The 102,151-nt window shown below is 42.5% G+C and overlaps 2 protein-coding genes across 4 annotated transcripts in view; one reads left to right on the top strand and one right to left on the bottom strand.

The window, feature by feature from the left end:
- Positions 1–1,571: 1,571 nt before the first annotated feature.
- On the bottom strand, positions 1,572–67,726 carry drd3 (dopamine receptor D3). Its single transcript, XM_041861294.2, has 8 exons — positions 67,480–67,726; positions 62,411–62,752; positions 46,664–46,776; positions 31,360–31,496; positions 27,379–27,575; positions 8,357–8,422; positions 5,760–6,150; positions 1,572–2,535 (listed from the first exon to the last, which is right to left on the bottom strand). Exons 2-8 carry the CDS (start codon positions 62,708–62,710, stop codon positions 2,339–2,341), a joined length of 1,401 nt encoding a protein of 466 aa, XP_041717228.2. The 5' UTR covers positions 62,711–62,752; positions 67,480–67,726; the 3' UTR covers positions 1,572–2,338.
- A 22,558-nt stretch (positions 67,727–90,284) lies between these two features.
- sh3kbp1 (SH3-domain kinase binding protein 1) overlaps positions 90,285–102,151 on the top strand; it is a 26,076-nt gene continuing 14,209 nt past the window's right edge. For all 3 annotated transcript variants that reach the window (XM_041861732.2, XM_041861731.2, XM_041861730.1), the window contains exons 1-6: positions 90,285–90,578; positions 92,658–92,815; positions 96,292–96,394; positions 99,203–99,309; positions 99,934–100,078; positions 100,259–100,332. In XM_041861732.2, the coding sequence (XP_041717666.1) occupies positions 90,575–90,578; positions 92,658–92,815; positions 96,292–96,394; positions 99,203–99,309; positions 99,934–100,078; positions 100,259–100,332 (591 nt within the window). In that variant the 5' untranslated portion in view covers positions 90,285–90,574. The remainder of the gene's footprint in view (positions 90,579–92,657; positions 92,816–96,291; positions 96,395–99,202; positions 99,310–99,933; positions 100,079–100,258; positions 100,333–102,151) is intronic.

Here is a 102,151-nt window from a genome sequence, read left to right as displayed (position 1 = left end):
TGTGATTGTGACTGATCTGTGTGAGTATTACTGACTGAGGATCTTTCTTCAGGTCACTTTTTCAACCAGATTTATATTTGGACCAACAAATGCCTTAAAACACCAAAACCAGGACAGAGTATCATTCCTTGTACCTCAAACAAAGATCACATTAGGACAGGGGTCTTCAACCTTTTCTTGCCCAGGGACCCCCTCCCAGGCAAACCGGCGACCCAGGGATCCCCATCATACGTTTGTTTTTTTCACGTCTTGTCTTATCATCAGGTGAATGATAATGGCAAGAAGAAGTATTTTAATTTTTAAATGAATAGATTTGGTAGATAGTTTTTCATTATTTTGAACTCCCCACATCATAGTTGGAAGAGGAAGTATAAACTCTAACATAGCCTATTAGCTAGAAAGGTAACTCTAAACACATGTTCACTAAGAGCAGCTGTTTAGCAGGTTAAACAAAGGTAAGCCATGTGTTGGCAAAAATTAATGTCCAAGTCAAGAAAGCTTACAAGCAGCCAGCAGCACTTGTCTCACTGGTAGCCTATTCGCTGCTGCTTTTTCAAAGGCTGTCAGATACTCCGGTGAGTGTAATTGGCTCCAGTGAGTGTAATTTGCTCAGTATTAGGAGTTGAGAAATAAAGTTCACATCATTAGAAATAAGATATTCTCCTCTTTTCTACTGTAGGTACAGTGTCTTCAGAAAGTATTCATACCCCTTGACTTATGCCACATTTTGTTGTGTTACAGCCTGAATTCAAAATTGATTAAATAGATTTGTTTCCTTACCAATCTACACATAATACCCCATAATGACAAAGTGAAAACATGTTTTTAGAAATGGTTGCTAATTTATTGAAAATGAAATACAGAAATATCTCATTTACATAAGTATTGTCACCCCTGAGTCAATACATGTTAGAATCACCTTTGGCAGCGATTACAGCTGTGAGTCTTTCTGGGTAATCTCTAAGATCTTTGCACACCTGGATTGTGCAATATTTGCACATTATTATTTTTACAATTCTTCAAGCTCTATCAAGTTGGTTGTTGATCATTGCTAGATAGGCATTTTGAAGTCTTGCCATAGATTTTCAAGGCAATTTAAGTCAAAACTGTAACTAGGCCACAGAAACATTCAATGTCATCTTGGTAAGCAACTCCAGTGTATATTTCGCCTTGTATTTTAGGTTATTGTCCTGCTGAAAGGATAATTTGTCTCCCAGTGTCTGTTTGCAAGCAGACTGAACCATTTTGGCTTGACATAACAAAGGGGTTGAATACTTATTGACTCAAGACATTTCAGATTTTCATTTTTTATTAATTTGTAAACATTTCTCAAAACATAATTTCACTTTATGGGGTATTTGCGTAGGTCAGTGACAAAAAAATTCTAAATGTTATCAATTTTAAATTCAGGCTGTAACACAACAAAATGTGGAAAAAGTAAAGGGGTGTGAATACTTTCTGAAAGCATTGTATATCATTAAAAATGTGTTTAATCTATTGTTGCTAGGGATATTCAGAACAACATTGAAATAAAAATTATATTTCTTCCACTTTTTTTTTGTATTTTATTTATTGTCGGGGAGCCCTTGCAGTACCTCCGGTTGAATACCACTGCGTTAGGCAGCAGCAAACAGTGAGAGGACATTCAATGTCTTTTGATGGCTGTACATTGTGTCATGTGGATGTGTGGAAATCACCAGTATTGTAGCAGTAATTTGTATGGTTTGAATTTCACTCCCATACCCTCCCTTCATGTCTCCTGCCTGCTGTGTACAGTATAACACAGGTAGAGCAGGTCCTTGCCCAGCTAACTAGCAGCTAAGCCAGATGCAGTACCTGTAGTTCAGCTCAGGTGTACTGGGCCTGTGTTACCGTCAGGAGGCAGCCGGAGAGTTCTCTGCTCAGGTGTGCTAAAGTGTGCTGAGAGGTCCAGTGGAAGAGCATGGTCAGACATAGTCATTATTGATCTGTCCTCTCAGCTGGAGATGATTTCAATGAAGACGAGTCATTGACCCTGAAGATGGACGGGTCATGGCTCATGTATCCATGGCTCAGGTACAGTATCCATTATCCATGCTCAGGTGTGCACATCAGGTGTGCCGGGCCTAAGGTCCAGTACAGGTCAGAAGCCTTGCCTGACATGGTCATGGTGGACCTCTTGGCCTCTCAGCAGCAGATTATCTTAATGAAGGACAGTCATTGCCCCTGATAATGTGCTGTCAAGCTCAGGCTATGACTCATGCGTCTTATTCATACTCAGGTATGCCGGGCCCAAGGTCCAGTACAGTTTAGGAGCATGGCCATTAGCCTGACATGGTCATGCTGGACCATGGTGTTCTCAGCAGCTGAGGATCTTGATGAAGGCGCGTCTGAACTCAATGTTGAAGGTGGTGTAGATGACAGGGTTGAGGGCGCTGTTGACGTAGCCCAGCCAGGTGAAGGCGCTGTAGAGCTCCGGGGGAATACGACACGTCCTGCAGTGGGTGTTCAGGATGTGAGTCACGAAGAACGGCAGCCAGCAGATCAGGAACACTCCTGGAAGATGGAGAGAGAGAGGGATGGAGAGAGAGAGGGAGGGAAGGGGGAGGGAGAGATGGAGAGATGGAGAGAGAGAGAGGGATGGAGAGAGAGAGGTAGGGAAGGAAGGGGGAGGGAGGGATTGAGGGAGAGAGAGAGAGGGAGAGAGGGATGGAGAAAGGAGACAGAGGGATGGAGAGAGAGAGGGATGGAGAGAGAGGGGGGGACAGAACGAGAGATCGAGCGAGACAGAGAGAAAGCGAGATAAAGCGAGGGAGTGAAAAAGTAAAAGAGAGTGAGTCATAATTAAGACGTCAAACCCCTTCATTCCTCATGAACTTGTACAGTGTGGTGTATACATTAGCCTTAGGGTCAGCTAATGCACACTACAGCAGCCACAGAGAGCAAGCCTGGTCTACAGGGTTAATGGGTTTAACTTATGCTCCTATACAAACATCAACCAGCAAGTTAACACACAGCAACTTCAACACACTGACAGAATTCCAAGTAGACCCATACCCCCATAAACACTTAATGTACAGATGTAAGATCTTAATTTGACTATTATCATAAAAGTGATCATTTCTAATGGGAAACTAGTTTTGATAGGCTACGGTTTAGGTGTAGCCTACGGCTGCATTTCGGATACACTTGTACGTCATAGTGGAGAAACCAATATCTATCTTGTGTTATTAAAGATGCGTTATAAAGGTTTCGTATAATTTCTGCCAGTAGTTTTGAAAGTAGCACTAACGAGCCAAAACGGGTCCCCAAAAATTGTACACAATTTCATATGATCTAATGTATTAAGTCCTGAAAAAAAATTATACAATGCCTTCAGAAAGTGTTCATACCTCTCAACTTAATCCATTTTTTGTTGTGTTACAGCCTGAATTCAAAATGGATAAAAAAAATATTTTAAAAATCTCACCCATCTGCACACAATACCCCATAATGACAAAGTGAAAACATGTTCTTTTACATTTTTGCTAATTTATTAAAAATTAAATATAGAAATATCTCATTTATATAAGTATTCACACCCATGAGTCAATACATGTTAGAATCACCTTTAGCAGTGATTACAGCTGTGAGTCTTTCTGGGTAAGTCTCTAAGAGCTTTGCACACCTGGATTTAGTATTTTGCATGTGCTTAGCTCTATTCTGTTTCTTTTTATCCAAAAAACTGCCTAGTCCTTGTCGATGACAAGCATATCCATAACATGATGCAGCCACCACCATGCTTTAAAATATGAAGAGTAGTCCTCAGTGATGTGTTGGATTTGCCCCAAACATAATGCTTTGTATTCAGGACATACATTTCATTGCCACATTTTTTGCATTATTACTTAAGTGCCTTATTGCAAACAGGAAGCATGTTTTGGAATCTTTTTATTCTGTACAGGCTTCCTTCTTTTCACTTTGTCATTTAGGTTAGTATTGTGGAGTAACTACAATGTTGTTGATCCATCCTCAGTTTTCTCCTATCACAGTCATTAAACTATGTAACTGTTTTACAGTCACCATTGGCCTTGTGGTGAAATCCTTGAGCGGTTTCCTTCTTCTCTGGCAACTGAGTTAGGAAGGACGACTGTATCTTTGTAGTGATTGGGTGTATTGATATACCATCCAAAGTGTAATTAATAACTTCAACCACAGGAGGTTGGTGGCACCTTAATTGGGGAGGACGGGCTCGTGGTAATGGCTGGAGCGGAATTAGTGGAATGATATCAAATACATCAAACACATGGTTTCCATGTGTATGATGTCATTTAATTCGTCCGTTCCAGCCATTATTATGAGCCGTCCTCCCCTCCACTGACTTCAACATGCTCAAAGGGATATTCAATGTCTGTGTTTGAAATTCACTGCTCGAAAGAGGGACCTTACAGATAATTATATGTGTGGGGTACAGAGATGAGGTAGACATTCAAAAATCATGTTAAACACTATTATTGCACACAGAGTGAGTCCATGCAACTTATTATATGACTTGTTAAGCAAATTTCTACTCCTGAAATTATTTAGGCTTGCCATATCAAAGGGGTTGAATACTTATTGACTCAAGACATTTCAGCTGTTCATTTTTAATTAATTTGTAAAAAATTCTCACCGACAACAGAGTGATCAAATTAAGATATTGCGGGCTAGGTGTCGATTGTCTCCCCCACAGTTCAAAGTCGTCTGAGTCATGTGACATGGGTGACCGATCCAATTCTCTCTAGGCCAGAGAAGCTAGGGAGTGTGTGAGGCTGAGGACATCTGCTCTGTGTGTGTGTTTGTGTGTGTGTGTGTGCGCATGAGTGTGTGTGTGTGTGGTATGTGTGCGTACGTGACTCTTCTGTCTAATTAAGCAGACACCTCTGATTAGCTTCAGTGTCACTCAGTAGGGCTTGGACTCACTAACATGCCAGCTCTCACAATGAACAGCCTGAACCATTGGTGGCCAACACCACCGCTAATCATTACAGTGTGTGTGTGTAAGACAGATAGAATGGTAAGGTGCTATCACAAGTGTTTGGCCTCATAGAGTGGATATCTTCAGTATCTTTAGATCCACCCATCAATTTACATATCTATATTTAGATCCATCCATTCAATTTACATATATATCTTTAGATCCACCCCTCAATTTACATATATATCTTTAGATCCATCCATTCAATTTACATATATATCTTTAGATCCACCCCTCAATTTACATATATATCTTTAGATCCATCCATTCAATTTACATATATATCTTTAGATCCACCCCTCAATTTACATATCTATCTTTAGATCCATCCATTTAATTTACATATCTATCTTTACCATGGTCTGTTCTAATTTAATAAAGTCTCACTAGAACCGCAGACAAACTAGTGCTAGGCACCCAGCAGTGAAGGTAATGAATTGTAATGAATAACTTATATCCTACATAGACAGTACAATAGTATTGTATGGCTCTCCAGACATTGTTCTATAGTGCAGCAGAGTATAATGGTGTTATAATGGCGGGAATAGGGAGAGTGATTCTGACCTCTGACCCCCCTGTCCATAACCCCAGTATTCTACAACAGTATACAGAGTCTATCATCCCCAGCTTCCGATTGACCCATTTGACTCCTCTGCTCTCCTCTCCTTTCCACTCTTCCCCATGTGGTCCATGTGTTCTCAGTCAAATCACGTGGTAGAGTTCATAGAGATTAATAAATACTACACATGGTGATAGTCCTAATAGAGAGAGTAGTAGTTCTTACCAAGAACAATGGCCAGCATCTGCGTAGCCTTCTTCTCCCTGTTCTGCATGCTCCTGATTCCATGTTGTTGTTGTTGTTGGCCAGCCAGGGACTGGAAGAAGCGGGGGGCGGGACGGAGGGCCGTGCGAATGTGCCCATTGGACAGCTCCTTGACCTCACAGCTCCTCCTCATGGGTATATGCGCTTCCTCTTTGGCCAACTCCTCCTCTTCTTCAGCGCGGTCCTGCTCGTGCTTGGTGCGGCCGCAGGAGGCGTGGCTGATGCTGCAGTAGTTCTGGATGTCCACTGGGGGCAGCAGAGTGTTCCCCACGGGGCCTGTCCGGGTACGCTTACGCCTCAGGCACCCCGACAGGAGGCGAGCTTTAGGGGGCACTGCCGGTTCCACACTCTCCTGGAAGGAACACACAGTCAGTCACATCTGAAGGTGTTGACCAATGACTCTACTGTTGGACTACAGGAAGAAAAAAAAAGAGGACTGAGCACGCCCCCATTCTCATTGACGGGCTGTAGTGGAACAGGTTGAGAGCTTAAAGTTCCTTGGTATCCACATCACCAACAAACTATCATGGTCCAAACACTCCAAGACAGTCGTGAAAAGGGCACGACAAAGCCTATTCCCCCTCAGGAGACTGAAAAGATTTGGCATGTGTCCTCAGATCCTCAAAAGGTTATACAGCTGCACCATCGAGAGCATCCTGACTGGTTGCATCACTACTTGGTATGGCAACTGCTCTGCCTCCGACCGCAAGGCACTACAGAGGATAGTGCGTACGGCCCAGTACATACCAGGCAGTGTCAGAGGAAGGCCCTAAAAATTGTCAAAGACTCCAGCCACCCTAGTCATAGACTGTTCTATCTGCTACCGCATGGCAAGCAGTACCAGAGCGCCAAGTCTAGGTCAAAGAGGCTTCTTAACAGCTTCTACCCCCAAGCCATAAGACTCCTGAACAGCTAATAATGGCTACCTGGACTATTTGCTATTTAAATTTTTTACTTATCCATTTTTTACTGAACACATTTTTTCTTAAAACTGCATTGTTGGTTAAGGGCTTGTAAGTAAGAATTTCACTGTAAGGTCTACACCTGTTTTATTCGGCGCATGTGGCAAATCAAACTTGATTTGATTTGATCTTGTCCATAGACAACCCCTTGTCTGATCCCAGAGGGTGGGGCTTGGATGGGGGTATGCAGATCAAGGTCTGCAACACTGTTTGCTTTCATATTTCCCGTCTAATCAAGGACTGTTTCAGACCTGGGACTCCAGGTGACAGGATTCTCTGACACTTACTCCTGATTCCACACGTCTCTGTCCCTGATCACCGCCCCATCCTGTCAGAGACCCCATCCCTTACTAGTTCACTCCTCCTTCCTTCCTGTTTCTCATGTTTCAGCCTGTCAGTCTGAACACGCGTCTCACAGCCGAGCCTCGCAGCCCTGTTCTCAGGAGGAAATTAAAGCTTGCCATTTGCTCCATCTTTGAAGTAATTTGTGGATTATGCGTGAGCTGGTGTGACAAATAAAGCGCGAAACCCAAAGGCTGGGATCGGAGTTTAGAGGCAGTAAGGCGAGGAGAGGAGCTTCGTAATTCAGATTTTCAGCTCCCTTGCAGCCCTGGGGCTAAGACAAAATAATGACACACACACACAATGCTAAAAAGAGAATGGACACTCACTGCCAAGAATATCTGAATATGCCACCTGATTCATTGAGTCAGTTATTTAGATTCTGTTTAAACCAACAACAGTGCAGCTTGAATACCCATCCAAAAACTCAGGTTGTCTATCTATCTGCCTCGAAGCTATCTATCTCCCATACACTCTTAGCGGTGACTCGAGGAACCCTGGAGATCCTCAAGGAACCCCTGGAGTTGCTAGTTGCTAGTCAATTGTTCATATTTGCACCTTTGGTTAGTCAAAAGGACAATTAGTGAAAAACAGATCAGAATTGGGCTGCCTGTGTAAACGCAGCCTGAGTTCCTCAAGAGTCTATGCAAATCCCAAAGTTTGAATAGTTAACACTTTATTACGATACGTAATCAGCAATGTTAATATTACTAATATTATATTAGAATATGTAATATGCATAAATATTCTAGTAAAATATGTACAAACTTAACATGATGAACAGGAATGACATTTACTCCAACATTTGGCCAAAAATAACTATCTGAAAGCCACGCCTCCAATAAGCTGCACCTCCAATCTTCTGATAGGCTGCCACCTCTACAATATATTATTAAAAAGGTTAAACATTTTACCCCTCCCATCACAAAAAGGTTCCAGTTTGAACCTTTACACAGGGGTTCCTCAAATACCCTTTTCATAGGGGTTCCTCAAGGAACCTTTTTATACTGGAAAGGTTCCCTGTGTGGCAATTTTTAGAACCCCAAAAGGTTCTTCCAGGCTCCTTTACTTCTAAGAGTGTACTTTACCCTCTCATACGTTCCAACATAAACAAAAACCTACACGCAGACCACATGAGCACACACACGCACGCACACACTCAGATACAGACACACACACTCAAACACACACATACACACAGACACAAACACAGACACACACACACAAACACACACATATACACACTACTCTTACCACTTTGATTCTGATGGGGGACAGGTCTCTCTTCTCCTTGGGGGTTTCCTCCTGCAGACATGTCTCCTGGGAGACAGGGATGAAGAGAGAGAGAGAGGGATGAAGGGAGAGCGAGAGGGATGGAGAGAGAGAGAGAGAGAGAGAGAGAGAGAGGGATGGAGAGAAGGATGAAGGGAGAAAGAGAGGGATGAGAGAGAGAGGGATGGAGAGAGAGAGGGATGGAGAGAGGGATTTAGGGAGAGAGAGAGGGACGAAGGGAGAGTGGGATGGAGAGAGAGGGAGGGATGGAGAGGGGGATGAAGGGAGAGAGAGAGAGGGATGGAGAGTGAGAGAAAGAGAGAGAGAGAGAGAGAGAGAGAGAGAGAGAGAGAGAGAGAGAGAGGGGGGATGAGAGAGATGAGAGAGAGAGGGAGGGATGAGAGATGGAAAGAGCGAGAGAGGGATGGAGAGGGGGATACACATGATGACTGACTCATCCTTCAACATGTAAGGGACAGTTTGAAATTTACCCTCATAGAATTAACTCAAAATAATGTTTATGACCACATAATAATTGTAGCGACCCTGTGTTTATAATCGTGGATATCGACTTTGTCACTTGAGCATGTTTTTGTGACATAGTCGATGCCACGAAGGGATACAGGCCAGAAGGTTGTGGGTTCACTGACCACCACGGACAAGTTCACTCTCCCTGCCTGTTTCATTAGGCCTACACTACGATCAGAGCCAGCTGCAGACGATAATCAGCTAGGGGGAAATCATATTTTCAACAGTTTGATGCCATATTTATAATGCTATAAAATATAAGCAAAGCATTTTCCACCAACAGGTTTATGTGCCAATGCACCACACAAGCAATAAACAAAGCATACCAACTTCGGGCGTTTCAATATCATGGTTTGCGTTTTCAATAGCACAATGGACTATGTCAATCTGGACAAACAGAACATACATCCCTCCCTACCTTGTAGGCTTACCCAGTAACCGAGGTCTCCTTCCATTTATCAAATGGCTGCTGCACAGTTTGGATAGATTTTATTTGTCAGTAAAAAAATATATACATTCTGTATACAGTGCCTTGAAAAAGTTTTCATCCCCCTTGGCATTTTCCTATTTTGTTACATTACAAACTGTAATTTAAATGTTTTATATTTGGATTTCATGTAATGGACATACAAAAAATAGTTGAAATTGGTGAAGTGAAATGAAAAAAATAACTTGTTCCAAACAATTATACAAAATAAATAACGGAAAAGTGGTGTGTGCATATGTATTCACCCCCTTTGCTATGAAGTCCCTAAATAAGATCTGGTGCAACCAATTACCTTCAGAAGTCACATAATTAGTTAAATAAAGTCCACCTGTGTGCAATCTAAGTGTCACATGATCTCAGTAATAATACACCTGTTCTGAAAGGCCCCAGAGTCTGCAACACCACTAAGCAAGGGGCACCACCAAGCAAGCGGCACCATGAAGACCAAGGAGCTCTCCAAACAGGTCAGGGACAAAGTTGTGGAGAAGTACAGATCAGGATTGGGTTATAAACAAATATCTGAAACTTTGAACATCCCAGGGAGCACCATTAAATCCACTATTAAAAATCACGGACCAGGCAAGGAGGGCATTAATCAGAGAGGCAACAAAGAGACCAAAGATAACCCTGAAGGAGCTGCAAAGCGCCACAGCGGAGATTGGAGTATCTGTCCATAGGACCACTTTAAGCCGTACACTCCACAGAGCTGGGCCTCACGGAAGAGCGGCCAGAAAAAAGCCATTGCTTAAAGAAAAAAATAAGCAAACACGTTTGGTGTTCGCCAAAAGGCATGTGGGAAACTCCCCAAACATATGGAAGAAGGTACTCTGGTCATACGAGACTACAATTTAGCTTTATGGCCATCAAGGAAAACGCTACGTCTGGCGCAAACCCAACACCTCTCATCACCTCGAGAACACCATCCCCACAGTGAAGCATGGTGGTGGCAGCATCACGCTGTGGGGATGTTTTTCATCGGCAGGGACTGGGAAACTGGTCAGAATTGAAGGAATGATGGATGGCACTAAATACAGGGAAATTCTTGAGGGAAACCTGTTTCAGTCTTCCAGAGATTTGAGACTGGGACGGAGGTTCACCTTCCAGCAGGACAATGCCCCTAAGCATACTGCTAAAGCAACACTCAAGTGGTTTAAGGGGAAACATTTAAATGTCTTGGAATGGCCTAGTCAAAGCCCAGACCTCAATCCAATTGAGAATCTGTGGTATGACTTAAAGATTGCTGTACACCAGCGGAACCCATCCAACTTGAAGGAGCTGGAGCAGTTTTGCCTTGAAGAATGGGCAAAAATCCCAGTGGATAGATGTGCCAAGCTTATAGAGACATACCCCAAGAGACTTGCAGCTGTAATTGCTGCAAAAGGTTGCTCTACAAAGTATTGACTTTGGGGGGGTGAATAGTTATGCATGCTCAAGTTCAGTTTTTTTGTCTTATTTCTTGTTTGTTTCAAAGTGGTAGGCATGTTGTGTAAATCAAATGATACAACCCCGCCCAAAATCCATTTTAATTCCAGGTTGTAAGGCAACAAAATAGGAAAATGCCAAGGGGGGTGAAAAATTTCGCAACCCACTGTATTGTGCATTGTGAAAATATTCGGACCTTGACTTTTTCCACATTTTGTTACGTTACAGCCTTATTCTAAAATGTATTACATTAGTTTTTTTCTCCTCATCAATCTACACACAATACCCCATAATGACAAAGCAAAAACAGGTTTGTAAAAAGTTTAGCAAATGTATTTAAAAAAACTGAAAGATGACATTGCCATAAATATTTAGACCCTTTACTCAGTACTTTGTTGAAGCACCTTTGGCAGTGATTACAGCCTTGAGTCTTCTTGGGTATGACGCTACAAGCTTGGCACATCTGTATTTGGGGAGTTTCTCCCATTCTTCTCTGAAAGTCCTCTCAAGCTCTGTCAGGTTGCATGGGGAGCGTCACTGCACAGCTATTTTCAGGTCTCTCCAGATATGTTAGATCGGGTTCAAGTCCACTCAAGGAAATTCAGAGACTTTCCAAATTATGTCCAATCAATTGAATTTACCACAGGTGGACTCCAATCAAGTTGTAGAAACATCTCAAGGATGATCAATGGAAAAAGGATGCACCTGAGCTCAATTACGAGTCTCATAGCAAAGGGTCTGAATAACTATGTAAATAAGGTATTTCTGTTTTAGTTTTTTTATACATTTGCAAACATTTCTGAAAACCTGTTTTTGCTTTGTCATTATGGGGTATTGTGTGTTGATTGATGAGGGAAAACATTTATTCAATCAATTTTAGAATAAGGCTGTAACATAACAAAATGTGGAAAAAGTCAAGGGGTCTGAATACTTTCTATCACTCTAATTTCAAGCTTCTGCCTGTAACCCTAGGAAACTCCCCTAACCCTCCTCCCTCTCTGCCGACGACTTTGTCAACCACTTCGAAAAGGAGGTTGACGACATCCACTCTTCATTTACAGCCTATTGAATCCACTGGTCCCACTCACGCAACTACCCTATGCCTTGACCTGTTCTCCCCTGTCTCTCCAGATGAAATCCTTTGACTAGTGAGGTCTGGCCGCCTGACAACCTGCCGGATTGAACCCATCCCCTCCTCCAGACTATCTTTGGAGACCTTCTCCCATTTCTCACTTCCATCATCAACTCATCCCTGACCACTGGCTGCGTCCCCCCTGACTTTAAAATGGCCCGAGTCGCTCCCCTCTTTAAGAAACCAACAATCGACCCCTCTGATGTAAAAAACTACAGACCGATATCCCGGTATTCTTTCCAAAACACTTGAGTGTGCGGTCTCTGACCAACTGAGCTCAATTTCGAGTCTCATAGCAAAGGGTCTGAATATTTATGTAAATAAGGTATTTCTGTTTTTTATTTTTAATAACCTGTTTTCGCTTTGTCATTATGGGGTATTGTGTGTAGATTAATAATTTGATCCATTTTAGAATAAGGCTGTAACGTAACAAAATGTGGAAAACGGGTAGGGGTCTGAATACTTTCCGAATACACTGTATATATGCAAACTGTCTCTAACCAGAATAGAAAGAGGAGTGGGAGGCCCCGGTGCACAACTAAGCAAGAGGACAAATACATTAGAGTGTCTAGCTTGAAATACAGGCACCTCACAGGTCCTCAACTGGCAGCTTCATTAAATAGTACTCGCAAAAAAACAGTCAGTGAAGAGGCGACTCCGGGATGCTGACCTTCTAGGCAGAGTTGCAAAGAAAAAGCCATATCTCAGACTGGCCAATAAAAAGAAAAGATTAAGATGGGCCCATCTTAATATTTTCTTTTTATTGGCCAGTGAGATATGGCTTTTTCTTTGCAACTCTGCCTAGAAGGTCAGCATCCCGGAGTCGCCTCTTCACTGTTGATGAGATCTTCAGTTTCTTGGCAATTTCTCGTTTCTCAGTTGAGGACCTGTGAGGCGCCTGTTTCTCAAACTAGACAATCTAATTTAATAATTTTTACATTACCATGTAGTTTACCAATAAAATGGTCTGATGGTGATGTGGATATACTCGGAATACATATCCCAAAGGAAATAAATGATCTCACTTCAATAAATTTTAATAGAAAGTTAGCAAAAATAGATAAGATCTTACTACCATGGAAAGGAAAATACCTGTCAATTTGTGGAAAAATCACCCTGATTAACTCTTTAGTATTATCCCAGTTTACCTATTTGCTTATGGTCTTGCCTACGCCTAGCAAACAGTTTTTTAAATTATATGAGAAAAAAATATTCAATTTTATTTGGAACGGCAAGCCAGACAAAATTAAAAGAGCATATTTATATAATGAATATGAATTCGGAGGACAGAAATTATTAAATATTAAAGCATTAGACCTATCACTAAAATCTTCAGTCATCCAAAAGTTATACTTAAATCCGAACTGGTTCTCAAGCAAATTAGTAAGATTGTCTCACCCACTGTTCAAGAAAGGCCTTTTTCCCTTTATTCAGATTACAACCTCTCACTTTCAGTTATTTGAAAAGGAAATAATCTCCCAAATGTCACTATTTCTAAAACAAGCCATAGAAAGTTGGTTGCAATTTCAATTTTAATCCTCCAGAAACGACAGAACAAATAATGCAACAAATATTGTGGTTAAATTCAAATATACTAATTGACAAAAAACCTTTATTTTTTGACAGAATGTTTAAAAAAGGTATAATCTTCGTAAATGATATCATCGGTAGGACTGGTGGAGTTATGTCGCACATGCAGCTAACAAAAACATATGGAAATGTCTGCTCTACCCAAAATTACAACCAAATAATTGCAGCCTTACCGCAAAAGTGGAAGAGGAAAGTTGAAGGGGGAGAAAGTAAGGAACTTGTCTGTCGGCCTTGCATTAAAGAACATAATTGGTTAAGGAAAACTGTGATAAATAAAAAAGTATATCAGTTTCACTTAAGGACCAAAGGATTGACAGCAGTCCCATATAGATTGCAAAATAGTTGGGAAGAGATCTTTGACGTACCGATCCCATGGCATAGTGTTTATGAACTGACACGCAAAACGACACCGGATTCAAAAATTAGAATCTTTCAATTTAAATTATTATATAAAATTCTTGCTACCAATAGAATGTTATTTATATGGGGGATACAATCTTCCCAGCTCTGCAGATTTTGCTGTGAAGAGATAGAATCATTAGATCATTTGTTTTGGTTCTGTCCATTTGTAGCTTGTTTTTGGACACAGGTCCAGGAATGGCTAAAGGATTGCAATATTTACCTGGAACTAACCTTGCAGATAGCATTACTGGGTGATCTGAAAAGTCATAGTCAATCAATCAATAATATAATAATACTTTTAGCAAAAATGTATATTTTTAATTCACAATCTGTAGAAGCAATGAGAATAGAAAGATTCAGAACTTTTGTAAAACATCACAGTATGGTTGAAATATATATGGCAAATAGAAATCCTATATGGATGGTGTTAAGAGATAGATGGGAGGTATTGAATAGAGTTGAAGGATGGGACTAATAACAAATAACAACAAATAATAACAAAGATAGCTAATAATGTAAGCATACTGTGTCCATAATAAGTATATAGGTTGTATGTTGGGAGCTTTTGGGAAAGAGCACAGTTAGAAAGATATGGCATTTAGAAGCAAACCGGATGGACATCATGAAAATGATCGGAGAGGTTGAGAGTAGAAGAAGTTCAGGAGCAAAAAAATAAATAAATATATATATATATATATATATATATATAGATATATAATTATTGTAAAATTAACTCTGTCCATAAGGTGTAGATAGTAAGTATAGACCGGAAGTAGAGGCCTGGGCGTTGTTGTTCACTAATTTACTCCAAGTAGGGAAAGGATGGTGGGGTTGAAAAGTAATAAAGGGGAATATATATATAAAAAATAAAATAAAACATGGGGGATTGGAAGTGATGCAGACAATTACATTGATAGAAGATACAATCTATCTGCAATATTAAGCTGATCCATCCCCCCGATAAAAATTTAAAAAAAATAAAAATAATAATAATAATTAAAAAAATTAAAATAAAAATAAAATAAAAAAAATGGACAATCTAATGTATTTGTCCTCTTGCTCAGTTGTGCACCGGGGCCTCCCATTCCTCTTTCTATTCTGGTTAGAGCCAGTTTGCGCTGTTCTGTGAAGGGAGTAGTACACAGCATTGTACGAGATCTTCAGTTTCTTGGCAATTTCTCGCATGGAATAGCCTTCATTTCTCAGAACAAGAATAGACTGACGAGTTTCAGAAGAAAGTTATTTGTTTCTGGCCATTTTGATCCTGAAATCGAACCCACAATTGCTGATGCTCCAGATACTCAACTAGTCTCAAGAAGGCCAGTTTGATTGCTTCTTTAATCAGCAAAACAGTTTTCAGCTGAGCTAACATAATTGGAAAAGAGTTTTCTAATGATCAATTAGCCTTTTAAAATGATAAACTTGGGTTAGCAAACACAACGTGCCATTGGAACACAGGACTGATGGTTGCTGGTAATGGGCCTCTGTACGCCTATGTAGATATTCCATAAAAAATCAGCCGTTTCCAGCTACAATAGCCATTTACAACATTAACAATGTCCTTACTGTATTTCTGATCAATTTGATGTTATTTCTATTTTTAATCAATTTGATGACATTTCTAAGTGACCACAAACTTTTGAACGGTAGTGTATATGTATATATTCTTAAATTCCATTCCTTACTTAGATTTGTGTGTATTGGGTATATGTTGTAAAATTATTAGATATTACTTGTTAGATATTACTGCACTGTCGGAGCTAGAAGCACAAGCATTTCGCTACACCTGCAATAACATCTGCTAAACACGTGTATGTGACAAATAAAATATGATTTGATTTGATTACAGAGATACAGACACATTACATAGATACAGACACATCACAGAGATACAGACACATTACATAGATACAGACAAATTACAGAGATACAGACACATTACAGAGATACAGACACATTACAGAGATACAGACAAGTTACATAGATACAGACACATTACATAGATACAGACACATTACATAGATACAGACACATTACATAGATACAGACACATTACATAGATACAGACACATTACAGAGATACAGACACATTACAGAGATACAGACACATTACATAGATACAGACACATTACATAGATACAGACACATTACAGAGATACAGACACATTACAGAGATACAGACACATTACAGAGATACAGACACATTAGAGAGATACAGACACATTACGTAGATACAGACAAATTACATAGATACAGACACATTACATAGATACAGACACATTACATAGATACAGACACATTACATAGATACAGACACATTACATAGATACAGACACATTACATAGATACAGACACATTACATAGATACAGACACATTACATAGATACAGACACATTACATAGATACAGACACATCACAGAGATACAGACACATCACAGAGATACAGACACATCACAGAGATACAGACAAGTTACAGAGATACAGACACATTACATAGATACAGACACATTACAGAGATACAGACACATGACAGAGATACAGACACATGACATAGATACAGACACATTACAGAGATACAGACACATTACAGAGATACAGACACATTAGAGAGATACAGACACATTAGAGATACAGACACATTACGTAGATACAGACAAATTACATAGATACAGACACATTACATAGATACAGACACATTACATAGATACAGACACATTACATAGATACAGACACATCACAGAGATACAGACACATTACAGAGATACAGACACATTACAGAGATACAGACACATTACATAGATACAGACACATTACAGAGATACAGTACAAGTTACAGAGATACAGACACATTACAGAGATACAGACACATTACAGAGATACAGACACATTACAGAGATACAGACACATTAGAGAGATACAGACACATTAGAGATACAGACACATTACGTAGATACAGACAAATTACATAGATACAGACACATTACATAGATACAGACACATTACATAGATACAGACACATCACAGAGATACAGACACATTACATAGATACAGACACATTACAGAGATACAGACAAGTTACAGAGATACAGACACATTACAGAGATACAGACACATTACAGAGATACAGACAAGTTACATAGATACAGACACATTACATAGATACAGACACATTACATAGATACAGACACATTACATAGATACAGACACATTACATAGATACAGACACATTACATAGATACAGACACATTACAGAGATACAGACACATTACAGAGATACAGACACATTACAGAGATACAGATACATTACATAGATACAGACACATTACAGAGATACAGACACATTACAGAGATACAGACACATTACAGAGATACAGACACATTAGAGAGATACAGACACATTAGAGATACAGACACATTACGTAGATACAGACAAATTACATAGATACAGACACATTACATAGATACAGACACATTACATAGATACAGCACATACAGACACATTACATAGATACAGACACATCACAGAGATACAGACAAGTTACAGAGATACAGACACATTACATAGATACAGACACATTACAGAGATACAGACACATTACATAGATACAGACACATGACATAGATACAGACACATGACATAGATACAGACACATTACAGAGATACAGACACATTACAGAGATACAGACACATTACATAGATACAGATACATTACATAGATACAGATACATTACATAGATACAGACACATTACAGAGATACAGACACATTACAGAGATACAGACACATTAGAGAGATACAGACACATTAGAGATACAGACACATTACGTAGATACAGACAAATTACATAGATACAGACACATTACATAGATACAGACACATTACATAGATACAGACACATTACATAGATACAGACACATCACAGAGATACAGACACATCACAGAGATACAGACAAGTTACAGAGATACAGACACATTACAGAGATACAGACACATTACAGAGATACAGACAAGTTACAGAGATAAAGACACATTACATAGATACAGACACATTACAGAGATACAGACACATTACATAGATACAGACACATTACATAGATACAGACACATTACATAGATACAGACACATTACATAGATACAGACACATTATAGAGATACAGACACGTTACAGAGATACAGACACATTACATAGATACAGACACATTACATAGATACAGACACATTACAGAGATACAGACAAGTTACAGAGATACAGACACATTACGTAGATACAGACAAATTACATAGATACAGACACATTACATAGATACAGACACATTACATAGATACAGACACATCACAGAGATACAGACACATCACAGAGATACAGACAAGTTACAGAGATACAGACACATTACAGAGATACAGACACATTACAGAGATACAGACAAGTTACAGAGATACAGACACATTACATAGATACAGACACATTACAGAGATACAGACACATTACATAGATACAGACACATTATAGAGATACAGACACGTTACAGAGATACAGACACATTACATAGATACAGACACATTGCAGAGATACAGACACATTACAGAGATACAGACACGTTACAGAGATACAGACACATTACGTAGATACAGACAAATTACATAGATACAGACACATTACATAGATACAGACACATTACATAGATACAGACACATTACATAGATACAGACACATTACATAGATACAGACACATCACAGAGATACAGACACATCACAGAGATACAGACAAGTTACAGAGATACAGACACATTACAGAGATACAGACACATTACAGAGATACAGACAAGTTACAGAGATACAGACACATTACATAGATACAGACACATTACAGAGATACAGACACATTACATAGATACAGACACATTACATAGATACAGACACATTACATAGATACAGACACATTACATAGATACAGACACATTACATAGATACAGACACATTACATAGATACAGACACATTACAGAGATACAGACACATTATAGAGATACAGACACGTTACAGAGATACAGACACATTACATAGATACAGACACGACATAGATACAGACACATTACAGAGATACAGACAAGTTACAGAGATACAGACACATGACATAGATACAGACACATTACATAGATACAGACACATTACATAGATACAGACACATTACATAGATACAGACACATTACAGAGATACAGACACATTATAGAGATACAGACACGTTACAGAGATACAGACACATTACATAGATACAGACACGACATAGATACAGACACATTACAGAGATACAGACACATTACAGAGATACAGACACATTAGAGAGATACAGACACATTAGAGATACAGACACATGACATAGATACAGACACATTACATAGATACAGACACATTAGAGAGATACAGACACATTAGAGATACAGACACATTACAGAGATACAGACACATTACAGAGATACAGACACATTACATTGATACAGACACATTACAGAGATACAGACACATTACAGAGATACAGACACGTTACAGAGATACAGACACGTTACAGAGATACAGACACGTTACAGAGATACAGACACATTACATAGATACAGACACATTACAGAGATACAGACACGTTACAGAGATACAGACACATTACAGAGATACAGACATGTTACAGAGATACAGACACATTACATAGATACAGACACATTACAGAGATACAGACACATTACAGAGATACATACACATTAGAGAGATACATACACATTAGAGAGATACAGACACATTAGATATACAGACGTATTACAGAGATACAGACACATTACAGAGATACAGACACATTACAGAGATACAGACACATTAGAGAGATACAGACACATTAGAGAAACAGACACATTACAGAGATACAGACACATTACATAGATACAGACACATTACATAGATACAGACACATTAGAGAGATACAGACACATTAGAGATACAGACACATTAGAGATACAGACACATTACAGAGATACATACACATTACATAGATACAGACACATTACAGAGATACAGACACATTAGAGATACAGACACATTAGAGATACAGACACATTACAGAGATACAGACACATTACAGAGATACAGACACATTAGAGAGATACAGACACATTAGAGAGATACAGACACATTAGAGATACAGACACATTACATAGATACAGACACATTACATAGATACAGACACATTAGAGAGATACAGACACATTATAGAGATACAGACACATTATAGAGATACAGACACGTTACAGAGATACAGACACATTACATAGATACAGACACGACATAGATACAGACACATTACAGAGATACAGACAAGTTACAGAGATACAGACACATTACATAGATACAGACACATTACAGAGATACAGACACGTTACAGAGATACAGACACATTACAAGAAAACATTACATAGATACAGACACATTACAGAGATACAGACACATTATAGAGATACAGACACGTTACAGAGATACAGACACATTACATAGATACAGACACATTACATAGATACAGACACATTAGAGAGATACAGACACATTAGAGATACAGACACATTACAGAGATACAGACACATTACAGAGATACATACACATTACATTGATACAGACACATTACATAGATACAGACACATTACAGAGATACAGACACATTACAGAGATACAGACACATTACAGAGATACAGACACATTAGAGAGATACAGACACATTAGAGAGATACAGACACATTAGAGATACAGACACATTACATAGATACAGACACATTAGAGAGATACAGACACATTATAGAGATACAGACACGTTACAGAGATACAGACACATTACATAGATACAGACACGACATAGATACAGACACATTACAGAGATACAGACAAGTTACAGAGATACAGACACATTACATAGATACAGACACATTACATAGATACAGACACATTACATAGATACAGACACATTACAGAGATACAGACACATTATAGAGATACAGACACGTTACAGAGATACAGACACATTACATAGATACAGACACGACATAGATACAGACACATTACAGAGATACAGACACATTACAGAGATACAGACACATTACATAGATACAGACACATTACATAGATACAGACACATTACATAGATACAGACACATTACAGAGATACAGACACATTACAGAGATACAGACACATTAGAGAGATACAGACACATTAGAGATACAGACACATTACAGAGATACAGACACATTACATAGATACAGACACGTTACAGAAATACAGACACATTACAGAGATACAGACACATTACAGAGATACAGACACATTACAGAGATACAGACACGTTACAGAGATACAGACACGTTACAGAGATACAGACACATTACATAGATACAGACACGTTACAGAGATACAGACACATTACAGAGATACAGACACATTACAGAGATACAGACACATTACAGAGATACAGACACATTACAGAGATACAGACACATTACAGAGATACAGACCCATTACAGAGATACATACACATTACATTGATACAGACACATTACATAGATACAGACACATTACATAGATACAGACACATTAGAGATACAGACACATTACAGAGATACAGACACATTACAGAGATACAGACACATTAGAGAGATACAGACACATTAGAGAGATACAGACACATTAGAGAGATACAGACACATTAGAGATACAGACACATTACATAGATACAGACACATTACATAGATACAGACACATTAGAGAGATACAGACACATTATAGAGATACAGACACGTTACAGAGATACAGACACATTACATAGATACAGACACATTAGAGAGATACAGACACATTAGAGATACAGACACATTACATAGATACAGACACATTACATAGATACAGACACATTAGAGAGATACAGACACATTAGATATACAGACGTATTACAGAGATACAGACACATTACAGAGATACAGACACAGAGAGATACAGACACATTAGAGAAACAGACACATTACAGAGATACAGACACATTACATAGATACAGACACATTACATAGATACAGACACATTAGAGAGATACAGACACATTAGAGATACAGACACATTACAGAGATACAGACACATTACAGATATACATACACATTACATTGATACAGACACATTACATAGATACAGACACATTACATAGATACAGACACATTAGAGATACAGACACATTACAGAGATACAGACACATTACAGAGATACAGACACATTAGAGAGATACAGACACATTAGAGAGATACAGACACATTAGAGATACAGACACATTAGAGATACAGACACATTACAGAGATACAGACACATTACATAGATACAGACACATTACATAGATACAGACACATTACAGAGATACAGACACATTAGAGATACAGACACATTACAGAGATACAGACACATTACAGAGATACAGACACATTACAGAGATACAGACACATTACAGAGATACAGACACATTAGCCAGCTTTTGACATTCTTAAAAAATTTGTTGGTATGCTTTGAGTAGCTGTGGTAGTGTGTTCCACTCGTCAGCGCCGGTATATAAAAATGTGTTCTTATCAGATAGACTCTTATATTTTAAACAGTGAATATTAGAGTCACTGTCTCTGGTATTATGCTGGTGGACATCTCTAACAAATAAAACATTGTTGGATAGGTACTGTACCTGGGGGCTGAGTCTGTGATAATTCTGTGGACCAGAACAAGTGTAATTAATTACTACTACCATTTTTTCCACAGATAGACAGCCTAGCTGCTTAAAATACTCGACCTCCAAATGAGTATGAGTGGGGAGTTTAAGTACAATTCTTACAAGCATGTTTGGCTGGTAGCTTATTATTTAGATGTTAGGGGCTGCTGGTGAACAATGATGTGCAGGGATAATCAAAGTGACACTGGACTAGCTCATTTCCCAGTCTTTAGGGTGTCTATAGCTAGGTTTCCATCCAATTGGCAACAGATTTTCATGCAAATATTCTAAAATCTGCAGAAAAACAATATGCGCATTTTCCCATCAGAGTTGTGTTTCCATCAAATTGACTTGTTGCGGATAAAATAAATGTTGCGGTTAAATTCCCATGTACCGAATAGAAAACAGAAGTTAAACGGGTTTCCATCACATTTTCAACTCTAGGCCTACTGAAAATGATGCGTAGGTGCCTACTCTGGTATTGGCACATGCACTATAGCCAACAGCTCGCCGATACAGTGTGGGTATAGCCTATATGATGAGATCATTATGGACCAGAGTGCAAAATTATTTTTATTTGTCAAACGGCAGCCAAGCATCGATCATCGTCACCAGAACAAGACCCTCGATATTTATTGAAAGGAGCATCAAACTCATCACCGTGCACTTTCAGTGCCGTGTGAAGTTCATCATAATTTATTTGTTCTGTAGACTAATAAACCGCATGCTTTCCCATGATGTCATTACATTTTTTATCCGACATGTACTTTACTCGCATAAAAAGGTAGGATGGAAACCTGTTTAATGTCAAGCCATTTTGAGGATGCTGGAATTACATTTTGGACGAACATGCGCATGCCTACAGGAGACTGTTGAAGTAGCCTAATCAGATTAAAACATTGTGACTGGCCACATATAAAAGGTAATACATTTTTAAAGTTAAATGACAAATATTTAGGCTATATTGAAGCGTTAGGTTCTAGGTGCGCAAGGAATAGCCACTCGGATTGGAGAGGAGGCAGAGTGTGCATTAAGCTTTCCTGAATAACTGGGCCTGCCCGGAGCATATGTGACCACATTATTATAGGATGACTTGGGAGAATCATGATCTGCAACAGACCGCGCATTCAGTATCAGAAGTAAATATACAGCAATTTGTAAGTCGCTCTGGATAAGAGCGTCTGCTAAATGACTTAAATGTAAATGGATAGAGGCCAGGATAGATAGTTAGACTGGTAGACTATATTGACCTGTGGTATAGTAAAAGTTAGCACACGGAAAAGCGTAGTGCACAAGGGAAGTACCAAAATACCTTGATATAGGGCAGGCGCATGCAAGCAGATGAGGAAATTTGGCTATATGGAAGAAATTATATAATTAAACCTGCAAAAGAGTGAATGTTAACCAGGGAAAAAAACGCACTACCAACCTCTGTGCCCAATAAAAAAATACACAACCCTCACCAAAGCAAAAAAGAAAGTTAGACAACCCTCCCCTATTTTGGAACATCTCAGCACCCATTCCCCCATCCATCCATCTGTCAACATAGTAGCTGTTAACTAAACCACGTACCACAGGGCCCTCGAACACCTTAAACCGGATTCTTCAAATTCTTAATGTCTTTGCCTGCTGTGTTGCAGATGATCTTCATCTAATCTCTGATTGACTCCATTGAAATTGGATGCGGCGAAAAAATTGCATTCCCTTTATATAAAAATAAAAATAAATCAGGGCAGCATTGAAAGCTTTTCTCTCCATATCCATTTTTTCTCCAGTTAGCCGTAACTAAATCCCGTTCTAACATTCCCAAACAGCACTCCACTCCGTTAGTTCCCTCATCCCAGATGTCTCCTGGGATGTGATCCGACTACACAAACATCCCGTAATGGATATGATCCAAACCTGGGCTCAATGACTGGAAATGAGCCTGCAACCCGCCGCTCACATTAAGGATCTGATCTTACTACCATTTGTTTGACATTGTGATTTCTAAGTAGGTAAAGAGCGGACTGTAACATAAAGTGTGAACTACAATCCATTCAACCTGCTACCGTCACATCATGGACCTTACAGTCACCTCTAATGTGATGGAAATAACCCTGAAACATGCCTGAACGTGAATGTAATGATCAAAGGAACTTTCCCAAGCCCACGGATCCTCAGATCCCACATTATCATATACAGTGCATTCGGAAAGTATTCAGACCCCTTGACTTTTTCCACATTTTGTTACATTAAAGCCTTATTCTAAAATGGATTAAATAAAAAATTGTCCTCATTAATCTACACACAATACCCCATAATGACAAAGCAAAAACAGGTTTTTAGATTTTTATGCAAAAAAAAAAAAAAAAAAAAAAACAGAAATACCTTATTTACATAAGTATTCAGACCCTGTGCTATGAGATTCGAAGTTGAGATCAGGTGCATCCTGTTTCCATTGATCATCCTTGAGATGTTTCTACAACTTCATTTGGAATCCACCTGTGGTAAATTCAATTGATTGGACATGATTTGGAAAGGTACACACCTGTCTACATAAGGTCCCACAATTGACAGTGCATGTCAGAGCAAAAACCAAGCCATGAGATCAAAGGAATTGTCCGTAGAGCTCCGAGACAGTATTGTGTCGAGGCACAGAGCTGGGGAAGGGTAAAAAAATGTATGCAGCATTAAGGTCCCCAAGAACACAATGGCCTCCATCATTCTTAAATGGAAGAAGTTTGGAACCACCAAAACTCCTCCTAGAGCTGGCCGCCCGGCCAAACTGAGCAATCGGGGGAGAAGGGCCTTGGTCAGGGAGGCAACCAAGAACCCGACGGTCACTCTGACAGAGCTCCAGAGTTCCTCTGTGGAGATGGGCGAACCTTCCAGAAGGACAACCATCTCTGCAGCACTCCACCAATCAGGCCTTTATGGTAGAGTGGTGATAGAGGAATTATGATTATGACTAAAATTGTTAACCCCAATACTGATGATGACTGTGTGAACTGTGTTAGGGTTATCATTATAAACCCACTAACAGAGGGGGTGAGTTAGAAACTGCTGAGACAAACATTCCAGGATGAAGGGGACTGAGAAACTGGTTAAAGGCCTCCTAAAGGTGGGCGGAGCAAAGTGCCTTTGTGTGAAGTAGTATAAAAGCTGTATATGTGTTTTTTGGCGGCAGAGCTCTCCATGATTAAACATACAGATCATTCTTGCTGGTTGTGGACCTTTGTTTAATTCATGATTAAACCAGAGCCTTACACCCCCTGGGAATTATTCAGAGCATTAAGTTTGATTAATTAGAGATAGAAATTCTCGTGACAAGTGGCCAGACGGAAGCCACTCCTAAGTAAAAGGTACATGACAGCCCGCTTGGAGTTTGCCAAAAGGCACCTAAAGGACTCTCAGACCATGAGAAACCAGATTTTCTGGTCTGATGAAACCAAGATTGAACAATTTGGCCTGAATGCCAAGCGTCATGTCTGGAGGAAACCTGGCACCATCCCGACGGTGAAGCATGGTGGTGGCAGCATCATGCTGTGGGGATGTTTTTCAGCGGCAGGGACTGGGAGACTAATCAGGATCGAGGGGAAGATGAACGGAGCAAAGTACAGAGAGATCCTTGATGAAAACCTGCTCCAGAGTGCTCAGGACCTCAGACTGGGGCGAAGGTTCACCTTCCAACAGGACAACGACCCTAAGCACACAGCCAAGACAACGAAGGAGTGGCTTCGGGACAAGTCCCTGAATGCCCTTGAGTGGCCAAGCCAGAGCCCGGACTTGAACCCGATCGAACATCTCTGGAGAGACCTGAAAATAGCTGTGCAGCGACGCTCCCCATCCAACCTGACAGAGCTTGAGAGGATCTGCAGAGAAGAATGTGAGAAACTCCCCAAACACGGGTGTGCCAAGCTTGTAGCGTCATATCCAAGAAGACTTGTGGCTGTAATCGCTGCTAAAGGTGCTTCAACAAAGTACTGGGTAAAGGGTCTGAATACTTATGTAAATGTGATATTTCCGTTTTTTATTTGTAATACATTTGCAGAAATTTCTAAAAACCTGTTTTTGCTTTGTCATTATGGGGTATTGTGTGTAGATTGATGAGGGGGGGAAACGATTTAATGCATTTTAGAATAAGGCTGTAACGTAACAAAATGCGGAAAAAGTCAAGGGGTCTGAATACTTTCCGAATGCACTGTAACCTGAACTGAGAGGTGAGTAGAACTGAGCCTCTTTGCCCAGCTCTCACATCACAGATACGCTCCTTTCTCCACATCACATGGAGCCAGGCCACCTAGAGAGCAGGACAGACCTCACCGCAGGTCCATGGAGTGGTTATATCATCATCACTCCTCATGTAACCACGACGAGCCTAATATCTGGATAACCGCCTCTCTACTTCAGATCTCTCCAAGATCTATGTTTCCGTGCACGTTCTGTGTGATGGTGGAAGACATTTCATTATGGTTGTGTCACATGACAGATGCCACTTGTGACATTGACTATTCATGAGTGAAATGTTGATGTGAGCGTGTAGTGCTTTTTCATTTATTTATCTATGTGAGTCCCATTGAGATTGCCATCTCATCTGTAAGGAAGTCCTTACACAACTATGTGGAGATTTATGAGAGTGTATGCACTCACTTCAATGTACATTTGCACTATCACTGTGGGACCATATTTCTGTGTTCTCACCGCGGAGGGCAGGGCCGAGCCTGGCTGGACCTTTCCACTTCTGGCCTGGCGGAAGGCGATCCTCTTCCTCCTTTTCCGGAGGAAGACATAGATGCGGACGTACACCAGCAGGGTGACGATGAAGGGCAGGTAGAAGGATACCACCGACGAGTAGATGACAAAGTCGGGGTTGGAGATGGAGCACACCGTCGGGTCGTCTGAGGAAGAAGAAAACAACCATTAGGAGAAGACGACCATGATCTAATTACTAAACACTTACAGTACGCCTCTACCTGATCTGAGCTGAACATCTAGTCCAGTGGTTCCCAAACTGTGGGTCAGGACCCCCTTGTGGGTTGTGGCAGGGTTTAATAAAATAACAAAATACAATTCAGGATGGAGAAACGCTTTCAGTGTAAACTTAAACAACTAAAACCAAATAGAAAATATGTAGAAAAGATCATGGACATATATATTTTTATAATAGCCTAATCTTTGAGGACTTACAATCACCAAAATATAACCTAGACAATCAGGCCCCCATTGATTTTGTTATAATGTTTCAGCATAAGAACACAATTGTCACGATCGTCGTACGGAATAGACCAAGGCGCAGCGTGATGAACGAACATGTTTATTTATCATTAGCGATAAACACGGACAGTAAACAAAAACAACAAACGACTCGTAACGTCCTAGGTAACATAGACCAACACGGAACAAGAACCCACAAACACAAAGGGAAAAACAGACAGTTTAAATATGGCTCCCAATCAGATACAACCAGCCAAAAGCTGACACTCGTTGCCTCTGATTGGGAGTCACTCAGGCCAACATAGAAATAAACAAACTAGAACCCCCAACATAGAAATATAACACATAGAATGAACACACCCTGGCTCAACATATAGAGTCCCAGCGCCAGGGTGTGACAACAATATTAGCCATGTCAAGGATATTAGTTTAAAACTGCAAAATTCTCTCTCAGCTACATGGGCAGGTCAAAATGTATAAAATTGTAGAAATTGGCTTTAAAACTGCAAAATTTTTTGAAGAACAGGGTATTATTAATCTATTTTCTACTTTTTATTTGGTCTGTGTATGTTTTTTCACCCTTAACCCTTATGGTGGGTCGCGACTCAAAAGACACTTCAATTGGTGGGTCACAAAGCAAAAAAGTTTGGGAACCCCTGATCTTGTCGGAAAACACAACAACACTCTTTTGAGCACTGCTCATTTAGGCTTATAGCAAGTTCACTACAGTAAGAGACATCTTGTTGTGGACACACTTCATCTAAACATTTTTAGTACACATTCGCAAAATGCTACGTGCTCAAACCAGGTAGCATTTCAACACATTTTGTTCTATCTCCACTTAAATCCATGGGTTGAAATAATCATCATATTCTGATAATTGTCCCATTTCTACTACGTGAGATGAGTGAGTGGCATTGAGCCCTGTTGTGGTGTATGCACATTGCATGTTAGCACTCTGTTCATTCTAACATTTAACACTGTTTGCTCCGGCTCATGTACAGTTGAAGTCAGAAGTTCACATACACTTAGGTTGGAGTCATTAAAACTATTTTTTCAACCACTCCACAAATTTCTTGTTAACAAACTATAGTTTTGGCAAGTCGGTTAGGACATCTACTTTGTGCATGACACAAGTAATTTTTCCAACAATTGTTTACAGACAGATTATTTCACTTATAATTCACTGTATCACAATTCCAGTGGGTCAGAAGTTCACATACACTAAGTTGACTGTGCCTTTAAACAGCTTGGAAAATTCCAGATAATGATGTCATGGCTTTAGAAGCTTCTGATAGGCTAATTGACATAATTTGAGTCAATTGGAGGTGTACCTGTGGATGTATTTCAAGGCCTACCTTCAAACTCAGTGCATCTTTGCTTGACATCATGGGAAAATCAAAAGAAATCAGCCAAGACCTCAGAAAAATAATTGTAGACCTCCACAAGTCTGGTTCATCCTTGGGAGCAATTTCCAAACGCCTGAAGGTACCACGTTCATCTGTACAAACAATAGTACGCAAGTATAAACACCATGGGACCACGCAGCCATCATACCGCTCAGGAAGGAGACGCGTTCTGTCTCCTAGAGATTAACGTACTTTGGTGCGAAAAGTGCAAATCAATCCCAGAACAACAGCAAAGGACCTTGTGAAGATGCTGGAGGAAACAAGTACAAAAGTATCTATATCCACAGTAAAACAAGTCCTATTTCGACATAACCTGAAAGGCCGCTCAGCAAGGAAGAAGCCACTGCTCCAAAACCGCCATAAAAAATGCCAGACTACGGTTTGCAACTGCACATGGGGACAAAGATCGTACTTTTTGCAGAAATATCCTCTGGTCTGATGAAACAAAAATAGAACTGTTTGGCCATAATGACCATTGTTATGTTTGGAGGAAAAAGGGAGTAAATTGCAAGCCGAAGAACACCATCCCATCCGTGAAGCACGGGGGTGGCAGCATCATGCTGTGGGGGTGCTTTGCTGCAGGAGGGACTGGTGCATTTCACATAATTGATGGCATCATGAGGAAGGAAAATTATGTGGATATATTGAAACAACATCTCAAGACATCAGTCAGGAAGTTAAAGCTTGGTCGCAAATGGGTCTTCCAAATGGACAATGACCCCAAGCATACTTCTAAATTTGTGGCAAAATAGCTTAAGGACAACAAAGTCAAGGTATTGGAGTGGCCATCACAAAGCCCTGACCTCAATCCTATAGAAAATGTGTGGGCAGAACTGAAAAAGCATGTGTGAGCAAGGAGGCCTACAAACCTGACTCAGTTACACCAGCTCTGTCAGGAGGAATGGGTCAACATTCACCCAACTTATTGTGGGAAGCTTGTGGAAGGCTACCCGAAACGTTTGACCCAAGTTAAACAATTTAAAGGCAATGCTACCAAATACTAATTGAGTGTATGTAAACTTCTGACCCACTGGGAATGTGATTGAAGAAATAAAAGATGAAATAAATCATTTTCTCTACTATTATTCTGACATTTCACATTCTTAAACTAAAGTGGTGATCCTAACTGACCTAAGACAGGGAATTTTTACTAGGATTAAATGCCAGGAATTGTGAAAAACTGAGTTTAAATGTATTTGGCTAAGGTGTATGTAAACTTCCGACTTCAACTGTACATGCTCCACAACACAAGGCCCCTAGGAGGAAGACTGACTGAGACCGTATTCTCACTGCGAGAGATTCTCTAGAGGTTTAGAGAAAATACCATCGGCTAGACCTTTTACTGTAATATAAAGATGCCAACTTGTCACGTCTACCAAGCCACCCCCGGAGGCTTGCTCGAGAGTCACCCACTCCGAGCCTTCGGATGTAAACAGAATTGTCTTATGTAGCCAATGCTCCTACAGTAAAAATCTTAATAGTTTTTGAAAACTGAAATGTATAGACATTTTACTTATATTTGAGAAGTTTTATTGTGTTTTTACCTTCAAATGCAGTAATAGCCTGTTGCATGGTCGCCATGGCTTTAAGAAAACAGTTGGCAAAAGTGAATTGGAGTGAAACAGCATTGGCAGGCAAGATAACAAGAACTCCCCACATTGTGAATTAAGCTAATGTTTTAAGGCGCATGTAATGATTGTAATGATTTGCATTATAAGATCAAATGAAGCCTGATTTGTTTTGAGGTAATTAGCTTAATTGTAATATGGCTGGTTTAGCTAACTATATAGCTAACATTAGCTAGCAATGTTAATCAATTATGTGAGGCATGGCCTACAGTATTTGTTTAGCTTTCTACCTAGCTCTGTATAATGCATATGATACTGTATGATAACGTTTATACACTTCTGTATTTGAGAGCTGTACATTAGCTAATCGTTTTCTATAGCTAGGGTTGGTAGCCTAGTAATGTTGTTAACTAGCTAGCTGCTATTTTCTGACTCGTTCTGTAATTTGAGTTTGTAAATGGGAAAATGTCACCTGTACTCACGTGTCTCACCTGATGTGTTGAATCCGAACAGCAGGGGGCAGGAGACAGCGAAGGCCAGGATCCACACTGTCACGATCATGACCGAGACCCGCTTCCTGGAGCTGTGTGTGGTGTTGTAGAGCACAGGCATCACCACTGCTGTGTACCTGGAGATGGATCACACAGACAGACTGGTTATACTAACTAACCCTAACCCTGGAGATGTATCACACAGACAGACTGGTTATACTAACTAACCCTAACCCTGGAGATGGATCACACAGACAGACTGGTTATACTAACTAACCCTAACCCTAACCCTGGAGATGGATCTTTCACCACAGACAGACTGGTTACACTAACTAACCCTAACCCTAACCCTGGAGATGGATCTGTAACCACAGACAGACTGGTCATACTGACTAACCCTAACCCTAACCCTAACCCTGGAGATGGATCAGTCACCACAGACATACTGGTTATACTAACTAACCCTAACCCTAACCCTAACCCTGGAAATGGATCTGTCACCATAGACAGACTAGTTATACTAACTAACCCTAACCCTAACCCTGGAGATGGATCAGTCACCATATACATACTAGTTATACTAACTAACCCTAACCCTAACCCTGGAGATGGATCTTTCACCACAGACAGACTGGTTATACTAACTAACCCTAACCATGTAGATGGATCAGTCAGGTTATACTGATCTGTGACAAGATCCTACTGCACACTCTGAGAGAGAAAGTTTATGTTTGAGAGAGAGAGAGAAAGAGGGAGAGAGAGAGAGAGAGAGAGAGAGAGAGAGAGAGAGAGAGAGAGAGAGAGAGAGAGAGAGAGAGACAGAGAGAGAGAGAGAGAGAGAGAGAGAGAGAGAGAGAATTTATAAAAGGGAGAGGCCAAAGAAGTTAGAAAAGTTAGAAGTTAACAGAAAGAGAAAGAAGCAAGTGAAAGTCCAATGAGCGTGATATCAAGTTCCACAATGGAACAGCAAATGCAGCGCTTCTATATTGAAATTGTTTCACAATTACTCCATTTGGCTATTCAGCAATAAGGCCAGTAAAGCTTTGATTAAAAAAAGTATCACCCTTGTGTTGTATGCTAAGAATGCGTAATGAGCATGTGCAAACAGAGAGAGAGGAGAGACGGTGTCAGAGAGGGAGCTGTAATTATGGTGCGACCCGATTCGGACACGCATGCGACAACTATTTTATTAGAAACCGATTACTGCCATCACCATTGTTTACCGTTATCAACGTAAATATTCCCTTTCTTCTCACGGCGAACGTCATGGGAGAGGAGGAGGCAGGTTAATGTACGTACAAAAACATGACAGGAGCAATCTCCCTCTATCATCCTCTCTTTCTTGTTGTTCTTTTTTCAGGCTTTTTCCAAGGGCAGGTCAAAAAAGAAGGTGTGGGAAACAATTTCATAGGACTAGACGGCGAACAGTGAAGATACATTGGGCAAGAGTCATCAGAGCACTTCAGAACACTTCAGCGTTGAACTCTGAACATGTGAAACATAATGAAAAAATGTTTCGGTGTTTCTTATGAGCCAAACCGTATGAGTCAGTCCGACCCCTGGACCTGCATCATCACATTATCAATCACTTTCTATCTATTTTGATATCTTTATCCTAATATTTTGTATTAACAAACACCATAAACTATGGGACATTATGAATGTACTGCATTTACTGCAAATGTAGCGTAATACCACTGCATTTACACTACCTTTCAAATGTTTGGGGTCACTTAGAAATGTCCTTGTTATCTATGTAATGTGTCTGTATCTATGTAATGTGTCTGTATCTCTAATGTGTCTGTATCTATGTGATGTGTCTGTATCTCTGTAATGTGTCTGCATCTCTGTAATGTGTCTGTATCTATGTGATGTGTCTGTATCTATGTAATGTGTCTGTATCTCTGTAATCAAATCAAATCAAATCAAATTGTATTTGTCACATACACGTGTTTAGCAGATGTTATTGTGGGTGTAGCGAAATGCTTGCGCTTCTAGCTCCAACAGTGCAGTAATATCTAACAAGTAACATCTAACAATTTCACAACATATACCCAATACACACAAATCTAAGTAAGGAATGGAATTAAAGAATATATACATACTGTATATACTACCGTTCAAAAGTTTGTGGTCACTTAGAAATGTCCTTGTTTTCGAAAGAAAATCACTTTTTTTGTCCATTAAAATAACATCAAATTGATCAGAAATACAGTAAGGACATTGTTAATGTTGTAAATGGCTATTGTAGCTGGAAGCTGGATTTTTTATGGAATATCTACATAGGCTTACAGAGGCCCATTATCAGCAACCATCAGTCCTGTGTTCCAATGGCACGTTGTGTTTGTTAATCCAAGTTTATCATTTTAAAAGGCGAATTGATCATTAGAAAACCCTTTTGCAATTATGTTAGCACAGCTGAAAACTGTTGTGCTGATTAAAAAAGCAATAAAACTGGCCTTCTTGAGACTAGTTGAGTATCTGGAGCATGAGCAATTGTGGGTTCGATTACAGGCTCAAAATGGCCAGAAACAAATAACTTTCTTCTGAAACTCGTCAGTCTATTCTTGTTCTGAGAAATTAAGGCTATTCCATGCGAGAAATTGCCAAGAAACTGAAGATCTCGTACAACGCTGTGTACTACTCCCTTCACAGAACAGCGCAAACTGGCTCTAACCAGAATAGAAAGAGGAGTGGGAGGCCCCGGTGCACAACTGAGCAAGAGGACAAATACATTAGAGTGTCTAGTTTGAGAAACAGACGCCTCACAGGTTCTCAACTGACAGCTTCATTAAATAGTACCCGCAAAACACCAGTCTCAACATCAACAGTGAAGAGGCGACTCCGGGATGCTGACCTTCTAGGCATAGTTGCAAAGAAAAAGCCATATCTCAGACTGGCCAATAAAAAGAAAAGATTAAGATGGGCAAAAGAACACAGACACTGGACAGAGGAAGATTGGGAAAAAGTGTTATGGAAAGACAAATCGAAGTTTGAGGTGTTCGGATCACAAAAAAGAACATTTGTGAGCCGCAGACCAAATTAAAAGATGCTAGAGGAGTGCTTGATGCCATCTGTCAAGCATGGTGGAGGCAATGTGATGGTCTTGGGGTGCTTTGGTGGTAAAGTGGGAGATTTGTACAGGGTAAAAGGGATCTTGAAGAAGGAAGGCTATCACTCCATTTTGCAACGCCATGCCATACCCTGTGGACGGCGCTTGATTGGAGCAAATTTCCTCCTACAACAGGACAATGACCCAAAGCACAGCTCCAAACTATGCAATAACTATTTAGGGAAGAAGCAGTCAGCTGGTATTCTGTCTATAATGGAGTGGCCAGCACAGTCACCGGATCTCAACCCTATTGAGCTGTTGTGGGAGCAGCTTGACCGTATAGTACGTAAGAAGTGCCCATCAAGCCAATCCAATTTGTGGGAGGTGCTGACCCAAAACGGGCGAAGAAGGTGTTTAGCTTGTCTGGAAGCGAGACGTCGGTGTCGGCGACATGGCTGGTTTTCCTTTCGTAGTCCGTGATTGTCTGCAGACCCTGCCACATACGTCTCATGTCTGAGCCGTTTAATTGCGACTCCACTTTGTCTCTATACTATACTGATGTTTTGCCAGTTTAATTGCCTTGCGGAGTGAGTAGCTACACTGTTTGTATTCTGCCATATTCCCAGTCACCTTGCCATGGTTAAATGCGGTGGTTCGCGCTTTCAGTTTTGCGCGAATGCTGCCATCTATCCACGGTTTCTGGTTAGGGTAGGTTTTAATAATCACAGTGGGCACAACATCACCTATACACTTCCTGATAAACTCAGTCACCATTTCAGTGTATTCGTCTGGATTATTTTTGCAAGCTAAACATATCTCAGTCCGCGTGATCAAAACTATCTTGAAGCATGGATTCCGATTGGTCAGACCAGCGTTAAATAGTCCTTAGCACGGGTATTTCCTGTTTGAGTTTCTGCCTATAAGAAGGGAGGAGCAAAATGGAGTCGTGGTCAGATTTGCCGAAAGGAGGGCAGGGGAGGGCCTTATAACCATCCCGGAAGTTCGAATAGCAATGGTCGAGGAATTTAGCAGCACGAGTACAACAGTCGATATGTTGATAGAACTTCGGCAGCCTAGTCCTCACATTTGCTTTGTTAAAATCCCCAGCTACAATAAATGCAGCCTCAGGATATGTGGTTTCCAGTTTGCATAAAGTCCAGTGAAGTTCTTTGAGGGCCGTTGTGGTATCAGCTTGAGGGGGGATATACACGGCCGTGACTATAACCGAATAAAATTATCTTGGGAGATAATACGGTTGGCATTTGATTGTGAGGTACTCTAGGTCGGGTGAACAAATGGACTTGAGTTCCTGTATGTTACTACAATTACACCATGAGTCGTTAATCTTGAAACACACACCTCCCCCTTTCTGCTTCCCGGAGAGATATTTATTCCTGATTTCGACAGAATATCCTAAGAGAGCCATGTTTCCGTGAAACAAAGTATGTTACAGGCCTTGATGTCTCTCTGGAAAGAAATCCTTGGCCAGAGCTCGTTGACCTTGTTATCCAGAGACTAGCGAGTAGTATACTTGGAAGCGGTGGGTGGTGTGCGCGCCTCCTAAGTCGAACCAGCAGGCCGCTCCGAGTGCCTCTCAGCCACTGGGATCAGTTTAGTTGCCCTGGGGAGAGCAAACAAAGGATCTGCTTCGGGAAAGTCGTATTCCTGGTCGTAATGCTGGTGAGTTACCGCCGCTCTGATATCCAATAGTTTTCCCCGGCTGTATGTAATGATACAAAACACTTTCTGAGCTAATAATGAAAAAATAATACATAGAAAAACAAAATAAGTTTCCTAAGAGCTAGTCGCGAGGCCGCCATCTTCGTTGGCGCCAGATTCTAACTAACATCGACCACAGATTTTAAGGGAGTAGTCTTTCTTCTTCTTGGTGGAGCAATTAGCTAGCTAGCTATATCCTTTGCTAATTAGCTAGCTGGAAGGTAGGACCTGTTGTTTTTTTCTCCCTTAAGGCTAAGCGGAATGGTTTCCACTAGATAGCACAGCCACAAATTCAAAATGGGCTATGTCATAAAAATGTATGAAAACAAACATTTGCTTTTTGGTCTTAATTTAAGGTTAGGCATAAGGTTATCAGTGTGGTTAAGGTTAGGGTTAAGGTTAGGTTTAAAATAACGTTTTAAGAAGATAAATTGTGGAAATGGGCGGGGTTTAGCCATAATTAAGACTTTGTGACCTTGTTAACTCTCCCCTGTAACTATTTCCCACATCGTTGCTGTAAATGAAAATGTGTACCTGCTAAAATTTTACAAAATAAAAAATAAATAACTAGTGAGGATAAGGGGGAATGTTTTTGTAAGCAAAAGACATAGCCTGATGACAAATACTTTACTCAGTAAGGTCACATTCTATGGTCACTCCCACTAAGGCCATCATTGAATGGTTGATATCCCAGGCTTATACAGTGTGTGTTGTGTGTGCAATAGCCTGGGGACGACGTTACACCAAGAAACACTTACCTTGATGAAAGCCCCCAACCTAAAGAAATTGAAAGTGTCTTTCTTCTGGAACCAAGTTACATGTTCCTCAGTACACAAACACACACACAACAATATAACAAGCCGTACAGTGGGGTGCTGGGCCCAGTCAGGTCTTTAATACAACAATATAACAAGCCATACCGTGGGGTGCTGGACCCAGTCAGGTCTTTAATACAACAATATAACAAGCCGTACCGTGGGGTGCTGGGCCCAGTCAGGTCTTTAATACAACAATATAACAAGCCGTACCGTGGGGTGCTGGGCCCAGTCAGGTCTTTAATACAACAATATAATAAGCCGTACCGTGGGGTGCTGGGCCCAGTCAGGTCTTTAATACAACAATATAACAAGCCGTACCGTGGGGTGCTGGGCACAGTCAGGTCTTTAATACAACAATATAACAAGCCGTACCGTGGGGTGCTGGGCCCAGTCAGGTCTTTAATACAACAATATAACAAGCCGTACCGTGGGGTGCTGGGCCCAGTCAGGTCTTTAATACAACAATATAATAAGCCGTACCGTGGGGTGCTGGGCCCAGTCAGGTCTTTAATACAACAATATAACAAGCCGTACCGTGGGGTGCTGGACCCAGTCAGGTCTTTAATACAACAATATAACAAGCCGTACCGTGGGGTGCTGGGCCCAGTCAGGTCTTTAATACAACAATATAACAAGCCGTACCGTGGGGTGCTGGACCCAGTCAGGTCTTTAATACAACAATATAACATTTACATTTACATTTTAGTCATTTAGCAGACGCTCTTATCCAGAGCGACTTACAGGAGCAATTAGGGTTAAGTGCCTTGCTCAAGGGCACATTTACATCATTTAGCAGACGCTCTTATCCAGAGCGACTCACCAATTGGTGCGTTCACCCTATAGCCAGTGGGATAACCACTTTACAATTTTTTTGGGGGGGTAGAAGGATTACTTTATCCTATCCCAGGTATTCCTTAAAGAGGTGGGGTTTCAAATGTCTCCGGAAGGTGGTGAGTGACTCTGCTGTCCTGGCGTCGTGAGGGAGCTTGTTCCACCATTGGGGTGCCAGAGCAGCGAACAGTTTTGACTGGGCTGAGCGGGAACTATGCTTCCGCAGAGGAAGGGAGCCAGCAGGCCAGAGGTGGATGAACGCAATGCCCTCGTTTGGGTGTAGGGACTGATCAGAGCCCGAAGGTACAGAGGTGCCGTTCCCCTCACTGCTCCATAGGCAAGCACCATGGTCTTGTAGCGGATGCGAGCTTCAACTGGAAGCCAGTGGAGTGTGCGGAGGAGGGGGTGACGTGAGAGAACTTGGGAAGGTTGAACACCAGACGGGCTGCGGCATTCTGGATGAGTTGTAGGGGTTTAATGGCACAGGCAGGGAGGCCAGCCAACAGCGAGTTGCAGTAGTCCAGACGGGAGATGACAAGTGCCTGGATTAGGACCTGTGCCGCTTCCTGTGTAAGGCAGGGTCGTACTCTCCGAATGTTGTAGAGCATGAACCTGCAGGAGCGGGTCACCGCCTTGATGTTGGCGGAGAACGACAGGGTGTTGTCCAGGGTCACGCCTAGGCTCTTCGCACTCTGGGAGGAGGACACAGCGGAGTTGTCAACCGTGATGGCGAGATCATGGAACGGGCAGTCCTTCCCCGGGAGGAAGAGCAGCTCCGTCTTGCCAGGGGTTCAGCTTGAGGTGGTGATCCGTCATCCATACTGATATGTCTGCCAGACATGCAGAGATGCGATTCGCCACCTGGTTATCAGAAGGGGGAAAGGAGAAGATTAGTTGTGTATCGTCAGCGTAGCAATGATAGGAGAGGCCATGTGAGGATATGACAGAGCCAAGTGACTTGGTGTATAGGGAGAAAAGGAGAGGGCCTAGAACTGAGCCCCTGGGGGACACCAGTGGTGAGAGCACGTGGTGCGGAGACAGCTTCTCGCCACGCCACTTGGTAGGAGCGACCGGTCAGGTAGGACGCAATCCAGGGAGTGAGCCGCGCCGGAGATGCCCAGCTCGGAGAGGGTGGAGAGGAGGATCTGATGGTTCACAGTATCAAAGGCAGCAGACAGGTCTAGAAGGACAAGAGCAGAGGAGAGAGAGTTAGCTTTAGCAGTGCGGAGAGCCTCCGTGACACAGAGAAGAGCAGTCTCAGTTGAATGACCAGTCCTGAAACCTGACTGGTTTGGATCAAGAAGGTCATTCTGAGAGAGATAGCAAGAGAGTTGGCTAAAGACGGCACGCTCAATAGTTTTGGAAAGAAAAGAAAGAAGGGATACTGGTCTGTAGTTGTTGACATCAGTGGGATCGAGTGTTGGTTTCTTGAGAAGGGGAGCAACTCTCGCTCTCTTGAAGACGGAAGGGACATGGCCAGCGGTCAAGGATGAGTTGATCAGCGAGGTGAGGTAGGGGAGAAGGTCACCGGAGATGGTCTGGAGAAGAGAGGAGGGGATGGGATCAAGCGGGCAGGTTGTTGGGCGGCCTGCAGTCACAAGTCGCAGGATTTTATCTGGAGAGAGAAGGGAGAAAGAAGTCAAAGCATAGGGTAGGGCAGTGTGAGTAGGACCAGCAGTGTCATTAGACTTAACAAACGAGGATCGAATGTCGTCAACCTTCTTTTCAAAGTGGTTGACGAAGTCATCCACAGAGAGAGAGAGGGGGGGGCGGGGGGGGAGGATTCAGGAGGGAGGAAAATGTGGCAAAGAGCTTCCTAGGGTTAGAGGCAGATGCTTGGAATTTAGAGTGGTAGAAAGTGGCCTTAGCAGCAGAAACAGATGAAGAAAATGTAGAGAGGAGGGGAGTGAAAAGATGCCAGGTCGGCAGGGAGTTTAGTTTTCTTCCATTTCCGCTCCGCTGCCCGGAGCTCTGTTCTGTGAGCTCGCAATGAGTCATCAAGCCACGGAGCTGGAGGGGAGGACCGAGCCGGCCGGGAGGATAGGGGACACAGAGAGTCAAAGGATGCAGAAAGGGAGGAGAGGAGGGTTGAGGAGGCAGAATCAGGAGATTGGAGGGAGAAGGATTGAGCAGAGGGAAGAGATGATAGGATGGAAGAGGAGAGAGTAGTGGGAGAGAGAGAGCGAAGGTTGCGGCGGCGCATTACCATCTGTGTAGGGGCAGAGTGAGTAGTGTGGGAGGAGAGCGAGAGAGAAAAGGGAAACAAAGTAGTGGTCGGAGACATGGAGGGGAGTTGCAGTGAGATTAGTAGAAGAGCAGCATCTAGTAAAGATGAGGTCAAGCGTATTGCCTGCCTTGTGAGTAGGGGGACGGTGAGAGGGTGAGGTCAAAAGAGGAGAGAAGTGGAAAGAAGGAGGCAGAGAGAAATGAGTCAAATGTGGACATAGGGAGGTTGAAATCCCCCAAAACTGTGAGGGGTGAGCCATCCTCAGGAAAGGAACTTATCAAGGCGTCAAGCTCATTGATGAACTCTCCAAGGGAACCTGGAGGGCGATAGATGACAAGGATATTAAGCTTAAATGGGCTAGTGACTGTGACAGCATGGAATTCAAATGAGGAGATAGACAGATGGGTTAGGGGAAAAATTGAGAATGTCCACTTGGGAGAGATGAGGATTCCTGTGGGGTGCTGGGCCCAGTCAGGTCTTTAATACAACAATATAACAAGCCGTACCGTGGGGTGCAGGACCCAGTCAGGTCTTTAATACAACAATATAACAAGCCGTACCGTGGGGTGCTGGACCCAGTCAGGTCTTTAATACAACAATATAACAAGCCATACCGTGGGGTGCTGGGCCCAGTCAGGTCTTTAATACAACAATATAACAAGCCATACCATGGGGTGCTGGGCCCAGTCAGGTCTTTAATACAACAATATAACAAGCCGTACCGTGGGGTGCAGGACCCAGTCAGATATTTGACACATTCACACACTCCCCCGCAGGTTGTAATCCAGCCCTGGTCTCCAGCATGGGAACAGAAGAGGAATACCTGTGCGGTAGTTTCAGGTACTGTAGGACTACTCCAAATCATCTTGGTTCTGACACACACAAACGCAAGCTTTGCAGGTCTATCAACCCATCTAAACACCTCTCACACCCCAGTAACCTGTGGATCATTAGAGAATCTTCATAAATCAGCAGAACATTTATAACCTATTTATTGACACTTCATGTAGTATCCTGTAATACTTTGTTTGAAGTGAGACACCTTCGGTCATTCATAACACATCCATAAAGACTCTATCTTGCATGATGCTGCACTTCATTTAAAGTCAGACCCCTTTGGTCATTTATAACACATACATAAATGTCTTATATCATATGACGCTGTACTTACTATAAAGTCTGACACCTTTGGTCATTCAAAACACATACATAAAGGCTAAATGTATTAACACTTAGGGAATTATCACTAACAGCTAAAGTTTAAACCATACATTTCCTTTTTTTAAACAATGCTAATACAGTTGGAGTCGGAGGTTTACATACACCTTAGCCAAATACATCTAAACTCAGTTTTTCACAATTCCTGACATTTAATCCTAGTAAGAATTCCCTGTCTTAGGTCAGTTAGGATCACCACTTTATTTTAAGAATGTGAAATGTCAGAATAATAGCAGAGAGAATGATTTATTTCAGCTTTTATTTCTTTCATCACATTCCCAGTAGGTCAGAAGTTTACATACACTCAATTTGTATTTGGTAGCATTGCCTTTAAATTGTTTAACTTGGGTCAAACTTTTCGGGTAGTCTTCCACAAGCTTCCCACAATAAGTTTGGTGAATTTTGGCCCATTCCTCCTGACAGAGCTGGTGTTACGGAGTCAGGTTTGTAAGCCTCCTTGCTCGCACATACTTTTTCAGTTCTGCCCACAAATTTTCTATAGGGTTGAGGTCAGGGCTTTGTGATGGCCACTCCAATACCTTGGCTTTGTTGTCCTTAAGCCATTTTGCCACAACTTTGGAAGTATGCTTTGGGTCATTGTCCATTTGGAAGACCTATTTGCGACCAAGCTTTAACTTCCTGACTGATGTCTTGAGATGTTGCTTCAATATATCCACATCATTTTCCTTCCTCATGATGCCATCTATTTTGTGAAGTGCACCAGTCCCTCCTGCAGCAAAGCACCCACACAGCATGATGCTGCCACCCCCGTGCTTCACGGTTGGGATGGTGTTCTTCGGCTTGCAAGCATCCCCCTTTTTCCTACGAACATAACAATGGTCATTATGGCCAAACAATTCTATTTTTGTTTCATCAGACCAGAGGACATTTCTCCAAAAAGTAAGATCTTTGTCCCCATGTGCAGTTGCAAACCGTAGTCTGGCTTTTTTATTGCGGTTTTGGAGCAGTGGCTTCTTCCTTGCTGAGCGGCCTTTCAGGTTATGTCGATATAGGACTTGTTTTACTGTGGATATAGATACTTTTGTACCTGTTTCCTCCAGCATCTTCACAAGGTCCTTTGCTGTTGTTCTGGGATTGATTTGCACTTTTCGCACCAAAGTACGTTCATCTCTAGGAGACAGAACGCGTCTCCTTCCTGAGCGGTATGACGGCTGCGTGGTCCCATGGTGTTTATACTTGCGTACTATTGTTTGTACAGATGAACGTGGTACCTTCAGATGTTTGAAAATTGCTCCCAAGGATGAACCAGACTTGTGGATGTCAAAAAGAAAAATCTGAAGTCTTGGCTGATTTCTTTTGATTTTCCCATGATGTCAAGCAAAGAGGCACTGAGTTTGAAGGTAGGCCTTGAAATACATCCACAGGTACACCTCCAATTGACTCAATTAGCCTATCAGAAGCTTCTAAAGCCATGACATCATTTTCTGGAATTTTCCAAGCTGTTTAAAGGCACAGTCAACTTAGTGTATGTAAACTTCTGACCCACTGGAATTGTGATACAGTGAATTATAAGTGAAATAATCTGTCTGTAAACAATTGTTGGAAAAATTACTTGTGTCATGCAAAAAGCAGATGTCCTAACCGACTTGCTAAAACTATAGTTTGTTAACAAGAAATTTGTGGAGTGGTTGAAAAACGAGTTTTAATGACTCCAATCTAAGTGTATGTACATTTTCGACTTCAACTGTACATGAAGTTTCAAAAAGTCCAGCAATGCAATTACATTGAACATTACATAGGGCTGTGAATAGCGTATATTGTCCCTGAGCTGGTGGACCAATGGTTATTGCCTCTCTCCCTGCTGGAGGTACTACATGTTGGTTCCAACCTTAAAAGTAACAACAAAGAAAGTTAGCAGGTCTGTTAGGAAATGCATTTGTCACACCATCTGGATAAGGGCATTTCTGTGCTGCGCAAGAAATACTCTAAATGGGGAAATGGGAAACTTTTATTTAGCTGAGCCTAATAGCTAGCAAAATGTTTTATTGGTATAGCTAGCTAGGTATCTTATGCTGCTATTGGTATAGCTAGAAATTGCAGTGAAGTCATCGAAATTATTTGAAATAACTCAACACTTAACAAACTAATTTCAATTACAATAAATAAAGGTTAACTTACTAATTTTTCGCTGTCCAGTGGCACTACAAGTGGGCATTTGATTTGCGAACTCCATCACATGTGAGATTACTGCTCTACAGAAACACCACATGTGCACTGAATTAAAGGGTAACTACACTCAAAAATCTAAGTTTCTTAGATTTTTCCCAGCCCTCAAAAGTTATCCCCTGATGTGTTTGAAGCGTTGCTGTGAACACAAAAAAAACAATTTATTGTTTTTTCTATTCAAAAAGTGTGAAAGAAACTGGGGGGAAAACACATTTGAGAAAACGGAATTTGGGAGAAAAAAAACGAATTAGGCAAATAAATAAATACAAATATTTTAAAAGGCCCTACCAACGTTTGTTTGCAGTGCATGACTGCACTTTATAGCATGTGTCATCCTGCAGCAAAGCATTTTGGGGGAAGTTGAGGTCAAGGTTTGGCCATCCTAGAAATGTTTTAGAGTAAAATAATGTATGCCATTTAGCAGACGCTTTCATGCAAAGCGACTTGCAGTCATGCGTGCATACATTTTTACGTATGGGTGGTCCATTATCCTGGTGTTGCAATACTCTTCCAAGACGCAAGGTTATAAATGCTTTGTGAAGCCTCAATTTAATATGATTTATAAAGCCTTTAGTAAGCAGTGCTTATGCCACCCTTTTATATAGCACATGTTTATGTCATATTTTACATAGTGGGCTATGTCACATGTGACATCGGTGGTTATGTCACACAGTTATGCCACATTTATGAACCCTTTACAGAGCATGACATAAGGTTATAGATGATTTGTGACACATTTATATATTGTTTATGAAGGCTTTATGAAGCTTTTAGAAGCTGCACGTCATTTAAAGCGGGACTGTGTTGGTCAAGGCACTCTATCAAATACCAAAAACATATATGCCCCAGGTGCAGGGTCTATTTATTCTGGAAAACAAATACATGATAATAATACAGCTGTGATATTTCCTGGGAGAGCAGTGGTACATAATTGGGACAGCCGCTGCAATTACATCCTTACAGTGTAACACATGCTGTAAAATGGACATTTAAACAGATCTTTCTCTCTGTTTCTCTGTCTCTCTCTCTCTCTCTCTCTCTCTCTCGCTCTCTCATACACACACACAAACACATACACACATGTACGCACACACACACACACACCTGTCAGGACTAAGCTGCTAATCAGTGATTCTCAGTATAAAGATGCACATACAGTGAGGGAAAAAAGTTTTTGATCCCCTGTTGATTTTGTACGTTTGCCCACTGACAAAGAAATGATCAGTCTATAATTTTAATGGTAGGTTTATTTGAACAGTGAGAGACAGAATAACAACAAAAAAATCCAGAAAAACACATGTCAAAAATGTTATAAATTGATTTGCATTTTAATGAGGGAAATAAGTATTTGACCCCTCTGCAAAACATGACTTAGTACTTGGTGGCAAAACCCTTGTTGGCAATCACAGAGGAAGTCAGACGTTTCTTGTAGTTGGCCACCAGGTTTGCACACATCTCAGGAGGGATTTTGTCCCACTCCTCTTTGCAGATCTTCTCCAAGTCATTAAGGTTTCGAGGCTGACGTTTGGCAACTCGAACCTTCAGCTCCCTCTACAGATTTTCTATGGGATTTAGGTCTGGAGACTGGCTAGGCCACACCAGGACCTTAATGTGGTTATTCTTGAGCCACTCCTTTGTTGCCTTGGCCGTGTGTTTTGGGTCATTGTCATGCTGGAATACCCATCCACGACCCATTTACAATGCCCTGGCTGAGGGAAGGTGGTTCTCACCCACGATTTGACGGTACATGGCCCCGTCCATCGTCCCTTTGATGCAGTGAAGTTGTGCTGTCCCCTTAGCAGAAAAACACCCCCAAAGCATAATGTTTCCACCTCCATGTTTGACGGTGGGGATGGTGTTCTTGGGGTCATAGGCAGCATTCCTCCTCCTCCAAACACGGCGAGTTGAGTTGATGCCAAAGAGCTCCATTTTGGTCTCATCTGACCACAACACTTTCACCCAGTTCTCCTCTGAATCATTCAGATGTTCATTGGCAAACTTCAGACGGGCATGTATATGTGCTTTCTTGAGCCCGATTGCTGCAGGATTTCAGTCCTTCACGGCGTAGTGTGTTACCAATTGTTTTCTTGGTGACTATGGTCCCAGCTGCCTTGAGATCATTGACAAGATCCTCCCGTGTAGTTCTGGGCTTATTCCTCACCGTTCTCATGATCATTGCAACTCCACGAGATGAGCTCCAGGCCGAGGGAGATTGACAGTTCTTTTGTGTTTCTTCCATTTGCGAATAATCGCACCAACTGTTGTCACCTTCTCACCAAGCTGCTAGGCGATGGTCTTGTAGCCCATTCCAGCCTTGTGTAGGTCTACAATCTTGTCCCTGACATCCTTGGAAAGCTCTTTGGTCTTGGCCATGGTGGAGAGTTTGGAATCTGATTGATTGATTGCTTCTGTGGACAGGTGTCTTTTATACAGGTAACAAGCTGAGATTAGGAGCACTCCCTTTAAGAGTGTGCTCCTAATCTCAGCTCGTTACCTGTATAAAAGACACCTGGGAGCCAGAAATCTTTCTGATTGAGAGGGGGTCAAATACTTATTTCCCTCATTAAAATGCAAATCAATTTATAACATTTTTGACATGCGTTTTTCTGGATTTTGTTGTTGTTATTCTGTCTCTCACTGTTCAAATAAACCTACCATTAAAATGATAGACTGATCATTTCTTTGTCAGTGGGCAAACGTACAAAATCAGCAGGGGATCAAATACTTTTTTCCCTCACTGTATACAGAGAATAACCATACGCTTTCACTCTCCAAACACACACACACATACACACACAGTGGTCTGCCCGCTGAGTTCCTATTTCTTTGATGGTTAAAAGCATATTGTGCTAAAGAGCTGTTAAATATTAACTATTACATGAGCTGGAAAACTAAGCAAATAAATAATGTACATACCCGATGCACATCAACAGTAAACACGGCCATATCTCTCGTGGGAGAAAGTTTACAATCAAATATTTAAGGCTCACTTGAAGAGAAAGCAGACCTGCTCTCTGAACCTGACAACTCCACAGGGCATCAAGCCAACTGGAGGTGCAGTAATGACAAATAATACTGTATAGAAAGTCTACCATATACACACGTTCACACACACACACACACACCTAAGTCACTCCTACAGTATATACCCACTTTAACACACACTTTCTCTTTCAAAAAGAAAACTCAGACACGAACGCACTCTCACACACACACAAACAAAGACACACACAAACACAGAGAGCCTCTTACCTGTCGATGCTGATAGCACACAGGTTGAGAATGCTGGCGGTGCACATCATGACGTCCAAGGTGACAAAGATGTTACAGTACATCCTGCTGAAGAGCCACGCCCCTCCGACCACCTGGACAGGTAACACAGGGTCACATGACAGACACATTCACACAGCTTCATCAGTATCATCATCATCATTATCATCATCAGTATCATCATCATCATCAAGTACATTTTACATTTTAGTCATTTAGCAGACGCTCTTATCCAGAGCGACTTACAGTTAGTGAGTGCATACATTTTTCATCATCAATATCAATCATCATCATTCATAATCAACATCAATCATCATCATTCATAATCAACATCAATCATCATCATTCATAATCAACATCATCATCATTTGATCATATTACTCCAGTGCTAGCCTCTGGCTGGCTTCCTGTTAAGGCTAGGGCTGATTTCAAGGTTTTACTGCTAACCTACAAAGCATTACATGGGCTTACTCCTACCTACCTCTCCGATTTGGTCCTGCCGTACCTACCTAGCTAATTTTCCCCAAACATCAGACACCCCCTGACCTCGGACACTTTCTAGCGGTTGGAGAACTGAATCACCTCGAGCTCAACATTTAAATGGGCTGAAAAATAACGGTAAGTTTTGTGACTAACGACACCCTTTTAGCTAGCTGACCACCGATTTTCAGTGCAATTTATGTAAGTTAAGTTAGGTTTTGAGAGTTTTCAAAAAAGTTATATGTACACATTTTGTGGAACACGCTGCATATTGTAAAATTCGACTGCGCGACAGACCACACCTAATTTAATATCCAACTTTTTACCTCTGAAATATAGCTAACGGATTTTCTAATGTTGCTATCTTAGTTGCTAAATGTTGATAGAACTGCTAAGTAAGCAAAAAGGAAAGAAATTGTAAGTGTTAGATAATACATATCACGAAAACAGCTGCATGTTGTCAAGCTTTACCGTATCAAAATTGGAGTCCTCTGACGGAGGCGTTTTGCACAATCTGCAAAAATGTATTTGGAAATTTGAACCATGAACTTTTCGACACCTATCACTGTTGGCTATATTTCATCTTACAACAGCTACATAGAGGCAGTATTTAGTTAAATGGTACAATGTATGCATCAATATTACACTAATTGGGACACTAATTTTCATTACAGATAACATCAAACAAAAAACGTGGGTACACTTTCAGTTATTGTGAAAACTTTCATCACCTTTCAATGCCTTAGCTTTGAAATGTAAATGTTTATACATATTCAGATTGAGTTATCTTTCTAAAATGTGTATAGTATGCCAAGTTATTTAGCTACATGTATTTACCACTGCAGCATGGAGAAAGTCAAGAGGAAGCAATGGAGTGAGGTGGACATGTTCCATGCCATGGAGGACTGCGGGGCAGGGATGGCTATCCGCCAGGCTGCCAAGGTTAGGCATCTTTTGTTTTTAGGAGATTACCATGTGTATGTGAATTTTATCTGCTAGTAACAGTTTTCTTTTCTTATCTACCAAGGTGCATGGTGTACCTCGGCAGACCCTGGCGGACAGGCTGAGCGGCCGGGTGACCCATGGTTGTCGCAGTGGACCACCCACATTGCTTGCACCAGAGGATGAAAAGTCTCTGGTGCAGTACTGTATCTACTGCGCCAGCCATGGGTTCCCCCTTCACCAGACAGAGGCTGATGAAATACGCAGACAAAATCTGCAGGTATTTGGTGTTCTATGTGTTTATGTATGTAGAATGCTGGACTGACTGTTATCAATGTGTGTGATGTAAATGTGGATGTGTATGGTGATGCCAAAACAAACATTTTCATCCTGGATGGACAATTATATATTCTATTCTATTGTAGGTTTCGGCACCCAGGGAAACAATCCCACCACTGGGGAAGAGGTGGTGGGAAATGTTCAGGAGGAGGCACAAGAACCTAAGCATGAGGAGGCCGGACACCCTGGACAGGGGGAGAGCTGAGTGTGCCACACGTCCGACGATGGACACCTTCTTCACTTCTTATGAGAAGCACTTGGAGGAGAGTGGGTTGAGGGAGAAACCCAGACAAATCTATAACTGCGATGAGTCTGGGTTTCGTAGCGACCAGAGCAGGCACAAAGTGCTGGCTCCCCGGGCGCAAAACACGTGTACCAGCAGGCTCCGGGGACCAAGGAGCACATCACAGTGCTGGCCTGCTTCAATGCAACTGGGGAGGACATCCCCCCGTTTATCATCTACCCCAAGTGTTTCCCCGGTGGCCACTACACACTGGGAGGCCCCCCCCAAGCCTTGTATGGACGGTCAAGCAGTGGCTACATTGACGGGGACCTGTTCAGGAAGTGGTTTCAGCACTTCATTAAGTATGCAGTGAAAGAGCGCCCTCTCCTTCTCCTCTTTGATGGGCACAAGAGCCACATGGACCCGGAAGTGCTCGCGGTGGCACTAAGGGAAGGGGTTATACTTCTTTGTCTTCCACCACACTGCACCCATGTCCTGCAGCCGCTGGACGTGGCATACTTTGGCCCTTTAAAGGCTGAGTTCTCCAAGGTAGCTGGAGACCTTAGCCATTTTGACCACTCCTACATGGTAAACAAATCAGAATTTGCCAGAGTATTCCGCTACCCGTACCAGCGATGCAAGGACATGCGCTATGTGGTGGAAGGGTTTAAGAAGTGTGGCCTCTTCCCTTTTGACCCTTCAGCCATTGATGGGTCCCGTTTAATGCCGTCTCGGACCCTACCGGGTCCCAACACCGCCTCTACTGGAACCAGTAGCAATGTGCCATCCATCAGCACCTCCTCCCCAGCGACCACAGGAGGACCCTCAGCCCCTGCCCCAGTCCCAGCCGCTGCTCCAGTCCTATCCCTAGCTCTAGAAGAGCACCCCCTAATAGAGGGGGGGCTGATAGCGAAGGACCTGGGGCACATCCTTACTGTCCTGAAGTATCGGCTGGACCGATACAGAAGACTCCCTGTGGTCGCCACATGCCTCACCGGGGAGGAATACACGCGCCAGTGGCAGGAGAGGGGGTGAGAAGGAGAGGGCCGGGGCAGAGGAGAAAGAGCGTCGGGCAGCCCTCAGAACACAGAGGGCACAGGAGAGGGCTGCCATGGATGAGACCATTGACGCCATCGCCTCTGCTGGACCCCCTGCTGGAACCACTCCTGACAGCTGCATCACCACTGCCAGTGCCTCCCAGTGTGCAACACCTGTAGGAGCCGCCGGAGTCCCCAGCTGCAGAAGAAGGCCACATGCCTACTCCCCCGGCCACACCATCGTCGGCCCCTCAACCCCACCATTACAAACACCAGCTCCTCCAAGCCATCGTCGGCGGTTTTGTCCACCACCACCACGATGCACACCACCCCCATGTTTTTTTTTTTTTTTTTTTTTTTTAATTATTTTTTTTATTTTTTATTTTTTTTTAGTCATTTAGCAGACGCTCTTATCCAGAGCGACTTACAGGAGCAATTAGGGTTAAGTGCCTTGCTCAAGGGCACATCGACAGATTTTTCACCTAGTTGGCTCGGGGATTAGAACCAGCGACCTTTCGGTTACTGGCACAACGTTCTTACCCACTAAGCTACCTGCCATGTCTGTCACCACCAACACGGCCTCCTCTGGACCAACTGCCTCCTCCGTCTCCCCTGGTCACACCACCATAGCAGCCTCGTCTGATGTCCCTGCCCCCTGCAATTTGAATACCACCACCTCCACAGGTAAACACATGTTAAATTACGAAAAAATGACTGTTTGTTATCTGTTTTATAAAACAGCAATGTAAAAAAAATATATATATATATCTTTATATATCTACAGTAAATAGCACCAGCCCTCAAGTCATCTCCGCCTCCTCCAAAACCTCTGCAGCTTCCTCCAGAGGTATTGATGTAAAAAAAGTTGAAAAGGGTTTTCATGCAACATGCTCTCTAACACCACTTTTTCTCAAACTGCAGCACAGAAAAGGAAGAGAAAAGCTACACCGGTCACATCTGTCACACCACCCATGGCACCACTCTCAGGTACTTCATAATCTGTTTTTCTCGCTCTCTCAGTTGTATCAATTACTATTGTTGTTGAAGAACTTCTACATTTTACAAAACCATATTAATCAATTTGTATTATTATTTAATTTTTTATAAAAGAAGACACCACCTGCTGTGCTCGCTGCGGGGAGCGTGATCCGCCTGCAAGCTCCTCTCAGGAGTGTAGATCCGAGGTGCCATGGGTGTGCTGTGACTTTTGCCAGCACTGGTTCCACTGCAGGTGTGTGCAGTGGGATCCAGAGGTAGCGGTGGAGCTGGATTTTTATTGTGATTTTTGTGACAATATAGGGATGGAGGTCGAGATTTAATTGTTTGTTTTGTTTGTGTTCATATGAAATTATTTATTTGTTCAAAAAAATAAATGTCTAAAATATAATATATATATTTATTGAACCCATCTTGTGTATTTCTTCCTTTACTTTCCAAGTGCACCTCTGCAACACAAACTCCAACAGTGTTTTCATTGTTTTATGTTAATGCACATAACTGAAATTAAAGTGTATTTGATGTAAATTATTAATACTCATATTTCATTTGGTTACAACACTGAATATGTTGGTGAAGAACCATTTTTTATGAGTCCACAAGAGGGCGCACCGGGCTACGCAATGAAAAGTTGACAGGCAAGTCATTATTTTTTACCTAAAGACTAGCCAACTATCTAGTAAACACTTCGGGTACGTGGTTGGTGTCTCTTTTTTCAACAAAATTAAACTGATATATCTTGTAATTGAACAAAATAGTAAGGTGCCCAATAACTGGGGGCCGTATACAGATAATACGGGACGTATTTTTTTGCTAAACCGCTTATCAAAAGCAGATAACAGTAATATTTTCAAATTAAATGTCAAACTTGCTAATTGCTAAACCGTTAGCTAACATTTTTACGACACCAATAATCACAAAACATTGAAGGCTTGATCACAAGATAACACTGTTGAAGGTAATATATTTCTTAAACGCTGTTGAATATGACGATAATACGGGATTCTACGCTACACGTACGCTACGGTCACAAGACGCAGGCCTCCTTATTGTCCCTAGAATTTCTAAGCAAACAGCTGGAGGCAGGGCTTTCTCCTATAGAGCTCCATTTTTATGGAATGGTCTGCCTATCCATGTGAGAGACGCAGACTCGGTCTCGACCTTTAAGTCTTTACTGAAGACTAATCTCTTCAGTAGGTCCTATGATTGAGTGTAGTCTGGCCCAGGGGTGCGAAGGTGAATGACAAGGCACTGGAGCGACGAACTGCCCTTGCTGTCTCTGCCTGGCCGGCCACCCTCTCTCCACTGGGATTCTCTGCCTCTGACCCTATTACGGGTGCTGAGTCACTGGCTTACTAGTGCTCTTCCATGCCATCCCTAGGAGGGGTGCGTCACTTGAGTGGGTTGAATCACAGACATGATCTTCTTGTCCGGTTTTGCGCCCCCTCGGGCTCGTGCGGTGGAGGAGATCTTTGTGGGCTATACTCAGCCTTGTCTCAGGGTAGTAAGTTGGTGGTCTGTTGATATCCCTCTAGTGGTGTGGGGGCTGTGCTTTGGCAAAGTGGGTGGGGTTATATCTTGCCTGGTTGGCCCTGTCCGGGCGTATCGTCGGACGGGGCCACAGTGTCCCCCGACCCACCCCTGTCTCAGTCTCCAGTATCCATGCTGCAGTAGTCTATGTGCCGGGGGGCTAGGGTCAGTCTGTTATATCTGGTGTAATTATCTGGTGTCCTGTGTGAATGGAAGTATGCTCCCTCTAATTCTCTCTCTACCTCCCCTCCCAGAGGACCTGAGCCCTAGGATCATGCCTCAGGACTACCTGGCCTGATGACTCCTGGCTGTCCCCAGTCCACCTGGTCGTGCTGCTGCTCCAGTTTCAACTGTTCTGCCTGCAGCTAGGAAACCCTGACCTGTTCACCGGACGTGCTACCTTGTACCGGACTTGCTGTTTTCGACTCTCTCTCCCTACCGCACCTGCTGTCTCGACCTCTGAATCCTCGGCTACGAAAAGCCAAGTGACATTCACTCCTGAGGTACTGACCTGTTGCACCCTCTACAACCACTGTGATTATTATTTGACCCTGCTGGTCATCTATGAACATTTGAACATCTTGAAGAACAATCTGGCCTTAAATGGCCATGTACTCTTATAATCTCCACCCGGCACAGCCAGAAGAGGACTGGCCACCCCTCAGAGCCTGGTTCCTTTCTAGGTTTCTTCCTAGGTTCCTGCCTTTCTAGGGAGTTTTTCCTAGCATTGCTTGCTGTTTGGGGTTTTAGGCTGGGTTTCTGTATAGCACTTTGTGACATCTGCTGATGTAAAAAGGGCTTCATAAATCATTTTGATTGATTGATTGATCATCAATATCAATCATCATCATTCATAATCAACACACACACATCAAATATATTATTCTCTCTCTCTCTCTTGCTCTCTCTCTATCTCTCTCTCCCTCTCTCTCTCACACACACACCAATTCTTCTCCCTCCACAATACAACATGATCGAACCCTCACACACAGAGTCCAATTATGCCCCCACATTCACTACTAGCTGGCGAGTAGCTATTAGCAACGGTATAGTTGTTTCACGCCTGAGAGTGCCTGTAATTACGCCAGCTGGCTGCCTACAATAATTACATACAATAATTGCCTACCATTCAGCTGTTTTCTAACCTCATTGTCTGAACCGTTAACGTTAGGCAGCAAGTGGCTACTGTGCTCGAAAATTAGCAAGCTTGTTGCAACCTGGATAGCTACTTGTAAACAATAGCTGGAACGACCGAGCGAACAGACACGAACTGGCTGAGTCAATTCAGTGGCTAGCTTTGCACTTGGCTAGCTAACAGTAGCTGCTAGGGGTAAGTCATAACCTACACTTGTGTTTTGTTTTTTACATATTGATAGCCCGAGTCGCTCAAGGAATTCGGGACATGGGTGACTAGTTAACGTTAGTTTGGCTCTCTCTGTGTGTTCGTGCCGTGAAAGGAGGGGTTCTTCTTTGTCTGAAAGCAATGGCTAGCTAGTTTGCTAACTATTCTAGCTAACTAACTGGCTGAATAAGTTGACGACGGACTCGCTCAAGCTGTCGGGACTAACCCACAACGTTAGACACGGACGATCTGCTTGTGTGTTGATACACTGGTGGTTGTTGTGGCTGAGTATTGGCGCTAAACCCTGCTGTTGGAGACCAGCATGCTAGCTGGCTGTGGCGTCTTATGACGAGGTGCCCGGACGTTTTTCACTGAATAATACTGCACCTAGTTAGCTAGCTGAATAAACTAGGTTAGTCTATTCCTAGAAAACATTGAACCGCTGTAGTTTACAACAATTATAGTTTCTGAGGTGGAAGTTGGGAGAGTTATATTTGGGAGTTGTGGTGAGGGAGGCCCCGCTCTCTCCTTTCCCAGATGTTTAGTTCATTTTATTCCGATCTCCTCTGCATTATTGTAGCCATCTGCTGCAGCCTGTCAACTATGCCTCTGCCTATCCCTGTTCTCTCCTCTCCGCACAGGCTACACAAACGCCTCACACCGCGTGGCTGCTGCCTCTCTAACCTGGTGGTCCCTGCACGCACGACCCACGTGGAGTTCCAGGTCTCAGGCAGCCTCTGGAACTGCCGTTCTGCTGCCAACAAGGCAGACTTCATCCCAGCCTATGCTACCCTCCAGTCCCTCGACTTCTTGGCGCTGACGGAAACATGGATTACCACTGAAAACACTGCTACTCCTGCTGCTCTCTCCTCGTCTGACCATGTGTTCTCGCATACCCCGAGAGCATCTGGTCAGCGGGGTGGTGGCACAGGAATCCTCATCTCTCCCAAGTGGACATTCTCAATTTTTCCCCTGACCCATCTGTCTGTCTCCTCATTTGAATTCCATGCTGTCACAGTCACTAGCCCATTTAAGCTTAATATCCTTGTCATCTATCGCCCTCCAGGTTCCCTTGGAGAGTTCATCAATGAGCTTGACGCCTTGATAAGTTCCTTTCCTGAGGATGGCTCACCCCTCACAGTTCTGGGGGATTTCAACCTCCCTACGTCTACATTTGACTCATTTCTCTCTGCCTCCTTCTTTCCACTCCTCTCCTCTTTTGACCTCACCCTCTCACAGTCCCCCCCTACTCACAAGGCAGGCAATACGCTTGACCTCATCTTCACTAGATGCTGTTCTTCTACTAATCTCACTGCAACTCCCCTCCAAGTCTCCGACCACTACTTTGTATCCTTTTCTCTCTCCCTCTCCTCCAACACTGCTCGCTCTGCCCCTACACAGATGGTAATGCGCCGTCGCAACCTTCGCTCTCTCTCTCCCGCTACTCTCTCCTCTTCCATCCTATCATCTCTTCCCTCTGCTCAATCCTTCTCCCTCCAATCTCCTGATTCTGCCTCCTCAACCCTCCTCTCCTCCCTTTCTGCATCCTTTGACTCTCTATGTCCCCTATCCTCCCGGCCGGCTCGGTCCTCCCCTCCAGCTCCGTGGCTTGATGACTCATTGCGAGCTCACAGAACAGAGCTCCGGGCAGCTGAGCGGAAATGGAAGAAAACTAGACTCCCTGCAGACCTGGCATCTTTTCACTCCCTCCTCTCTACATTTTCTTTATCTGTTTCTGCTGCTAAGGCCACTTTCTACCACTCTAAATTCCAAGCATCCGCCTCTAACCCTAGGAAGCTCTTTGCCACATTCTCCTCCCTGCTGAATCCCCCCCTCCTCCCTCTCTGTGGATGACTTCGTCAACCATTTTGAAAAGAAGGTTGACGACATCCGATCCTCGTTTGTTAAGTCAAATGACACTGCTGGTCCTGCTCACACTGCCCTACCCTATGCTTTGACTTCTTTCTCCCCTCTCTCTCCAGATGAAATCGTGCGACTTGTGACGGCAGGCCGCCCAACAACCTGCCCGCTTGACCCTATCCCCTCCTCTCTTCTCCAGACCATCTCCAGTGACCTTCTCCCTTACCTCACCTCGCTGATCAACTCATCCTTGACCGCTGGCTATGTCCCTTCCGTCTTCAAGAGAGCGAGAGTTGCACCCCTTCTCAAAAAACCAACACTCGATCCCTCTGATGTCAACAACTACAGACCAGTATCCCTTCTTTCTTTTCTCTCCAAAACTATTGAGCGTGCCGTCTTTAGCCAACTCTCTTGCTATCTCTCTCAGAATGACCTTCTTGATCCAAACCAGTCAGGTTTCAAGACTGGTCATTCAACTGAGACTGCTCTTCTCTGTGTCACACAGGCTCTCCGCACTGCTAAAGCTAACTCTCTCTCCTCTGCTCTTGTCCTTCTAGACCTGTCTGCTGCCTTTGATACTGTGAACCATCAGATCCTCCTCTCCACCCTCTCCGAGCTGGGCATCTCCGGCGCGGCTCACTCTTGGATTGCGTCCTACCTGACCGGTCGCTCCTACCAAGTGGCGTGGCGAGAAGCTGTCTCCGCACCACGTGCTCTCACCACTGGTGTCCCCCAGGGCTCAGTTCTAGGCCCTCTCCTATTCTCACTATACACCAAGTCACTTGGCTCTGTCATATCCTCACATGGCCTCTCCTATCATTGCTACGCTGACGACACACAACTAATCTTCTCCTTTCCCCCTTCTGATAACCAGGTGGCGAATCGCATCTCTGCATGTCTGGCAGACATATCAGTATGTATGACGGATCACCACCTCAAGCTGAACCTCGGCAAGACGGAGCTGCTCTTCCTCCCGGGGAAGGACTGCCCGTTCCATGATCTCGCCATCACGGTTGACAACTCCGTTGTGTCCTCCTCCCAGAGTGCGAAGAGCCTTGGCGTGACCCTGGACAACACCCTGTCATTCTCCGCTAACATCAAGGCGGTGACCCGATCCTGTAGGTTCATGCTCTACAACATTTGGAGAGTACGACCCTGCCTTACACAGGAAGCGGCACAGGTCCTAATCCAGGCACTTGTCATCTCCCGTCTGGATTACTGCAACTCGCTGTTGGCTGGGCTCCCTGCCTGTGCCATTAAACCCCTACAACTCATCCAGAATGCCGCAGCCCGTCTGGTGTTCAACCTTCCCAAGTTCTCTCACGTCACCCCGCTCCTCCGCACACTCCACTGGCTTCCAGTTGAAGCTCGCATCTGCTACAAGACCATGGTGCTTGCCTACGGAGCTGTGAGGGGAACGGCACCTCCGTACCTTCAGGCTCTGATCAGTCCCTACACCCAAACGAGGGCACTGCGTTCATCCACCTCTGGCCTGCTGGCTCCCCTATCTCTGCGGAATCATAGTTCCCGCTCAGCCCAGTCAAAACTGTTCGCTGCTCTGGCACCCCAATGGTGGAACAAGCTCCCTCACGACGCTAGGACAGCGGAGTCACTCACCACCTTCCGGAGACATTTGAAACCCCACCTCTTTAAGGAATACCTGGGATAGGATAAAGTAATCCTTCTACCCCCCCTTTACTCCAACCCCCCGGCCCCCCAAAAAAAAATAATAATAATAACATCCTAAAGTGGTTATCCCACTGGCTATAAGGTGAATGCACCTATTTGTAAGTCGCTCTGGATAAGAGCGTCTGCTAAATGACGTAAATGTAATGTAAATGAAAGTACAATTACACACTCCCAGTTCCAGCCCACCTTACCCAGACAGATAGCACTGCTCAGACATGCCTTCCCTTAAGTTCTATAATACGTGATATCAACTGTCTGACAGAGATACATGTGTTCTGAGCTGCAGCGCCTGACTGCTGGATCTCCTGGCCTTAGATGGGAACACACACACAGGCATCCCCCCATCCACATGCATCCTTCCTATCCTCTAATGGGTTCCAGTGAGACACCCTACATCAGGCTCCCTCTTCCAGACATGAACATACTGTATGGCTCAGAGCTGTCTGCTCTCTGCATATCATCACTAATGTGACCTCTACGACTATGGCATTCCCTATCAGCGTACAAGACAGACAGGACCATCATCTGCGTCTGTAGTGTGACTGGATTTATGTGGGATGTATCTAATGATGGCATGTTTTAGCCCTAATACTAATAGGTGGACAAATAAAGTTGAGGACATATTATTAGAATCTGATGATCTACTTTGCATTGAATAATTGGCACTTGGCCAAAGCAGTAAGTTAGCTACTGAGGTAATTTGGATGAAATACTCTCTATGAGCCAGGCTTGTGTCTGCTTCTCACTATGACACTGTTGATTGTCATGGAACCCAAACAGCTCTCACTGTGCACTATTTTCACTTAACTCTCATAATGTATATTTTCTCAACTCCACATGGTTGAGGTTATAGAGGAATCTGACACTGGTTCAGGCCTTAGGTGCAGCGTCGTGAGTTGAGTTTGCAATAGCACACTGTGCCTCTCGCCCGACCCTGAATGGAATCATGACCAACGATTCAAACAAATTCAAAATGAACACATCAACACTTCTACCTCCTCCAGTTCCCCCAGACAATAATTATATCTAATGGACGAATCAACCCCCACTGACGATACTTCTCTAAATTCATTTCAATAAGACTTCCCACAAGGGACAATTATGTGGAGCATTTAGAAATATAAGATAAAACATTATTATAAGCAATAGACATCAATATCTTCCACCCACTCACAGTCCCAGAATGCATCACCACACTCTCTCACACCCCATGAGGGAGAATCCCAAAGTAATAACATGACCATCTCCCTGCCCTTATCCTTCCTCCATCTCTCACATGCATCTTCCTTGAAAATAATGAAAACTCAAAGTGAACACATCCTCTCCCCTCCTCTCAATCCCAAAGCCATCCATTGTCCCAAACTGTCTCTCTTTCAGTAGTTTTGTCACGTTGTATAATGATTAGAAGACAGGCGCAGGAATAGGTATTAGGGGTTTTATTACTCCACCCAACACAAACACGTATATATATACCAAAGGGATGTATCCCAAACAAAGAGCGAGGTGTAACCTCTACACGGGACGAGACCCGTAAAAAACCAGAGCACAATACACGGTACTCAGGAGAAAAACGGACATGGGACAATAATGGACAAGGACAATGGGGAACAGAGGGCACATATACAGTGAGGGAAAAAAGTATTTGATCCCCTGCTGATTTTGTACGTTTACCCACTGACAAAGAAATGATCAGTCTATCATTTTAATGGTAGGTTTATTTGAACAGTGAGAGACAGAATAACAACAAAAAAATCCAGAAAAACGCACGTCTAAAATTTTATAAATTGATTTGCATTTTAAGAGGGAAATAAGTATTTGACCCCTCTGCAAAACATGACTTAGTACTTGGTGGCAAAACCCTTGTTGGCAATCACAGAGGTCAGACGTTTCTTGTAGTTGGCCACCAGGTTTGCACACATCTCAGGAGGGATTTTGTCCCACTCCTCTTTGCAGATCTTCTCCAAGTCATTAAGGTTTCGAGGCTGACGTTTGGCAACTCAAACCTTCAGCTCCTTCCACAGATTTTCTATGGGATTAAGGTCTGGAGACTGGCTAGGTCACTCCAGGACCTTAATGTGCTTCTTCTTGAGCCACTCCTTTGTTGCCTTGGCCGTGTGTTTTGGGTCATTGTCATGCTGTAATACCCATCCACGACCCATTTTCAATGCCCTGGCTGAGGGAAGGAGGTTCTCACCCAAGATTTGACAGTACATGGCCCCGTCCATCGTCCCTTTGATGCAGTGAAGTTGTCCTGTCCCCTTAGCAGAAAAACACCCCCAAAGCATAATGTTTCCACCTCCATGTTTGACGATGGGGATGGTGTTCTTGGGGTCATAAGCAGCATTCCTCCTCCTCCAAACACGGCGAGTTGAGTTGATGTCAAAGAGCTCCATTTTGGTCTCATCTGACCACAACACTTTCACCCAGTTCTCCTCTTAATCATTCAGATGTTCATTGGTAAACTTCAGACGGGCATGTATATGTGCTTTCTTGAGCACATATACATGCGGGCGCTGCAGGATTTCAGTCCTTCACGGCGTAGGGTGTTACCAATTGTTTTTTTGGTGACTATGGTCCCAGTTGTCTTGAGATCATTGACAAGATCCTCCCGTGTAGTTCTGGGCTGATTTCTCACCGTTCTCATGATCATTGCAACTCCACGAGGTGAGATCTTGCATGGAGCCCCAGGCCGAGGGAGATTGACAGTTCTTTTGTGTTTCTTCCATTTGTGAATAATCGCACCAACTGTTGTCACCTTCTCACCAAGCTGCTTGGCGATGGTCTTGTAGCCCATTCCAGCCTTGTGTAGGTCTACAATCTTGTCCCTGACATCCTTGGAGAGCTCTTTGGTCTTGGAGAGTTTGGAATCTGATTGATTGATTGCTTCTGTGGACAGGTGTCTTTTATACAGGTAACAAGCTGAGATTAGGAGCACTCAGAGTGTGCTCCTAATCTCAGCTCGTTACCTGTATAAAAGACACCTGGGAGCCAGAAATCTTTCTGATTGAGAGGGGGTCAAATACTTATTTCCCTCATTAAAATGCAAATCAATTTATAACATTTTTGACATGCGTTTTTCTGGATTTTGTTGTTGTTATTCTGTCTCTCACTGTTCAAATAAACCTACCATTAAAATTATAGACTGATCATTTCTTTGTCAGTGGGCAAACGTACAAAATCAGCAGGGGATCAAATACTTTTTTCCCTCACTGTCTACACATACTAATCAGGGGGAATGGGAACCAGGTGTGCGTAATGAGACAAGACAGTCCGGGGTTGGTGGTAATGATCCATGTCAGTGACGCCAAAAAGCCAGTGACGTAGACCTCCGGAACTGGTGAACAGACTGAGCAGCAGTACCTGCTGTTATATAACATGAGTACAATACCAGTCAAAAGGTTTAAAACACCTACTCATTCAAGGTTTTTCTTTATTTTTACTACATTGTAGAATAATAGTGAAGACATTAAAACTATGAAATAACACATATGGAATCATGTAGTAACCAAAAAAGTGTTAAACAAACATTTGAGATTCTTCAAATAGCCACCCTTTGCCTTGATGACAGCTTTGCACACTCTTGGAATTCTATCAACCAGCTTCACCTGGAATGCTTTTCCAAAAGTCTTGAAGGAGTTCCCACATATGCTGAGCACTTGTTGGCATCTTTTCCTTCACTCTGCGGTCTGACTCATCCCAAACCACTCAATTGGGTTGAGGTCGGGGGATTGTGGAGGACAGGTCAACTGATGCAGCACTCCATCACTCTCCTTCTTGGTAAAATAGCCCTTACACAGCCTGGAGGTGTGTTGGGTCATTGTCCTGTTGAAAAACAAATGATAGTCCCACTAAGCCCAAACCAGATGGAATGGTGTATCACTGCAGAAGGTTGTGGTAGCCATGCTGGTTAAGTTTGCCTTGAATTCTAAATAAATCACAGACAGTGTCACCAGCAAAGCACCCCCACACCATAACACCTCCTCCTCCATGCTTTACGGTGGGAAATACACATGCAGAGATCATCCATTCACCCACACCGCGTCTCACAAAGACACAGCGGTTGGAACCAATCATCTCCAATTTGGACTCCAGACCAAAGGACACATTTCCACCGGTCTAATGTCCATTGCTTGTGTTTTTTGCCCCAAGCAAGTCTCTTCTTCTTATTGGTGTCCTATAGTAGTAGTTTCTTTGCAGCAATTCGACCATGAAGGCCTGATTCACACAGTCTCCTCTAAACAGTTGATGTTGAGATGTGTCTGTTACTTGAACTCTGTGAAGCATTTATTTGGACTGCCATTTCTGAGGCTGGTAACTCTAATAAACGTATCCTCTGCAGCAGAGGTAACTCTGGGTCTCCCATTCCTGTGGTGGGCCTCATGTGAGCCAGTTTCATCATAGCGCTTGATGGTTTTTGCGACTGCAAAAACGTTCCGTATTGACTGACCTTGAAATGTTCCGTATTGACTGACCTTCATATCTTAAAGTAATGATGGACTGTCATTTCTCTTTGCTTATTTGAGCTGTTCTTGCCATAATATGGACTTGGTATTTTACCAAATAGGGCTATCTTCTGTATACCCCCCCACACACCTTGTCACAACACAACTGATTGGCTTAAACACATTAAGAAGGAAATAAATTCCACAAATTAACTTTTAAGAAGGCATACCTGTTCATTGAAATGCATTCCAGGTGACTACCTCATGAAGCTGGTTGAGAGAATGCCAAGAGTGTGCAAAGCTGTCATCAAGGCAAAGGGTGGCTTTTTGAATATTCTCAAATATAATATATATTTCGATTTGTTTAACACTTTTTTGGTTACTACATGATTCCATATGTGTTATTTCATAGTTTTGATATCTTCACTATTATTCTACAATGTAGAAAATAGTAAAAATAAAGAAAAACCCTTGAATGAGTAGGTGTTCTAAAAATGTTGACCGGTAGTGTAGGTCTGATGAGTTTTTCCTGACCCTGTGACCTGACTAAGAAAAACATCCCAGCCATTAACATTCCCAACAGACATTCCCAACAAACAGTCCCAGATCTGTTTATGCTGACCAACTCCTATGGTCCTATGGCCATTGTCACGCCAATAACAATAGGAGTTGGCAAGACCACCACCATCCCTGGTCCCAACCTGCTTTTCCTCCAAATACCCTCCATCCCCAACCCATCCCTGGTCCCCCACACAGGTCGACCCTCACCTCCAAATACCCTCCCTCCCCAACCCAACCCATCCCTGTCCGCACGTCCCCACCCCACCCCCCTACCCAGTGGACCCTCACCTCCAGGTATACAGCCCAGGGCATGACCAGTGAGGCCACCAGCAGGTCAGCTACAGCCAGGCTCACCACCAGGTAGTTAGTGGTGGTCTGTAGGGACCTCTCCCGCACCACAGCCAGACACACCAGCACGTTGCCGAACACGATGGCCAGGATGAGTAGGGAGTACAGCATGGCGTAGTAGTTACGCTCCGTATCCTCCTCCTCCCAACCACCAGAGGAATTCCGCTGGAGGGGGAGGTCTTCCGGAACCTGTTCCGAGTCATTCCAGAAGAAGCGTTCAGAGCCGCTAAACATCGCCATGGAGATGTCCCGGTGACATGAGAGAGGGGCTGGGTGAGAGACCTGCATGGGAGAGAGGGACAGAGATGGAGCTGATATCTATCACATGACAACCACTAAGAGAAAGATCCATCCATACAACACACAATCCTCATAGGGAAACCCTGAGTCACATGCACATCTAATCTGATACATCCCCATGACCAAGATGAATATACAATATTGAGCACATATATATGACAACCATTCCCCATTCGGTACACGCTATCCCTCCCTCACATTTATAATAGTGTCACCTACACAGTGAGGCAATCGCCACAAACACAAAACACAATATCCTGCAGCGAGTTCAGGGTCAGGGTCGGAGGGCTGGAGACGGAGTGATGTTCTCTCAGACTCCCAGCAGAAATTCTACTGGCTTGTCTTAATGCCAAAATAAATGAGTTCTCAGTCTTTACAATAAAACGTGTCCCTGTCATTATTCACTTTATATTACCGGAGGACTTACAGCTTAATGTCGTGGATGTGAATCTGATGAAGGCTGCTAGAAGTTACTGTTTTCTGCTGAAGCACTGCAACAGAGAGCACTGTAACAAAGAGCACTGCAACAGAGAGCACTGCAACAGAGAGCACTGCAGCAAAGAGCACTGCAACAGAGAGCACTGCAGCAGAGAGCACTGTAACAGAGAGCACTGCAGCAGAGAGCACTGTAACAGAAAACACTGCAACAGAGAGCACTGTAACAGAGAGCACTGCAACAGAGAGCACTGTAACAGAGAGCACTGCAATAGAGAGCACTGCAGCAGAGAGCACTGCAACAGAGAGCACTGCAACAGAGAGCACTGCATCAGAGAGCACTGCAACAGAGAGCATTGCAACAGAGAGCACTGCAACAGAGAGCACTGCAGCAGACCCAAAGTCTGTTGGCACGATTATCAATTTAATCTTATTGCAACAGTATTGACTTTTTAATATGAGGATTTTTCCCAGTCATCCCCTCATTGAAGGCACCCACTCACTTACAGTAAATAGCTGTGGATTATGGCTTTTATTAAATGGCTACAATGCTAAATTGAAACATGTTAATCTAATGCAGTCATGTCATTGATTATTGCCTTTGGCCTGTTACGGTAAACCCTCTCCATCAGAGAGCGCTAATAACTCTGTAGCTGGTGTTTTGAGTTGTCTGAGTTCTCTCTCTCTCTCTCTCTCTCTCTCTCTCTCTCTCTCTCTCTCTCTCTCTCTCTTTCTTTCTATCTCTGGCTTTGGTACCTGTCATCATCCCTCCCTATCTCCATCCCTTCACCCACTTCTCTCCATCAATTCCCCTTACCCTTCTCCTATTCATGGCTGGACTCCAGGTATCAGCAAAATGATAATGCCTACACCTGTGCAGTCCAAGTCCCCGCTCCAAGCATAAAGTACCTTTGTTATGCAATGCCTGACATTTGTACCTGGCTCTGCGGTAGGTAGATTCAGTTAACCTATAAAGACCTTTCAGCTATATTAATTTAACCTATCCAGACCTTTCAGATCAGCAGGGGGAGTGGACAATGGCCAGGTACAAGTGGTACTCCTCTCCCCTTCTCTTGTCTCCCCTCCCTTCCTTTCCTATCCTCCCCTCCTTTCACATCCTCTCTTCTCCTCCTGTTTCATTGTCCCACAGAGCTCCCACTACTCCCCACCATACTAACCTGGTTGTCCCAGACTCACTCCTGTGTCTCCCCTTCTCTACAGCTGTAATATGGACTCAGCTCTATTCTCAAACCCTCTCTATTCCCTCAACATTTACTCTCTATCCTTCTATATCTACTTTCTACTTCCTGATGCTACTCATGCACAGTGACTTCAGAAAGTATTCACACCCCTTAACTGAGTCAGTACTTGGTAGAAGCACCTTTGGCGGCGATTACAACTGTGAGCCTTTTGGGGTGAGTCTCTAAGAGCTTTGCGCACTTGGATTGTACAATATTTGCTAATTATTATTTTATAAATTCTTCAAGCTCTGTCAAGTTGATTGTTGATCATTGCTAGACAGTCATTTTAAAGTCTTGCCATAGATTTTCAAACCAATTTAAGTCGAAACTGTAACTAGGCCACTCAGGAACATTCAATGTCGTCTTGGAAAGCAACTCCAGTGTAGATTTGGCCTTGTGTTTTAGGTTATTGTCCTGCTGAAAGGTGAATTTGTCTCCCAGTGTCTGTTGGAAAGCAAACTGAACCAGGTTTTCCTCTAGGATTTTGCCTGTGCTTATTGCTGTGTTCCGTTTCTTTTAATCCTGAAAAACTCCCTAGTCCTTGTCGATGACAAGCATACCCATAACATAACGCAGCCACCACCATGCTTGAAAATATGAACAGAGGTACACAGTGATGTGTTGTGTTGGATTTGCCCCAAACATAACGCTTTGTATTCAGGATAAAAAGTTAATTTCTTTGCTACATTTTGTGCAGTATTACTTAAATCCCTTGTTGCAAACAGGATGCATGTTTTGGAATATTTTTATTCTGTACAGGCTTCCTTCATTTCACTATGTAATTTAGGTTAGTATTGTGGAGTAACTACAATGTTGTTGATCCATTCTCAGTTTTGTCATATAACAACCATTAAACTCTGTAACTGTTTTAAAATCACCATTAGCCTCATGATGAAATCCCTGAGCGTTTCCTTCCTCTCCGGCTACTGAGTTAGGAAGGACACCTGTAACTTTGTAGTGACTGAGTGTATTGATACACCATCCAAAGCCTAATTAATAACTTCACCACGCTCCAAGAGATATTCAGTGTCATTTTTTTTTTACACATCTACCAATCGGTGCCCTTCTTTGAAAGGCATTGAAAAACCTCCCTGGTCTTTGTGGTTGAAATTCACTACTCGATTGAGGGACCTTACAGATAACTGTATGTGTGGGGTACAGAGATGTGGTAGTTAAAAATTTATGTTAACCACTATTTTTTAACACGGAATGAGTCCATGCAATTTATTATGTGATTTGTTAAGCACATTTTTACTCCTGAACTTATTTAGGCTTGCCATAACAAAGAGGTTGAACACTTATTGACTCAAGACATTTCAGTTTTGATTTGTTCTATTAATTTCAAAAAAATTATACAAACAAAATTCCACTTTGACATTATGGGGTATTGTGTGTAGATCAGTGACACAAAATCTAAATTGAATCCATTCTTAATTCAAGCTGTAACACAACAAAATGTGGAAAAAGTAAAGGGGTGTGAATACTTTCTGAAGGTATTGTATATTCTCGATTCCCTCATGCTCTATCTTCTCTCTATCCCTGTTTAGTCCTTGATCCTATCTAGTCCTTTACCATGTCTAGTCCTTGATCCTGTTTAGTCCTTGATCATGTCTAGTCCTTGACCATGTCTAGTCCTGGATCCTGTCTAGTTATTGATCCTGTTTAGTCCTTGATCCTGTCTAGTCCTTGGACCTGTCTATTCCTGGATCATGTCTAGTCCTTGCCCTGGTCTAGTCATTGATCCAGTTTAGTCATTGATCCTGTCTAGTCCTTGACTCGGTCTAGTCCTTGATCCTGTCTAGTCCTTGACTCAGTCTAGTCCTTGATCCTGTCTAGTAATTGATCCTATGCAGTGACAGAACAGACCCAAACAGAGTCTAGAGGGAGGGATATCTTCCATCTGCACGGAGACATGGTGAATTAAGAGTGCGCATGGTAACTGGTGCTGCACACTTACTGCCCTCGGATAATAAACACCTCTATCACGGGACCCGGGATTGACAATGCAGCGTGGGTCTGCATGCGTTGAAGACAAGGAAAAAAGACACAAATGTTTTGGCAGAGTGTGTGTGTGTGTCTCTTTCTCACACACATGTGCGCACACACACACGAATGCCTGCACACACACACGAATGCCTGCACACACACACACACACACACACACACACGTAGTGCTTTGGAACAGGCAGTGCTTGTTTGTCCTGATGATGGCTCTGGTTGTGTACAATGTACTTGAACATGAAGCAAAAACCCCCACCTCCCTCACACAGCTCCACACACTGCCAAAACAAACTACCAAAACTACATTTACATAAATGTTTTCACATGAGAAAATTAACTGGACTGACAGAGCATTAGGCATCAAATGTATTCACCCATGAATACATTGCTAATAGACATTATATATGTAACCTGGTAATAAAAAAGTATGGTGTTAGAAGGTATTCAGATAGCTTATCACAATGACTGACTCCTAGTCAGTCATTATCACTGAAATATGCAGTTATCATTTATAATCACTTTGGCTGTCCAAATTAATTTGGAGATGCTATCTTGCACCTGCGGTTCTTCAAATTATTTATGCTTATCTGATAAATCCTCCCTGCTGTCAGGATATCCTGTCAGGACGTCCTCTTATGCACACTTCATAGGAGAAATTAATGTCGAACCCATAGAAATCCGCGCGAAAGGTAGCCTACACCTTCGATATGCCTCTCGTGAGATTGGGGTCAGTCCCTGACACCTAAACCACAATTACGCGTGACGAGTGTATCACGCCAACATGCATGGCCAAATGATATGGCCAAATGGACCACAGTAATTCAAAAATTGGTAATAGTCGGCATAAAAAGAAAACATCACTGAAAGTCATACATCAAGTAGATTGGGCTAGAATAAATAAACACCCAAATAAATGCTGGAAGTAAAACGGTTAAATGCATCAGAATAAGTCGGCAGGCGACCATAACAGTTCCAACTTGTATCTAAACCTATCATGTTTATTATGTGTGCGCCACAAACAGACAGTCCTACCTGTTAGGCTGTTCCAGCGCAGGATGCATTAGGTGCCATCGCGTAATCCGTCCGTTGGAAGGTAAAAGTTGCCCGGTCTGTTTTTATCCATTCCAACCGTACCCAGAGCTGTGGGGCGCCCATTCTCCGTGCGCTCTGAGTCAGAGCTCCGAGACTCATTAATGCACAAGACTAGAGATACTCACCCACTCCGATGTTTTCCCTTCCTTTAGTTATTCTAGCAAAGTCACTGGTTCACTTTTCTTGAGTTGCGCTGAAGATAGGCGCGAACAAGACTGCATCTCGGAACGTGATAGAGCCTTCTAGCCTCGATTAAAATGAGCTTCAAGTGTGATGATTAGCCTATGGGTGGTGGTGGTTAATCTACCTGGTCATACAAGGTCTATATGTTCAAGCAGATTTACAATTTATATACGTTTTGTTTGGCTAGTGGGAGTGAAGAGAAAAACTATACATTTACAATGGCCTATAGGCATAAACCAAAGTGGCCTACATTCATAATTATCAGTGAAATGCCCTTGTAGAATTAGATGGAAAAGGTATGACATAGCCTAGCCTACATCAGGATGCAGGTCCAAACTTCCAATTACCGACACCCAGTTATTTTTTTAGGGGAAGAGCCATTGAGGACGGTATAATATAGGGACGAGCGCGGAAGATATTTATTGCACCGCGCGACGCCGGTGGTGCTGCTCATTATCGAGCAGGTCTTAAAATACACCCCTTCTGAGACAAGACTCCGTGAGAAGTCGGTTGTGCTTGAGCTATAAGTTGTTAAGGTATTTCTATCTTTAAAAATAAAATCACCCTCCAGGGTGCAGATTCATTTAAAACACCCAAATAAATATTCACAGGCTATGAGCAGTGAAGGGGAGGAGTGGGAATCCGTTTCATAGGATGAAGCTGACTAAGTAATAACTTCAAATCGTCATTCCTTACGACAAATTATAAATCGGTGAGTTAATTTACAGTAGCACAATTGTACATGTGTCCTTGAGGATTATTGCCCATTTGACCATGATTATCAGAGGGAAACTATTTGCGCCTGTGCGTCTCTGTTAAGGTGCATCCATACCTGCCTTACATACAGGGATGGAGTGAATACTTCGTGTAGTGTCATTTTTTTTAGGTGCGGGAGCGCAACAAAAAAAGTTAATGAAGTCATAATTTCTCAATCAAAGTTTGTACCGACAGATGTAGCCTATTGAATATTATTAGACTATAGAATCTGCATAAAATACATCCTCCAATTGCAACGTCTGTCTATGCCCACACATATTGTCTCAAGAAAAGTGTATATGTTTAATACCCTCAAACACTAAGTTAGGCATATCTCATTTCAAAATAAGCTATCATCACTGTCAATGGTGAATAATTCTTCACTTTTTACTGGTAAGATGTCCAAACTGCGTCTGTATGCCAATCATATGATCTCAATCAGTTTCATAGGAATATTCTTGAATTACTGTTTTGTGAGCAAATTGGAGCAGATGGTGTTAACAACTTATTAGCCTCTCTTGTATTTTGTTTCAGTCAAAGTATAGGCGACATTTTATTTTATTTTATTTTTTAACAACAATATCATTGATTAAGAATAACATTGTTATTAGTGAGATGTTAAAGTAACTGTCCAGTGTTTCCAGATTTCTATCAAATATGACCTATAATTAATTACAATATGAGTGAAATATTTTTAGCTGATTGGCCAGCTCAGCCAATGAGGCAGGAGGACATTCTCTATAAGGAAAAAGCAAGCATTTTTTTGAAACGGTCTGTTTGAGATACAGGTTTGAGGTGGGGTTTTGAAGTGTTTTTTCTCCAGTTTATGATTTGGCTACAAATAGGAGTATAAGACAAGTCAACAACATTATTTGGGTTTGAGTTAACAGAATATGAACTTTTAAAAGTGAGATTTTATTTTTATTTTTTTTATTTTTTTTATGGCGCGCGCTTGCTGAGTTTTGGCCGCATGAGAAAATGTTTCAGCTAACCATCCTAAAATCCCACTAGAAATTAGGAGGTGTTTTTGGTGTAACAGTATCGGTATGGGCCTAATATGCCATAATGTACAATACTATTTAGTCATTATGTGATCGTGCGGGACATTGATTCAGCTTCAGAAATAATTTTCCAGAAATATTTTTTATCTGCTCCGTGTATTTTCAAATTGAAAAAGCGCTCCAGCAGCACTTCACCCCTGCCTACCATAACCATACATCTATGATAATACCTGGTCCATATAGGCAACGGCGAAAACGGACTATAATGCTAATGGTTGATCTTGGCTGGGAACACAAGAGAGAGGTGGCCAACCTAATAATATGACCAGACAGTCCCAGTGTGTAAAGGGCTGTTCAGGTCATACAGAACAAAGTACCTAGCAACAGTATAACTTTATGGAGCAGATAGCTCACCCCAAAACCGCTTTTATCATAAGTTTGTCAGATGTTTCCATGCCTCATACAGTCAATGATCTCAATCGAAACGGATTCCTTAATACACACCATATGTCCTGTAAATATCGCTATGCATGATAAGAAATCAGCAGGCTTCAATCCCAAATTAATGGGTATGGGAAAGATTGGCAGAATCCAATCATATTTTCAGTGGCCCTTTGTCTTACTCCAGATGATGTATTATTCTATAGCCTCCTGCTGCACACCAGTGGTATGTGAGTGGGTGGCAACATGAGAGCAACAGGAGCAAAGCAAAGAGGAGAGAGATAATTGGAAAAGGCATTTTAGGGTCTAGAGCCATATGCACACTTGGAAAGAGATAGTATCGATATTTGCACCAGAGTAGACTGGTGAGGGGAGGACAGCTCATAATAATGGAGTGAATGGAATGGTATCCAACACATGGAAAAGCAGGCGTTTGATACCATTCCATTCATTCTGTTCCAGCCATTACTATGAGCTTGTCCTCCCCATGTAAAGTGCCACCACTGATTTGCACCTTATTAAAATCCAAGACATGTACTGTAGACTATCAGCTCCCAATGCATAGAGAGAAAGAGAGGCAGACAGAGAGAGGGGGGATGTTCTCAAACATTGTGTTATAGACTCTCTGGGGAACTGTGGACCATTGCAGCAGCTCTGTGTCAACTAGCACTTGTACAGACTAGCAGGAGACTGTGTGGGAATGAAAAGCTCAATCCACAGACAGCCAGAACTGTTGCCAGCCTATATCCTGACTCCCTTCCAGCGGGGGCAGACTACTACCATGCCCTTGAAATTGTTATGACCTCCCTATACACCCTGTTCCAGCCCCCAGTAAAAATCACACACTCTCACACTCACTCTCTTTTTCAGCAGTGTAGGTAGTAAACATTATGAGGGGAGGAGGGGTCATACTGTCTACTGTACTGACATTGGCTGGCAGACATAAAAGGAGATGGGGGGAGAAAGAGAGAGCTAGGAGCAGCTTTCCTACTGAATGAGGGATGCAGAAACCTTGAGCTGACCCTGTGTTTGGCAGCTGTTTAGATGTCTGGCTGTTACTCACCGGCTACATGCCTGTCAACATAATGCAAGTTTGAACAGCATCAATGGCCGTAAACGCTCACCTCAGGAGACCATCATAAACAACAACAATATCATTGATTAAGAATAACATTGTTATTAGTGGAGATGTTAAAGTAACTGTCCAGTGTTTCCAGATTTCTATCAAATATGACCTATAATTAATTACAATATGAGTGAAATACTTTTAGCTGATTGGCCAGCTCAGCCAATGAGACAGGAGGACATTCTCTATAAAGAAAAAGCAAGCATTTTTTTGAAACGGTCTGTTTGAGATACAGGTTTGAGGTGGGGTTTTGAAGTGTTTTTTCTCCAGTTTATGATTTGGCTACAAATAGGAGTATAAGACAAGTCAACAACATTATTTGGGTTTGAGTTAACAGAATATGATTTTCACTGGAGACAGTTACACTACATGGTCAAAAGTATGTGGACACACCTTAAAATTGGTGGATTCGGCTATTTCAGCCACACCTGTTGCTGACAGGTGTATACAATCAAGGACACAGCCACGCAATCTCCATAGCCAAAACAGTAACATGGCCCGTACTGAAGAGCTCATTGACTTTCAACGTGGCACTGTCATAGGATGCCACCTTTCCAACAAGTCATTTTGTCAAATTTCTGCCCTGCTAGAACTGCCCCGGTCAACTGTAAGTGCTGTTATTATGAAGTGTAAATGTCAAGGAGCAACAACGGCTCAGCTGTGAAGTGGTAGGCCACACAAGCTCACAGAACGGGATCGCCGAATGCTGAAGTGCGTAGTGCGTAAAAATCGTCTGTCCTCGGTTGCAAAAGTCACTACCGAGTTCCAAACTACCTCTGGAAGCAACATCAGAACAATATCTATTTGTCGGGAGCTTCATGAAATGGGTTTCCATGGCCGAGCAGCCGCACACAAACCTAAGAACACCATGCACAATGCAAAGTGTCAGCTGGAGTGGTGTAAAGCTCACCGCCATTGGACTCTGGAGCAGTGGAAACGCGTTCTCTGGAGTGATGAATCACGCTTCACCATCTGGCAGTCCGACGGAAGAATCTGACCTCAACCCCATCAAACACCTTTGGGATGAATTGGAACACCGACTGCGAGCCAGGTCTAATCGCCCAACATCAATGCTCGACCTCACTAATGCTCTTGTGGCTGAATGGAAGCAAGTCCCCAAAGCAATGTTCCAACATCTAGTGGAAAGCCTTCCCAGAAGAGTGGAGACTGTTATAGCAGCAAAGGGGGGACCAATTCCATATTAATGCTCATGATTTTGGAATGAGATGTTCGACGAGCAGGTCTCCACATACTTTTGGCCATGTAGTGTACTTAAAAGCTATGCGGTACATAAAACACTGCCTCCATCTTGTGGCTGAACAGGTGAATTGCAAACAGTTTGAGTTTATTGTTTTGACGGTAGGTGCGCATCAACTTTGTGCACATAAGCCATTGTTTATTGTTTCTGTCGTGTATCAAGTGTAAAAGTCCTGTAATACAACCATGTAAATAATTCATATCGACTTTAATGAAAAGTAAGTCTCATGATCATGCCTATCACAGGTCTGTGTAACCAGAGTGTATTTAAACCAAATATATTTAACTTCTCTTCAGCCGAAATGAGGAACTGATACTGAAAAACCTATTTCAAGTAATGTCATAGATAACTGAGGTCAATCATTCAGGAACAGTAACTGAATACTCTAAATAATATTTCTGTGAAGATGCATGTTTCCATATGGATTTTGGTTTTCTGGTACAGTACTCAGACTGGAGGAGTTATAGGGGGCTTGATCAGTACTCAGATTTAGGCTTCATGTTATGGATCTGAAGTGACTCACTTTCCCTCATGTGCGGCCCAATCACCTTTTTCCTCCCGAGGACCGGCGAAATGTCCCCACTTGTATGAATTGTCCTTATTTAACTATCCTTGTGAGCACTTCTGGTCCCCACAAGGATAGTAAAACCAAACACACACACACACACACACAAACACAAACACACACACACAACATTTTGATGGAAGGTGCTGGTGACCTTTGTTTAAGTCAGTTATAACAATTAGGCTAACCAGCTAATCCACATCAGCCTAAGTTGTTATTTTTGCTATTCTAGGTGAGCATTTAAAACCAAGAGAATGTTATGGAGCATGTTATGGCGCCATAAGGAGCATGCCACCATATGCCTCCAGCAAAACCACTACAATTATATAGCCTTTAATTAGTTTCCTTATTCATATTCAAAATGTGCTATAGGCTATATGGTGGTAACACATATGCTAATTAGTTAATACATTGGTGCATTTAGAGCAGTCACACTGAACAACAACTAGGTTGGATTCAGGTTGAGCAATGATAAACCAAATTGATAGGCCCCAAGAGGACTGGTGACCGTGACAGCTGGCAGCTTTGCCTACCGGGGTTGGGCGAGGAGGACTCGCTGAATCTGGCTGTTGACGTCATGAAACCACACCATTGTCCTCTCGAACCATGGTATCGGCCACAGTCAGGAAAATTATCCGTAACAGCAGAACGGACATCATGTTGACCGCAGACCGGCTCATGTCCTCAGCAAAGGAACAAGCTACTTTGTCTCTTTATTACACAGTAGTTCAAGGGCAACTTCACCGCTAGACGCTATTATAGGGGAGGGTTGTCAAACTTATTTTTTAGCTTTGGGGAGGGTTGTGTGTTTTTTTATTGGGCACAGGGTTTCCCTGGTTTACATTCACTCTTCTGCTCACATTTTCCCTATAAACAATGGCTTGACTTACTTTTGATATTACCCAAAGAAAGTTTAGAAACGTTTGTGAAGGTTTGGTATGGTGTGGCTAATATTAAGCTTTAGCTACTGCAGGCCTATGATATGAAGGCAGTGTGCCCTGGCGCTCCAACTGACTCTGACAGTTGAACTTGAGGTGAAGAAGTCTGTTTCAGGCCTGCCAGAGTTACTCTTATAATCTAACAATATAATGGTTAACTTTATAACAATATTCTGATAGAAAATTAACGAATTGGCCTCCTTTGGTAGGTCTATAACTGTATAGCAGACGCAGTAGCCATCTGACAAAAAGAAATGCATGTCAGTGTAGTAGCATGCCACCTGCATATCTCTTTCTCTATCTCTCTGGGGATAGGCCTAAGCTTCTCTTCCTTTATATAGGCTATATATATATATATTAAAATATTAATATCATACAGTGTACACTTAAGTCTACAGCCCTATGCATGCAATGCCCTGATACAGTTAGTACTCAAATCTCTGACAGCTGAACCATGAGGTGGACAATTATTATTTTAGGAAAGTAGCCTAAAGGAAACTCTCAAATGTCATATTGTTTTTATGAAGATTTTAGTATATTCGCATGAAAATCTGTCCCCAATTGGATGGAAACCTAGCTATAGACACCCTTAAGACTGGGAAATGAGCTAGTCCAGTGTCACTTTGATTATGCATGCACACCATGGTTTACCAGCAGCCCAAACATCTAAATAATAAGCTATCAGCCAAACAAGCTTGTAAGAATTGTACTTAAACTCCCCCCTCATACCCATCTGGAGGTTGAGCATTTTTTAGTCTCCATTTCTGTAATGTGTCTGTATCTATGTAATTGTATACAGTTGAAGTCGGAAGTTTACATACACTTAGGTTGGAGTCATTAAAACTCGTTTTTCAACCACTCCACAAATGTCTTGTTAGCAAACTATAGTTTTGGCAAGTCGGTTAGGACATCTACTTTGTGCATGACACAAGTAATTTTTCCAACAATTGTTTACAGACATATTATTTCACTTATACTTCACTGTATCACAATTCCAGTGGGTCAGAAATTTACATACACTAAGTTGACTGTACCTTTAAACAGCTTGGAAAATTTCAGAAAATGATGTCATGGCTTTAGAAGCTTCTGATAGGCTAATTGACATAATTTGAGTCAATTGGAGGTGTACCTGTGGATGTATTTCAAGGCCTACCTTCAAACTCAGTGCCTCTTTGCTTGACATCATGGGAAAATCAAAAGAAATCAGCCAAAAAATTGTAGACCTCCACAAGTCTGGTTCATCCTTGGGAGCAATTTCCAAACGCCTGAAGGTACCACGTTCATCTGTACAAACAATAATACGCAAGTATAAACACCATGGGACCACGCAGCCATCATACCGCTCAGGAAGGAGACACGTTCCCACAATAAGTTGGGTGAATTTTGGCCCATTCCTCCTGACAGAGCTGGTGTAACTGAATCAGGTTTGTAGGCCTCCTTGCTCGCACACGCTTTTTCAGTTCTGCCCACAAACTTTCTATAGGATTGAGGTCAGGGCTTTGTGATGGCCACACCTATACCTTGACTTTGTTGTCCTTAAGCCATTTTGCCACAACTTTGGAAGTATGCTTGGCGTCATTGTCCATTTGGAAGACCCATTTGCGACCAAGCTTTAACTTCCTGACTGATGTCTTGAGATGCTGTTTCAATATATCCACATACTTTTCCTTCCTCATGATGCCATCTATTTTGTGAAGTGCACCAGTCCCTCCTGCAGCAAAGCACGCCCACAGCATGATGCTGCCACCCCCGTGCTTCACGGTTGGAATGGTGTTCTTCGGCTTGCAATCTACCCCCTTTTTCCTCCAAACATAAAGATGGTCATTATGGCCAAACAGTTCTATTTTTGTTTAATCAGACCAGAGGACATTTCTCCAAAAAGTACGATGTTTGTCCCCATGTGCAGTTGCAAACCATAGTCTGCCATTTTTATGGCGGTTTTGGAGCAGTGGCTACTTCCTTGCTGAGCGGCCTTTCAGGTTATGTCGATATAGGACTCTGTTTTACTGTGGAAATATATACATTTGTACCTGTTTCCTCCAGCATCTTCACAAGGTCCTTTGCTGTTGTTCTGGGATTGATTTGCACTTTTCGCACCAAAGTACGTTCATCTCTAAGAGACAGAACGCATCTCCTTCCTGAGCGGTATGACGGCTGCGTGGTCCCATGGTGTTTATACTTGCGTACTATTGTTTGTACAGATGAACATGGTACCTTCAGGCATTTGGAAATTGCTCCCAAGGATGAACCAGACTTGTGGAGGTCTACAATTGTTTTTCTGAGGTCTTGGCTGATTTCTTTTGATTTTCCCATGATGTCAAGCAAAGAGGCACTGAGTTTGAAGGTAGGCCTTGAAATACATCCACAGGTACACCTCCAATTGACTCAAATGATGTCAATTAGCCTATCAGAAGCTTCTAAAGCCATGACATCATTTTCTGAAATTTTCCAAGCTGTTTAAAGGCACAGTCAACTTAGTGTATGTAAACTTCTGACCCACTGGAATTGTGATACAGTGAATTATAAGTGAAATAAATAAAAATTACTTGTGTCATGCACAAAGTAGATGTCCTAACTGACTTGCCAAAACTATAGTTTGTTAACAAGAAATTTGTGGAGTGTTTGAAAAACGAGTTTTAATGACTCCAACCTAAGTGTATGTACACTTCTGATTGTTAGGGATCACATTGGAAATAAGTCCCCGACTTTATTGTGCAATCCCGGTCACTTAAAAAAAAAAAAGGCGTATAAAGTATTTGATCCCCTGCTGATTTTGCACATTTGCCCACTGACAAAGACATGATCAGTCTATAATTTTAATGGTAGGTTTATTTGAACAGTGAGAGACAGAATAACAACAACATAATCCAGAAAAACGCATGTCAAAAATGTTATAAATTGATTTGCATTTTAATGAGAGAAATAAGTATTTGACCCCTCTGCAAAACATGACTTAGTACTTGGTGGCAAAACCCTTGTTGGCAATCACAGAGGTCAGACGTTTCTTGTAGTTGGCCACCAGGTTTGCACACATCTCAGGAGGGATTTTGTCCCACTCCTCTTTGCAGATCTTCTAATAATATAATAATAATAATATGCCTTGGCCGTGTGTTTTGGGTCATTGTCATGCTGGAATACCCATCCACGACCTATTTTCAATACCCTGGCTGAGGGAAGGAGGTTCTCACCCAAGATTTGACGGTAGATGACCCCGTCCATCGTCCCTTTGATGCAATGAAGTTGTCCTGTCCCCTTAGCAGAAAAACACCCCAAAAGCATAATGTTTCCACCTCCATGTTTGACGGTGGGGATGGTGTTCTTGGGGTCATAAGCAGCATTCCTCCTCCTCCAAACACGGCGAGTTGAGTTAATGCCAAAGAGCTCGATTTTGGTCTCATCAAACCACAACACTTTCACCCAGTTCTCCTCTGAATCATTCAGATGTTCATTGGCAAACTTCAGACGGGCCTGTATATGTGTTTTCTTGCGCAGGGGGACCTTGCGTGCGCTGCAGGATTTCAGTCCTTCACGGCGTAGTGTGTTACCAATTGTTTTCTTGTTGACTATGGTCCCAGCTGCATTGAGATCATTGACAAGATCCTCCCATGTAGTTCTGGGCTGATTCCTCACCGTTCTCATGATCATTGCAACTCCACGAGGTGAGATCTTGCATGGAGCCCCAGGCCGAGGGAGATTGACAGTTCTTTTGTGTTTCTTCCATTTGCGAATAATCGCACCAATAGTTGTCACCTTCTCACCAAGATTATTGGCGATGGTCTTGTAGCCCATTCCAGCCTTGTGTAGGTCTACAATCTTGTCCCTGACATCCTTGGAGAGCTCTTTGGTCTTGGCCATGGTGGAGAGTTTGGAATCTGATTGATTGATTGCTTCTGTGGACAGGTGTCTTTTATACAGGTAACAAGATGAGATTAGGAGCAGCTCGTTACCTGTATAAAAGACACCTGGGAGCCAGAAATCTTTCTGATTGAGAGGGGGTCAAATACTTATTTCCCTCATTCAAATGCATATCAATTTATAACATTTTTGACATGCGTTTTTCAGGATTTTTTTGTTTGTTATTCTCTCTCTCACTGTTCAAATAAACCTACCATTAACATTATAGACTGATCATTTCTTTGTCAGTGGGCAAACGTACAAAATCAGCAGGGGATCAAATACTTTTTTCCCTCACTGTACAGTACTGGTCAAAAGTTTTAGAACACCTACTCATTCAAGTTTTTTTTTTGGGGGGGGGACTATTTTCTACATTGTAGAATAATAGTGAAGACATCAAAACTATGAAATAACACATATGGAATGATGTAGTAACCAAAAAAGTGTTAAACAAATCAAAATATATTTTATATTTGAGATTCTTCAAATAGCCACCCTTTGCCTTGATGACAGCTTTGCACACTCTTGGAATTCTCTCAACCAGCTACACCTGGAATGCTTTTCCAACAGTGTTGAAGGAGTTCCCACATACACTACCATTCAAAAGTTTGGGGACATTTAGCAATTTTTTGTCCATTAAAATAACATCAAATTGATCAGAAATACAGTGTAGACATTGTTAATGTTGTAAATGGCTATTGTAGCTGGAAACGGCTGATTTTTAATGGAATATCTACATAGGCGTACAGAGGCCCATTATCAGCAACCATCAGTCCTCTGTTCCAATGGCACGTTGTGTTTGCTAATCCAAGTTTATCATTTTAAAAGACTAATTGATCATTAGAAAACCCTTTTACAAGTATGTTAGCACAGCTGAAAACTGTTGTGCTGATTAAAGAAGCAATAAAACTGGCCTTCTTGAGACTAGTTGAGTATCTGGAGCATCAGCAATTGTGGTTTCGATTACAGGATCAAAATGGCCAGAAACAAATAACTTTCTTCTGAAACTCATCAGTCTAATCTTGTTCGGAGAAATGAAGGCTATTCCATGCGAGAAATTGCCAAGTAACTGAAGATCTCGTACAACGCTGTGTACTACTCCCTTCACAGAACAGTGCAAACTGGCTTTAACCAGAATACAAAGAGGATTGGGAGGCCCCGGTGCACAACTGAGCAAGAGGACAAATACATTAGAGTGTCTAGTTTGAGAAACAGACGCCTCACAGGTCCTCAACTGGCAGCTTCATTAAATAGTACCCGCAAAACACCAGTCTCAACAGGAGACTCCGGGATGCTGACCTTCTATTTTTATTATTTTATTTAGCAGACGCTCTTATCCAGACCGACTTACAGGAGCAATTAGGGTTAAGTGCATTGCTCAAGGGCACATCGACAGATCTTTCACCTAGTCGGCTCGGGGATTAGAACAAGCGACCTTTCGGTTACTGGCACAACGCTCTTAACCACTAAGCTACCTGCCGCCCCATCATGCAGAGCTGCAAAGAAAAAGCCATATCTCAGACTAGCCAATCAAAATAAAAGATTAAGATGGCAAAAGAACACAGACACTGGACAGATGTAGATTGGAAAAAAGTGTTATGGACAGACAAATCGAAGTTTGAGGTGTTCGGATCACAAAGAAGAACATTTGTGAGACGCAGACCAAATGAAAAGATGCTGGAGGAGTGCTTGATGCCATCTGTCAAGCATGGTGGAGGCAATGTGATGGTCTGGGGGTGCTTTGGTGGTGGTAAAGTGGGAGATTTGTACAGGGTAAAAGGGATCTTGAAGAAGGAAGGCTATCACTCCATTTTGCAACGCCATGCCATACCCTGTGGACGGCGCTTGAATGGAGCCAATTTCCTCCTACAACAGGACAATGACCCAAAGCACAGCTCCAAACTATGCAATAACTATTTTAGGAAGAAGCTGTCAGCTGGTATTCTGTCTATAATGGAGTGACCCGCACAGTCACCGGATCTCAACCCTATTGAGCTGTTGTGGGAGCAGCTTGACCATATGGTACATAAGAAGTGCCCATCAAGCCAATTCAACTTGTGGGAGGTGCTTTAGGAAGCATGGGGTGAAATCTCTTCAGATTACCTCAACAAATTGACAACTAGAATGCCAAAGGTCTGCAAGGCTGTAATTGCTGCAAATGGATGATTATTTGACGAAAGCAAAGTTTGAAGGACACAATTATTATTTCTATAAAAAATAATTATTTCTAACCTTGTCAATGACTACATTTCCTATGCATGTTGCTATATTTCCTAATCAAAATAATGTAATGTATGTTTTAATGAAAAACAAGGACATTTCTAAGTGACCCCAAACTTTTGAACGGTAGTGTATGCTTAGCACTTGTTGGATGCTTTTCCTTCACTCTGCCGTCCGACTCATCCCAAACCATCTCAATTGGGTTAAGGTCGGGGGATTGTGGAGGCCAGGTCATCTGATGCAGCACTCCATCACTCTCCTTCTTGGTAAAATAGCCCTTACACAGCCTAAGTGTGCCTTGAATTCTAAATAAATCACAGACAGTGTCACCAGCAAAGCAACCCCACACCACAACACCTCCTCCTCCATGCTTTACAGTGGGAACTACACATGTGGAGAGCATCCGTTCACCCACACTGCGTCTCACAAAGACACAGCGGTGGAACCAAAAATCTCCAATTTGGACTCATCAGACCAAAGGACACATTTCCACCGGTCTAATGTCCATTGCTTGTGTTTCTTGGCCCAAGCAGGTCTCTTCTTCTTATTGGTGTCCTTTAGTAGTGGTTTCTTTGCAGCAATTCGACCATGAAGGCCTGATTCACACAGTCCCCTTTGAACAGTTTATGTTGAGATGTATCTGTGACTTGAACTCTGTAAAGCATTTATTTGGAATGCAAATTCTGAAGCTGGTAACTCTAATGAACTTATCCTCTGCAGCAGAGGTATCTCTGGGTCTTCCATTCCTGTGGTGGTCCTCATGAGAGCCAGTTTCATCATAGCGCTTGATGGTTTTTGTGACTGCACTTGAAGAAACGTTCAAAGTTCTTGAAATGTTCCGTATTGACTGACCTTCATGTCTTAAAGTAATGATGGACTGGCGTTTCTCTTTGCTTATTTGAGCTGTTCTTGCCGTATTATGGACTTGGTCTTTTACCAAATAGGGCTATCTTCTGTATACCCCCCTACCTTGTACTGATTGGCTCAAACGCATTAATAAGGAAATAAATTCCACAAACTAACTTTTAAGAAGGCACACCTGTTAATTGAAATGTATTCCAGGGGACTACCTCATGAAGCTGGTTGAGAGAATGCCAAGAGTGTGCAAAGCTGTCATCAAGGCAAAGGGTGGCTATTTGAAGAATCTCAAATATAAAAAATATTTGTTTAACACTTTTTTGGTTACTACATGATTCCATATGTGTTATTTCATAGTTTTGATGTCTTCTACAATGTAAAAAATAACGAAAAATAAAGAAAAACCCTTGAATGAGTAGGTGTGTCCAAACTTTTGACTGGTAGTGTAGAAAGGTTTATAGCTCTAATATAGATTATATACATAACTTTTTCTAAATGACAAAATATTAGATACATTTACCTTTAAATTGTTTTGTTGGAGTGACTTAAAAAGTTGAGATGAGACAGATGAAATGTTTATTTGAGCATGAACATGTCTTGTGTATGGGCCTATGTAGACTTGTCTATCTATAGGCTAGGCCAGGTCACACCTCAGCCCTGTGACAATATATACATTCATTTATGCGTATTTAGGTACACACACACACACACACACACACAGATGATGATGATGATGATGATGATGCGTTCTACAGTATTGAAAACTGAAGTAGAAAATAATGTGGTCTTTCTCTCATCCATCTCTCTCCAGTCTTTCAGCTGTCCCCAGCACATTCTGTGTGGCTCACTCCATCACAGACAACAAAACACACGGCTTAACTGTCCCCCCAACACATACACACACACACACACACACACATCTGGCACAGCTTCTGGCTCAACTCCCAACTCTGTCTGCGTTATGGAGCTTGCACCGAGGAAAGGGAGAGAGAGCATCAACCAGAGGAGGGCTGCAGAGGACAGCAAATTACAGTTCCATTTAATCGCTTTGGTACTATTTTCACAAGTATGTGGTAAAGTGTCACAACTCTTAGTAGAAAAATCTAAACAGATCATCAAAAAGGCCGTTTTTTTCTCAACTTTAAGCACATTTTCAATTGACTAAGTACGACACACAAAATCACACAGTAACTTTTTCACCAAACCTAATCAGTGTTTAATCTAGAAATACCTTTCATATAAAGTAATTGCCTTTCAAAATGCAATGCTCACAATACATTTCATATGATTCTCTTCTCATTTATTGAAATACATTTGACAATCACTTAATCCAACTGCGCTTAATGGTTCATCACTTAACCGTTTGGTAAACCTATAGATTTGAATCTGGTTTGTATACTATATATGGATTTTGAGAACTACAGAAATAAAATGTGTGTTTGTAAAGTATAAACATTTAAATTACATGTATGATACATGATAACCATACATAACGACTACTCGTTATTGCTAATTGATTTCACATAGTGGTAACCACAATTTGTCACCATATAAAAGGGTGTGTGTGAACACTTGCAATTTCTTTCAACATGGAGCAGGATAGACAGCAAGGGAGAGGAAGAAATCAAAGAGCTCATGGACAAGGGGCCCATCAGAGAGGAGGGCATGGGCCCGTTCAAAGAGGTCAAAGAGGTGGGCATGGGCCCTGTCAAAGAGGTGGGCACCGGCCCCGTCAAAGAGGTGGACATCAGAGAGAGGGAGGCAGACGGCAGGGAACTGTTGTGTCTAATGAAGTCTGGGCCATCTTCTCATGACCATGTGGTAAACAGAGGCCTTACCATGGCAGAGGCTGCCAGATCAGTTCACCTCAATCTGAAAAGATCAACTGTTAATTCGATCATGAGAACATTTCGCCAAGAAAACCGGTAAATCTGCAGGATATGCACTATGCTTTGCCGTTACATTTACAGTAAATTACATACAGTGGGGAGAACAAGTATTTGATACACTGCCGATTTTGCAGGGTTTCCTACTTACAAAGCATGTAGAGGTCTGTAATTTTTATCATAGGTACACTTCAACTGTGAGAGACAGAATCTAAAACAAAAATCCAGAAAATCACATTGTATGATTTTTAAGTAATTAATTTGCATTTTATTGCGTGACATAAGTATTTGATACATCAGAAAAGCAGAACTTAATATTTGGTACAGAAACCTTTGTTTGCAATTACAGAGATCATACGTTTCCTGTAGGTCTTGACCAGGTTTGCACACACTGCAGCAGGGATTTTGGCCCACTCCTCCATACAGACCTTCTCCAGATCCTTCAGGTTTCGGGGCTGTCGCTGGGCAATACAGACTTTCAGCTCCCTCCAAAGATTTTCTATTGGGTTCAGGTCTGGAGACTGGCTAGGCCACTCCAGGACCTTGTGGTGCTTCTTACGGAGCCACTCCTTAGTTGCCCTGGCTGTGTGTTTCGGGTCGTTGTCATGCTGGAAGACCCAGCCACGACCCATCTTCAATGCTCTTACTGAGGGAAGGAGGTTGTTGGCCAAGATCTAGCGATACATGGCCCCATCCATCCTCCCCTCAATACGGTGCAGTTGTCCTGTCCCCTTTGCAGAAAAGCAACCCCAAAGAATTATGTTTCCACCTCCATGCTTCACGGTTGGGATGGTGTTCTTGGGGTTGTACTCATCCTTCTTCTTCCTCCAAACACGGCGAGTGGAGTTTAGACCAAAAAGCTATATTTTTGTCTCATCAGACCACATGACCTTCTCCCATTCCTCCTCTGGATCATCCAGATGGTCATTGGCAAACTTCAGACGGGCCTGGACATGCGCTGGCTTGAGCAGGGGGACCTTGCGTGCGCTGCAGGATTTTAATCCATGACGGCGTAGTGTGTTACTAATGGTTTTCTTTGAGATTGTGGTCCCAGCTCTCTTCAGGTCATTGACCAGGTCCTGCCATGTAGTTCTGGGCTGATCCCTCACCTTCCTCATGATCATTGATGCCCCACGAGGTGAGATCTTGCATGGAGCCCCAGACCGAGGGTGATTGACCGTCATCTTGAACTTCTTCCATTTTCTAATAATTGCGCCAACAGTTGTTGCCTTCTCACCAAGCTGCTTGCCTATTGTCCTGTAGCCCATCCCAGCCTTGTGCAGGTCTACAATTTTATCCCTGATGTCCTTACACAGCTCTCTGGTCTTGGCCATTGTGGAGAGGTTGGAGTCTGTTTGATTGAGTGTGTGGACAGGTGTCTTTTATACAGGTAACGAGTTCAAACAGGTGCAGTTAATACAGGTAATGAGTGGAGAACAGGAGGGCTTCTTAAAGAAAAACTAACAGGTCTGTGAGAGCCGGATTTCTTAATGGTTGGTTGGTGATCAAATACTTATGTCTTGCAATAAAATGCAAATTGATTACTAAAAACTCATACAATGTGATTTTCTGGATTTTTGTTTTAGATTCCGTCTCTCACAGTTGAAGTGTACCTATGATCAAAATTACAGTCCTCTACATGCTTTGTAAGTAGGAAAACCTGCAAAATCGGCAGTGTATCAAATACTTGTTCTCCCCACTGTATTGTAATGCATGTACATTTACAGTATGATCTATTGACAGTATACTCTGTTCTACCCTCAGAATTGACAGAAGACCCCATGGCGGTGGCCGTGGCCGTGAGCTGACCGACCAGCAGTGGTGGAAATGGTGAGGGCCAGGAATGACACACGGCTGTCCGAATTAAAGCAGTCCATTGAGGAGAACGATGACATCTTTGCCAATATGGTATCCATCAGTCTACCAACAATCGCCCGCCTTTTGAAGAGGCACCAGGTATCTATGAAACACATTTACCTGGTGCCTTTTGAGAGAAACAACGACTGGGTGAAACAACTGTGGGCCGAGTATGTTCAGGTACAGCACTATTTACTGTATTACTGTTACTATTTGATGCACATGCTACTTCACAATGTCATATTGGAACTATACTGTAAAAATAACTAACCTAAATATATTTTTAGAGGGGGATGGTGCTTGATGCTGTTGTGAACCATCACAAGTATATCTTTGTTGATGAAGAGGGCTTCAACCTGGCCAAAACTCCTGGGCAGAACCTCATCGGCCAACCGTCCAAGTGCCTGGACAACTTGGGGGAAACCTCTCCATGTACACAGCTATCTCTGAAGATGGTGTGGTAGGCCATTACTTGGATCCTACAACGCTGCACACCTCATTGTGTTTCTCAATTAAATTGAGCAGGCCTGCCAAGCTGAAGGAATCACCTATGTCATTATGTGGGACAATGTCAGGTTCCACCATGCAGAAGTGGTTCTGGCATGGTTCCGGGCCAATCCCTGATTTACATTTAAGTCATTTAGCAGATGCTCTTATCCAGAGCAACTTACAGTAGTGAGTGCATACATTTTCATACTTTCTTCGTACTGGTCCCCCGTGGGAATCGAATCCATAACCCTGGCGTTGCAAGCGCCACGCTCTACAAACTGAGCCACACAGGACTACCTATACCTGCCCCCATACTTTCCTTCCCTCAACCCTATTGAGGAATTTTTTTCAGCATGGAGGTGGAAGGTGTGCTATCACCATCCCCATGAGCATGCCACCCTCCTTCTGGCCATGAGGCATGCGATGATGTCAATGCAGACCAATGTCAAGCATGGATTCGCCATGCCAAAAGGTTTTTCCCACGGTGCATGAACAATGAGGACATTCACTGTGATGTGGATGAGAATTTATGGCCAAATGCTCAAGACAGGCTTGACGCAAATAAATGCGTGCTAGACGATGTTTTATTTTCATTAATTTAATTTGTTTCATTTAATTTCTTACATTTGATTACAGACAGAACACTTATGTTGCAATTATATCTGAAAAATAAAATGTTACTTTTTTGCATGAATGATTGTAGAGGATGTCTTCATTGATCATACCTTTGATTACACATTGGACAGATATTATGTAAATTATAAATGTTCTGTCAATTTTGTTGGGTAATGTAAGTGTATTGCCTAAAGTGAAAACTGTGTAATTTACAGTGCTGTAGCATATTACTTTCAGCATTTCTAAGGGTGATTTGAAACGCGTATCTTGCATTGTTTGCTATAGGATTAACTGGTAGTTAAAACGACTAAATTGAAAAGATATCATGTTGTGTTTTGGTGATTAAACCAATGTTCTCATTACATTTTACAATAAACTTATTTTGAATCAGTGGTTGTGTGGTGAGAGATGTTTACAATCCAAATGAATGCACAATGACAGGTTTTTAATGAAAGACTGGCTGCTTTACAAGTGTGACCAGTTTGGAGTTTTGTACTAAGAGTTGTGAAAATGTACCACATACTTGTGAAAATAGTACCAAAGCGAAAAAAATAACTGTAGCCATTCTCACACTCCAACCTTTCCATCTTTATAAAAGCAATTATACAGATGGTAGAAACTCCTGCTCCTTTTTTCAAAATAACTGGAGTGACAAACTACAGTGGAAACAAGAAACCAAAACTTCAGTCTGTGTTATAGGCTGAGAACTAGGCAGCTGATGAACCAGAAGTTACATGATGGCTGCGTTCCAGACAACCTACATTGTAGGCTAGTCGTGATGTGCAAATGATAAGATCTAAATCAGGGGTGTCAAACGTCCGGCCCGCGGGCCGGATCAGGCCCGCAAACGGGTTTAATCTGGGCCGTGAGATGATTTTGAAAAAATATATATATATAAAAATAAAAAAAATTGTAAAGTATAAAAATGCGCTGCAATTTTTCAATAAAATAAACTGCTGTTCCAATTGCGTCCACTGGATGGCGCAATAGCAATTGTGTTAAGCAAGCAAACTGTTTGTACCGGGGCAGAGCAAGTAGGTCAAGCACGTGCAGCCAATGAGCTACTTTGTTTTGCCGCGATATTTATTACGGCTTCTACTTTTAACATTATGTGCTTTGGCACCCTCATTGCCCCAATATGTCTCTGTCAAAAAAGAGAAAAGTGGACGCAGAGTGCAGAGTGTTCCAAGAAAAATGGTCATCCTATTTATTCACGGAATTGAATGGGAAAGCTGTATGTTTGGTGTGTTCAGAGCATGTTGCAGTGCTGAAAGAATATAACCTTCGTCGCCACTATGTGAGTCTTCATGCCGACAAATATGACAACTTTCAAGGACAGCGGAGATGAGAGAAGGTGAATGAACTGTTGGCGGGTCTGAAGAAACAGCAGTCTGTGTTTACTCACAGCCGAGACATCAGTGACGCTGCAGTGAAAGCTAGCTACCTCATTGCTAATGAAATCGCAGTGGCTTCAAAACCATTTAGTGAGGGTGAATTTGTAAAAACATGCATGATGAAGGCAGCGGAGATTGTGTGCCCTGAAAAGCGGCAGGCTTTTGCAAATATCAGCCTGACAAGAAACACAGTTGCAGACAGGATTTCCGATCTTTCAGTGGATTTGGACAGCCAGTTGAAGCAAAAAGTAAAGTCATTTATTGCGTTTTCGGTTGCAATTGATGAAAGCACGGACATTACAGATGTTGCACAACTGGCCATTTTCATCCGCGGAGTTGATGACACATTGACCGTCACCGAGGAGTTCGTGGAGTTGGTGCCGATGACAGATACAACGACAGCAGCTGATATTTTTACCGCACTCGTCGGGCGCGCTGGACAGGGTCGGAGTGGACTGGTCCCGCGCTGTCAGCCTGGCTACAGATGGTGCGCCCTCAATGATCGGGAAAAAAGCAGGCGTTGTGACAAAGTTCAGAGAGAAAGTGCAATCTGCAAATGGAGGACGTGATTTTTGACTTTTCACTCTATTTTGCACCAGGAGGCTTTGTGTTGCAAGTCATTAAAGATGGATAACGTCATGAAGGTGGTCATCCAAACTGTTAATTTCATCCGATCCAGAAGCCTGAATCACCGTCAGTTTGACAGCCTTCTCAGAGAGAAAGACCACATCTATGGCCTGCCATACCACACTGAGGTAAGATGGTTAAGCCGAGGTGCTGTGCTGAGGCGTTTCTTTGATTTACGAGAAGAAATTGAACAGTTCATGGAAGAAAAGGGCAAACTAGTGTTAGAATTTCATTCCGCAGAATGGATGCAGGACATTGCATTTATGGTGGATGTTACAGAGCACCTGAATAACTTGAACAAACAGCTGCAAGGGCGCAACAAAGTTGTCACGCAGTATTATGACAGCATACGTTCTTTCAAGTTGAAGCTGTCATTGTGGGAGACGCAACTTGCCGGTGGTGATGCAGCTCACTTCCCCTGTCTGAAAAATGTGTGCGCGACCCAACATGTGGCAGACATGAAGCGGTTCAAAGATAAAATAACGGGACTGTTACGGGAGTTTGAGCAACGCTTTCAGATTTATGTTTATATGTTTTTATGTTGATGTGCTATTGTTTTTAATTGATTTTATTTTATTTGTATATTTAACCTATTCTTGACTCTGTGGTTCTTGCACTTGTTTGGGGAACAGGATTTCATTATTTTTATCTACATTTCTGCCTGAGAAATGACACCCTGATATAGTTCTGTGATCTGTGATATACTTCTGTGAATCACTGAGGTATTGTGTGTTTGTGTGTTCTTTGTCCTCAGAACTTTCAAATAACTTGAGGTGTTTTATGATTAATAGTGATGTTGTGCTTTTGGACACACTGTCCTCAGGCTCCAGCTTTATGTTTATATGTTTTTATGTTGATGTGCTATTGTTTTTAATTGATTTTATTGTATTTGTATATTTAACCTATTCTTGACTCTGTGGTTCTTGCACTTGTTTGGGGAACAGGATTTCATTATTTTTATCTACATTTCTGCCTGAGAAATGACACCCTGATATAGTTCTGTGATCTGTGAAACAGTTCTGTTAATCACTGAGGCATTGTGTGTTTGTGTGTTCTTTTTCTTTTTCTTTAGAATTTTCAAATAAACTTGACGTGTTTTGTGATTAATAGTGATGTTGTGCTTGTACTATTTTGGACACACTGTCCTCAGGCTCCAGCTTTATGTTGTATGTTGATCGTATTAAAACAAAGAAAACAATCTGAAGTTGTTGTTTTTAAGTTATATATACCATGATTTTTCCGGTCCGGCCCACTTGGGAATAGATTTTCCTCCATGTGGCCCCTGAGCTAAAATGAGTTTGACACCCCTGATCTAAATCATATTGATGGGGTTCCTGCCATTGTAACAGAGTTAAGAATGTACCGTAAGATCACTCCACAGCTAGCTTGAAATGTCACCGATGGAGCTATCCAATTGGTACCTTTTGAATAGCTCAAACCGTTCACACGTTGTCAAGAGGGCAGTCACGTGTATTGGTGAGGTAGAGGACCCTGGCTCAAGCCCAGTCAGACACCTCACAGGTCCTCAACTGGCAGCGTCATTAAATAGTACCCGCAAAACACCAGTCTCAACGTCAACAGTGAAGAGGCGACTCCGGGATGCTGACCTAGGCAGAGTTGCAAAGAAAAAGTCCAGTGTCTGTGTTATTTTTCCCATCTTCATCTTTTCTTTTTATTGGCCAGTCTGAGATATGGCTTTTTCTTTGCAACTCTGCCTAGGTCAGCATCCCAGAGTCGCCTCTTCACTGATGACGTTGAGACTGGTGTTTTGCGGGTACTATTTAATGAAGCTGCCAGTTGAGGACCTGTGAGGCGTCTGTTTCTCAAACTAAACACTCTAATGTATTTGTCCTCTTGCTCAGTTGTGCACCGGGGCCTCCCAGTCCTCTTTCTATTCTGGTTAGAGTCCGTTTGCGCTGTTCTGTGAAGGGAGTAGTACACAGCGTTGTACGAGATCTTCAGTTTCTTGGCAATTTCTCGCATGGAATAGCCTTCATTTCTCAGAACAAGAATAGACTGACGAGTTTCAGAAGAAAGTTATTTGTTTCTGGCCATTTTGAGCCTGTAATCGAACCCACAATTGCTGATGCTCCAGATACTCAACTAGTCTCAAGGCCAGTTTTATTGCTTCTTTAATCAACACAACAGTTTTCAGCTGTGCTAACATAATTGCAAAAGGGTTTTCTAATGATCAATTAGCCTTTTAAAATGATAAACTTGGATTAGCAAACGCAACATGCCATTGGAACACAGGACTGATAATCGGCCGTTTCCAGCTACAATAGCCATTTACAACATTAACAATGTCTACACTGTATTTCTGATCAATTTGATGTTATTTTAATAAACAACAAAAGTGCTTTTCTTTCGAAAACAAGGACATTTCTAAGTGACCCCAAACTTTGGAATGGTAGTGTATGTGATCATCTGCCCAACATGTCTGCAATGAAGGCAGCATGGAACGCCACCATATTCTGTGTAGGCCTGCGCAGGTTATCGAATCATTCTGTTCAATGCCTGGACGATGTTTATCATAGGAGGAGCCACATCAACATTATAGGCCTATAAAGACCTTGTATAATTTGTGTTTCTGGAACGCAACTACTATTTTTGGGGACGATTCGTGATTTCTCGCGATATTTGTGGTACAGAAGCGGTACGCAGTTCAATGCAGGGCAGAGAGAGAGAGCGCGCAGAGCGTTCTGTACATCAGCGCTTTTCCGCTTTCTGGCTGCTCTCTGGTGTGACCGGGGAGAAAGCGGAAGGAATATGGTTCCATCTCGCATTCCTCCCGCTGCAGCGCGGTCATAACGGAGCTCTCGTGCGGGAGGCTGGGGCTCGTACTCGGTCCACCAAATAACAAGATTCCTGTCTTTCTCATTAAACACAGTAGTCCTTGCAGCAGGAGCGGAGCGTCACGGGAACAGATGGGTGAGATGAGAAGAGATGACAATGATTTGTTTTGATTTTTCTAACCGTTGTGATGCGTCCATTTAACGTCTTAACGGATAGAAACCCAAACACATCTGGAGATTGTACAGTACAGATGTTGAATGTAGGCTATATTTTCGTTAGCTGCGTGTCCTGATGACCATAACGCGATGCGTGGGCGTGTAAATGCTGTGTGTGTGTGTGTGTGTGTGTGTGTGTGTGTGTGTGTGTGTGTGTGTGTGTGTGTGAGTGCAGCAGACAGAGTAAGAAGACATTGATGAGTTACAGATGTTGACACGTTTACATTTGTATTCTCTCTCTCTCTCTCTCCTCGTCTCCCTGTCTTTGCTGGAATATAGCCTAACTGAGTGTAAATGGGTTTAGTTGTAGAGTTACTGAGTGGTAGTGACGCTCCTCCTAGTAAACCCAAGGGAGAGGTGGGGGGAGAACACAGGAAGAGAACAGAATGCAGCTTCATGCTCTTTACTGTAACACCGACTGCTGGTGTGTAGCTATGCCATATCCCCCCCTCTTCCTCCTCTCTTCTTTCAATCCTCTCTTCCCCTCTGCCCTCTTCTTCTCTCTTCTTCTTCTCCTCTCTTCTCTGTTCATTATGTCACTGTAGTGCCTGTCTAAGCCACCCCCTACCTGTGACCGATAATGCACTCATTCACAGATTCACACACACACACACACACACACACACACAGACATTTCTAACACATCAGGCCATTTTTTTCCCTTGAGGCCCACACTCCGGCCCATTTTTGTATCATTTTGCGCCAAAAAAAAACAACTTAGACAGGCCCACTAAGCTAAAAATGGACCACCCCTGCACACACACCAGCGCTGACATCACCTGAGTCCCTATCTGAGTTGGAGTCCTAGTCCCCATGGTAACCAGACACCTCCGCAGCACCTCCATGGCGGTGGTGATATTCATGATGCAGCTGCAGTGTGTGTCATCAAGCTTCCAGCCAATCAGAGTGTGAGTGTATAAGAATGTGTGTGTGTGTACCGTGACCAAGAACGTGTGTTTTGAGTGAGAAAAAGAGGGCATATTTTTTCCATGAGTGTGTGGTTTGGTCTTATCTAAACTAACTGCAGCTGTTGGAGAAAGGTCATGACAGAGCAGACCCATCCATTACACAGATGCTGGGGGAGGGGGGCTGTGTGTGTGGGAGTGTGTTATGTCTACAGGCTTAGTTGGTACACTCCTCTGGTTCCTCTCTAGCTCTCCTCTCTTCTCTCAGTACAGAGGCACAAGGTAGATAGAGAGGGGATGAGAAAGGGTGTTTTAGGGGTTGGGGTCGAGGAGGAGGGAGATTGAGTCATAGACGTCCTCCCTCTCATTCCACCGTTCCCATAGTTACACCCACCCCCCTCCCCACCACCACTACCCACACAACTATGACATCGATCTCTGTATTTGTCTTTTTAGAAACAGATATTCTCATTGGGCGCAATCTTAACTTGAGATGCACACACTTAAACTCAACTATTGCATAAATCAGGAACATTAGGATTCAGGCCTTCAGCAATAAGTAGTAACCAAGTTTGTGTTACCCATTCTTCAAATTCTGTGTCCTATTTGTTAGCTATTAAAGGGCAATTAAACCACTTTTCCATTTTCATTTTCTCCAGCACCAGTGTCTACATATGTGATATAAATATAAAGTTAAAAGTTCTACCTGATCACATCATCAAAAGTAAAAAAAAAAAAAAGTGATTTTCCAACACTATGAGATTCGTGGTGATGTGGGGAGCGATACAATATCCTCCCTCGGCTAGAAACTTGTTGCAGGTTTTGAAAATTGCCGTTTTCTTTACTTTTAATCCTACCCTGTGATGTCACAGAGAAGCATTTTTTAGGACCTTCTTATCTTTTTAACCACAGATCATAGAAACGCACCGTTTTCACATATGTAGACACTGGCATGGTGCTGGAGATAATTGAAAAGTGGCAGAATTTCCCTTTTAGTCTTAAGTCTAAATAGTTTTGTATTTGTGTGTGTGTGTGTGTGTGTGTGTGTGTGTGTGTGTGTGTGTGTGTGTGTGTGTGTGTGTGTGTGTGTCCAGTCGAGGCGGTGGTAGAGTTTGACTACGAGGCTCAACAGGAGGATGAGTTGAGTCTGCATGTCGGTGACATCATCGTCAAGGTAACGAAGGATGACGGAGGATGGTGGGAAGGAGAGATAGACGGACGGAGGGGTCTGTTCCCAGACAACTTTGTCAGGGTGAGTAACAATGACAACACACACACACATCAATGTTGTTGTTCCTATATTGTGTTCTAGGAGATTATTTCTTAATATTCTGTAATGGCTAGCCTAATGAACTGTAAAGAACATACAAACATGTTCTATGAATGTCCTGAATGGGAGACCAGATGCTGCACTGTGAGATACACATCACTGTCAGATACTGGTGTGTGTGTGTGTGTGTGTGTGTGTGTGTGTGTGTGTGTGTGTGTGTGTGCGTGCGTGTGTGAAGGGGGAAGCATCCACTTCCTTTCCCAGTAAAGGAAGTGAGAATGACACGGCAAACAGGAACACGGCGTTGTGTGTTTCTGTATCCCCCAAAGGTCAATGATAGAGCAAATCTACTGTAGAATAGAACAGATAAGTGTTCTGCTGAACTGTTGCTCCCATAACTGATTCTATAATAATGAGTGAAATATTCTGTTGTGTTTATGACAGAATGTCACTGCTCACTCAGATTACACTCACCCTGTGGTCAGTTTGTGTGTGTGTGTGTATGTGTTGGGGGGACAGTTAAGCCGTGTGTTTTGTTGTCTGTGATGGAGTGAGCCACACAGAATGTGCTGGGGACAGCTGAAAGACAGGAGAGAGATGGATGAGAGAAAGACCACATTATTTTCTAATTCAGTTTTTAATACTGTAGAACGCATCATCATCATCATCATCTGTGTGTGTGTGTGTGTGTGTGTGTGTGTGTGTGTGTGTAATGATTATCTTCCCCTTCTCAGTGGTGTGCATTTGTTCACTCCCCTTATGGACTTACTATATATGCCACGCACACTGTGGTGTGTGTGTGTGTGTGTGTGTGTATATTGTCTCAGAACACAGAATTACAAATGTTATTATTCTTCTCCCTAAAGTGTGTTCTTGCTCACTCCCCCTTGTGGATTTAAAAGCAATGGACAGGAGGAATATGGTGAAAACCCTCTCCTAGTCCATGCTCACACCAATCCAATGTGGTGAAAACCCTCTCCTAGTCCATGCTCACACCAATCCAATACTTTTACAGCCATGCGAGTGAAGGAGTCCAGACTTCAGGGAGACCATCAACACTGGCTGATAGAGCAGAGAGAATATCAATGAATCAGGGCCTGTATTTATAAAGCGTCTCAGAGCAGAAGTGCTGATCTATAGATCATGATGAATAACATTACATGGATATTGTATTTTCAGCTGGTGTACAAAATCGAAAGTAAAAGACGCAAAAACTCAACTTAAAAATGGGAAGCATAGAAATAGCGCACATAGAACATATCTACCACTTCTTAGACCTGCTTTCAATAAGAATGACAGATCTATTTGTATTGTATTTGTATTTATTATGGATCCCCATTAGCTGCTGCCAGGGCAGCAGCTACACTTCCTGGGGTCCAGCAAAATTAAGGCAGTTATACATACTATAACTCACATTTTTATGTTAATTTTGTCGGGTCCAAAAAGTTACATATTGCAGCTTTATAGAATACAGGTCCTGGTGTGTTAGTGCTAGGCTGCAAAAACATTTTTTTATAATAACCTGCTTCCCGGGACCAGCCTGGAGAACATTACTCTTAGAGGGAAAGGGTTTCACCAGATGGGCCCCATGAATTGTCAGTAACATTATGTGTGTGTGTGTGTGTGTGTGTGTGTCTATGTCTGTGTACAGTAAGCAGGTGTTTCCTGTTCTGACATTGTAAATCTCAACCTCTTCCCTTCGTCATTTCAGTTTGGTTTCCTTCTAGAGAGAAACATACTCACTTATACTCTGACACACTGTATGTGTGTGTGTGTGTGTGTGTGTGTGTGTGTGTGTCGTTGCTCCAGTGAGCTATAGGAGCTGCAGGGCAGCGATTATGAAACTGCATAGTGACAAATGCATTAAAGAACTGTGAACTACACAGCCTTGTGTGTGTGTGTGTGTCTGTGGAAGGAAAGGACTGTGCATGTTGCAGCTGTAGGCCATCACATACACAGTACCTCAGGTCTTTAGTGTCTTGTGATAGTTTATGTAAGAAGAAAAGGAAAGACACTAACTGAATTAGCTGTGAACATGAAGCTAGGGTTAGGGTTGAGCCAGGCTGTGGACATGAAGCTAGGGTTAGGGTTGAGCCAGGCTGTGGACATGAAGATAGGGTTAGGGTTGAGCCAGGCTGTGGACATTAAGCTAGGGTTAGGGTTAGGATTATGGTTAGGGTTAGGGTTGAGCCAGGCTGTGGACATGAAGCTAGGGTTAGGATTATGGCTAGGGTTAGGGTTAGGGTTGAGCCAGGCTGGGGACATGAAGCTAGGGTTAGGATTATGGTTAGTGTTAGGGTTGAGTCGGTGTATGGACATGAAGCTAGGGTTAGGGTTGAGCCAGGCTGTGGAAATGAAACTAGGGTTAGGGTTATAGTTATGGCTTGGGTTAGGGTTGAGCCAGGCTGTGGAAATGAAACTAGGATTAGGGATTATGGCTAGGGTTAGGGTTGAGCCAGGCTGTGGACATGAAGCTAAGATTAGGGTTAGGATTATGGCTAGGGTTAGGGTTGAGCCGGGCTATGGACATGAAGCTAAGATTAGGGTTAGGATTATGGTTAGGGTTAGGGTTGAGCCAAGCTGTGGACATGAAGCTAGGGTTAGGGTTAGGGTTGAGCCAGGCTGTGGACATGAAGCTAGGTTTAGGGTTAGGATTATGGCCAGGGTTAGGGTTGAGCCGGGTTGTGGACATGAAGCTAGGATTAGGGATTATGGCTAGGGTTAGGGTTGAGCCAGGCTGTGGACATGAAGCTAAGATTAGGGTTAGGATTATGGCTAGGGTTAGGGTTGAGCCGGGCTATGGACATGAAGCTAAGATTAGGGTTAGGATTATGGTTAGGGTTAGGGTTGAGCCAAGCTGTGGACATGAAGCTAGGGTTAGGGTTAGGGTTGAGCCAGGCTGTGGACATGAAGCTAGGTTTAGGGTTAGGATTATGGCCAGGGTTAGGGTTGAGCCGGGTTGTGGACATGAAGCTAGGGTTAGGATTATGGCTAGGGTTAGGGTTAGGGTTGAGCCGGGGTGTGGACATGAAGCTAGCGTTAGGGTTGAGCCAGGCTGGGGAAATGAAACTAGGGTTAGGGTTATAGTTATGGCTTGGGTTAGGCTTGAGCCAGGCTGTGGACATGAAGATAAGATGATGGTTATGGCTAGGGTTGAGCCAGGCTGTGGACATGAAGCTAGGTTTAGGGTTAGGATTATGGCTAGGGTTGGGGTTGAGCCAGGCTATGGACATGAAACTAGGATTAGGTTTAGGGTTAGGGTTGAGCCAGGGTGTGTGTGTGTGTGGCTCTCACTGCTCATCTGTTGGTAAAGGGTTAGGTCTCTAGGGTTACAGACATGACAACTCCAGCATCTGGTTGATAGGTGGGAAACAAGACACACACACAGATCCGAAACAAACTTGCAAACTCTCTGTCTGTCTGTCTGTCTCTCTCTCTCTCTGTCTGTCTCTGTCCAGGAGATAAAGAAAGATGTGAAGAGAGAGACGGGGCCTAAATCTGATCTCTCCAATGGCAGTGCAAGCCCTGTGTCTGAGCCCAGCCTACGACCAGCCAGGAAAGGTAAGCCGCCCCACCCCACGCACACACACACACACACACACACACACACACACACACACACACACACACACACACACACACACACACACACACACACACACGTCGCTGTCTGATGAAAATCTCCTAACTGAATTTTAGCCTTTTTTGTATTTATTTATATTTTTATATACGCTACCAGTCAAAGGTTTGGACACACCTACTCTTTCAATAGTTTTTCTTTATTTTTTTACTGTTTTTTATATTGTAGAATAATAGTGAAGACATCAAAACTATGAAATAACACATATGGAATCATGTAGTAAACAAAAAAGTGTTAAACAAATCAAAATATATTTTATATTTGACATTCTTCAAAAAGCCACCCTTTACCTTGATGACAGCTTTGCACACTCTTGGCATTCTCTCAACCAGCTTCACCTGGAATGCTTTTCCAACAGTCTTGAAAGAGTTCCCACATATGCTGAGCACTTGTTGGCTGCTTTTCCTTCACTGCAGTCCGACTCATCCCAAACCATCTCAATTGGGTTGAGGTCTGGGGATTGTGGATGCCAGGTCATCTGATGCAGCACTCCATCACTCTCCTTCTTGGTCAAATAGCCCTTATACAGCCTGGAGGTGTGTTGGGTCATTGTCCTGTTGAAAAACAAATGATAGTCCCACTAAGCCCAAACCAGATGGGATGGCGTATCGCTGTAGAATGCTGTGGTAGCCATGCTGGTTAAGTGTGCCTTGAATTCTAAATAAATCAGACAGTGTCACCAGCAAAGCACCCCCACACCATAACAACACCTCCTCCATGCTTTACGGTGGGAAATACACATGCGGAGATCATCCATTCACCCACACCCCGTCCCACAAAGACACGGCGGTTGGAACCAAAAATCTCAGATTTGGACTCCAGACCAAAGGACACATTTCCACCGGTCTAATGTCCATTGGTTGTGTTTCTTGGCCCAGGCAGGTCTCTTCTTCTTATTGGTGTCATTTAGTAGTGGTTTCTTTGCAGCAATTCGACCATGAAGGCCTGATTCACACAGTTGAGATGTGTCTGTTACTTGAACTCTGTGAAGCATGCTTTTGGGCTGCAATTTCTGAAGCTGGTAACTCTAATGAATTTATCCTCTGCAGCAGAGGTAACTATGGGTCTTCCATTCCTGTGGCGGTCCTCATGAGAGCCAGTTTCATCATAGCGCTTGATGGCTTTTGCGACTGCACTTGAAGAAACTTTAAAAGTTATTGAAATGTTACGTATTGACTGACCTTCATGTCTTAAAGTAATGATAGACTGTCGTTTCTCTTTGCTTATTTGAGCTGTTCTTGCCATAATATGGTATTTTACCAAATAGGGCTATCTTCTGTATAACCCCCCCCACACACACACACACACACACACCTTGTCACAACACAACTGATTGGCTCAAACGCATTAAGAAGGAAATAAATTCCACAAATTAACTTTTAAGTAGACACACCTGTTAATTGAAATGCATTCCAGGTGACTACCTCATGAAGCTGGTTGAGAGAATGACATCAAGGTAAAGGGTGGCTATATGATGAATCTCAAATATTTATTATATTTTGATTTGTTTAACACTTTTTTGGTTACTACATGATTCCATATGTGTTATTTCATAGTTTTGATGTCTTCACTATAATTCTACAATGTAGAAAATAGTAAAAATAAAGAAAAACCCTTGAATGAGTAGGTGTGTCCAAACTTTTGACTGGTAGTGTGTATTAAAAGCAGTAACTCCCCTCAACAGAAACATTTCATGACTCTAGGACCAATAAAATGTATTAAACATTTCTTCTGAGGTTCGTTAATGGGAAAATATGGTGATTTTTAACGTTTCATGAAATATTTCTGTTTTGGAGATGAGGTTTTCATCGGACAGCGACAATATATTACAGTGCATTCGGAAAGTATTCAGATCCCTTTACCTTTTCCAACTTTTGTTACGTTACAGCCTTATTCTAAAATTGATTCAATTGTTTATTTTACTCATCAATTTACACACAATACCCCATAATGACAAAGCAAAAACAGGTTTTTAGAAATGTTTGCACATTTATTAAAAATACAAATCAGAAATATCACATTTACATAAGTATTCAGACCCTTTACTCAGTACTTTGTTTCCTCCAGATGTGACGCTTGGCATTCAGGCCAAAGAGTTCAATCTTGGTTTCATCAGACCATAGAATCTTGTTTCTCATGGTCTGAGAGTCCTTTAGGTGCCTTTTGGCAAACTCCAAGCGGGCTGTCAAGTGCCTTTTACTGAGGAGTGGCTTCCGTCTGGCCACTCTACCATAAAGGCCTGACAGACATGGTTGTCCTTCTGGAAGGTTATCCCATCTCCACAGAGGAACTCTGGAGCTCTGTCTGAGTGGCCATTGGGTTCTTGGTCACCTCCCTGACCAAGGCCCTTCTCCCCCGATTGCTCAGTTTGGCCGGGCGGCCAGCTCTAGTAAGAGTCTAAAATGATTTGGTACCATAGCAAAGGGTTTGAATACTAATGTAAATAAGGTATTTCTGTTTTTATTTTTAACAAATTGGCAAAAATGTCTAAAAACCTGTTTTCCCTTTCTCATTATACGGTATAGTGTGTAGATTGATGAGGAAACATTTGTATTTATTCAATTTTAGAATAAGGCTGTAACGTAACAAAATGTGGAAAAAGTCAAGGGGTCTGAATACTTTCCGAATGCACTGTATATGTTGTTTAGTATATGTGCAGTGGGCTACAAATAATATTTGTGAACATAATACATAATTCAATAATTTACTACTGTGTATGTCTGTTCCAGGAGATCAGATCCGCCAAAGGAGGTGTAAGGCATCATTTAGCTATGTTCCTCAGAATGAGGACGAATTGGAGCTGAAGATAGGAGATGTCATCGACATACTGGTGGAGGTGAGAGGGGAGGCTGACATACTGGGGGAGGTGAGAGGGGAGGTTGACATACTGGTGGAGGGAGATGGGAGGCTGACATACTGGTGGAGGTGAGAGGGGAGGCTGACATACTGGTGGAGGTGAGAGGGGAGGCTGACATACTGGTGGAGGTGAGAGGGGAGGCTGACATACTGGGGGAGGTGAGAGGGGAGGTTGACATACTGGTGGAGGTGAGATGGGAGGCTGACATACTGGTGGAGGTGAGAGGGGAGGCTGACATACTGGGGGAGGTGAGAGGGGAAGCTGACTGAATGTTTGGGTGTGTGTCTGTTTCAAGATTTCTCTTTACTGTAGGTACTGCTCCCTCTTGTGGCCACATGACAAACCTATTAAACCAGATTATATTTACATTTAACATTTAAGTCATTTAGCAGACGCTCTTATCCAGAGCGACTTACAATATTTCTGTGGTGACCCTACGTTCATTCATAAGCGTGTATATTAACTTTCCCCACGGGAGCTAGCTTTCTTGGAGCCATTGATAGCGTGCAGGTCTCCCGACCAGAACCTTGTGGTTTTGATTCGACCCTCAGATAAGTACACTCTCCCTTCATGTTTCATTACAATATTGACTTGTGTGTGTAGGTGGAGGAGGGCTGGTGGGAGGGCAGTCTGAACGGTAAAACAGGGATGTTTCCCTCCAACTTCACCAGAGAACTGGAAGACACACCCGCTTCACTCGACACATCCACTAGGTCATCACAGGAGGAGCTACGCAGCAACAGGACCAGTGAGTCTCACACGCATGCACATGCACACATCACTGATCAAATGTTTTTTAATAGCATGAAATTATAGATAAATATGAATACATTTAATACAATTTAAGGAAATCAAGTTATATGATTTTGCAGAACTGAAGATGGTTTTTAATGCAATTATATTTGTGTGTGTGCCCTCGTGTGTGTAGGTAAAGACAGTCCAGGGAGCGAGAGTGACGGAGGAGAGAGTCGCACTGACAGCGGAGAGATTCAACCCAAGAAGGTCATTATCTATCTATCTTTCTATCTTTCTGTCTGTCTGTCTGTCTGTCTGTCTGTCTGTCTGTCTGTCTGTCAGGGCTCTGTGCAGGCCAGTCAAGTTCTTCCACACCGATCTTGATAAACCATTTCTATATGGACCTTGCTTTGTGCACAGGGGCATTGTCATGCTGAAACAGGAAAGGGCCTTCCCCAAACTGTTGCCACAAAGTTGGAAGCACAGAATCATCTAGAATGTAATTGTATGCTGTAGCAGTAAGATTTCCCTTCACTGGAAATAAGGGGCCTAGCCCGAACCATGAAAAATAGCCCCAGACCATTATTCCAGTTGGCACTATGCATTGGGGCAGGTTGCGTTCTCCTGGCATCCGCCAAACCCAGATTTGTCTGTCAGACTGCCAGATAGTGAAGTGTGATTCATCACTCCAGAGAACGCGTTTCACCTGTCCAATGGTGGCAAGCTTTACACCACTCCAGCCGATGCTTAGCATTGCGCATGGTGATCTTAGGCTTGTGTGCGGCTGCTCGACCATGGAAACCCATTTCATGAAGCTCCCTACAAACAGTTATTGTGCTGACGTTGCTTCCAGAGGAAGTTTGGAACTCAGTAGTGAGTGTTGCAACCAAGGACAGACGATTTTTACGCGCTACGCGTTTCAGCACTCGGGTGTCCCGTACCACTTTGTGGCTGAGCCGATGTTGCTCCTAGATGTTTCCACTTCACAATAACCGCACTTACAGTTGACCAGAGCAGCATTAGCAGGGCAGAGATTTGACGAACTGACTAGTTGGAAGGTGGCATCCTATGACGGTGTCACTGAGCTCTTCAGTACGGGCCATTCTACTGCCAATGTTTGTCTATAGAGATTTCATGGCTGTGTGCTCGATTTTATACACCTGTCAGCAACAGGTGTGGATGAAATAGCCGAATCCACTAATTTGAAGGGGTGTACACATACTTTTGTCCATGTAGTCTATCTATCTATCTACAGTATATATCTATCGATCTATATATATATATATATATATATATATATATATACATACACTACCAGTCAAAAGTTTGGACACACCTACTCATTCAAGGGTTTTCTTTATTTTTACTATTTTTTACATTGTAGAATAATAGTGAAGACACAATAACACATATGGAATGATGTAGTAACCAAAAAAGTGCTTAACAAATCAAAATATATTTTATATTTGAGATTCTTCAAATAGCCACCCTTTGCCTTGATGACAGCTTTGCGCTGTCACGTTGTATAATGATTAGAAGAAAGGCGCAGGAATACGTATTAGTTTTTTTTATTACTCCAACCAACACAAGGTACGTCATGAAAAAACAACGAGGACGAAGCCCAAAACAAACATGTGTATATATATATATAACACTGGGATGTAACCCAAACAAAAGAGCAAGGTGTAAACCTCTAAACAATACACGGGACGAGACCCGTAATAACAAGAGCACAATACACGGTACTCACGAGACCAACGGACATGGGAGAATAATCGACAAGGACAATGGGGAACAGAGGGCACATATATACACATACTAATCAGGGGGAATGGGAACCAGGTGGTCGTAATGAGACAAGACAGTCTGGGGTTGGTGGTAATGATCCAGGTCAGTGACGCCTAGAAGACCGGTGACGTAGACCTCCGGAGCTGGTGAACGGAATGAGCAGCAGTACCGGGGGGATCCGTGACATGCACACTCTTAGCATTCTCTCAACCAGCTTCATGAGGTAGTCACCTGGAATGCATTTCAATTAACAGGTGTGCCTTGTTAAAAGTTAATTTGTGGAATTTCTTTCCTTCTT

Source organism: Coregonus clupeaformis, chromosome 34 (genome assembly GCF_020615455.1).
Source record: "Coregonus clupeaformis isolate EN_2021a chromosome 34, ASM2061545v1, whole genome shotgun sequence".
Lineage (NCBI taxonomy): Eukaryota > Metazoa > Chordata > Actinopteri > Salmoniformes > Salmonidae > Coregonus > Coregonus clupeaformis.
Note: the sequence above shows the minus strand (reverse complement) of the source record. Positions and strands in the feature narration are given on the sequence as shown.

What these genes read in the sequence shown, in the direction of transcription:
- drd3 (XM_041861294.2), bottom strand. Translation starts at nt 62,710, where the DNA reads ATGGCGATGTTTAGCGGCTCTGAACGCTTCTTCTGGAATGACTCGGAA. An exon ending in GTTCGGATTCAACACATCAG is followed by an intron (nt 27,576 to 31,359) that starts GTGAGACACGTG and finishes CTTCTTCCTCAG; the next exon opens with ACGACCCGACGGTGTGCTCC. An exon ending in GATGCTGGCCATTGTTCTTG is followed by an intron (nt 2,536 to 5,759) that starts GTAAGAACTACT and finishes TCCATCTTCCAG; the next exon opens with GAGTGTTCCTGATCTGCTGG.